The following is a 144,179-nucleotide window of genomic DNA, read 5'->3' on the forward strand; positions in this document are numbered from 1 at the left end:
AAAAATTGATTCTAATTAAAAAACAAAAAATTAATTTCATATAATGAAAATTTAAAAATTTCAAACGCGTTTTTTCGTAATAAATTAGTTTTCCACCAAACTAGACATGTCATGACGTTGGCTTTCATGAATTTCTTAGCTCAATTCTTTTCTTTTCTTTTTTGACACAAATTTCATGCTTTTGCAAGACTGAAAATCACATACCTTTAAATTTATGAAAACAGTATATTATTTTTAATTGAATGATGAAATAATATGTTTTGATTATTAATGTTTCTAGGACGAATTTATTTCATCATATCTAATGGAAAAAAGGTATGTTAAATTCAAAGGTGAATATTCATTTTTGAAAGCTCAAACAATAATCCAAAATGATCATCTTTAAGTATGAAATTAGAAATCATATTTAATTTCTAACTTCTTGAATATTGAAGTTTTCTATTTAGATTTATTATACACATTTAAATTTTTTGCAACTCAAAGTCACTAATGAGTTAACCCAACATCAAAATCAAATAATTTTTTTTAATTGGGTTCCCGATCGAGTTATTCGGATAGCATATTACTATCCAAAACCCACCCGATTAAGAATAGTCGAGTTCGGGTAAAACTAGTGTTATAAAAAATGGTAGGCATGCGGCCGCCTAAGTGATTTTTTTTACTTAAGTATCTAATTCATTTTATTAATCTCAATATTTCTCCAATAATTCCTTTATATCGGATTCAAACTCAAAAACAATGATATTTTTTTCTCTCTATCTGATACAAATTGATTAAAAATTATGGCAAACAAATTTTTTTTACAAAAATTATATATATTGAATTATGCGGGCTCTTAGACAAATTGCGATCATAGGTGGCTGATTTTTTAACAGAGTCCAGAGGCATCAGCTTTCTAAAAATTGAGACGATGGATGACCACCCAACGCCTAGACGGTCCTAGGTAGCGTCTTTTAGAACATTGGTAAAAACCGAATCCAACTAAATACCCGAACTACCAGACAATTTCCGTCCGATCGAGTTCTGGTCAAGACAAAACTACTCGATCCAATTGTCCACCCCTACTCACAAGTATAATTAGGAGGGAAATTGTGTCAAAAAATAAAATTTTGAGGGGAGGGAAATTGTGTCAAAAAATTTATTTTAATCTTTTATTACTCTTTGTTTATAATAGTTTATATAGTATATTTTTTTGGAAAAATCGAGGGGTGGTCCTCCTCAACCTCTAGCTTTGTCAACACCATTTAGACAGTGTTTGCAATCCCTAAAATTATAAGATTCTACTTATTACGAAGTCAAAAAAGGCCTTGTTTTCCTCAACCAAGAACTACTTGTGACTATTTTGTTGTTAATCCAGTCAGTCTACTAGGAAATTATATCAATTATTTTTCAAAAATGTTGCTCATAAATATTTGAGGACACCACATCGTAGTATTTGTAACTTCTAAAATTATATCGTTGGTTGATAATATCATATATTTTAATTTGGTCACTCATAAATATAAAAAATTATTATTATTTAGACAAAAACTTGTGTGAGACGGTCTCACAGGTCGTATTTTTTGAGACGGATCTGTTATTTGGGTCATCCATGAAAAAATATTACTTTTTATACTAAGAGTATTACTTTTTATCGTGAATATCGATAGGGTTGATCCATCTCACAAATAAAGATTCGTGAAACCGTTCACAGAAGACATACTCTAAAAATAATTAGTAAATTAGGATAGTTTCTTCGATTTTCAGTTATTAATTGGTCTAGAACATTTTTATATAAAAAAAATCTCTAGTGACTAAATTTATGGCAGTAGATCTGCTAAAGATTTTATGTAATCTCCTTTATAAAGCAATCAATTTCCGCCATCAAAAGGAAATCTTTTCCCCTTAAAAACACAATGAGACGATCACAATATTTCCAGGAACGTGGAAAAAATGGAAATTATAATTTGATTATAGCTTTGGCGTTTTCTCTATGGTTTGGTTTCCTTTATATGTCAATAAAAATAATAAGTGAAAGTATGAATGAAGAAAGAGAGTACTCAACAAATAAATAATGAAACAAATAACATAAAATGATGGCCTTGTAAAATTAGTAGTTTCACTGGTTATTATAATATTTTATACATAAAAAGATATGACTGGCAAAAACTTGTGTGAGACGGTCTTACGAGTCGTATTTTATGAGACAAATATCTTATTTGGGTCATCCATGAAAAAGTATTATTTTTTTATTCTAAGAGTATTATTTTTATTGTGAATATCGATAGGGTTGACCCGTCCACGTATAAAGATTCGTGAGACCGTCTCACAAGAGACTTTTTTTTTATTGTCTTTTTACTCATTATTATTAAGCTAAGTACATTCGAGAATATATATAGTTAGATGTAAATAATCATAACTAATATCATATCCAAATCCAAAAATTTAACAATTCTTTGGAATCAACCTTTCACATTCTGTTAAGGATAATATTTGACTTCCTCGACTTCATCAATTTCAAATGACATTTATTTCTCCAGATTCACCTTTACATATATCAAAATTTACATGATATATTATATATATATATATTAAAATTCAATAATCAATTAATAAAATCTAATAAAAATAATCACTAATATTTTCAATGTAATTATTTCAGTTTGATATAAAAATTAACTAGACTTTTAAAATAAATTATACTTGTACATGCACAATGAATGAGATTAGTATAAGAGGATTTGATGTAATTAAACGTCGACCCAAAATCTCTAATTCAAACTTGTGACATCGATGACAGATAAAATATGAGTCATCTGCGTATTTCTATCCATTTTGACTACATAAAACAATTTTAAAAGCAAACATTTATTTAAAAAATATTTCTTCAAATACCCATGGTAATTAGCAACAATGAGATCATTTGGCTTGGAAAATGTAACTATGAGTTATGATCAGTATAATTATGGTAAATTACAGAAGAGGACAGACGTTCTATAACTAAAAATAACACATAAAATGCATGGTTGGTTGGTTTTTTTAAAAAATAATTAATATATACAAGCAAAGATTAAAGAATTTAAAAACACAATTACAACATTATAAACCAAACATGAAGATAAACACGAAGCCAACGAGTTCAGTCGAACAAGGTAACGAGTCTAAGGGAGGCAGGAAAATTTTCAACATGTTATTCTTATACATTTCGATTTAGGTAAGAGAGATTAATGCGAACCTTGAACAGAACCGAACTTCGGTTTTTATTGATTTTAAAAACCAGTTCAGGACTAAAAACCGAATAAAAACCATGGGATTTGGTTCGGTTTAGACTTTAGAGTGCCCAAACTAAAAATTGGCACCTGGAGTGGACAACACATGTAACAGCTGAGAATTAGGTCCCTTTTGGTTTGGTGTGGACGTTTGAACAAATACAAACCAAGCCATTAATTAGTTCATAAGACTTTGGAAGTTGCATATTTTTGCAAAATCCTTTTCGATTTGGCGTTTGCGGAGGAGCTATCAATCCAGCAGATCTTGGCCGTCGGATATTGCATTAACGAGCTCTCCTCCAAGAAGAACACGTGCCGGCCCTCTTTTAATTCTAATCTATTTTTCTCACACACATTTTGCCTCCATGCATGGAATTCTCCTCCTGCTGACACCCACAAACAAGAAATAGGTGTATGGAGAGAGAGTGCGTGTATGTATATGCGGGAGAGAAAAATTGGGAAGAAAGAGTCCTTGTTTTCTGTTTTAGTTCTTTTATCTTGATAGGTTAAGGCTGGTTCCAAGGCCATCATTAGCGAGGTCATCTGTTCAAAAGTTTGATTTTTTCCACATTAAAATCTTGGAAATCTTGGAACATTAATAAGCATGACTTTCTTTCTTTTTATTTTCTTCTGTATTTTGTGGGAGATTACGTGGATGTGGTATTCAAGATTGTTTTCTTTGCGTGTTGGGTCGTGATTTTTACTTCCTTAAAAACTGTCACATCTGAAAAAGTTTGATTCTTCAGTATACTCTTTGTGATCTGTGCCCCACTTCGTAGTTCAGATTTGAGCCTTTCCGACTTCGCTTTGGTGCTTTTTGTGCTGCTTTTCGGATCCGGGGTGTGTTCTTTTCTGGTTACTCTGTTTGTTGAAGTGTTAGGGCTGTGGTAGATCAAGAAATGCAGGTTCGTTACTTGGTTTAGTATGTTGATTCAGGTATCTGTTTTCTGATTTGATTTTTGTGTTGGGTTTTTCTTGTTTTTGTGTGCGAATCAAATTATATGATGGAGGAGGATCAAGATTTGAGGTTTGTTTGTAAGTCGTGCAACAGGAGGTATCCATGTGGGAAGTCACTGGGCGGTCATATGAGGTCTCATGTAATAGCAAATTCGTCTCATTTCGATGAAAAATCTGAGGTTAACATTACGGGGATGCAGCATATCATGTCAGAATCTAAGTTTGCCTGAATTTGGAAATGGGCAGTCTAGTTACGGGTTAAGAGAAAATCCGCGGAAAACTTGGAGGGCCGTGGATTCAACTTTTCCTCTGTCACAAGAGAGAGTTTGCAAGCAATGTGGTAAAGGATTTCAATCAATGAAAGCATTGTGTGGTCACATGGCTTGCCACTCTGAGAAGGATAGAGGTTTGAAGGATGATCATTCTTGGACTAGTGAGAATCAGAAGATAGTGTTTGATAGTTACTCGGATACCGAAGAAGGCCATGATTTTAGGCTAAGAACTAGATCATCAAAGAGTAAGAAGTGCAACAAGGTTGATGTTAAGTCTCCTTCATTTTCATTAGCTAACAATGGTTCTTCATCTGTTTCTGAGATTGATGGAAAAGATCAAGAGGAAGTAGCTATGTGTTTAATGTTGTTGTCGAAGGATTCTGGGAATAAGGGTGGTGTCAATTCGGTTGTCGAATCTTCTGATAACAATTCTGTTGTTCTTGAGACAAAGTCTTCTTCAATTGACATGAGATTCGGTAAAAAGGAAAGCATAAATGGCGTTTGCATTGGTGAGGAGACTCCTCAATTGCAGAATATTGGGGATGGGAAGTTGAAGGATGCTTCTTTGAACGTTGAAATTGCTAAAATGGAGAATTCGGATTCTGGGTATTTCTTGGATGAACTTGCTAAGGCTGAGTCCGATGCATCAGTTGGAAGAGGGGTTGAGGAGTATGGTGTTGGGTTCGCGAGGAGCGTGAATAGAATCAAGAAATTCAGAACAGAACTGAGAAATGGATTCAGCAAGGAAAATGAGTATGGTACTTATGCAATAGCATCAAAATTTGCTAGGATTGAATCAAGAAAGAGAAAGTATAGTGATGAAGATCCGGAATCATGGAACGAAACCATCAGGTCGATGAAGAACAGCCATATAGAGGGTGAGGAGTGCAGTAATTCTCATAAGAGAAGTAAATATGAATGTTTCAACTGCAGAAAGACCTTCAAGTCATATCAGGCTCTTGGAGGGCACAGACCATGCCACAAGAGGAGCAACGCGTACTACGAATCAAGATACGAAAGTGGTGAAAATATTCAACATGATCTTACCGACATCCAGACAACTGGTAACAAAAAACCAAGTGCTAAGAGTTCATCTCAGCTAAAGATTAAGCCTAAAATGAACAAAGGGCATGTTTGCCCTTTCTGCGACAGAGTTTTTAAAAATGGTCAAGCTCTAGGCGGCCACAAGAGGTCACATTTTATTGTCTCCAACGATGAAACTCAGAATCAGAGTCGAAGAATGAAGACCGAGCTTCACAATTTGCTCGATCTTAATCTTCCTGCTCCCGAGGAAGATGAAGATGATGGACGAGGCCAGTTCTTTTAAGTGGTAGTTTGAAGATAAACAAGGCAACAAGTCAAAATTCAGTTGATTTTAGTGTATAAAGAAGCTTTTGCAAAGATCAAGAATGGTATTCAGAATGCACTTGACCTGTTTCACTTCATGTTTAATCATTTCATGTCATTTTTGGCATAATGCTTCAAGAGCATACACCAGCATTTTAGACTCCTTTTAAGTTCACTTTCTTTCATTTCAAGTATTGAATCGACACCTGAAAATATTATTTGCTAGTTAAGCCAGTTCACAGTTTCAGATTAGCAGCTCAGACTACCTTATATGGAAGTATTTCATGGTATTTCTTAATATATTCTCTCCTTTATTCTATTTGAAGATGCTGAACAAGTCTCAATCTTTATTATAATTTTCAAATTATCGAGCTTAACCAAACCTTCTTTGTTTCCCTCAGCCACATTTTGTTTGTTATCTTGGCTTGTTTGTATTTAGCTAAGGAACTATTATGATTGTCCTTTTATCATTTTCTTCACAGTAGAACAGTGAAACCTTAAGTAAACATTCAATTGGAGGAGACAACAAAAAGGTGAACCTCAAAGCGTTTGGTAAGGAAGTTTAGTTTTGTCTTTGATTTGCTTGCTTGCATTGGAATAGAAGTCACCAACATGGGAAAAAGTTAAATCTTTTGTACACTATACATTCGGGAATATGATGAAATTTCAAGAAAATGTATTCATTAGAAATGGTCCACTACAAGTTTGCTATTTTTACATTTGAAGTGCATATAATTTTATCTCGATATTAAAAAAACACACACTTATTTGTCACCCCCACACAACTCTTGCATCATAATCTGTCTTCTTGCTATTAAAGCCACTGGCGTCTGGTCAGCAAGCACTTCTCCATATGCGCAAGAGGACAATCTCTTGGAGGGAAAAGATAACGATGATAACCAACAATTTTGTTATTGGAAAACAATAATTTAATCCAATTTGATTTAGCTGATTGATGTCTTTCGGGTAGGAATATTTCGAACGAACAATCACTTACTCGTTGCTTCGAATTTTTTTTTATTATGTCAGAAACTTTGATGCAAGACTTTGTGTATAAAGTTGGATATTTGGGTGTTTAGTTTTAGGACGGAGATGGGACAAGGTCTCGAACTCGAGATTCGAAAGAATTCATTAGGATAGCTAGAATCGGAGAATTAGTAGTACGAATTATGGCGGAGAGTGACATGCCACTAAAGTCAAATGGCTGATGGCTTATAAACTTGGACATTTGATGGTGAGTAGAAAGGCCAAAACCTCCCACTAATTGTCGTGGTTTGGCCAATTAATTAGATGTTAAAAGATTGTCATGATCTGATTGAGTTGAAGATTCGTATCACAAAATTGACTCGTGAGACGATTTTAAATTTTAAAATATTCTAAAATAAAATCGAGATTGCAAATTATCAAAATATTAAATGAATTTGCTACAAACATCATCTTTAAACTAAGAATTATACATCGGCAACTCTAAAAATATGGGGTTAGTGAATTTGACCACAATAGGGAACCTACATGAAGACCTATTTGTGTCGTTTCATCCATATTCTCCTTCGAAATTAGTTGGGCCGTTAATGGGCCAGGTATTACTTATCTGATATGTTCGATCGGTAAGGGCCCACACCGAACGACTGGTCTGATTAGTTTGTTGTCCTAAAACGTCACACCAACGCTAAGTTTTCACAATTCGATTTTTTAGAAATCGAATTTTAAACAAAAAAAAATCCGTTTTTTTTTTAAATAAAAGAAATAAGAGTAGGTTTCTCATGAGACGGTCTCTTGAATCTTTATATGTGAGACGAGTCAACCTTATCGATATTCACAATAAAATAATAATCTCAGCATAAAAAATAATATTTTTTCATGCATGACCCAAATGAGATATATATCTTACAAAATACGATCCGTGAAACCGTCTCACATAAGTTTTTGCCAAGAAACAATTGAGTAATTCAAATCATTATAGTTTTTTTAACAAATTATCCAATTCCTTCCAATTTGTGTGCTATATCTTTCTTTTTTTAAAACACATTATTACATCTATTGCAATATCTTGATGATTGAAATTATTGTAAAATAAGTATATATTCAAATTTTATAATGTGATATTCAATTTAATGTTGCTTATATTTAATTAAAAAATCATAAAATAAATTAGTTAAAAACAATGAAATAAATTGCATTGAAACACAATAAATATAGATACTTAAAAATGTCACTAAACTTGAGCTTATGAGCCAAAGTCGGCAAGAACTGGGATAGAAGGCAGAATGCTCACGACATGACAACACGATTGTTAATCGGTCGATGCGACAACATGACATTTGGTATGATGGAGATTTATGGAATAAATTGGATTAAAAGTAATACCAGTGGATTTAAACACGCATAAAGGTGCATGCATTTAAGACAAGACAGTTCAGTCAAAAATCGACTCAAGTTTCATTTAATTGAGGTCAGTCGAGTTCGACTAGGAATAGCTTGATCATTCATTCAAGTCGACTTCGAGATTTAATTGTTTCCACTAAAGTAACTCGCGAGCTAATCGAGTGAATATATTATTATTATTATTATTATTACTTAAAAGGATATATACTTATAGGATATTTTGTTCACGTAAATATAAAATTTAAACCATAAAATATTGCTACTAGCACTTCCAATATTTTCGAGGGCAAACAACTCGATATTTTTATGAGTCGAGCTTAAGCTTTAAAATTTAATATTCGATCGAGTTCGACCCTACAAAATTAAAATTGAATCGAGCTCGGATAATGTGATATTCGAACTCGAACTCGAACTCGGACTCGGATCGTGTGCACCTTTAAGCACATGTATGCGTGTGAGATTTTTATATTGGTAAAAACATGAGGTTAATTGTTTTAATTTTAAAATGAAAATTTATCAATTTTCCAATTTTTTTATGAGATTAATTTTGAAAATTGAAATTAAAATTGTGGAAATTGTAACAAAAATTCACCAGTATACCAAAATTAATTATTTTGGGAAATGAACTTTGACTAATAGTTATATAAAACAAAGGATATGAAGCTCAACGGTCAAAAAATGACTCCGCCTCATTATCCGCCGCGCCTCTGATTTTTCTATACCTTTTCCACGAACAAATCCCAACCAATCTCACAATCTTTTATCTTTGATTTTTTGGAAACCATTTCCGTTTGGAAGAGGAATTCCTGCCTTCATTTTCTTTCTTTCCCTCTCTCCTGCATTTCTAGAAAAAATTCCATGTTAAAAAGTAAAGTTTCTTCTTCCCAGCCAAATATTATTTGAATTCATCAAGGCCCTTTTGTTGTGAATTCATCAATCAGGTAGGTTTCTCTGTTAGAGTTTACTTAATTTTTGTATTCTATTTCCATGTTTTGTCTTATCGTTTCGGGTAGCAGACACGCATTTCTTTCAATACAGTGACGATCAGATTCTGTTAAAATTTTCTTGAAATCCGATTCTTGTTCAGGGATTAATTGCTTGAGGATCTTTAGATCCTGTGCAGTTAGTAGAGGACATGATTTATGCAAAGAGGGAATTTAATGCTATCGTGCCCCCGATATTTTTTTTGTGTTTCTTCCTTTAATTTTTGTCTTAATTTGTTCATATCGTGAGTTATTAATTATTGAATCGAAAAATACCATGCGTCAAATTTGGAGGGTTGGCGTCTTTATGATCTATTGATTATGTTTGAAGGGGTCACAAATTTGTTTTCTTTCTTCGTGCAAATTGTGACCACGAACATTGGTGTAATGTGCCATTTTTCTGTGTGAATTTCAAAAAATTTCTCTGTTTTTTTTGAAGTCGTAAAGCATAGTAAATTATGTGATGAGCCTGTTGCAAGACTGTTTCTTGAAGTTCATTTACACTGTTGGCCTATGGTCCTGAAAATCTTTTGTCTGTAGGAAGCCAAGTTTTGAAGTTGTCCAAACATTTGGGGCTAATAAATAGTTCGTAAGAATGTTTGGCTTCAGAAAATCGCCGGCCAACAACAAACCCCCAACACAGACATCAGTAGATCCTACCAATCCTTTTGATTCAGATACCGAATCAGATAAAAAAAACACTATCACACCATCTAGAAGAACATCTTCCGAGCCCATACTTGCGACACTGGATGATGATGATGATTTTTTCGGGAGGCGGCCGCCTTCTGCAAGTAAGCAAAAGGACTTTGATAAAATGTCGGTTCAAGAATTGGAGGGTTACGCTGTGAACCAGGCTGAGGAGACCACAAACTCGGTGAACAATTGCTTAAAGATTGCAGAGGATATGAGACATGATGCTACTAGGACACTGGACATGCTGAACCAGCAGGGCGAGCAAATTCACAGGACACACATGATGGCTGCGGATATGGACCGAGATTTGAGCCGGGTATGGTAACTTTGATCTTATCGAATCTTTGTATTAAGGTTTTCTTAAGCATATGAAAAATGTGTTTGTCCAGGGAGAGAAATTGTTGAATAATCTTGGTGGCATGTTTTCGAAGCCATGGAAGCCAAAGAAGACAAGGGCGATCACTGGTCCTTTAACTTCAAAAGGTTTCTTCCATCTGCCTTAATTGTTATTCATAGATTCATTCATTAATCTGAACTCAAACGGTAGACTAGTTACAATCACTTCTTTAAAAAATGATGATGAGTTTGTGTTTTCGACAGATGATAATGATACAGGAAAAAGAAGTACCCCAGAGCAAAGAGAAAAGTTGGGCTTAGATCAGGCACCCAAAAAACGTGGCTCGCGTACACCTCCTCCGGAGCCAACTAATGCCCTGCAGAAAGTCGAGGTGCATTTTTGTTTCACGAATTATGCACACACATACATCATTGGCCGATGGGCAATTTCCAAGTTTCATGAATCCCGTTTTTAGCGACTTCCTTTTCGCCAAGTAAATAGTTTGTTGTATTGTCTTGTTTTCAGTTGGAGAAAGAAAAACAGGATGATGCACTTTCAGACCTTAGCAATATATTGGGTGAACTAAAAGGCATGGCCTGTCGACATGGGAACCGAACTGAACAGGCAAAACAAGGCTCTGGATCACCTTGGACAAGATGTTGATGAACTCAATTCTAGAGTGAAAGGTGCCAATCAACGCACACGACGTTTGATTGGCAAGTGTTGAAATAAACACAAACATACAACACTTGTTTTTTGGCTACCTGTTTCCTTTTTCTTATTTTTGTGTTTTTGAAGGTATAGCTGAGGTACTACTGTCTGTTTCCCTTTAGATTTCGGTACTCAGTCAATTATCTCTCGATCGATATGCTTGATTCTTTTATTAATTGTAAAAATGTTTTTCTATGAGCTATGCTATACCATCAATAAATAATAGCTTTATTGAAGACAAAGTATGTCAAAATCTTGCAAACAGGCTAGTGTCTGCCCAAGTTTGTAATCCCATGCGTATAAAGCACTAATCTTGTGAAAATCGCATCTTGCTGGAAAGACTGTGACATTGAGATTTATTTTTATTATAAAATATCTACCAAAAAGTCACTGTGATTATTTCATTTCAGTTTCTTATGTTAAAAATATTATATTTTAAGCAAAAACTAGTGTGAGACGGTCTCACGAGTCATATTTTGTGAAACGAATCTCTTATTTGAGTCATTCATGAAAAATTATTACTTTTTATTGAGAATATCAGTGGGGTTGATCCGTCTCACAAATAAAGATTCATGCTCACAAAAGATCTACTCTATATTTTATTATAAATATAAACAGAATTTTTATTTGAGTTTTTCATAATATATATATATATATATATATATGTTATTTTTTATATAAAAATATTATATTTTATTATTAATATAAACAGAATTAACTCGGTAAAAAAATAAAAATCAACTCCCTTCCTCTCGTGTATTTCTTCTGCCTTCTCCTTTGCGTATGCCACGGTTTGGTTTCAATCTCCGTCAGTGATAAGACGTTATCCAAGTTTCGGTGACCAGATAATGATCCGTTGGTCCGGTATGGAATCGCCTTCCAAGCTTGATTGGCCCGGGATCTACTCCTCTTCCAGCTCCTCCCAAGGAAACTTCATTGGTTATGTATTTTTATCCACCTCCATGGGATGGGAATCCGGGTCGGGTTTGCTTGCCTTCCCCGTTGTCAACCTCCGATATAAGTACCAGTTCCGGATCCTCCACTGGACCGAGTCGGAAGTCGACCCCGCCCGATTGGACAACGATCACAACCCATTGCCAGGGACGAAGAAGCTGCAAGCAGTGTCCGAGGAGATCCAGTTCGAGCCGGGTAAGGGCCCTGAGCAGGTGCATTTGGCCTTGACGGGTAAGGATGGGGAAATGCGGGTGATGTTCGTGAGTCCGTGACCCATGATGGGGAAGAGAGTTTTGTGAGATGTGGGTTGACCCGGAGGGGATTGGGGTGGGTACACGGGTTTCGAGATATGAGAGGGAAGATATGCGTGATTCTCCGGCAAATGAAAATGTTGAATGGAGGGATCCTGGATTTATTCATGATGGTGTCATGATCAATTTGGAGATTGGGAAAAAATACTATTATCAGGTTAATTATTTTATTATAATGTTTGCCACATTTCTATGCTACCCGAAGTAATTGCTGATTCATTTAAAAAAAGATCATGATTCGTGAATGCAATGGGCATGTTTATTGTGTTCTAAAATACAGGTTGGAAGTGATCCTGGCGGATGGGGCGACATTTTCAGCTTCATTTCGCCAAATCTTGATCCGGATGTAACAGGAGCCTTCACGTTAGGTGATATGGGAACAGCGGCACCATAAAAACCTTTGATCGAACACAAGGAGAGAGCTTGTCCACAGTCAGATGGATAAAACGCGACATTGAATCCTTTGGTAATAAACCAATGGCGATCTCACAAATTGGAGATATCAGCTATGCCAGAGGCTATTCCTGGCTATGGGACACTTTCTTCACTCAAATAGAGCCCATTGACTCTAGAGTCCCATGCCACGTTTGCATTGACAATCACAAATAGAACTGGCATTTGCAGCCGTGGAAACCAGAATGGGCTCGTTTGGTATACAAGAAAGACTGTGGAGGGGAATGTGGAGTGCCTTATAGTCTTCGGTTTAACATGCCTGGAAATGGTTATGAACTAACGGGAACAAGGGCCCCAGATACCCGAAATCTGTATTATTCATTCGACATGGGAGTGGTTCATTTCGTGTGTCTATCTACTGAGACTTCTTACCAGGGAATAAGCAATATGAGTTCTTGAAACATGATTTGGAGACGACATATAGGAGAAAGACTCTTTTTGTGGTGGTACAAGGGCATAGGCCAATGTACACAACAGCTAATAACAACAGAGAAGAGGTTTGAGGGAGAGGATGATCGAACATCTGGAGCCACTTTTGGTGAAGAATAAGGTTAGTCTTGTGCCATGGGGGTCGTGTTCTCAGATATGAAAGGTTTTGTCCACTAAAAAATTTTTTCTTGTGGGGACTTGGACAAGAATAGGGACGATGAACAGGGTGCGTTTCCGGTGCATGTTGTGATTGGGATGGCAAGGCAGGATTCACAGCCATTGTGGGAAACAAGGGTTGTTCATCCTGCTGACCCTGTTTTTCCACAACCTATACAATCTATGTATCAAAGTGGTGAGTATGGGTACACTATGCTTGTGGTGACGAGGGAGAAACTTGTACTCTACTATGTGGGGAATCAACGATGGAAAGGTGCATGACGTGGTGGAGATAGCTGCACCACCAGCTGACGTGGATAAGATTGGTGGCACTGACGGTGATGGGAGTTCATCACATTCTCATGGCTTGCGGATTTAAGTTCGAGGATTCTATTTTTGGTACTAACTGGTTCTGTGATTGGGAAAATGTCATATGGTGGAAGACAAGGTTTTGTGGACAAAAATTTGAGTCCTTTGAAGAATGAGGAAGTATGAAAGAAAAGTTTTTTGAAAAAGAAAACAATAGGGAATGGGATTGTTGATTACTTGATTTTGTTACATATGTAAACATGCATGTTTTGTCAATCAAAAATTCAAAACAAGACTCTTGGAAAGCCATTTGGTGGGATTTTATAAATTTTTATCTATAAATTTAACGTATCTTGAGTTTCCTCTGTTGATTTTACTACACTTGAAGCATAATAATTTTTTTTTTCTTTTATAAAAAACATTTATCTGCACAGAAAGCTTGAATGCTCTGCCCTAAAAAATTTCATATAAGAGAAAGGCAAGGGCCAACCAAAAATAGCTTCCAATAATTTGATTATAATTAAGTCATCTTGAAAGATAGGAAAAAAGCAAAAACTTGTGTCAGACGGTCTCACGAGTCGTATATTGTAAATATTGGTAAGGTTGATCCGTCTCACTGATAAAGATTCGTGAGACGTCGTATATTGTAAATATCGGTAAGGTTGATCCGTCTCACTGATAAAGATTCGTGAGACCGGCTAACAAGAGACCTACTCTAGAAAAAATGAAGCAAATGCTAAGATCAAGATAAAGGATTTGGACGTATTGCCTTTTTTTTGTTTTTGGATCATTGTGATCTTACTTCTTGTTCCTTTGATCGTATTCTTTAATTTTTAAATTTAGTCGTAAAAGACAATTAACTTCTCTACCATGTATATAAAAAATTTTGTTGTTGAATATTTTTTGTATAGAAAAAAACAAATCTAGAGATTCAATTATTTTTTTTCGATAATTTGATTAAAATAAGCATTTAATTATAATAATATTTTGCTATTTTTAAATTTTCTAATTTATTATATTTTTAAAATTAAAGAATGATACGAACCATTTTAACTAATTTATGAATACGGTTGAATTCAACCTAGCCAGACATTATCTAAGTCTATGTCTCGAAATATACGTTTATTTTTATACGTGTAATCAATGATTATTTTATTTGGGTATAAAAATGAATAATGACCAATATGGAGCGTAAATTTTGGAATAATACACTTAAATTAGCATCTCATTAACTCATAAACACACATATGTAGCCATCCTTATAGAACTTCTATCCCTAGACAAATGAAATAGTCTTTAGCTTAAATTATTGCCTCTCAATCTTAATTACAAGTCAATTCTAAATTTATAATCATCCCCTCCCAACCACCCCTTACCCACTATCCTAACAAACTTGAAATTTATTTTCAATTACTTTTTGATACAAGTAATAAAATAGTCGTAGATTGTCTTACCAATAGTTAACATATACAACAAATACTATATAATAAGTAACAATACTACATAATTTCTTATATTTATTAAGGCAAAAATTTGCGTGAAACGGTCTCACGGGTCGTATTTTGTGATATGAATATCTCATTTGGACATCCATGAAAAAATATTATTTTTTATGCTAAGAGTATTACTTTTATTGTGAATATCGGTAGGATCGATCCGTCTCACAAATAAAGATTTGTGAGACCGTCTCGCAAGAGATCTACTCAATTTATTACTGTTTGATTAGTAGATCTCTTGTGATACGATCGCACGGATCTTTATTTTTGAGATATACCAACACTACCAATATTTATAATAATAAGTAACATTTTTTATATAAAAAATAAAAAAAATTATAATCAATTCAAATAAGATATATATCTCATAAAATTTACTTGTAACTGTCTGACAACAATTTTTGTGATGTTTTTTCTGTATCAGTAGTGTTACAAATCTCAATCATCTGATGATCCCTCGAGTCAAACTCTTTCATGTATTGAAACAGGTATCCTAATTCAATCTTGTTACCATAAAATTTTGAATAAATCTTATTCAACAGCTCCACATATACATGTTATATATATAAATAAACACCAAACATAAAATCCTCCCTCTCCTAGAAAATTCACCACCTTCACAATGATGAAGAGCGCTCTCGGCAGAATTCATGTATCGTCCATCTTACTTTTTTCCCTCCTGATCATCACATCAGCCACTCAATCCTCAGATTCTCAAGCCAATCATCACAAAGCACAGCTGCAAGCACGGCGGCGCCACCATTCTTGCCACCCTATTACCACAGGCCAACTGATTCCTACCGTCTGTTTTCAGGTTCAGAAACTACTAATCTGTCACTGCCCACCGTTCCCGCCGCCGCCTCCGCTGCCCGGTGATGGCCATGAGATCGATCCCAGGTACGGCGTGGAGAAAAGATTAGTCCCTTCTGGACCAAACCCTCTTCATAACTGAATCACAATCCTCTGATGATCATAATTCTCTCTTTATTTTTTTCAGACTTTTCAAGAATCCCAATCGACTTTTATATTTTTGCCATTATTATTTCTCGAACTTCTTCTTCTTCTCCTTTTTAAAATGGAAAAACACAATCCACCGATTTGAAAGATGGAGTACATGCAACAGGCCTTCGTGCAACAAGGCGTATAACTAAAACAGTCCCTTTAGTTGATTTCTTTTTGTTTCTATCTTGTTTGATCCTTTATTTATAACATGTAGAAAGATGAGAAATTCTGGCTATTTCAAGCTCGTTTGAAGATTCACGTACACAAAAATGTTTGCAACTTCTAATTAAAATAAATGATTACGAGGGCTCGACAGTGTCGAATTAAGCAGCAAAATGTTGTAGTGTGAAACTTTTTTTCCCTTTTTAGTAATGTAATCAATTAATCTTTGGAGAAAATCTGCATGAGTTCTTGTGTAAGGGTTCAAGTTCAGAAACGAGAGGACACGTTCAAGAAAATCCCAGGAGTCTCGTGATTTTTGAGCTGTTGGTGGTGATGCTAAATTCCATGAGGGCACAAAGGTCTTTTCACGTGCCTTTTTGGATGTATCAATTAATATGATCACACACCCCTTGTCAATTTATTACTACTCTAATTCATTGACATTTATGTTCAACTACTTTTTTAGGGTATGATTGTTGGAAAATTAGGGGGTAGACTTTAAATTACGATAAAAATGGTGTGGGACAGTATCACGGGTCGTATTTTGTGAGACGAATCTCTTATTTGGGTCATCCATGAAAAAATATTACTCTTTATGCTAAGCGTATTAATTTTTATTATGAATATCGATAAGATTTATATACACATTGCTGTGTATGTATAAAAATTTAAGTAACGTAACGGGGAAAACTTCTCCCGACGTCATGTCAACCATTGTATTGTACCTATTTAGATGAGTTCATCCCAATCTAATGGTTTTATTCACTTGACGAAATTCTCAAATGTATTCATAAATAATAAAGTATATCCAATATCAAGTGGAGGAAAGAACACATCTAAAATAGAAAACCTCATTTATTACGGTTGATTTCATTCTACATGTAGGGGCACTACCCTATGATAGAATAAAGGGCTCAAATTTAGCCACATACATGGGATCCACTAATTTTTTTAAAATCACATATATGTGTGAATCTTGTCCATCCAAAATATGTGAGGCCAGTGCCCCACATGTAGCATCGAAGCTACCATTTATTACGTACTATCCATTTAATTATTCTCTTGGTTTATATGTGTATTGTTATATACATACAAAAGCACTCACAAAATGAACCCAATAGGAGATAAATTTTAAAAATATTACACAGTAATTAAAAATAATTTTTTTGTAGATATAGTTATTACCCATAAAATTGAAAAAATGGTCGGTTTTTTTTTTTATCGACTTAAGTTATCTTCCATGTAACACAAAAAGAATTAGATGGATAATTCAATCTGAAAATTAAGTTTTTAGTCTTGTAGCTTAACCATTTTCTATTCGTAGTCTTGTAAGTTTTCAAGTCAAAGTTTTAATTATCTAAGTTGATACTTATTATTACTTTTAGCCTTGTTTTTACCTGGCGTAACATTAGACATGTCATGATGCAATTTACGAAGACACGTCATCAATTTATGATTTTAAGATCATCAATTTTCGATATCACGTGAGCGTATTTGATGAAAGACGACTAAAAATATGACAAATACTCATTTTATCCTTATTTAATTTATTCAAAATAGTGGCATGTCTTTCAATGCTTAATTAATGTGATATATAAGTAAAAACAAGAAAAATGTTACTAATAGTAAAAGGCAAGCTATATATTTGGGAAAACTGGAAAAGAAAAAAAACATGTATAATTGGGACGGAGTTAATTATATTTAGAAAAAAGAAAATGCATGTTCTAAGTATACTTTTGAGACTTTAATATTAAATTTTTTAATTGTCATTATTATTATTTTAAATGAGATAAACTACTCTGATATAATTTTAAAAATATAAATCTTGTAATAGGTATTATGTAAAAGAATTTTATGGTAAGTGTTAGAAACAAGAAACTAATATATAATATATTTAAAATAATATTTTAATTACAAAAACTTGTGTGAGACGGTCTTACGTGTCGTATTTTGTGATACATATCTCTTATTTGGACCATCCATGAAAAAATATTACATTTTATGCTAAGAGTATTACTTTTTATTGTGAATGTCGGTAGAATTGACCTATCTCATAGATAAAAATTCGTAACACTGTCTCACAAAAAACTTAACTCTATTTTAATTGAATTAATAATATAACATATAAAACGATTGATTTTAAATGCAATTTGCCCTTAATATAACAGAATATAAATTAACTAATGAAAAAATGGAAAGAGTCTTTTCACAGCGGAATCTGGGATCTCATTCTGATCGTCTCTCACTCCCAGCTCTGTGATGTATTATTGTCGGTAACTTGGATCGTTGCAGCAAAAGCTTGCCAAAAATGGCGATTCATCTTCGTTTGATTTTTACCGCGTGGCATCTAGTTATCATTTTACTTTTGTTCCTGAACAGCGTCGCTCACTGCAAAACCCTCAAGCGAGATGGTTAGCTCCAGATCCGGTGTTTTTTAAATTATGCAATTAATGGAGCTGATCGGTGATGAAATGGATGTTGATTGTGACTGGTTCTTTAGTTATTTTTCTGGGCTTTGGTTTATTTGAAGTGATTTTTAGAGGTTTACTGTTTGTATTGATAATTCTGCTGTTAAGGATGTAATTTTGATTCAAGGAGCACCCTGGATTTGAGTTGTTGATTGAGTCGAATACGTGGAAATTCAATTCATTTGTGTTGAGAACAGTTTCAGTAGATCGAATTCTAGAAGTGTAGGTTACGAGTAAATGACTATTTTACTCTACTGTTGGTTACTTGATGGCCGTTTTTGAGTTCAAATCTTGAAGCATAGATTCCAGTATTCATTTTAGGACAATTCAATTGGATATTTTCTCTTCCCGTCTGAGGAGAACATATTTGAGGCCTCCTAGCGACTGAGTCTCAATCCTGTTGATTATTTTTCATCTTCATCATCTTCATGAAAAATGTAAATTATCTGCATGATGGAGTCTGTGTTTTTCTCAATGAAATTGAAGAAGAATGCGTGGTGCGGTGTAACAGAATGCGCGTTGTGCGGTGTAACTGAATGCGTATGCTGGTCAATGTGTGTGTTTTCTAATCTAATGTTTATGGATCGCAGTGAAGGCATTGAATGAAATAAAAGCATCACTTGGTTGGAGGGTAGTTTATGCTTGGGTTGGTGATGACCCTTGTGGAGATGGTGATTTGCCTCCATGGTCTGGTGTCACATGTTCCATTGTTAGTGGGAGTGACTACAGAGTTGTTACTGAATTGTGAGTTTATGGTCTCTATACTGTTTTCTGAAGTACATGTTATTTCACATTAGCTTTCAAATGGTAAAGTTATTTCGTTTATTGTTTAATTTTACTATCTCATGTGGCATTCTCTCAATTTCCGCTTGGCAGGGAAGTTTATGCTGTTTCCCTGGTTGGTCCATTTCCAATTGCAGTTACGAATCTCGTGGATCTTACAAGGCTGTATGATACTCCATTTTCTCCCTCTCTTTGATTGAAACTGAGATTTTGAGTTTACTTATTTTTGGCTTTGAATGGATTGTATTTGAGTAGGAAAACCATTTTCAATGATTTAATGGAAACTGATCTAACTTATCATAAACTGAACTAAATAATGGACTTCTAAAGGCATCACAATATTACAAGAAATTTAGAATTGCGTTTACTTTGGATTTTCTATTTTTCACCCCTTTGCATTCTGAATCTGCAATGCTTGTGTCAGGGATCTACATAACAACAAACTGACTGGGTCTATACCATCACAAATTGGGCGGTTGAAGCATCTCAAGATCCTGTAAATTCTTTTACTTTCTAATTCAATAAGCTCTATGTTTGTTTGGCCGGATAGCACATTTTGTCTGGTGCATAGATTTAAAATATGCAAATGTGTAGGCGTGTGAAATTTAAGATACGTGCAAGAGAATCTCTTGTTGAGATGTACATATCAAAATTATGGCAACTCTCTTTAAGTGATATAAATCATGCTTATTTTACTTGTGTACTGATATGGATTTTGGCTTTGCTCACTTGTTTTTTTACACCATTTCTTCTTTCCTTTTGTAAAGGGTTCAAAAAAATTGCCCTCTAAATTGAGTCTTCTCATCTTTTTCTTTTTTATGAGTAAAATGGTTTTGTCTCATTCCTGACTTAACTTGTTTTTCTTTTGTGGTTTATCCTATTTTCACAAGGAATTTGAGGTGGAATAAATTTCAAGATGCTATTCCTCCTGAAATTGGTGAACTAAAGCAGCTAACGCATCTGTGAGTGATATATATATTTTAGACAGTTCAAATACGTGGGAACTACTTTCGCATGAAGCTTTCTTTTGCGCGTTTAAAAGACTAATGTATGAATTGTGTGCAGCTATTTGAGTTTTAATAATTTCAAAGGTGAAATCCCTAAAGAACTTGCAAATCTTCCTGAGCTCCGTTATCTTCTTCTACATGAGAATCGTTTGATTGGAAGAATTCCACCTGAATTGGGAACTTTGCCGAAACTACGCCACCTGTAATATTACCTAATAATGACCTAGAGTGTGTTATTTGTTGTTTTCTGTTTACCTAATATCCTTTTTATTATTTCTAGGGATGTTGGCAACAACCATTTGATTGGGACCATTAGAGAACTTATTCGTATAGAAGGATGCTTCCCGGCACTTCGTAATCTGTATGCTTTGCTAATTTAACACTATTTTGTTAGACTATTTACATTGATTTTGCTAATGTCAATTATCTATGCTGTCTTTAATGATACCGATATGCTTTGATGTTATAGTTATCTTAATAACAATTACCTTACTGGGGGCATTCCATCACAGCTTGCAAATTTGACGAACTTGGAGATTCTGTAAGTTTGTTCATCTGTTGATGGAATTTTTATGGGTATTATAATTTATTTTTCATTTACCCGTCTTAATTTGCTAAGTTAACTCTCTTGTCACCACAGTTACCTATCACATAACAAAATGTCCGGTGTTATTCCATTTGGGCCAGCTCATATTCCTCGTTTGACTTACTTGTAAGTGTGCTTTGTCATAATCTTTGCATCTATTGATCTCTATTTGGTTTGAAAGGGGGATTGTCTCTTGTTTGCTTTTAAACTGACTTTTTTAAATAAAAAATTTAGCTGTTCTTCAGAAAATATTGCTCCCACTTGGATGGATGGTCTTGTTTGGTAATGTGTGTATAACAGGACAGGCGGAGACAAACTTTGTGCATTTTGTGCTTTTTATTTTGCTTGTAGTCACCTTCTCTCTCATGTATATCCGTGTTTTTCCTGCACTGTAACTAAGACTAACTTGAAATGTATCATGACTAGCTGAAAACTTTTTGAATTTTCCATATCTGAAGCTATTTCTCGGATTCAGGTACTTGGATCACAATCAATTTTCCGGGAGGATTCCTGATGCCTTCTACAAGCACCCATTTTTAAAGGAGATGTGAGTCCTGCACGTCAAAATATGCTTTATAAAGCAGCTTGTTTGCAGATTTATATCTCGATATATCGTTTGATTTATGTTGCAGGTACATTGAAGGAAATTCATTCCGACCTGGTGTGAAACCTATTGGCGACCACAAAGTCCTGGAACTTTCTGATTCGGAGTTCCTATTCTAGGCAAATGGATAAATTAATGTTTTCTTCTAGTTTTTCTCATGATTATTAATGTTTTATACAGATTACCTTTCTAATATTTGGTGACAGTAGAGTTCTGTAAAATGTAGCTTATAGTGAGAAAAAAATGAAGTTTTGGGTTCTGCTATGTTGTTTGAAGTGTACATTTAGCATTCTATTCAGTTAGTTTCAGTTTTCTGAAGTTTTCCAAGGTTTTGTTTCATACATCATCCAGACTCAATCACACACTATTTAGGTCATCTACCAAAATCTCTCCTCGTCTGTCCTCTTTGAAATTTAATCCTATCCATCCTCAAATTGTTTTATCTCGTATCGATTAAAATGAGTTGATTTGGACATCCCACTTCAATGTAAAGCTAACACATCATTACAATCAATTATATTATATATTTGCAAGAAACACCCTTCAAAAATTGGCATCCTTACAAGAATGAAACACCAAATTGTGGAAATCATGTGAAGTCATACTGTACATGTATTGTACTAGGATTCCACTGCAATAAATTAAATTCCCCTTTAATCACCTCTAGAATATTGGGTACCCCATCCATTTTGGGATGTGTCCCCTCTCCCGCAACAAATTCATGAACAATACCGTTAATCTCAACCTGAGTACGCATTGACAGTAACACATAGGCTCCACCTATGGCGTTCTAATTTCACAACTCTCTCAGCGGCAGCCTTTGCCAAATCGACATGCCTATGACTACAGCAAGCACTGAGGAATGCCCTCCAAGCTATAGCTTCTTCAGTTGCAGAACCTGAAATGGGCACCCTTTGAACCATTTTATAAGCTTTTTCCATATGCCCCGAACGACATAGAATGTCAACTATACATCCGTGGTTCTCACTCTTGGGCTCAATATTGTACACATTACACTTGATATTCAACAAATTAAGACCACCTGCATTTTGCATACATATCAATGAGTGTGGTACCTAATTTCACGATAATTAAGATTTTTTTGTCTCTTTCGACGTGTCTGTGGATCCAAAATCCAATTTCTAGACAGCCCAAATGAGCAGAAGCACAAAGCACTGCGGGTCTTAAGCATGCGTATGTTTTCTTTGTTCACAAGAGGGAAGATGGCCATGGAAACCTCTGATATCAAAGTCCTTCATCCTACCTAAGCACTGGTTTGCGCTTTGGCTCTTTGAACATGCTAAATTTCTTACTCGGGATATACTTGGATTTGTTCTGGATAATTCACGTATGCTGTGTAGTGATGCACAAGAGTCTAACGACCACATTTACTTCAGGTGCAGGTTTTCGAAGAAGATATGTGATGGTGTTCGAGATTGGTTGGGCATGAAGAAAGGTATGGGATCGACAACGGCTGTCCTCAAAGCCTTTCAAGGTCAAAGCCTTTCGAGGTGTTTACCGAGGCAACTCAACGATTAACAAGAATGTGATGTATGCCACTTGCAGCTACGATATACCATATTTGAACCACGAGGAATAGGGCAATTTTGGAAAACGAAAAGCCGGATGTTGACGCTCTTAGTTAAGAATATCAAGATTTTAATTTATCGTTGTATTCCGAGAACGATATATGTCATAGATGACGTGTAGTATGTAATACGACGTTAAGAACTATGTCCTTGTTTTAATCTAGGGATACCCAGTGTAGTTGTACTTGTACTATTCTTTTTACCTAATTTAATAAAATTAATTTCATTAAAAAAAACAAATAAACAAACAAAGAATGCTAACAAAAACTGTCTCATCTGGATCATTGCCATCAATCTGCATCAACCTAAAAAGTTTCAAACCTTCTTTAAAACAATTGTTTTGCACATACCCTGATATAATTCCAATATCCTTCACTTGGGCTTCATCAAAAATCAATCTTGCTGAATAACATCGCCTTTTTTACAAGACCCAGAAATCAACACAGTCCAAGACACGACACAATGGCAAGAAATTTCATCAAACACACATTTCGCAGCTTCCATATCATCAAAAGCAGAATACATAGCAATCAGAGTGTTGCCCAGAAATTTAATAAACGAAAGACCCAGCTTTCTTACATGTCCAATCATGAACCCTCCAAGATTCAAATTTTTCATGTTTGCACAAGTTTCCAAATTAGGGAATGCGTCATCATCAGGGCACATCCCATATCTCAAAATGACTATAAACCTCCGAAGCCTCGACGTTCTTATCTTTGAACAAAAAAAAAAAAAGCTTTAATAATTGTGTTACATATGCAAATTGTGGGGTTTTCAATTCGCTCAAAGATTTTTCGGCCATAAAATGTGCTGCCATGAAAAGGGTCCGAGCAAAATGCCAAGATTCTGCTCAGAGCAAAGGTATTGCTCCCGAGCCCACATGTGATTACAAGTGCATAAGCCTGCATTGATTGTTTTATGCTCCGACATTTTCCCAATAGATTAAGACATCTGCTTGTCATTTGCTTTCATTACAAAGTTCCCCCACGTTCATGACATCAGACGAGGAGATTCAAAAACGGCCAAACAATAAATATTGTGCTGAGGTAACGGCGTTACATCCTACAATATTTGAAAATAGCTAATATACAAAATTACTTCTTAATATTTTAAAATATTGTTCGATTAAATCTCTACCATCAAAGATATATTCAGTAGTAGCTCGGCTAGTCGGCTTTAACATTTCTTAATGATTTTTTTGGCACTTTTATTGACCCTTATTCTTGGTTTAGAAACTTCAACTATCTTGATTTTGATGATAACAAAATTTGTTATTGTGTTTTTAATATATTTACTTTTAAGTGTGAAATTGTTAACTCAAGATGGAAGCTGAAACTCGAATTTAATCAAAGTGAAAATCTGATGAGCTGCAGTGTTTCGATGATATCTCCCAACTCGATGATGCAAATGACCAACTTCCAAAATGAATGACCAAAAAAATCAATTTGAAACAATTTTTATTTCACGTTAGTTGGGCTAAATCGGATGTTATCTATGCAAACTATTGACAGTACGGCTCAGTTTGGCTGATCAGCAAGTATCAGTTGGATATGAGCAGTTGCGGTATTTTGGTAAGTCTGATCAGCTCGGTTATCCAAACGATTCAGTATGCGTTACGAAGCTAAGACAACGATCTACAAATCATCTTCATAAGTTAAAGTCTGAATCGGAGTGTAAGATCCGATAAATGACAACGAAAATACTAGTTATGCGCATGCTTAAATCAGCAGACCTCATCAGTTTGGTTCAGTCTAACAAACGAGCATAACTGAATGATCAGTCTAGCTGACGAGCCCAACTGGAAACAGACCCCAAAATCAGTTAGGCTCGGAAAAAGTGGCTAGCAAGGCGGAAATGAACGTTTCAATATCGAAAACATTATAGAAACTTTCCAAACAGTCATATTCTCGTGTCTAACGTATATATCATTTTTGAAGTATACAAATACAATATCTTGAAGATCAAATACAAGATTTGGAAGGGGATTCAAAGCATGAGTAGCTCATGAAGAAATTAGCTAGAACAAGAATAAAAAGCCCAGTATGAGAATACATTGCAAGACACATACTGCAATGGATTGAATCCTCACACACAATCATTCACACATATACTTGAAAGTTGAGCCTCAAAATTTAGTTGATTAGTCTTCACACAAAAACATTTAAAGATTGTGTGTGTGGTCTTGGCATAAGAGACTTTTAACATTTTATGGATTATGATGTTGCGGCCTATAATCGAGAGTGTATTAGAAGTTTCAATTAGACAAGAAATAAGTCCTAAGTTGAAATGAATTTGTACAAGGAGTTGCATAAATTAAAGTTTTCTAGTAAGTCCTTCTCAAGGAGAAAAAGAGGTGATGTAGGAGTTGCAAATATCTAAACATCCATAAACAAATTTGTGGCTATTTATTTATCGCATTTAATTATTGCTACCGTTTGTAAGATGCATTGTTGAAGTATTTTATCTGACTTCCAAATACAAAAATATTGCATACCAATTGTTTGATAAAATACGTCAACCAAAAACATTTTTATAAATTCAATTTGCATATATTTTAAATGATTTATCAAAAAATTTAATTCGGTTTTTACAGAAAATTATGTTGAGTGTCTTCTGCTTGGTTAAAAACCAAACTCGATTTAATTCATCAATGTTAATTCAAGAACCAAACTATTATTAGTCATTGATTATCTCTCAATCGATCTTATCACCTAGGACTACTTTTCCCATTTTTCCTATGTCATAGATGCTAATAAATGAACTATAGATGCTAATTATTGAACATGAAGAATAAACAATCAAATTTAATATGATAAAGATATGTAGGTTTAAGTCATCTTAATCTTATCTTAATTAAGTAAAAATCAGAAAATCATAAATGGCCATGAAAATTGAACATACAGATGTAACATTGGATACTATGGGTTTTTAGTAATATTCTCTAATTCATGGAAAAATTTAACACTTATATGTTTTTTAAATAAAAAATTTAATTATTTTCTTTAAATAAGATTTAAAGACATTTAACCGATAACTGATAGCATTGGGCGGATGTTTTCATAAAAAAAATATGTTATAAAATAAAATATTTATCAGTATTATTATATTCATATAACACTATAAATATTTTAAAAATAGAAAATAAATATGTAATTAAATGTAAATATTTTTTTTCATTTTTTTTTAAAAATTTTAAATTTGATGTTTTTTGAAAATATAAAATGCAAGTATCTGTATTGATTTTCATTTCGGTTGTGTTTTTCAATTTTGTGTTATTTTTATATATTTCACCAATCTTTGTCATATTAAAAAAAATATTTTTTTATATAATATTATATTTTCAATTTTTTTAAAATAATTTCGTGAATTTTTGGTATATAGATTGTTTGTAGATTATTATTATTATTATTATTATTATTAATTAGAATTTTAATATAAATATTTTTTAAGATTCCCTCAAAAATAATTAAAATTTTTAAGCAAAAAATATTATTTTAATAAATGACAAAAAATTTGATTTTTTGAAAATATTTATTTATTTATTTTTAAAAAATTTTATAAACAAAATAATATAAGATTTTTTAAAATATTTTTCTATTTTTTTATTAGTAATAGTTTTACTCAGCAAAAATAAAGAAGTCAATTTAATGACAGAAGATCGTTCTCTTTATTTTGAGTGTTATCTTAAATAACATTGATATTTTTTTTATATAATAATTTTGTATAATAATATTTAAAGTTTAAATATATTCATTATATTATAAACTTACTAATTTTAATCAGCATCACATAAAATAATTTTTTGTGCATAGTATACGTGAAATATTAGTATAGAAGTATGTTAGTTTACAGACATGTGTAAGCATATACACATACATACATGCCATTTTCTCGAAGGGGGAGGGGGACATCCAAACCGATACATGAAGAAAAAGTCTGGTGGATTTGGGACCATGGGGCATACAGTCTACAGAGTGGATACACTACTCCATTTATTTCATATCCAACCACCATCATTTTCAATTTTGATCTTTTATGCTACTCATCCAACCACCAAACAAGTGATCTTCAATTCAACCAACTGTCAAATTATATTGACTGTTGTGTTTATTTTATTCTTTGTCGAAAGGGTTCTCTGTTTTATTCTAGCTGCTTTAGTAAACAATACCAATGTCAAGTATTGAACAGTCATTCGAATATAAGAGGGATGGACTAAAAGATTTGGATCAGTGAAACAAATCAATTTTATCTCCACAGATTGGCCCAAAGATCTAAACTTTCTGAAAATGGAATTGAAGGGTGGTTTTATTTGCTGTATTTTTTTATTATTGATTTGTGTTTCGTGTGCGGAAAAAGTGGAGTTAACAGTGAAGGGAGTAAGCTCCATAGCCGAGACAGATGATAACTTCATATGTGCAACACTGGATTGGTGGCCGGAAAGTAAATGTAACTACAACCAGTGCCCATGGGGAAAAGCGGGCATTCTCAATTTGGTACTGCTTTCTTGAAATTTAGATTCCAATTTATTGTGAAATACAGAAGAAATTGTGGTCGTGATTGTGTTCTTTTCTTTTTTTTCCCCAGGATTTGAATAGCAAGATTCTGGCAAATGCCATCAAAGGTTAGTATTTGGGACGTGGCCTACTGCTAATTTGTTGTTAAAATAATTGTTGAGATACATTATGTACTTCTTGGTATCTATCATTCATATTATGAGTCTCAGTTACCCTGAAATGTGGTGTGAAATGTAAATTATGACAAAAGTAATGCATAAATTTTGAACTTGTTCGAGCCTGCTGATCCAACATGGTCTGATATCAGTAACTGGGTTTTTTTTTTTCACTTTTATGCACTGTTTTCATTTGGAGGACCAATATATTTCACGATTTTACGTTACTGAAATTCGATTTGCTGTGACTGGGGAATCAGCATTCAACCCTCTTCGGATCAGAATTGGAGGTTCGCTGCAAGATCAGGTTCTGTACAAAATCGGAACTTTCTCCGAAAAATGCCCGCATTTCAGAAGAAGCGAGAATGGATTGTTTGGATTTTCAATAGGTTGTCTTCAATTGGATAGATGGGATCTCATGAACAAATTATTCAGCGAAACCGGGTATGTAACCAGACTTCGAAATATCAAAATCTTGGTTCTATTCCTCTCATTTGTAAGAACAAACCGATGTACTTGAGAGGAAAATAATGGTATTCTTGCAGGGCTAAGATTACATTTGGCTTGAATGCCCTCATTGGAAAGAAGAAAACCAATGGCTCTCTTTACAGCGGCGGTTGGAACTGGAGAAACGCCTACGATTTCATGAAGTACACTGCCTATAAAGGATACAAGATTGATTCGTATGAACTTGGTAAAACTATGTGAAGTTCATAATTTTCTTGCAAATAGAGGTATCACCTCATAGATTTATTTTTTATTTTATTTTATAGGAAATGAGCTATGTGGAAGTGGGGTTGCTGGACGAATAGATGCAGAACAATATGGCAAAGATATGATTGCACTCAAAAAACTAATCAAGATTTTGTACCCTAATCCAACCACAGAACCTAAAGTTTTAGGCCCTGCTGGATTTTACGAGAAGCAATGGTTTGACATATTCCTGAAAGCTTCGGGACCGAATGTAGTTGATGGTTTGACACACCATATCTACAATCTCGGACCAGGTCTGTACAAAATCAAGGCTCATTACACTCATTTCTCGGTGTTTGTGCATTTGGACTTATTCGATCTTCTCCAGGTAATGATCCAAGTCTAATCAACAAGATTCAAGATCCGCATTTTCTCGATCGTATCTCTCAAACGTACAGCGATATTTCCAGCAGCATCAGTTCATTCGGACCATGGACAAGTGCATGGGTTGGAGAAGCTGGTGGGGCTTTCAACAGTGGTGGCAAGGATGTGTCGCATACATTTGTTAATGGATTTTGGTATAATACATCTCTTTCTTTCTGTATACTAGAAATTTCTACAAGCAGTTAAAAAAATAACGATGTAAGGAAATCTTAATGGCCTAGAATTCTTATTGTTTTGATGATCCTATGAACAAGATTTTATTGAAAACAGGTATTTGGATCAACTGGGAATGGCATCAAGATTCAACCACAAGGTTTTCTGCAGACAAACCTTAATTGGAGGAAACTATGGCCTATTGAACACGACTTCATTCATCCCTAATCCAGATTATTACGGGTCAGTTTCAATCCGACAATTCTCCAAATTGTTATTTTCAAGTAACTTTTGTCATCATTGCATAAGTTTATTTTCGTTTATAGCGCGCTTTTATGGAGTCGTTTGATGGGAAAGAACGTACTCGCTGCTTCTCACAATGGCTCCCCGTTCTTGCGTGTCTACTCTCATTGCTCCAAGAAAACAGTGAGTTAAATTACAAACAAGAAATGTGAAAAAAAAAAAATTCCAGATTATTCCTTTTTGTACAACTTACAAGAAGTTTTCTTAAAGACTGAAAATATGATGCCTTATTCAGACAGGAATATCTGTGCTTTTGATAAACATGTCGAATTCAACAACCTTCGATGTTTCGATAACTAATGACATGAACTCGTACGCTGGACAATACAATCAAAGGGAAGAGTACCATTTGGCTCCAAAAGATGGAAATATCCTAAGTGATGTGTTGTTGCTGAATGGAACTCCATTGAAGCTCACAGGATCATTTGATATTCCTGTGTTGAATCCAAAGATTGCCGACCCCAAATTTCCAGTTATATTGGCACCCAATTCGATAGCTGTTGTCATTGTTAAAGGATTTAGAGCACCAGCTTGTGCTTAGAGAACAATTCTCTGTTTTTTCAAAAAAGATATATGTGTGTGTGTAAGAATTTTATTTTATTTTTTAAAAAAGGAAAAAATGTAAAAATTTCAGAGGGGAAGAAAAAATGTGCTTCTCGTTCTGGACTTTTTTATTTTCTTTCAATTTTTCATGTAATAATTTTTTGGAGATGACCAAATATATATTATTTTGAAGATTTTTTGTTACAGTCTTATATAAAATAAACCTATACATTAAATAAAGTGAATCATAAAGTAATCTAAAGTATTACTATATTAATAATCAGTTACCAAATTAGCTTATTTTATATATAAGAATTATGTTTTAAATGTTATGTTCAAAAAATTATATAATTTATTTAGTGTATAATCATCAGTTACCAAATTTAAATATTGTAAGCCGACACCAACATAAAACCTCTCCCAATAAAAGGAAAGACGTGAGTTCGATTCTTTAACAGTGGCAATGCAGAAGAAATGGAAAAACCATCTGTCTCTGCTTAGAAAATTGAAGAGTGGCAAAATAGAAGAAGCAAAGTACGCCTTTGCATGGAGTGTTCTAAGATTTAAAACCATTCCTTCTTACCATAATTGCATACCATTTTTCCAGGGCAAGATTTGGTAGTACAAGGCAAGAAGATAAACAGGAGGGTAGCAGCATGGAAGAAGACAAAAGAATCCATCCCCGATCTCTTAGAGGTATATGGTTCGGGTTGCAAATGAGATTCGCTTCTAAAATTTCGAATTAAATTGTTTCGGTAATTTATTTTTACTATGTTTCGAATTAATGCAAAGAGGAGAAGAAGTCAAGGCTGGATAAGAAGACAATTGTCCAGACAGATGAGTTGGGATTATGATTTCAGTGATGCTCATTATCCCGCAGCGGCAGCAGCAGCAGCATACGCTGTCAAATCGCTCGAAGAATCGGGGGCAGAAGATTGAAAAATGGAATCTTATGCTTCTGATAAATCTTTAAACAAGATGAAAAGCAAAGTAGAAGTTCCTGGAATCCGACCCGAAAGGCCTAAACTTCAGCCAAGATTAAAGGTAAGAGCCAAGTCATGTCTAAAAATTCACAAAAAGTATTACGAATGCATCAGATGAATTTTCAAAGGCAAGTTTCAAAGATCAAGATATCAAGGTGCCAAAAAGCACTTCAACAGGCAAAACAAAGCCCGATACCGGAAGTAATGTCACTCCATCTATGAAGAAGAAAGCTAGTTATGCTGATATAGACCAGAAAGATGAAAGAACCAGTAACAAATCCAAAAATTCAGTAGCTGAAACGCCTCCAACTTTCGCGTTTAAGAGTCTGAATATCACCACTGGAAGCGTAAAGGCTGAGATTCCAGCACCAACGCCTGCAGCAAAACCTAGACCTAGAGAATCTACGGCGGATGCTTGGAGAAAGAAGAGATGACAAGCGTTAGGGAGCCGTGACTAGTGGTTTTAGAGACAGCTTTCAAAAACAAAAACATCTTTTTTAGAAACTTAATTGATTCCAAAGACCCTTCGTTTTTCGGTAATTCTTCACATAATGAAAGAAGTTTCAGGGACGAAAAGATGATGGACACGGTCGAAAAGTGGGAGACTAAGAAGATGACAAATGCGACACGCAAAGTCAAAAGAAGAGAGGTACTCATTCTCATTACCAACTCCATTCGATCAACATTAGAAGTTAAGGTTATTGAGATCTAACAATCAAGATAGAACAACTTCCAGGCTGAAATGGATAAGAAACGAATGAAAACCTTGCAGAGCTATCGAACCGACATCACAAGAATCCAAGAAGTAGCAGAAGCAGCCAGGGCAAGGCAGAGAAGAACCGCAGAAATGAGGAGATCAAATTGAGAGAAAGTGAATAAAATCAGATTAACTGGAAAAATTCCAGCAACATGTCTGTGCGTTTGAATACCATCAACGACAAAGACAGAAAATTGTAAAAACTTGTAAATGTTGTGTAGTTTTCAAGTGAAACTGTATAAAATGTCATGCTGCGAAAATACGTGAAGTTTGTATCAAAGAGAATACCTCAAACAGATCATCAGTAAATGAATACAAAAAAATCTTCAATATGCATCACAAGAAAAGTTATTGAATCCATTAGACATACTAATTATTAGAGTAAACAAGAAAAACTTAAATTTATAAACTAATTGGACGGATGGTGTTCTTTACATACATCTCATCGCAAATCATATAATCAATTATTACAACTTGAAAAGACAAAAGCAAAAAACCAGAGGGAAAGTTTTAAAAAAATAGCATTTTCACAACAAACAAACAAACAAACTAAGGTGAGTTCCACCAGTGTGTGAAAAAAACTGAAGTCCCAAAGTACAAAAGTCGCCTACTTCTTCAAGAAATCCCCGGCCATCTTCATGAAATCCCCAGCGCCGGCTCCTCCACCGCCTCCAGACGGCTTGTGCAAGAAACCTTCCGCCATTTTGACATAGTCCCCAACGCCGCCAGTGGCGGGATCTTTTTCAGGGTCGGTGGTGACGGTGGTGGAGGTGGTGGTGGTGGTGGTTTTGTTACCGTGGGAATCAACAACGGTGGTGGTGGACTGAGTCGTGTTGTACTGGCGGAGATAATCCTCCGCCTTGTCAACGTACTTTCCCATTCCTTTAGTATCATCTAGCTTTCCGTACTCTGAAGCACCGCAGAGTAGATCCGCGGCCGCATTAGCGACCATCCCTTTTTCATGCTTCTGTGGCTCATGGCGGAGATGGGATTTCGCCGCGTCAGCTACCACCTTGGCGCTGTTGAGAAGGTCGGAGTTTGATGGTCTCTTGTGGTGCCCGTGATCGGGGTTCGTGGGGTGATCAGAAGTGGGCTTCGGCTTGGAATCGTGATCATGTTTCGTTATATCGGACAAGAAATCCATTGCAAGGAAAATTGGCGAAGAGATGAGTGAAAATGGAGGGAAGATGAAAGGTAAATGGAGAGTTTGGTGGTGGAGATTGTTTCGTGGGAAGAAGTGGAAGGAAAGAAGACACGATTCTAAGTTTGACTGAGAGAATGAAAAGTTCACCTGTCATTGATAAAGGGACACGGATCCTCTGCTGTGCAGAGGAAAACATAACTTTGTGCTGTTCTCTTTTTTTTTTGGTTATATATTTTATTTTTATTAAGACACCCACAATAGTGGATATCGTGGATGTCATGTCATCCAAATATTTGACACCATCAAATATTCACAATTGTGGCCTCTTGATTTGTGTGCAAAGTGAATTTGTAACCGGTTATTCATATTTTTTTTTCATTTTTTAAATATTTTAATTAAACTTTTTAATTTTAATAATCATTTAAATATTTTTTTAATATTCAAAAATATTTTTAATATTTTTTAATATTAAAAAATATTCAGAAATATTTTTTTATAAAATTGTAAGTTATTTTATTTAAATGAAAATAAACTATTAATTAAAGTGACAGTGAGACCCATAAATATTTGATTGGTGAGATATTTGATTGTGAAATGTGAGATATTTGAGTAGTGAAATATTTGATTGATGATGTGGATTATGGGATCCACAAATATTTGGAGAAAATACATCTACTACTGTGGATGGCCTTAAGTTAAATTAATTATTTTAAAATTATTTAGAATTTATTTTGTGTGTAAAAATTTTAAGTTAACAAGTATGAAATTTTTTTTAACAAGTAAACATTTTTTAAAGTCGGAATAGAATTTTTTTCGTGATATGAAAAATTTGTTAACAAGTAAAAATATTATTACTAATACAATAATATCTAATTTTAAAATAATTAATTTAACTTAATAGAAATAAATTATATACATTATTTCCTATAGTTAAATTTTTCTAGTTTAATTTTTAAAGTAAAGTTACTCAATTTTTATCATTGAATTATTTTTTGATTTTTTTATTTTAATAGTAAAATAATTTAGGTTATGTTTTGAAAGCCCAATTGAAACCAAACTTAATTGAAACCAAATAAAATAAAACAGCACAAAGTGCTGTTCTCCTCTGCACTGCAGATGATCCGTGTCCTTGATAAAGTTGCACAAAATTTCGAAAATATTGCAAAACAATTTGGGGACATATTATTTAGTAATAGTTCTAATATTAGTTTTAATATTAAATTTATATGATATAAATTATGAGTTTTTTCATAAGTTTTAATAAATCAGTTGTGGTCGAAACTTTTTATTTTAATTGATTTTTTTATTAAACTCTGGTTGGAAGTTTAAGTTTTATTTGGTTATATTTTTTATATGTATTATCTATTATATCTATAAATATATGACTTTATATGTGAATTTTCATTTATTTCCTTATTAATTACTTGTTTTACTAATTGCTTAATTTAAATGTGTCTTTTTTTATCTTATTAATTACTTGTTTTACATTAATTTTTTAATTTAAATGTGTCTTTTTTTAATTAAATGTGTCTTTTTTTATCTCCTTATTAATTACTTGTTTTACATTAATTTTTTACTTTAAATGTGTCTTTTTTTAATAAATATGTGACTTTATATGTCTTTTTTTAATAAATATGTGACTTTATATGTGAATTTTCATTTATCTCCTTATTAATTGCTTGCTTTACATTAATTTCTTACTTTAAATGTGTCTTTTTTTCCTCTTTATTCATATTTTAAATATATGTGATTATTAGTATTTAATTTTTTATGTCTACACACATTATAATATGTTATTTTTATCCAATGATATCATTTCATTATGTAAATTAGTATTTGATTTTTTTGTGCCTACCCACATTATAATATGTTATTTTTAATCCAATTATTTAGATTTTTTATTTATCTTTTCATTATGTAAATTAAATTAATTAAAGTTTAGAAATAACCCATTATCGACTTGTGAATTTTCTTTGATGTCTTATTATTTTTTTTCATGTCCTCGTTAATTTGTATTTGTGACGTTGACTATAACTTATGCGTTTAAAAAAATATTTTTGCAAAGGTTTATATTAAAAAATTATTTTAATAAAATGTGTGACTTTATATGTGAATTTTCATTTATCTCCTTATTAACTGCTTGCTTTACATTAATTTTTTACTTTAAATGTGTCTTTTTTTTCCTCCTTATTCATATTTTAAATATGTGTGATTATTAGTATTTCATTTTTTATGTCTACACACATAATAATATGTTATGTTTTTCCAATGATATCTTTTCATTATGTAAATTAGTATTTGGTTTTTTTGTGCATACCCACATTATAATATGTTATTTTTAATTCAATGATTTAGATTTTTTATTTATCTTTTCATTATGTAAATTAAATTAATTAAAGTTTAGAAATAACTCATTATCGAATTGTGAATTTTCTTTGGTTTCTTATTAATTTTTTTTTCATGTCCTCGTTAATTTGTCTTTGTGACGTGGACTATAACTTATGCGTTTAAAAAAATATTTTTTGCAAAGGTTTATAATTAAAAATACTTTAATAAATATGGTCAAAAAATTTATTGTGATATAATTTTTTTACAAAAAAATTTTTAAATCTATTTACTTGTTACCGTTTGTTAGATTTAAGTGTTTAAATTAAAGTTTTTTGCAACCGAAATTTTTTTACGGTTTATATTTATAAATTATTTAAATAAAACACGGTAAAAGATCGTTGTGATTTGAGCCGTCGATTTGGGTTGGGTCTGTCGGTTTGGCCTGCAACGCCAAACAGTTTAAGTGAGTTGGGTTGATATTTTGTCGACTCATTTAAAGGTGAGCCTAAATGAGCTCGCACGAGTTTATATTAAATATCTATATATCTAATATTATCGATTTTCAATCATGAATTCTTGATACAAAATGAAAAATATCATTTTGATTTTAAAATTGTGATGTTACTGTGTTGTCCAAAAATCGTGGGTTGTTGAGACATTTTAGCAGTCACTCAAGATTGAGTGACAAAGTTGACATTTGAGTTGTATTTTTTGATTCCTGACAATATGTTCGTCAACATATTATTTTTAAGTTAGTTTTATCAGTATCGTGAGGGGTAAATTTGTTTATTACAATATATAAATATTATCATATCTTTAAATTAATATTCACTTTCATGTTTGACATGTTATGAGTCTTGGTAAAATGAGGAACAATAAATTCAAGCAAACGAATACACAAAAGTCTGGGGCGAAACCAGAATTATATGGTAGCAGGAATTAATATATTGTGGATTTATCGATGTTAAGATGCATAACAAATCTTATATCATAATATATAAAATTTCAACCTTATAAATGAAATAAATCAAACATATATGAAATATACAAAATTTCATTACATACACAATCAAGTAATTTATTATAATTGTATTTTATTCTACAAGAATTCTTGTCAAACTCAGTTATTGTGGATCTAACATCTATTGAATCAGCAAACTAAAGAGTGTGTCAATTAAATTAATTGAGTAACCCTATATATTCTTGAATTTCCTAAATAATTTTTTATCTTGTTAATTTGTTTCATTTAATATTTTAAATTATATGACACCGTTACTATAACTAAAGATACATTTTTTTAAATGTTCATAAGGACTCAATCACTAACTCATATGGAAAAACATTTATCATATATTGAAAATATTCTAATTAATTCAGCGCATGCGCTGAAAACTTTATAATTAATTAAGAAAAATTCATTTACGATAATCATATTTAATCTTTTTGGACTAACATAATTTATTTCATAAGATATTCCTTGCAATTATTTATTTGTATGTTAATCTTTAAATCTGATTATGATGTATATTGTTTTTCTAAAAGTTCTTAAATAATGATTTAATACATTTATTCGATACTTCAATATTAACATTTTAAAATATAATAATTTTATATTGTATGTGTGCAACACTTCTAATCATGATTATAAAAATTCAATAAAAATTCTAAAAATGAATTAGGTAGAAAATAAAAAATTACACAATTAATCAAAAGACATAAAATAAAATTAAATAATTGTCTATTACATATAAACTACTAATACCGACTTCTAAATATTGAAGTCGGTGAGAGTGGAGGCCCCTATGTACTAAAAAAATAAAAATCTAATGCTTGAATGAGTCATACTGCAAAGTTAGTGAAGTAAAAACGAATGACAAAATGGGTTAATAAAAATATTATAACGGGTTAAGTTGAATGAGGCTCATATATATAAGTATCTCACTTGGTCTCACCTTATGTTTTGTCACTGTACAAAGCGAAAGTTCATGCACTGTAGTGTTATACATTTTCTTAATTTTTCTCTTGATTTCAAATTTAATTTCATCATCTATTGATCTTTAAAGATATATTAGAATTTTTTCTAAACATCTAATCTTAAATTTGATCAATTAAACAAATAATTATTATACTTTGTATACAATAACAAATAGATTAATATATTTGAAGATAGAAAAAATAATGTATTGAGAAGAATAAAAAAAGAATGTTAGAATTAATACTATAATTATCTAATGTCAATATTAAATTTAACATACTGCATTCGAAAATGTGTTTATTAAGGTAAACACTGTGATGATAAACTAAAAATAATAATTTATTTATCATTGTAACGTAATCATAACGTGATTGTTATTCGGAATCAGAAACTGATGTACTTTGACTTTTTAATTAAATTGTATAAACATTTCTTTCATTATTTTTAGTGGACAAATATGTTAAATATTTTATTAAAATTAAATAGTAGAATTTAATGATGAATATGAATGTATTAATTCAACTTTCAATTTGGGTTTTGGAATTTTGTCAACGTGCTATATTTTTTTTTTCTAATTTTTATTTTATTTTAAAATATAAATTTTCAAATAGATGAAAAATGATTTTTTTTCTCTACTGCTTATGTAGAATATCAAGTATATATTCTACTCAAATATCTTATAAATTTATATGATTTAGTAAAAGGTTATTTGCATAAACTTATTTGTTAGGCATAATAATTGATCATGTTGGGCAGAGTAATTGAAATGTTGTGCTTGAGCTGTTGTACTATTTAAATGATTTGATTTGCACCGTTACCATAATCTATAGGTTTTGATAAAACAGTAAACGTTTGAGCCTACAATTGATATCAGAGCCAAGATCGTGACTTTGATTTTCATTGATTGCAATTGGTTCAATTATTAGGAGATAGATTTTTGGGTACAATAATTGTCCACGATGGATAGGCGCTTGAGCTGTTGTATGATTTAAAGATTTAACTTGCATCGTTAGTATCAGTTATAACATTTGGTAAAGCGACAAACGCTCGATCCTACATTATTCGATTATAAACCTAGAAAAAACATGTTGCATCAACTATTAGTTTTGAATTGGTCCCTTAAAAATTACTCTATTTTTAAATTTAAATGCATTCTACAATGCTCAAATATTATTATAGATTGAATTATAATCAATCCATTTCAAATTGGATAAATATAGAATAAAACTCAAGTAAATATTATTAACAAAAACATTTAAATAAAATATTGGATTTGTCGATAATCAAAATAAGAAATAAACAAATTTTAATCATTGAGTGAGAAATAAGATATTTAAAGAAAGTTATAATTGACACAATGAAATAGTGCACCTACATGCGTTTATCACTGTATTTTGCAACTAAAATGTCCTAAAAAGTTTCCACATATTATTTTTATATCATATTTAAAATAAATATAAATCTTAATTTTTATTATTTTGAGTTGGCCTTTGTTATGAAAAATCATTGTGAATAAATTGAATTTGAAAATTCTTATATCTATGTATATCACATATTAATATATCAACCTAAGTCCAAATAATAAAAAACTACAAAATGAATTTATTCACCTTTAATGTACACAAATTATATAGTAAATATATATGGCAATTAAGACAATGAAGTAGAATATATTTTCACATATAACAAAATATATAGACAAGAAAAACAATAAATAAAAATATTTTTCTAGATATAAAATTTTTTTTAATAACTTTTTACTGTGAGTTGGAGAAGATAAAAGAGAAAAAATATTAACTCTTTTGGGTTACACAAAAAATATAAATGAAAGAAGTGTTGTCATACAATGAATTCATTTTCCAAATTAAATGTATACTATAAAGTTATATTTACTATTCAAACTTTATAAATGCAATGAATTTTTCTCAATATAATACCAATATGACATTAGTAATTTAATTGTGTTAATTATACTTATGAGTTATTATGAAAAATTAAAATAAATATAATAAAAGTCAGTAAAAAAATGATTTATTGTCAAAAATATTATTATTATAAATTACAAATAAATGACAACATTTAATCTATATTTTTTTAAATCAGTCAATCACTACTTTTTATGTGATGATAGATTATTATAATAATGTGTAGTTTATATGTTATCAAATATAAGTATCTAATAAATTAAAGGTAACTAGGAAATTAAAAGCATCCGGTTAAAATTGTTGTCAATTTACATTAAAGAGAATAATAATCAAATAACATTGTAAATAAAAAATTGCAGATCATTGATTGTCAAAAAAGATTGTAATAATTGAATATTGTAATAAAATATATGTATTATTGAGAGAATATGACAAATAACAAAAGAAAACAATATGATAAAAAATATATGATAAAATTTTAGTAGTTCAAATCTTTTTTTAAAATTAAAAAAATATATTTTTTTCCTAATTAGTTACATATGCTAATTAACACAAATTGTCAAAATTTACAATACTATTATCATTATCTTTTGTTGAGTTAACTAATTTTATTTCAAATTCTAATAACTTCAACAAATGTTTCTCACGTGCAACGCACGTACATTATTTCTAGTATATATAAAAATGTGACTTTATATGTGAATTTCCATTTATCTCCTTATTAATTACTTGTTTTACATTAATTTCTTAATTTAAATGTGTCTTTTTTTAATTAAATATGTCTTTTTTTATCTCCTTATTAATTACTTGTTTTACATTAATTTCTTACTTTAAATGTGTCTTTTTTTAATAAATATGTGAATTTTTATTTATCTCCTTATTAATTGCTTGCTTTACATTAATTTCTTACTTTAAATGTGTCTTTTTTCCCTCTTTATTCATATGTTAAATATATGTGATTAAATTAATATTTAATTTTTTATGTCTACACATATTATAATATGTTATTTTTATCTAATGATATATTTTCATTATGTAAATTAGTATTTGGTTTTTTTGTGCCTACCCACATTATAATATGATATTTTTAATCGAATGATTTAGATTTTTTATTTATCTTTTCATTATGTAAATTAAATTAATTAAAGTTTAGAATTAACTCATTATCGAATTGTGAATTTTCTTTGGTGTCTTATTAATTTTTTTCATGTCCTCGTTAATTTGTCTTTGTGACGTGGACTATAACTTATGCGTTTAAAAAAATATTTTTTGCAAAGGTTTATATTAAAAAATACTTTAATAATTATTAATTGCTTGTTTTACATTAATTTCTTACTTTAAATGTGTCTTTTTTCCTCTTTATTCATATTTTAAATATATGTGATTATTAGTATTTTATTTTTTATGTCTACACACATTATAATATGTTATTTTTTTTCAATGATATCTTTTCACCATGTAAATTAGTATTTGGTTTTTTTTGTACCTACCCAGATTAAAATATGTTATTTTTTATCCAATGATTTAGATTTTTTATTTATCTTTTCATTATGTAAATTAAATTAATTAAAGTTTAGAAATAACTCATTATCGAATTATGAATTTTCTTTGGTGTCTTATTAATTTTTTTTTCATGTCCTCGTTAATTTGTCTTTGTGACGTGGACTATAACTTATGCGTTTAAAAAAATATTTTTTGCAAAGGTTTATAATTAAAAAATAATTTAATAAATATGGTCAAAAAATTTATTGTGATATAATTTTTTTACAAAAATATTTTTAAAATTTTAAATCTATTTACTTGTGACCGTTTGTTAGAATTTATGTGTTTAAATTAAAGTTTTTTTGCAACCGAAATTTTTTTGCGGTTTATATTTATAAATTATTTAAATAAAACACGGTAAAAGATCGTTGTGATTTGAGCCGTCGATTTGGGCTGGGTCTGTCGGTTTGGCCTGCACCGCCAAACAGTTTAAGTGAGTTGTGTTGAAATTTTGTCGACTCATTTAAAGGTGAGCCTAAATGAGCTCGCACGAGTTTATATTAAATATCTATATATCTAATATTATCGATTTTCAATCACGAATTCTTGATATAAAATGGAAAATATCATTTTGATTTTAAAATTGTGATGTTACGGTGTTGTCCAAAAATTGTGGGTTGTTGAGACATTTTAGCAGTCACTCAAAATTGAGTGACAAAGTTGACATTTGAGTTGTATTTTTGGATTCCTGACAATATGTTCGTCAACATATTATTTTTAAGTTAGTTTTATCAGTATTGTGATGGGTAAATTTGTTTATTACAATATATAAATATTATCATATCTTTAAATTAATATTCACTTTCATATTTGACATGTTATGAGTCTTGGTAAAATGAGGAACAATAAATTCAAGCAAACGAATACACAAAAGTCTGGGACGAAACCCGAATTATATGGTAGCGGGAATTAATATATTGTGGATTTATCGATGTTAAGATGCATAACAAATCTTATATCATAATATATAAAATTTCAACCTTATAAGTAAAATAAATCAAACACATATGAAATATACAAAATTTTATTACATACACAATCAAGTAATTTATTATAATTGTATTTTATTCTACAAGAATTCTTGTCAAATTTAGTTATTGTGGATCTAACATCTATTAAATCAGCAAACTAAATAGCGTGTCAATTAAACTAATTGATTAACCATATATTCTTGAATTTCCTAATTAATTTTTATCTTGATAATTTGTTTCATTTAATATTTTAAATTATAAGACACCGTTACTATAATTAAAGACACGTTTTTTTTAAATGTTCATAAGGACTCAATCACTAACTCATATGGAAAAACATTTATCATATATTGAAAATATTCTAATTAATTCTGCGCATGCGCTGAAAATTTTATAATTAATTAAGAAAAATTCATTTACGATAATCATATTTAATCTTTTTGGATTAACATCATTTATTTCATAAGATATTCCTTGCAATTATTTATTTGTATGTTAATATTTAAATCTGAATTATGATGTATATTTTTTTTCTAAATGTTCTTAATAATAATTTAATACATTTATTCGAAACTTCAATATTAACATTTTAAAATATAATAATTTTATATTGTATGTGTGCAACACTTCTAATCATGATTATAAAAATTCAATAAAAATTCTAAAAATGAATTAGGTAGAAAATAAAAATTACACAATTAATCAAAGACATAAAATAAAACTAAATAATTGTCTATTACATATAAACTACTAATACCGACTTCTAAAGATTGAAGTCGGTGAGAGTGGAGGACATTATGTACTAAAAAAATAAAAATCTAATGCTTGAATGAGTCATATTGCAAAGTTAGTGAAGTAAAAACGAATGATAAAATGAGTTAATAAAAATATTATAACAGGCTAAGTTGAATGAGACTCATATATATAAGCATCTCACTTGGTCTCACCTTATGTTTTGTCACTGTATAAAGCGAAAGTTCATGCATTGTAGTGTTCTACATTTTCTTTATTTTTCTCTTGATTTCAAATTTAATTTCATTATCTATTGATCTTTAAATATATATTAAAATTTTTTCTAAACATCTAATCTTAAATTTGATGAATTAAACAAATAATTATTATACTTTGTATACAATAACAAATAGATTAATATATTTGAAGATAGAAAAAGTAATGTATTGAGAAGAATAAAAAAAGAATGTTAGAATTAATACTATAATTATCTAATGTCAATATTAAATTTAACATCCTACATTCGAAAATGTGTTTATTGAGGTAAAGACTATGATGATAAACTAAAAATAATAATTTATTTATCATTGTAACGTAATCATAATGTGATTGTTATTCGTAATCAGAAACTGATGTACTTTGACTTTTTAATTAAATTGTATAAACATTTCTTTCATTATTTTTAGTGGACAAATATGTTAAATATTTTATTAAAATTAAATAGTAGAATTTAATGATGAATATGAATATATTAATTCAACTTTCAATTTGGGTTTCGAGATTTTGTCAACATGCTATATTTTTTTTCTAATTTTTTTTTTATTTTAAAATATAAATTTTCAAATAGATGAAAAATGATTTTTTTTCTCTACTGCTTATGTAGAATATCAAGTATATATTCTACTCAAATGTCTTATAAATTCATATGATTTAGTAAAAGGTTATTTGCATAAACTTATTTGTTGGGCACAATAATTGATCATGTTGGGTAGAGTAATTGAAATGTTGTGCTTGAGCTGTTGTACTATTTAAATGATTTGATTTGCACTGTTACCATAATCTATAGGTTTTGATAAAACAGTAAACGTTTGAGCCTACAATTGATATCAGAGCCAAGATCGCGACTTTGATTTTCATTGATTGCAATTATTAAGAGATATATTTTTAGGTACAATAATTGTCCACGATGGATAGGCGCTTGAGCTGTTGTATGATTTAAAGATTTAACTTGCATCGTTAGTATCAGTTATAATATTTGGAAAAACGACAAATGTTCGATCCTACATTATTTGATTGTAAAGCTAGAAAAAACATGTAGCATTCAATTTTTAGTTTTGAATTGGTCCCTTACATGTTACTCTATTTTTAAATTTATAAGCATTCTACAGTTCTCAAAGATTATTATAGATTGAATTATAATCGATCCCTTTCAAATTGGATAAATATAGAATAAAACTCATGTAAATATTATTAACAAAAACATTTAAATGGAATATTGGATTTGTCGATAATCAAAATAAGAAATAAACAAATTTTAATCATTGAGTGAGAAATAAGATATTTAAAGAAAGTTATAATTGACACAATGAAATAGTGCACCTACATGCGTTTATCACTGTATTTTGCAACTAAAATATCAAAAAAAGTTTCCACATATTATTTTTATATCATATTTAAAATAACTATGAATCCTAATTTTTATTATTTTGAGTTGGCCTTTGTTATGAAAAATCATTGTGAATAAATTGAATTTGAAAATTCTTATATCTATGTATATCACATATTAATATATCAACCTAAGTCCAAATAATAAAAAACTACAAAATGAACTTATTCACCTTCAATGTACACAAATTATATAGTAAATATATATGGCAATTAATACAATGAAGTAGAATATATTTTCACATATAACAAAATATATAGACAAAAAAAACAATAAATAAAAATATTTTTCTAGATATAAATATTTTTTAATAACTTTTTACAGTGAGTTGGAGAAGATAAAAGAGAAAAAATATTAACTCTTTTGGGTTACACAAAAAATAGAAATGGAAGAAGTATACAATGAATTCATTTTCCAAATTAAATGTATATTATAAAGTTATATTTACCATTCAAACTTTATAAATGCAATAAATTTTTCTCAAGATAATATCAATATGACATTAATAATTTAATTGTGCTAATTATATTTATGAGTTATTATGAAATATTAAAATAAGTATAATAAGAGTCAGTAAAAAGATGATTTATTGTCAAAAATATTATTATTATAAATTACAAATAAATGACAACATTTAATCAATATTTTTTTAAATCAGTCCATCAGTACTTTTTATGTGATGATAGATTATTATAATAATGTGTAGTTTATATGTTATCAAGTATAAATATCTAATAAGTTAAAGGTAACTATGAAAGTAAAAGTATCCGGTTAAAATTGTTGTCAATTTACGTGAAAGAGAATAATAATCAAATAACATTATAAATAAAAAATTGCAGATCATTGATTGTCAAAAAAGATTGTAATAATTGAATATTGTAATAAAATATATGTATTATTGAGAGAATATGACAAATAACAAAAGAAAACAACATGATAAAAAATATATGAGAAAATTTTAGTAGTCCAAATCTTTTTTTAAAATTAAAAAAAATATGTTTTTTTCCTAATTAGTTACATATGCTAATTAACACAAATTGTCAAAATTTACAATAATATTATCATTATCTTTTGTTGAGTTAACTAATTTTATTTCAAATTCTAATTACTTCAACAAATATTTCCCACGTCCAACGCACGTACATTATTTGTAGTTTATATAAATAAGCTTGCAATAAATATATTTATGAGATTTGAGTTTGAAAATAAAATATATGTTGAATGAAAACCTTGGTATGAATATATTTGGGTCTCGAATTTGATATTCAAATAAAATATGAAATAAGGTGGTGATGTTACAAATTTGGGTCTCTACAACATATATATTTTATATATGGGTTAAATAACATTTCAAATTCTTCAGGCATTCATTAATTTGAAGTTAGAATTGCTGAATATTTGTCATTAGATCAAACATACACTTGCATTTTAAAAAAATGCTATGTTATATATCAAGATGGAATCGGGTAACATTATTTGTAAACAGATGCAAATTGGTAAATCAAAGTCAAGAATCAAGAAAGATCGCTAAAACGACATTTACAAAGACAGTCGACTACTTCAAACCCGTAATCACTCAAACAAGCTCCCCAATCACGTCTGATGTTGCCCTCTGTAAACTCAGAATTAAAGAAAGTATTGCCTTGTTTTGATTACTCTCATCTTAATGTGATAGTAGGAGGAATACCTGCAGGGCATCGTTGTCGACGGGGGCGCCTAGTTGTCTTTCCCCACCCCGTTAGACTTCTGTCCTCCAAACCAGACTCAATGTTGTTAAGTTGCTGCAACAATGAAGTGCAGACTGTGGTTGGAATGATATTAGGGACTGTTTCAATGACTGCTCGTCTCCTACCCCTAGCGCCTCTGTTTCTACCGCCGTTTCTTCTGGTCAATCCCGAATTCCAGTGATGGCCAGTAGCTCTCATCAGCCCTCCAAATGTCTGAAGATCCTCGGCAACTTCATGCCTTGATAACGATGTTAGACCGGGTAGGATGTCCCTTTGAAAGTCCCTTCGCTGTCTTCCTCTCCTTGACTGACCCCTACGAGTTCTAGTGACTAACGTATTGGCTCCCGTGTCCTCTATCTGGGCTTCGGGAACAAATGGTATAGGCATGTAGTCATCTTCTTTAGTTTCAACAAGTTGCAATGTCATGGCCTCAAATTCATCAATCTCCTCGTACAAACCTTGCAGTGGGGAACCATCTCTGGTTCTTGATTCTTTACGGGATACACACTCAAGTTCAATAGCGCACACTGGACATGGTATTGACAAACCAGAGGAGTGAATCCGCCAAGGAAACTTCAGACATATCGATATTTGGACAAGATGATGAGATGGCAACTAGCGCATCTGCTGCATTTCGAAGAACCTCGTCCGGTGTTTGTTCCACTTTCTTTTCTAACGAGTGTAACGAACTGATATCGGGAAGATTTTTCATGGATGGTGTATCGTCATCGTCATCGTCACTCTCCAGGAAGACAGGAGCTTCCAAATCTATCTCCTTTGTTACCTTATGGCTGTTGCTCTGACTTTCATATGACCGTACTGGAGGATCTTCACAATCACTTGCACAAGAGTTTAAATCAATGTAGCAGGCGCCTTGTCTCGCCTTTACCATGTGTTGCTCTTCATTAACTTCCAGCTCCTCTGGCTCATACGCTAGATTTATGTCAATTATTCTGTTCTTCCTTTTGTTATTTTTGTCGGGAGAGGAATTAACAATCGTCGAGGAGGAAACAAGTGAGGATGGCTCGTGTTCTCGGGCAATTGTGTCAACGACTGGAAACCCAAGAATTTTCTGAACATTTCGAGTCTCAGCAACCTCCTTTTTCTCCACAATTACACAATCATTTGAAGCCAAGATAACCAATGGGGTGTACGGCTGATTAAGATCCCTAACTGGCTCTCGATTACCACACAAAGAAGCACGAGGGACACTTGAGTTCCCTTCATTGCCATTAGTTGGCTTAGGTCTAAGCCAAGGCAGTGCTGAGACATGATCTTCATGCTTACCTTTTCTATCTACTATATTGAAATCTTGCCGGGCCCAGGGCTCATTCGACGAGTTCGAAAATACCTCGTTCAAGTTAATATCCAGTACAGGCTTTGAATCCACATGACAGGATCCCTTTGCAAAAATCCCAAATCCGTGATTAATTGAGCCGTCAGATACTACTTTATCACCCTGACTGCAGTTAAGATAACCAAAGCCAGCCGATGGCAAGTGAGCCTGTAGTCCTTTGTTTCCCGAGGCAGACCCATGTGAAAACCCATTTCTCGTTGTTTGTTCGTTTCTCAAACCTGCATTAAATCTGTAACTATCATTTGCTTGCCACTTTCCTCCAAAGTGTTCCTGGATTGAAGGCGATCCAGATGTGGTTATCTGTTCAGTAAACCTACTTTTTGGCTTAGCCAATGGTGAGGTGGAGTGAGGCTGTGAGCCGGGAAAACAACGAGAGCTAAAGAATGGGTGTGAACTCTGAGAAGCAACAAGTGGTTCCAACTGGGTATTAAACTCACCACAGTGGGATCCATCTCTCCACAGATTTTCCTTGCAATAAACAGTAGGATATTCTGGAGCATATCCAGAAGCATGATGAAGCTGGTTCAGTGTAGCTTGGACCGGATTGTAAGCCATAGGCAACTTATCTTGCGGAAGACCTTGACTCTGGGTGCCAAGGTTATTACTAGACCCTGAGAGCAAAAACATAGCAAATTTAAGCTAATTACTTTAACAATTAAAAAGGAAAGATATTCAATTAAATGCTGAATTCATGCAAGTATGGCATCAAACGAAACATATACGAGAAAAGTGATTGTCACGCCCCAAGGCCTCCCCCGCAATCGCGAATGCACAATGAACTCTTACAGCAACTACTTCATATTCGTCATCGCTTTAAAAAACTCAAGTAGTTATAAGAGTACATTGTGACTATTAATTAACCAACTTAAATACTCCTCGTGATCCGACGTGGGATGGTGTATCATAGTGACGAACATAACAAAATTAAAGAAAAAGTATGAAAAATTTACCAGCTTCATGCATGTAGGAGAACCGTCCCCTCTTGTTGAATTCACTTTCAACAGATGAGTTCATCAAAAAACCATGGGTTACACCTAAAAATCTTGCATTTGACTTAGCTGGCTGATTCATCCCTTTTGTCTGCCCATTGGAGGAAGTATTGCCATGGAAATCAACCAGTAACGGAGACATTGATTCTTCAATCTGAACGGGTTTGTTTAAATCTGCCAACCCAACCGAACTTCTGAAACAAGAATCAGAAGTAAAAGCATCTATTGGACAATTAGCCTTCACACCATCATGACTTTTAAGGAAACTATTTTCAGGCTCAATTCTTGCATTTACTTCGTACTCCTCTAAGTTTTCCCCTTCTTCAGAATCAACATACTCTTCGGCAGGAAGTTGAAGATCAAACAACTTCCTCCTCACCTTCAAAGGCCTTGAATTCAATGCTTCAAAGTCCTTCGAAGTAGATCTGTTGTGGAACAGAAACTGACTCGTCTGATTTTGTTTTCCTTTGGTACAACTCATGGGAGAAGTTACAACCTCAACTCCCAAAATTGATGTTCTACCATGACCAGAATTTGATAAAGGAAATCCAGCCATATGCCATTTACGAGCATCATTGGATGGCATTTGAAATCCTTGAAGACTTGACGATGATGACGGTTCTATTGATGCTCCTTGTTTATGTAACTCTTTCCTTTTTACCTCTTCCATCATATCCGTTTGAATTCTGTAAAGACGGTGGAGTTCATATACCTAGATTCCAAAAAACATCAAGAAATTAGTTTTTCTTGTGTATTTGTCAGAAGCCACTTGTAGGAAGACCAATAATGGTATTTTTGCTTCAATATGGACACCTATATGCGGAAGACCGAAAATATTTGCCCGAACGAAATCAAGCATACACATGTATGTTCAGACTTTAGGCGATAAAGGTCATCCAAAACTGGATTAATAAAATATCAGCCTATTTATTTTATTTTTTTGCACGGCTATTATGTTAGGACATGTGAACTCTAGCTACAATGCTATATTACTCAATTTTGAATTCGATATTTTTAATGAAAAGGATATAATGAAGAAATGAATCTGGATTACCTGATTTCTGAAAACAGTCTCGTGTTCGATCATTTTTTGCTTTAATGCATCCTTGTCATTCTCAGGATAACCATTTATTGCAGTTTTTGGCATGAACCCATTGAAATACTGCCCATTTGCTACAGTCTTGTCTCCGTTAAATAGGGGCCAGCTACTACTGATTGAATCTTCGTTCAGATCTCTCATGGAATAATATCCTGGCAAGTAGCTTTTGCAATGTACTTTGGTTCCCATTCCTGTAAGCAGTATTCAATGTAAATCAGAATTCCACGAAAGCCGTGTGACATTATTTGTTCTATTTAATAACTCTTCATCAATTTCATGCTCGCAATTGTTGAACATGAAAAAGATATCCAGGTATATAAGTAGTCTATCATGTTCTTGACTCTTGAAAATAACAGAGCAATGAAATGAAACAAGTGGAGTGACAGGGAAGGGATTTTTTTAACTTAAATTCATCTTGAATAAGATCTGAAAACGTTACAGGCTCTCTCAACGCAAACAAGATAAAAAACATCCAATCAAAAAGTACAACATTTTGAAATCAGACGTTGATGTGCTCTGAACCAATATATCATTCAACATACGATAAACAGTTAAGATGATACAGATCTCATCTTTTGTTACCGAAATTAAGAAAAGGGCTTTAGCATTATTTATTAAGAAATAAATCAATGCATAGGAAACCAGTACACAGATAGAAAATAATAATTACAGAAAGACTAAGCACAGAATCACGGGGCTATACCCGACAATTCAAGTTCATCAGTAAGAATTCGAGATCTATCACACATTTGTACAGAAAAAAAGTGGAGATGAATAAAAATAAAATTCAAGTGCTCCTACAAACAATAGCAGGGAACGAAGACCAAGAACCGATTTATCCCTGAAAGAGGGTACTGTTTTTCTTTGAAAGAGGGCATTTTTTCTCTCCCAAGAAAAGTGAAAGTTATAGGAGACTTATTTCCAATCACCGCTGGCAGATTCTTGAAACAGTAAATGCGAGAGAACCTTTTTTTCCCATGAATTAATACAGTCCCAGCAAATTATAGGTAAGTAAGTGCCAAAATCAGTCAGTTGTACACCCAATGCGTCCATTATGAATATACTAACTTCTGAGTCTCTTAGGATTGGATGACAAATCGTATTCTCTGTGAAAACAACTATGGAGAAAACTATTCATGTGTAGTCAAGAAAACATTAAATAGTATCGCAAAATGCGTAGCTGGACGTTAGAATATGTACAGATTATGGTTATAAAATGTCATGGACAGTCACATTACACGTGTTAGAGGATATCAGGATATATGAGGCGAAAACATCCTTTTCCGGAGAATTTCAAAGAATCTTCTAAGTTGTTTTATCAAAAAGAGTTCATACTCACATGCTCTATGTGGCCTGAACTCAAAACTTAAGCTATGAAAATCCAACAGCCCCACAATTGCGATATTTGATTGCCACCAAAGTACATCTAAATCACATCAGAGTTTCAAAGATGTCCACAAGTATACCAGAAGAGGGATATTACATATCAGTGATTTTCCTCTAGTTTAATAACAGCTAATACCAAAAAGAGCAGCATAACGAGCCATATAAAACTATTTGGTAAAAGGTTGTTCTTTCACCAGAAAACACCCATGTGCCTCACGCATAAATTAGAGCAATAGAACGTCGAGCGGGTCACAACGTAGCATGCTTTTATAAAAGACTTTCAGAATGTACTTCAGGAAACCAGAGCAATTTAAACAAACAATCAAAATATACACCCTTCAAACCAATACAATTACACTCAGCAACATTTTATTCGGCATGCACAATAAGGAGATCAAGTGACCAACAAATATAAATAAACGAAAAGATATTTAGTAGCCAACACAAAACAAAATTGCACATATCATCCCTGCTAACATGAACATACAGAAAGAATAACCCAAATGAATTATCACAGATAAAAATCAAAAGATAAAATCAATTTAACTCCAATGAACTGCCCAAAAGGATGAGCACCTACTTCAATAAGTAATTTCAATGAAACCAATGATACATCAAACTCAAGACCTACATTTACAAAGCAATCATAACTCAATTACCGGATTATTTATCAAAATCCCGAATTAAAAGGCAAAATAAAATATTTTCTTCTTATGAACCACAGTCAAAAACTGGGTAAATCTTAAAAAAGATTAAAACATTAAACATGTTTAAAAAAGAATAATTACCTCAGACCCACATCCTGGAACCACTTCTGTTCAAGAACCCCTTATGAATTGAATCATCCAAAATATTTCCAAGTAAGCAAAACCTCAAAAATCATTAGAAATTCAGATGCTCTTTTACGCTGTAACTTTAAAGAAAGGCAACAAAAATAGTAAAAAAATTATACAGAACCAGAAGGAACCAAAAAAAAGATACTAATAATTGTCAGATGAAACAAATAAAGAACAAAGTGAGTGGTTTGGTAACTCCATTGAAGAAGTTCAGATCCTCATCAAACTCAGCTAAAGATTGAAGAGGTCGATCTGCTGGGCCACTCTCTCTCTCTCTCTCAATAAAACAAGATAGCAACTCTAGAGAGAGAGAATGACAGAAAAAAACTATACATACATATAAAGAAAGAATTCTTAGCAACTGTATATATATATTTATTAACAGTATCAATAATTATTATTTAATATAAGAAATCTTCACACAAACAAACGACCTTCCAAGAACAATGACATGAAATTTGTCAACATCCGGTCTCTTTTTATTCTCTGCTATTTTCACGCACAGGCACACACCGTGATAGTTTTAAAAAAGATTACTTTGTTCTAGTCATGGATGCACTGAAACCATTTCTGGGTTTTTGGAGTTAAAAACGAAAATCAAACAAAAAAATAAATGGAAGATTTGTATATTCTCCGATTTCTCTCCACCTTTCTAGCTTTTGGTACAGCAAATATAAATGAGAATTAATTTCACAATATAAAACTGTCCAGCTATATATGGTTAATATACACCCCCACCTATCCATGTACGTATTTTTCTGTGAACAGTACGATTTTTTGTTTTTGTTTTTGTTTTTGTTTTTGTTTGAATTAACATATGGATTTCATCTTATGAGTTTGAATACTAATTTATTTTTTTGTTCGAATTAATTATTCAATTTTTTTTAAAGTTTAGACATGGCAGAAGAAAATTTTGTATAATAGAAAATATTACACGAGGTTAGAATTCCAATTTAATACTTATTTACCTTGATCAATTTATTGTTTTCACCACTAATTGTACAATTTTAGTTGAGACTTGAGATAATTTAAAGATTTGATTTTTTCGGGTTCACGACCCCGAACCATTTTAATCCAGTAGGTACACGATGGTTGGAAAAGTTTTTTGATTCCCATTTTGGATTGTGTTATACTCCGCATCGAATAACTTATAAATCGATATGGTTTCATCGTCTCACGTACAGATACTCACTCAGATAACATCCAGAGTTAATTAAGTTTACATTAGTGACTTTGTGCTTAACATTGTTGAGCATCATAAATTATGGGAAATATATTTCCGATAAGAAAATGACATTTTTCAAAAATAATTAGAGAATCTCAAAAAGAGCAATAATTGATTCAACTAAGAAAGAAAGGGAGCATATGCATATATGGAATAGACCAATTCACACATCTAAATTTTTAGATTGTAAAAAAAAATAAAATTCAATTATTTACTTTTTATTTCCTACTTTGGATTATTGCATCTTTTGTGTTCTATAGCAAGTACTTACTTTCAAGGTGTTTGATATTTAATGATAAGTAGAGGAATCCATTGTCAATTTTGAAGTGTACAAATATATATTTATATGATTGATATGTTGCCTATCAATCATGTTTATATTTATATCTACCGTTGATAGAACATTTACCTATCGAAAGTGATACAACATATCAATTGTACATCACAGTGTGGACAAAGATAGACACGATTGATGAATATCGTCTCAAAATTATATATAAACAGATAATAATAATGTGACGCATAAGACATTTCGTGGGTCCCAACTGGTAGGTTGATGTAGTTCTGATAAGGTTTTTACTTTTGGTATTTTAGGGTTCGCTAGATTTCTTTAACTGACCACTGACTTTTAGTAAATTACAGGAAAGGGACTGCTGCCTTTGATTGGCCCCATCAGCTGATCCCCATGCCCTCTAAACCAGACAGTGGCAATTGATTATTGGCTAATCATAAAGATATATAATAATTAATTCTCTATATATTATTTATTCAATATTCAATTATTCTTCACAAAATTAAAGAGACTGTAATTTTAAAAAATAAGTAACAATATATTTTGATTTATTTAAATAATATATTATTCAAATATTTGTTGAAGTAATTTTACGATAAAATTGTATAATGGATTTTAGTACATGACTTCTTGTGCCTGTCACATGTATATTAAAAGTCATATTGACTTTAAAATAAAAATATGGAAAAAGAAAAAAAGATTTCCGGTCTTTGTTTATTCATACATACCAAATTCTTTGATAATTTCATATCCCCTTTTAACAGTTGAGTTATTTGGCTTTTCAACACATTACTTTATTAATGATCAAACTAGGAAAAATTGGGTTTAGGGATATTCTGGTCAATTAGACCCTTTTGATGCAATTGGTAAGATTTAATATCATCGCATCGTCTTATGTTTTAGTCGTGTTTTAAAGTTATTGGAGTTAAAAATTAGCTATGTTATTTTTGAGTAGGTCTTATATAAGATGGTTCTCACGAACGTAGTGAGTCGATCTATACTTAAAATGAAAAGTAAAATTTTTTCATGAGTTGAATCAGATCGAATATTTGTTTCTCAAAATTAACTCATTAGATGATCTTATAATAGTTTTTGATTTTTTTTTAGAATTCTAATTCTAAGGGATTTAGAGTAAATATTTTTGGTGTTAATGTAAATTTTAAAATACCAATTTATTACATTTTCATTAGTAAAAATATCACGGAAGCCTATTTTAGGAAAATTGTAGCTCACATATAACTAAGTCCACCCTATCAAAATTTAAACCACTAAAATACTTATTTATTTTTTCTTTATATATATGCATTAAATTTAAAATATAATTTAACTTTTAACATAAAGATTACAAAATAAAAACATCACGTAGGACACAGCACCTACTGTTTTACAAAAAAAAAAAAAAAAACTATAACTGATGTAATGGTCGTGAAACTCAAATCTTTTAAATCATACAGCAACTCAAACATCATATTCCAATTGTTCAACACAACAAAATAATTATTGCAGTAAACACATCATATTCAAATGATTACTCTTTTTCCTATTAAAAAATGTATATAAAAAAGTCATTCCTAAGTTATAAAATTTCAATATAATTTTTACATTTTTTTTACTCAAACATAACTTAGTATCAAAAAAATTTAATATGTATTTCACGGAACACCAAGGCAATGTTTTCAGATGCTTAAAAAATATGATTTATCTTTACAAATTTGCAAAACTTTGTACTGAAAAGTCCATAATTAAATTTTTTTAACAATTTGCAAAGGATGCCTAAGTATATACTGAACAGAAAACCACACCATATAAGTAAGTTCCATTAAGGAAAATCAAAAAAGAAATTAGTCCTTAAACTTTTGCTTGGAAGTCACAAACATGGCATAATACAAATTAATTATTTATGACAAAGCTTGATTCTTTGCTAAACAATGGCGTTTGCATGTCATTATCAACTAATTAACCACAAATGTTTCTGTTTTTTTTTTTTTACAATAAAGACACTTTAAAAAAAAACTGGATTTGCTCAAGTGTTTTTTAAGCTACAACTTCTGTGTCAAAACTACCATAATCGAAAAAATTGACAACCTTTTAATTCAAGAGTTTCTAGCGTATGATAAAATTCAGTTTCAGAATAATTTGATTGTTGACCCCTTATCTTTTTCCCCCTATTTCTTGTTTTTCTATTTTAATTTTTACTTTATTTTGGACTAGAGATGAGAAAACCGTATCAGAGTTGTCAAAAAGCCCGACCATTTGTAATTATAATCGAAAACAACCGCAGATAATGAATTTCTTCACTCATAACCATGTGATCATAAATTCAACACTTTGTATTAATGTATTACTATCACTCAGTCTCATCTTTATAAACGATTTTAGCATAGTTGCTCTTACTTAATCATTACAGTCATATAGAACGACAAGCGCTCGACGTTATAATTTATACAAATATATGATTGTTAGAACATTTCATGTTCACAATCTTGATTTTGATTTTAACAAAACTTGTTATTGTATTTCTAACATATTTACTCACGTGTGAAGTTGCAAACACGAGAAAGAAACTGAAACTGAAACTGAAACTGAATATAGCCGAACTGAATTTTTGACAAGTTTATGTGTTTTGATGATATCTCTCAGTTGGATGATTCAAATGATAATCCGCCAATTTGAATGATCAGAAAACTCAATTTTAAACAAGTCGAATCTCACATTAGTTGGGAAAATCGGATGTTATCTAGGTTAAACTGATCACCGAATGACCAAACTAATTACACGAAAACAGTAATAAGTTGGATATGAGCAGTTACGGTATTTTGGCTCTCAACTCGGTTATTGGAATGAAGCGATTCAGTATGCGTTGGAAATATAAGACGATGATCTACAAATCATGTTCAGAAGTCAAAGTCTGAATCGAAGTTTAAAATGCTGATAAATGATGATAAATCTATTGGTTTTGCACAAACTGAAATCAGCAAAAGCTGATTTCAGCACACCAGCTGAAACTAAACAGGTTGAGCAGCTGACCAATTGAACTGAACCAGTTGAGAAGCTGACCAGCTGAAACTGAACCGGTTGAGCAGCTGACCAGTTGACCAGTTGACCAGGTGACAAGTTTAGGCTCGGGAAAATGTTCAGCAAGGCGAATTTGACCGTTGTAATTTCAGAACAAGTACAGAAATTTTGCAAACAGTCATATTCTTGTTTCTAATGTATATAACATTGTTGTGACCTATAAATACAACAACTTGAAGATCAAACAAGAGGTTTTGAAGGGAATTCAAAGTATAGGCAGTTAGCATGAAGAAATCAGCTAGTTGAGAACACAAGTCCTTGTGTGAGAATACATTTGAGATGTATACTGTAAAAAATAAATTTCTCACACACAACCACTCACACATATATATGAGAGTTGAACTTAAAAAATTAGATGAACGAGTCTTCACACAAAAACATAAAACAATGTGTTTGTGGTCTTTGCATATGAGACATGAAACAATATGCTGATTGTAAGGTGTTTGCAATCTTGAATGCTAGGAGTTCTAGTTGGGTGCTGCCCTTCTAGATTGGGTTTGTACAAAGAGTTGTATAAATCAAAGTTTTATAGCGAATCATTCCCAATGGAAAGAAGGGGTGACATATGAGCATTTGAAGTATCCGAACATCCATAAACAAATTTATGTCTAGTTATTTATCGCATTTACTTATCATTTCTGTTGTTTTAAAAATGTATTATTGAAACATTTTATATGTTCTTCAAATACCAACATATTGCATACCGAGTGTTTGATAAAATGTTTCAACCAAAATATTTTTTATTCATTCAACTTGCAAATATTTTTAATATTTTATAAAATGTTTAATCAGTTTTTATCAAAGATTATTTTGAGTATCTTCTACTTGGTTTGAAAATCAAACTCGATTTAATTCATCGATATTCAATATTTAAAAATCGAGCTATTATAGTTTAACGATTTTCTCCCAAATTGATCCTAACAATGATCATCACATTTTTCAGTCTGGTGAATCACAAATTCGGTGCAGTTACTGAAAGAAATTGTGGGGCCCTTAACTCCTAATCGTTATTACAACACAATCTGATTAGGGTTAACTAATTACAGCGGAAAATGAGTTTAAAATTTCTTTACAATGAGCCCGAAATATTTTTCTATAATTTAAATACTAAAAATAGTATTTAATCTCACATCATAAACATGCCCACACGAAATCATAACCAATCATATACAAACAACTCATATTCTCGGGACATGCCCCGGTATATAAATACATATACATATATACTGGGAACAAGACATAAACATAAAACCTCAGCCCAAACTGTGGCTCCCTCCAGAAGTACCCTCTCCGGTCTCCTGATATCCTGGAGTACCTGCCATTGTCCACACACAAAGACAACAACAGCCCTCCTTGGGGTGAGCAAAGCTCCGTATGGAACAACCAATCATATATACCACAGATATCTAAACAATGATATATGGTATGCAATGCATGTATGTCGTGGAGGTATCAGGTCAAATGCCCATCCACTGAGCACATGTCAGAATCAAACGAATCGCTATCAAATCAATGCTCGAGCTGGCACACCGACCTCAATAAGGGATACTCGTATGATAACGTCGACAAAGTGCCATCAAATCCCAAATCTCATATCCAATCATCGGGGCCACAAATGTCTATGCTTTAAGGATCATGTAATACCAAACATAGCATTGTGTTCACAAACCCCAGAATCCAATCAAATCATATCAGGGTATACAAGGATCATAGCTCAACGTGCATGTCATGTATCGATGTATGCATCAAACGATGTGTGTTAACAAAACATTTATTTTATACATCGATATATCAATCTCAATGTCATATATGCCACATCAATCAACAAATAAGGCGTATAGACATGTATTCTCATTCCAATCAATCAAATCAATCCGACATATATCATATAATACAGATACCTGTCGTATGTTACCCGGTCGCAACATACCTCAATTCTTCGTTTCCAATTGATGTAGCTTTAGATATCAGTATAATAAGCTATCTACATCAATAACATCATTCAAATTCATCAATATAAGTTTCAAATATATTTTGAAACTTCAAAAATTCATATCAAATTCAAATCATAGCATAATTCAATTCTGACTTCAAAACTTGGTTTCTTGTCGGTTATTCTACTACATATATTTATCAGAATTAATAATAATTGACAAATAATTCTTCAATCTCAATCAAATAATTAAAATTCTCTAATTATAATAAATTGAGAATAATTCAAAATAACATCACTATAATCATATCTTCTTCGTTAAAATCATACACTATTCAACAATCTTCAATTCTAGTATGATTTAACAATTTATCGGATTTATTCCAAAAATCGACGAATTTCAAACATCACCAAAAATATAAAATTTATATCTCAAATCGAAGACCTCGTGTCAACGATCTCAGAATTGAAGTCGGTTCGTCGATTGGATAAACCGATAAGTCCCACGATCGAAAAGAAAACTCGAAACTCTATATATTTCCGATTCTTTCTCACCTTCTCTGTCGAAACTTCTTCGTGAATTTGCTGTGTGTGTTTTTGATATTTATCTTTTTTTTTTATATATTATATTATTATATTATATTAATAATAATATAATATATACTATTTAATATTTTAACACCGATATATCCCTTTGGACCAGTCAAACGATCAAATTTCTCAAAACTCAAAACATGAAACTTCTATATCTTTGAGTTTTCTATGTTATATCCAAATCTCAAATCATTTGAACTTCATATGACCAAGATATGTCATATTTTATTCTTTAAAATTAATTCATTATTTTTCAACTTATTTACGAAAATACCATCAATATTATTTTATTTTTGGGGTCTCACAAAAATCGTTGGGACTAATAATTGATCTTCTGGTAGAAAGGTCAATACTTGATATTTAGATATTTCTATCGACAATCTCAATGAAATATTTTGTATATTAAAAGCTTTTAATTTCTATTGTTTTGTTTTTTCTTCATAATATCATATGAATATTTTCTATTGGAAATTTGCAATAAGTTACTTTTTCTCTCAAAATCGTGAGGGCCACCAAATTGCATGCTCTTTATAAAACCATACACCACAATGATCTTACGAATTCGTTCAGCGCTTTTGCCAAACAAGGAGACGCATAGAAGCAATCATGATTGAGTGGCTTTAAAATTTGAATTGCTTCAATTATATACATATATATATATATATATATATATATATAATTTATTTAAAAAAGAACTTTTGGGCTCCGATAATTGCTCAGAGCGATCTAGCATTTGAGTTACTGTTTGAAATATTTGAGTTAAATCATTATCATCAAATATAATTTTTATTCTAGAAAATATCCATAAATATTCAATTTGCCTTTCTAGCATTTTAATTTGTCAAAGAGTCCTAATTTTTCAAAATTGAAACATAATTTTGTTAAATCTATTTGATGTATCTTAGTATAGGAAGCATGGGAAATAAAATGTTATTGGCGTTGTAGTTTATTTTGTGGCAAGTTGGGGGATGGGAATGTGATAAACATTCCAGGCCAAATTTTCTAATAGAATTTATGTTGCCTTTTTATGTCATATTGTCTTAATGTTCCCCACAAGCTTTAAATGATGGTATAAATGTGTGTGCCTAAAGTAGGGGTCTATATGAGTTGAGCTACTCGTGACTCGAGCTCGGTCAAATTTAGCTCGAGTAGCTCGAGCTCGTAATCGAGCCGCATACATACATATATATATATATATACACATTTAATTATATGTATAATTATATATGCTTATTTTTATATAAATTTATTTATATATTTATTAATTATATTTAAAAAAATTTCGAGTAGGGTGCTACTCAAGCTCGACTCGGATCAATTGCACCTCTAGTCTAAAGGTGTGCGTGATTCGAATAAAACGTTTTTTTATATATGTCATGAAAATATAATGGATTGGTTTTGATTATGTTTTTTTGTTGAAGTGATTAAATGTATTGATAATGAGAAAGTGAGGAAACTATATTGTTTTTGTAGGTTGTTATCTAAAGTGGCTTTAATTTAAAAAGTTTGGTTGGTTTTGCCTTCGAAGATTTGACAAATTTCTTTTGATGGCTAAAACTAAAGAATTGTTAAAGTGCAAATATTCTTTTGGAAAAGGTTGGGTGTTGCTTCTTTTTTTATGTTGATCTTTTCGGTGCCAACTTTTATGATCTTCCTTGACTTTTGTTTGGTACATTAAACAATCAATAAAAACTCAAGTTAACTCTAAAACTTGTAGTTGTCTCTTTAGTGCAATTTTAATATCTTTAGTGCACAATGTGGGAAGTTGCTTTCTTTTCTATATATATATATATATATATATAAAGGAAGGCGTACTGATTTTTGCTCTTATTAGGAGTATTTTATTGATTCAAGATGAGTTTGGTGAGTTCGGGGTTCATCCCGGCTCGTCTATGATATATTTAAGACGTGTTTCGAACAATTTCAATTTATTTTAAAGTAGTTCTTTTGAAGATTATAAAAAAATGTGTGAGAAAAGTAAAGCAAAGTAGAGAATGGTGGGTAAATAAAAGTCCAAAACTAATACAAGCTAAAATTTGATTGTTTGGAAAAAAAATGATTCTAATTTTATTTTTTTTTTGGTAAAATGATAGCAATATCTTTAAGATATATAACATTATTTATCTCTTTCAGTTATCTAAATTTAAGTGCGGACATCATCATCAATATATTTATATAAGTATTATTATATTTTAAATATTTTTTATTAAAATTAATTTATCTTGTTATACTATGAATGCTTGAAAATTTATGTAAGATTAATTAAAAAAACAAATAACAAAATTTGTACAAATACATAATATATGTAAAAAAAAATTACTGGAAATGTAAATTATAAAAAATACAATATATTTTTTAAAAATGTTTGTAATAAAATATGATGTGAATTTATGAATTCCATTCGAAACTCTTAAAAATTTATATATAAATAAAATTATACATTTTAAAAAATATATAATAATATATATATATATAAACAAATTGTACAGCTACTGCATGGCAATACAAATGATGCTTAACCATAGAAAATGTTGTCCACCGAGTTACCTCTCAGAATGACCGACTTTAAGAATTACATCAGCTAAATTTGAATTAGCCTTCCCCAGCAAGTTGGAAAAGCTTCTTCCGGTGCATTGTAAAAGTGCCGGTCTTCTTCATCCCACGATTTATTTTTGCAAACTCTTCAACCATACCGTCAACCCAAGAGAGACGTTACAAATTTCTAGTTCATCTTGTCAGAAAAATTGCAAAATGGCCAACAATTGGGCTACGAGTTACCTCTAGTCTTGTGCAAGAAGGAACTAAATATGAAGGGATCCATATTTGACTATTATTTACCTGTGATACAAAATAATCAAGAGCGATGCTTTGTCCAAGCACGCTACCAATTATGCGGATGCTATCCATGTCAAGATTTTTCAAAACAATGTAATCTGACGAACAAAGGCCTCTCTTTTATAGCATAGTCCGACGAACAAGAAAGCAGTGATGACAGCGAATAGGCCTAAAGATTCATGTGCAGTAGTTAATTATGTTCATCTAATACAAAATCTCGCAGCAGGTACAGAAAGCACAAAATGCTCAACAATTCACTCATTTAACAAAATGATCACAAAAAATACAAACATGACAACCCCAAAACGTCGAGTGAAAAAAAAAGAAGAAACTCACCATCTTTTCTCATCTCAGGAGGCAAGCCAGAAGCATGTTGCCTGACAGTTTGAAGGTAGAAATCAACCTCGTGATCCTCTACATTGAACAAGACTACCGAACCATATTGAAAGATGACCACGTAAGGATAACGACTCGCATTCTCTTCAAAAGCGCATTCCTGAAATAAAAGACCAAGTCTTTATCCAAAAAACTCAAAGTATTTCTTTCATAAAATGCTCTGGCTCAATACAAAGGCAATCACTTTGTTATTGTTGTCGAGTGACAACAGATCAATCGGAAACTTCAGTAGTATGACGTAGTTGTTGTTTCAAGGCTTCTATCAATAAGAAGAGAATTTCTTCAGGAAAGGAAAGATTTTACTTAAACGCAAGGTTCTAAAATTCGTTAGGCCCTAGGCTGATTCCACGGTATCATCATCAAAGATAAAGTTTGGTGTGTTAAGACAAGCCAACAAATAGTGTTTTTTGTTCGACTTTGATTTACATCCTATAAAAAATTTGTTTTTCATTTTTAATTGAGCTTTTAAAATAAAAAATCTCAAAAAATAATTAATTAATTAATTTTCGACCGCCTAGGTCTGCCCAGCCGCCTAGGCTAGCAGACTAGCACTTTTTTGGTGCGGTCGCCCGATGTCTAGGTCGATTTTTAGAACACTGCACAAACGACTAAGTAGTTACGTGGCATTTCATCCATGTATTCCCCTCCATGCTCCTACCACCTAGCCCATGGCAAAGCAGGAAAGAAAGCATTCATGTTTCAATACAAAATTCTTCTGCCAAACCAAATCTACTAGGTAAAAACTGTGTATGGCAATAGAACACACATTTGAACCAAAAATTGAATAAAAAAAACAGAACTATAACATTGAGAATGCCATGTGAATTGTCTAAGTAGTTTTCAAGCAAGGACGCATGGGTCCCAAAATTTCTTACTTGCTTGCAAGGGAGAGTCCCAATATCTGAGAGAAATACTGTTTGATGATCGTGAGGTTGCGGGGATGACATATCTTGAATTATCAGCTTGAAGATTCTTAAAATCAACACTGCCAAAAACATGAATCTGAGAGACCAGAAAATTGAGACAGAATAGCATTGAAAAGAAAAAGAAATGGTTAGTGAAGACAAATGAATCCTCCCACAACGTTCAGACATCATCACATACGCATTCGAACCAGTACTACCATTGTTTTATATGGAAATTCCGAAATAATATGTAGTGTGAACAACAACCAAAATATTATGCCCCGAAAAGCTTGTCCAACTTGATAATCGATATGAAAATTGAAAGAATTATTGCGCATAAAGTAACAGGAAATAAATATTAAAAACTGGTATATTAGAATTGGGTGTTGTGCTCAATGTTGTCAACACTGCACACAACACAACAGCGAAAATTTATTATTTAATCACAGATATAGTTTTACTAAATAAATACTTGGATTAAATTATGCACAAGTACAAAGACTTGTGCGACGTCTCATGGCAAAAATTTCACTAGAAAACTTATGTAAATTGTTCACACCACAAACAATACTAGTGAAAGAAACAAAGCTAAATTCATTGACACTCCAAGGAATTAAAATATGCATACAAAAACATAAATCAAATCTAGATGCATGAAACAAACACTGTATTGCTTAAAAACCAAATGAATCCACTATTCGATCAACACTCTGCATCAAGTGTTGTTCTTCGAGTGTTGGCAACACCAATTGGCAACACGGTCACTCGATAGACGGACCACCCTTGCTTTGTATGCAAATCTTCACGAACTGAATATGCTTCAGCAAAGCTCCTGTCGCCGTCAACGTATTTTTCTGCATGTCACCCTTATTGATAATTGACCCTCTTATATATATAGTCCCTTCTTTGACATAGATCTTCATAGATCATTCCCACCTATAAACAAGGAAACTAGAGTTTAATAGGAATCAAACTCTAATTTACAGTAAATACCTTATATTTTATAGATAAGTTTCCAACTTAATTAAATCATTCCCAATAAAAGGATTCAGTATATCTTGGAAAACAAATCTATCAAATTTGTCTAGAAGTGCAAAACCAAAATAATATTTTAAATGGACTCGGAATACAATATTCCTTTCAATCTCCCCCTTTTTTGCAATTCTGGACAAAAACTTCCCAAACCAAAAAATTGACAAAAATAACCCAACTCCCCCTGAGTTGTAAGTTCTTCTCCCCCTGAATTAACAAGACACTTGTTTCTCCCCCTGAATTAACAAGACACGATATCATTTACTTCAACAGCATATATGGAACAAAAATGAAAAGCAAAGTAAACATAAAGCAAGACCAACACATAAGCCTAATCAGCTTGTTCATCAGTGTCCTCTTCATTATCACTGTCTCCCTGATGAGAATTCGAGGGATCGGCCTCCGATCCAGGTGCAGCAACTCCATCTCCCCTTTTTTGGCCATAATGTACGCCTACCTCGAGAAGCAGCCGATAATCCGCAATCAGTTTTTCATAATAGGCGATTGTGGCATTGGATTGGCTGATCAGCGTGGTTGTAGAGTCAATGGTATCCCGGGTCTGTTGAATCTGTTGAAGACCGAAAGCAATTTGTTCATGGACCTTGGGGACCATCAAAACGATATAGTCATCAGAGTTGGAGATGGACGAAGTAGTGGTGTTGCCAGCACCAGGGGCAACACTGGGAGCAACACCAGCAGCAGATGGAGGACCAGATGAGAGGGCAGTGGGGATAGTACGTGGTGTAGCACCTGTCGTAGACCAAGGAAGATCAACTACCATGTTCCCTTTAAAGTAAGCTGGTGCTATTTTCAATGGTTCTCCTATGTCTATCAACTGATCCTCAGCATCAGAGATAAAACCTTGGGATTCCAGAATACCAAAAATCAAGGAAGGAAACGGGAGCTTCGTCGATTTCAATCCACCTTCTGCAAATTGAAGAACAGTGGTGAATACCAACTGTCCAAAATTGAAGTTGCATCCATGTTCCAATAGTAAAGAGAGTAACTGCTTGTGGTCTAGTGACCACGGTGGTGTTAGAAGACGGAGTCCAGTTTCAAATAGCAGTTTTGTGTAGAACAGAGTAAAATGAGGTCAGATTGGCCGCAGCAAGACGCTTGGGTAGATTAGGGAATTTAGTGATGAGGCCCCCCGTTAATTCAGCTGTAATATCGTTGATGTGCGGGAGCTCATCCTCATATTCAGGAGTGGAAGTGTTGTAGAACTCATTAATGGTGTAGGGAGAGAAATCATATATGGTGTCTCAGACAAACATCCTCCCATACTTAGCAGATCTCCGATCACCAACACTAGAGACCAAATTGCAGTAGAATTCGAGGATTGGTCTTCGTGTGTAGGGCATCACTGAGTTGACAGTGGTACTCAATCTGCGGGACTGTAAGAAGGCAGTCAGATTGTATTTCCCGTATGCTTCGAAATCAATGTTGCGTTCCTCGATAAACTCTCTATGAGCGTACAGATACCATTGAGCCACAACCGTCTCAGTGTAGAACTTCGAGGAGAAAGAGGAGGCAAGATTGTAGTCATCCAAATCAGTGTTGTCAGCACTTGGCTCAACACTGGGGCTCAACACCCTCAGTATTTTCATCGGTCTTACCTCCTTGATCAGAACTCTCCTCAGATTCTTCGGCTTCAGTCTCGAATTCTGATAGGCTCTTCTCAAGGATCTCAGGTTGAACATCGCCACCTTTATTCTCAGATTCTTGGTTCTTCTTTGATTCGCGCAAGCTGTTAAGAAAATCAGCCAGCGATTGTTCTTCATCCGACGAGAAACTGACCTCTGTAGGGTGGTCAGGCGGAGCAGTAGGAGCAGATGTCCTTTTCGAGGGAGTTGGCCGCTTTCGAGCAACCAGCTCAAAGTTTTCATCATTTGAGTCATCTCCTGATGAAAAATCTGGGTCAAGAGTAAAATAGGTGGTCATTCGTGGTTTCTTTGGTGCATCGAAGTTTGGGCTATACACTGCTTGTCGCTTTGATTGCCTTCGAAAAACTGGAGGTTGAGTGGGAAAAGCCCTTCGATAAATCTCGTTATCAATGGGGTTTTCAACATCCAATGGATTTCCAGGTTCTCCAGGGAGAATTTCTTCCAACGGAACAGCTTCTGGGTCAACAGCCACCATCTGCAATGGGTTTTCAAGAGGGCTCTCAGACGGTGGTGTTGTTGGAGGTGTTGTCGCCGGAGGAGAAACACCGTGACTTGCCGCCATTTCACTTCGTATGTCCTGTGGATCGAATTGGTGATCTGCCATTTGTTTTTGTTTTTTTAAGATGGAGAGTGTGAGACAGTAAATTAAGAAGGACAATTGTCACAGTTAAGGAAAGAAACAGAGAGCAGTAATCAAATTTGATAAGTCCGAAAGAATAGAGCAAAAACGAAATTGTTTAAAATTCAATTGATTTGGTATAAAAACCCTCGCAGCAACGGTAACAAATAATTTTTAATTTCGGAACGTTGCACAGTAACGGTAAAAATTTCAGGACTCAACGGTTACCATTTTCGAAATATATCCTACTAAATCACACTTTTACCCCTTACATCCAACGGTAAAGGACAATTCAAGTCACAACTATTTCAAAGAACAGCCTGACCAACCCCACTTCGAGTTCACCCCATATCCATAAGAAGTCACTTCTTTTCAACATGGCCAATTAAGGTTTTTATCAACCGTCATGAGTCAACACTGATATGTCACTGTATATGATGAATTTACGAAACAAAAAAAATCAATATGCATGTCCTACATATGCCCTCCAATATGATGAATTTTCAAAATGTCAGGCAGTGTATAAATTGTGTTGTGCCTGAACTTGGTGTTGGCAACACCACTGAGTGTTATTCAAACTCCCATAAAATCCTTTTGATTCAGAAATTGTAGCTCCCACACTAGAAGAACGGTTTTCAATGGACTCCTCTAGGTAGCTTTTTTCATTACTATTTTTACTTAGAAGTGGTAGCTCCCACACTAGAAGAACGGTCTTCAATGGACTCCTCTTAGGTAGCTTTTTCCATTTTCTTCTAAACAAAATTTTTCTTTATTTACCTCTTTTATGTTTTTCTCCTTATGCTCACATTTTCCAAGTCACTTTTTCATATTATACAATATCACGATTTCATGAATATCCTCAACTACTCGATGCCTTGGATTGAGCATAATCTATTCCTCAACATTTGATTGGAAGTATGAACCCTCAGATGGTACCTTTCAGAAATTTGCCTTCACTGTTCAGTTATTGCACAAATAAATAGGATGATTATGAATATGCAATATGCCTAATATCCTAGTAATAGTCATGCACAAACGGATGTGTTCTCTGGTGTTGGCAACACCACAGACAACACTGAACAAATGTTTTTAAAGTACACACATGCCGAGAGATTTCCGAAGATTGAAAAATCTCTCAAAATCCAACGGTTTCGTAAAGATATCGGCCAGCTGGTTTTCAGTCCTGACAAACTCCAGTCGTATAATACCTTTTTCAACCAAGTCTCGAATAAAATGATGTCTTATATCTATGTGTTTAGTTCGAGAATGTTGAACATGGTTCTTAGAATTGTCTATGGCACTAAAGTTGTCACAATACACAATCATTATATCACTATGAAACCCATAATCATTAATCATTTGATTCATCCACATAAGTTGAGAACAACAATTGGCAGCTGCCACATATTCAGATTCATCTGTGGACAGGGAGACAAAGTTTTGTTTCTTGCTAGCCCATGATACAAGATTATTTCCTAAATAAAAACACCCTCCCGAGGTGCTTTTTCTATCATCTAAATCACCTGTCCAGTCAGAGTCAGAGAAACCTACCAAGTTTGTGTTTGTGACATGAGTGTACCACAAACCAAATTCAAGTGTACCTGCAATGTATCTTAATATACGTTTCACAGCTTTTAGGTGTGAAATTTTCGGATCTGCTTGGTATCTAGCACATAAGCACACACTGAACATAATATCGGGTCGTAGCAGTTAAGTACAGAAGACTCCCAATGATGCTGCGATACATGGTGTTGTCAACACCTTCGGTAACACCATCCTTAGACAACTTTTCTCTCGTCCCCATAGGAGTTCTTACATGTTTTAAGCTGTCGGTAGAGAACTTTTTGATCAAATTTTTTGCATACTTGGACTGACACAAGAATATACCATCATGCAATTGCTTAACTTGTAATCCAAGAAAGAAATTTAGTTCTCCTACCATCCTCATTTCGAATTGAGACGCCATGCAGTCCACAAACTTACTCACAAGTATTTGAGATGATGCACCAAAAACAATATCATCAACATATACTTGACAGATCAAAATATCATTATTTAGTTGTTGAATGAAAAAGGTTTTGTCAACCTCACCTCGTTTGAACCCCAAGTCTATCAGATAGTCAACTAACCTGTCGTACCAAGCCTGTGGAGCCTGTTTCAGTCCATACATGGCCATTTTTAGTTTGTAGACATGGTCCACGTGGTGAGGGTCTTCAAATCCCTTCGGTTGACAGACATAGGCTTCCTCATTTAAAATGCCACTCAAGAAAGAATTTTTCACATCCATTTGATACAATTTAATACGCATATGACATGCAACAGAAAGTAACAATCGGACAGACTCCATTCGTGCCATAGGTGCGAAGGTTTCATCAAAATCCATTCCCCTCAACCTGTGTATACCCTTGAGCTATCAATCGTGCCTTATTTCAAATAATGTTACCGAATTCATCTGTTTTATTTTTAAATATCCATTTTGATCCAATAACATTGACGTTCGAATGTCTGGGGACTAAGTTCCACATATCATTGCGGACAAATTATTCTAGTTTTTCATGCATGACATTGACCCAAAATTAATCCTTTAGAGCCTCATTCACATTTTTAGGTTCAATTAAAGACACAAAGCATGAGTGGCTTACCTGGGAGAATGTGGAGTTCATACACACTAATCCGATCATTTTTCGGTAGTCAACCTTCTCTTTTTCCTTGTTTGCACATCTTCATGTATTTCACCAATAATTTGTGATGATGAATGATTCTTCTGAATCTTGCTAGGAATTTCTTTTTCACAATTGATCACCACATCATCATCATCGACGTTTTCATTCTCCATGGCTTCCGTTCTGGTTAGTGGCGGTGTTGAACATGGTGTTGTCTCACTGGTCTCAACACCAGTCTCAACACCGATACTGGTTGATGGCTCATTTGAATCCAGCAGTCCCTCAGTATCATCCTCTTTAGATTTTCCTGTTAGTCCTGCAAGATCATCAAAAACAACATTAATAGATTCAATGGTTGTTCTTGTTCTTAAGTTAAACACACGATAAGCCTGACTATTCATTGAATATCCGAGAAATAAGCACGTATCACTTTTAGAGTCGAATTTTGCAATATGTTCTCGATCATTTAGAACATGGCAAATACATCCGAAAACATGAAATTATTTGAGGTTTGGTTTCCTCCCCATGATGATTTCATAGGAGGTCATGGTGGAACAACTTCTTAGAAACACACGATTGGAAATGTGACAAGCTGTGTTCAAGGCTTCAGCCCAAAATCTTTTTGACACATTCTTTGAACTCAGCATGACTCGTGCCATTTCCTAAAGAGTTCGATTCTTCCTTTCGGCTATTCGATTTTGTTGAGGAGTTTTAGGAGCAGAAAATTCATAAGAGATTCCTTTCTTTTCGCATAGGGAAGTAAAAAGTGAATTTTCAATCTCTTTGCCATGATCAGTCCGTATTTTAACTACTCTCTCATTATGCAAATTAGTTATTCTGGCATGCAATTTCTTGAAGATATCAAATGAATCTGATTTTTCTCTTATAAAGCTTACTCAAGTGAAACGAGAAAAATCATCAACAAACAAGTGAATATTTCTTACCCCCCAAGCTTTCAACATCCATTGGACCTATTAGATCCATGTGCAGAAGTTCAAGACACCATGTTGTCCCGAAGTGTTGCAACACCGGGTGCGCAACACGGGTTTGTTTTCCTTTTTGACACGATCCACAGATATATGCATTATCTGAACACAAATTAGGCATACCTCTTACAGCTTCATACTTACAGAGATTTTTCAAGGTCTTGAAGCTCACGTGACCTAGTTTTTGATGCCATAGATCCAAATTGCTTACCTTGGCACTTCGACAATTATCACTTTCTCCCACAAGAGCAATTATCAGCAGACCCCGTTTTTGACATAACATAAACATTTGCATCATTAAAAACTTCACAATTATTTTTGTTGAACCTAACATAGTAAATCATCGTCACAAAGTTTACTTATGCTTATTAAATTCCAGTTAAGTCCTTCAACATGTAGAGCATTGTGAAGTATAGGGAAGCCCATCAACATTCAGGGTTCCTTTGCCTACAATTCTCTCTTTGGCACCACCTCCATAAGTTACACATCCACTTTTTAGTTCAGAATAATCAATGAGGTGTTCTTTAGAACCTGTCATGTGACGGGAACACCCACTGTCAAAGTGCCATACTCCTACAATGTTAGTTTTTAGCGAGGTATAAATGACATTGCATTGTATAACAGTTTTTGTCACCCAAATTTTCTTAGTGGAAGAACTTTTGACTGCGGTGTTGGACATGGTGTTGGACAACACCTTATGCAACACCCGATTTGAATGCCACCTGAGATAGTCAGTTCTGAGTTTGTAGCAGAAAGGTTTGACTGTGCCCAGACTTACGACAGTAGTGACAGATGAAATGATGCTTTCTCTGCTTGGGATTTGAGATTGATACATGCTTCTTGTCTTGAGCCATTTTTGCTGAGGAGTTGACTTTTTGACGGTGAGAAAGCTGAACAGGATGTTTTCAGCGTCTGTTCAGAGACCAGCTTTGAGCTTTGTACAGTTTTCATGGGTGGATTTTCTGTTTTAGTGACAGCGTCGTCTCCTACACCCTTTACAAATACTGTGGTCCTTGAACTGGAGTTAGACGACTCACCATGTTCATACATACTTGCAACATAACCAAGGTCAGTTCTGCTGTCCTTTCCCATAGTCAGCACTGTGTCAAGTTTTGATGAGCTTGAATTGAATTTGGCAAGAGTTTTTGATGCTTTCTCAATATCATCTTTGACTTTACATAGTTCAAGATCCTTCATACTCAGCAAAACTTCTAGACAAGACAAGTTGCTCTTCAACTCAGTGTTTTCTTTTGACAGTAATGAGTTTGCCTTATTTCTTTTGAGCCAGTCATCATAAAGTTCTTCATACATCCTTTGGACAATTTCTATAGTAAGCTCTTCTTGGTCAGATTCCTGAATTTTGTCAGCTTCTGAAATTTCCAGAGAGTTAGCATTGAGACACAGTGATTCTGACACAGTGTTGCGCCCTGGTGTTGCAGCACCAGTGGCAACACCAAAGGGATTGACCTGCAGTTTGTATGTTTGTTCATGGATGGCAGATAAAGAGGTGCAATCATCTCCTTCCTTCGTTTCAAAATCATCATCAGTGTCCTCATCACTCAGTGTAGCTGCCATATTTTTGTTTTTGTGAAGTCGATTTGCGCACTTATTTGCATAATGACCAAATCCAGAGCATTCTCTACATTGGACTGAATCAAGTTTCTTCGTTTCTGTTCGAGCTGATGAATCATTTCTCGATCTGAAATTCCCTTGAGTTGATGCAGTTATTTTATTCCTTTCAAAAGGAACAAACTGTGGTCTTGATATTGATACAATCTTCTTCTTATCTCTCATTCTTTTTAGGTAGTCGCCAAACCTTTTTGTGATTAAGGAGATTGATTCTTCGCCAAGATCAGAGTCCTTTGCCTCTTGAATTAGGCTATTCATAGAATCATCAATGGTTTGTAAAGCAACAGCCTTCCCAGTATTTCTTTTCTTTAGGTCAGATTCATTTCAAATGTTCTGAGAGAGCTAATTAGGTCTTCTAGATTAAGTGTAGAGGTGTCCTTGGATTCGTCAATAGCACAGATTTTGATATTAAAATGCTCAAGAAGGGATCTCACGACCTTGCTAACCAGTCTTTCGTTTGACATAGGATCACCGAGACTAAAGGCCTCATTTGCAATATCACGCAATCTCCGATCATATTCCACAATAGTCTCGTTTTCCTCCATCCTTAAGCTTTCAAATTTAGAGGTTAACATCCCGAGTTTGGTTCTGCGAACACTTTCAGATCCTTCTCAGTGCTTTTGAAGAATATCCCAAGCTTCTTTGGCAGAAATGCAGTTGGTGATGAGACTGAACATGTTGACATCAACAGAGGTGAATATAGCATTGAGCGCCTTTGAGTTGAAGTTCGAGGTTTGAACTTCATCATTGGACCAGGAACTCTCTGGTTTACTTCTACTATCTCCATCATCATCAACTATCCTTGATGGAGACCAACCATCTAAGACTCGTTGCCATGCCCTTTCTTCGATAGATTTGATGTACATCCTCATCTTGACTTTCCAGAGAGCATAGTTCGAACCATCTAAGACTGGTGGTCTAAAAGCAGTGTTAGACGCTAGTGGATCCATTAAGCTATCAATGTATTTCCTGTAAAGATAGCAATAAACCAGAATCAATCACTTAGTGTATCAAGTGATGGCTCTGATACCACTTGAAAGAATTATTCGGCATAAAGTAACAGGAAATAAATATTAAAAAGTAGTATATTAGAATTGGGTGTTGTGCTCGGTGTTGTCAACACTGCACACAACACAACATCATAAATTTATTATTTAATCACGGATATAATTTTACTACATAATGCACAAATACAAAGACTTGTGCGATGCCTCATGGCAAAAATTTCACTAGAAAACTTATGTAAATTGTTCACACCACAAACAGTACTAGTGAAAGAAACAAAGCTAAATTCCTTGACACTCCAAGGAATTAAAATATGCATACAAAAACACAAATCAAATCTAGATACATGAAATAAATGCGTATTGCTTAAAAACCAAATGAATCCACTATTCGATCAATACTCTGCGTCAGTGTTATTCTTCGAGTGTTGGCAACACCAATTGGCAACACGGTCACTCGATAGACGGACCACCCTTGCTTTGTATGCAAATCTTCACGAACTGAATATGCTTCAGCAAAGCTCCTTGTAGCGTCAACGTATTTTTCTGCATGTCACCCTTATTGATAATTGACCCTCTTATATATATAGTCCCTTCTTTAACCTAGATCTTCATAGATCCTTTCCACCTATAAACAAGGAAACTAGAGTTTAATAGAAATCAAACTCTAATTTAAAGTAAATACCTTATATCTTATAGATAAGTTTCCAACTTAATTAAATCATTCACAATAATAGGATTCAGTATATCTTGGAAAACAAATATATTAAATTTGTCTAGAAGTGCAAAATCAAAATAATATCTTAAATGTGTTCGGAATACAATATTCCTTTCAAAAATTAAATTATCCATACGGAGATTAGATGCAACTAATTCACATGTTCCAGATCACAGATCATGACTTTTTCCAAGATCAAACATTGAAATTTGGAATAAAACTTCAGTCATGTCAACAGAATCAGCTTATACATTAATTTTCGTTCTATCTTTGTCAACCAACCTCGAAGAGTTAAGATCACATTGGAAAATTCAACAAGAATAGTACTTGAAACAATTACAACATATAAATAAAGCAAAAACTTGTGTGATACGGATCTCTTATTTGGGTCATCCATGAAAAAATATTACTTTTTATGCTAAGAATATTACTTTTTATTGTGAATATCGGTAGGGTTGACCCGTCTCATAGATAAAGATTCGTGAGACCGTCTCACAAGATACCTACTCAATTTGATAAACTTGAATACAAATCAAATATTTTTCGAGCCGACTTGAACGAACCGACTCGATTTATTTACACCTCTACTTGGAAAATATTAAATTTTCTTTTAAGCTACGAATTTGATACTTCTCAGAAGAAATATATCTTGATTAGTCGTAATAAACAACGAAGTACTCAAATACTTTTGCATAGATATATTACATCAATTGATAATTGTTTATCAGTTGTCCGATCTTTTAAATAATCAAAAGACATTTGGTCTTTGAGTATCATATATAAAAATCAATTGAAATATAATGTGACATATCTTTTTCATAAGTGCATTATCAATATAAAATTTTGAGAAAACAACATGCAAGTTTGGGGCAAAGACTTAAAAGATTTCAAGTGATGCTTGCAACAAGGAGAGCAGTTCGTACTATATTCTTTTTAGCTTATTTATAATTTTTCTCAAGCGAGTTTGATAAAAAGGTTTTTAATGAGGCACTTAGCAAGAAACAAGATATGTCATATTCTTTTTTCCTTCACTGATTTTTTATCCAATGGATTTTTCCTAATAAGATTTTAACGAGACGCCTCCGTCATCAGGAGACATCCAATAAGAAATATCAATTGTTGTGTTCTTTTCTTCTGCTTGTGTTTTTTTCCACTGTACTTTACTGTCGAGGTTTTAACCAAACAACATTTTAGTCCATGAAGTTCCCAAACAACCGTATTGTCAAACGAAAATAATAATTTAAAAATGAATGTTATGATATAAATTTAAGTATAGATGGTTAACAAATAGATTTTTCGATTAAGGTAAATATCTCAATCTTATCTATCTACTGATTTGTATAGTGTGATTCTCACTTATAAATAGAGTTTCTCAATTATGAGTGAAATAGTTTGGAATCATTATCTAAACTCACATTTCTCTTTGCTCTCTTTTCTCATTTAGTTTATAATAGGTGGTTATCCTTTTCAGATTAGTTTATTATTAAATTTAATTGTCGGAGCAGAGTTTGCATCACTTATTTATTATTATTATTTTCTTTTTACATATTTTCTTAATCATAATGAATGGCACCAAATTAGGCGATATTAATTCAAGTAATTGATTTTGTTTAGTCATTATATTTTTGTCATTCAAATATATAAATTCTATATATCTATGATCTCTCTATCTATTTTATTAAACAAGAGGCCATAGGACCTTTTTTATATGGTCAGTTTCACATTACAGCATCCCTTTTTCGAAATAGAATGACCATCCATCATTTTTCCATTTCCAATTTTAAAAAGAAAAATCTGTTTCCTTTTTTTTAATGGGAGATTCCGCAGCCGCTATCCGTTGGTGCACACTGAATAAACTCTAAGATTGAAAGCAATATCCCGCAAACTACGTTAACAAGCTAAACTACACTAGATGAGCTTTAGTGTGCAGACTCGAACAAAAAAATATTGATATATAATAAAACATATTATCGATTAATCACAAATACACATGTTCCACTAACTTAAACATCCCATCAAAAGGTAGTTTCTTCTTTGTTCACATGCGCTGTGTTGTATGTGCCTTGCACCTCAATTTATATTATTTACATTCAACTATATTGTTTAGCAAACTGTACCATAAAATGAAGTGTAAATAGTATTATGCATTATCAAATTAGCAAAAGTGAATATTCCATAAATGAAGTGTATATAGTATTATTAATTATCAAATAGACATCAAACTAAAATAATTTTAATGGCGACGGATCATAGTTAAACTATGTATTTATATTTCGAATAATTTTAATGGCGTTGTGGTCAGACATAAAACTAAAATAATTTTTATTTTCTTTAATAATATTGGATCATTTCGAATTTATATATATATATATATATATATATATAAATATAAATGGTCGTTTGACAAACTGTAATGACAAAAACTTATGTGAGACGATCTCACGAGTCGTATTTTGTGAGACAGGACCTCTTATTTGGGTCATCTATGAAAAATTGTTACTTTTTATGCTAAGAATATTATTTTTTATTGTGAATATCGGTACGGTTGACCCGTCTCACAGATAAATATTCGTGAGACTGTCTCACAAGAGACCTAAACAATTGTAATTGTTTCGAAATAAATTTTGAAAAAGCATATATTAATGTATATCAGTACATGGATCTATTTGAAGTAATGATATTTTCTTCTTCATTCCTATTAATGTTTGCCATAGAATTATTTTTTGATATTTTTATAAATAAATAAAGATGTGCCAATTTGTGAATTACAAAATATATTTTTTATTAGAAACTTAATTTTTTATGGCATTCAATAAGGAAAACGATCGAAATGTCTGTTGGTACAATAATTGTGTCTGTTTGATAAAGCGATCGAGTGCTTGAGCTGTGTGTGGTTTAAAAGATTTGAGTTACACCATTATCACTAGCTATAGTTTTTGGTAAAGCGGTAATCACTCGATCCTACAATTGGTATCAGTGACAAGATCATGGATTCGATTCTCATTGATGGTAAGAAGTGCAATTATTGGGATGAAAATTGTTGGATGCAATAATTGCCTTTGTTTGATAGAGCGATCGAACTGTGGGGTTCAAACGTTATAGGTCCTGCAATGTGTAATTAACTACATAATTTATCTTTTGTATATAATTTATCGGTGACCGATTTCGAGCAACTTCCTTACAATGGGGAGAAATTGAAGTAAAAAATTGACTTGCCAATGGCGATTTCAGGAGATTTTAGGGTTTCCGCAGCTCTGAATCCCTACAAATTTAACCCCCTTCGAACCTCAACACAATTTCCCCCTAACAAGGTTTGTTTCATCACTTCACTATTTTTCGTGCAATTTGTGATCTTTAATCGAATAAAATTTTCGATGCTTTTTGGGTAGAGATTAGAGGGATATTTTCGCTGTAATTTTAGGGTTTATTTTGTTGCTTTATAGTACCATTTTTAAGAAACATTGTAATCAGGGGCGCATTGACAATGTAGAATGAAGCTAATTTAATATGTATTTTGGAGCAAGACTTGTAGTTTAAGAAATAATCTGCATAGAATTGGAAAATTTTTATTTGAGGGAGACCGCCCAGCTTAGTCCGCCATGAAAGTAATGTTAATTTTTAGTTTTATTTATATAAACTTATTTTAATCGACTTTACGATTGCTGTGATAAGATTGGTGATTTGACATGTGCACCCGTGGAGGATTGATAGCTTTTCTCAGCTGTAGTTGTTTGTGTTCCCTGAAATTTTATCGTATATGTTTCTCTCTCCTTTTCCCATGATTCTCATAAGTGCATGTGCTGGAATCTTACATTTTACAGCGATTTCAACTCTACTGGAATAGATTATCTGTTGATACTTGATAGTTATTGATGAGGCGTCTTTGAGATTGACCTGATGAAATCAGCTTATCTGTTGTTGATATATTGCATTTTTCTTTCGAGATTTATGTGTCCGTGCCTAGTTGGCTGTATCCTGGTTCATCTTGCTTTCGTATGTCTGCGTGAATATAATTTATTCTCTGTGGTTACTTTGTTGGTCCTGAATTCTGCTGTTTTTGAAATGTTGTGTGGGGGATAATCTACTTTAACAAGTTATGGGAGTCTTACATAATGTCAGTTCAGGCAACTAAAATAGATACAATGAATGGTTCCTGCTGAATGAAACTCCTTTCCTAAAGCCACTCCTTGGCCGACTCACCCAACTGACCTTTCCAGAAAAAAAAGGCTTTCATACTCTGTTGCATCTTCTGTTTGTGTTTTTGTGCCTGTACCCTATGTTGAATATAAATATATCTATAATCGTCAAAGATTTCTGTCCATTCATACTGGTTAAAACAGACAGTTCTAATGTTCTGAGGTCAGGACCTCATGTTTATCAGCAATGAAAGGCACGAGTTCTTAGCTAAATTAACTGGAGCCTCATGATAACTTCCTTCTGCGACTCTCTATCTTGTGAATTGTTTTCTAAACCTTGCTTCAAAGATGCATTTAGCCGTTTTGACTTGGAATTGTGCTGTTTTGACATGACATTATGAATTCAAATTAGCAAAGTGAATACACTGTACCGAATAATATTGATCCCATATTTCTTAACCATACTGCATGACAGGTGGATCTCAATGCTTTCATTAGTGGGGCACCTTTCATTAGTGGGACACCTGGCATTTCTCGTTCATCAGCACTTGATGGCCATACTACCATTTGTTGCAACTCTAAACGACGACTTGGACTTTTTGGAGATCACAAACTCTCCCAAAACCCCATCAACCCAGAGATGGAGAGCTTCCTCCTCAATGCCATTAAGATGAACTTTTTCGAGCGATTAAACTTGGCCTGGAAGATAATTTTTCCATCACCTCGATCAAGAAAGAATTCCAACGCAAGAATTGCCAAGCAACGCTTGAAGATGATTCTTTTTTCCGACAGATGCGCAGTGAGTGATGAGGCTAAACAGAAGATTGTGAGCAGCATCGTAACCGTGCTATCAGATTTTGTTGAGATTGAATCTCAGGACAGTGTTCAACTTAGCGTCTCGACAGATGCTGATGTTGGCACCATTTATTCTGTCACCGTGCCTGTTCGGAGGGTGAGATCAGAATATCAAATCGATGACGAAACAGGTTCGATAACAAACATTGAATACAGAGACACTGGTTCAAGTTCTGGTTCTGTTGATGTGACGTTCGATTTTTATGTGCCTGGTGACAAGTTCAAAGATTGAGTGGGTGAAAACATGTGATACCTTAGCCAGCCTTGGAGGTGACACTTTAATGAAGAGTAATATGAATAGTTGTCTGTTTTCTAGGGTTTTTCTTCTTGCTATTGAATCTTCTCTCTTTTGTTTGGGAAAGATGGTATATTCTGTATATGTAGTTGAAAAATACATGTTTCATGATCCAAATGAAAGTGCTACTTTTGAGAATTATTCCCCTAGTGCCTGAGTTTTAATCAACCATTTATTGTTTTAATGATTTCAACATCACTGTCAGATTAAATTTTTGGATGATCGGTTTTTCTATTATGCTTCATCACAATCTAATAGATGAGTGTCACGTTATCGGTGTTCAAATGTGCACGTTAATTGGGCAACATATCAAAATTATATATATATGTAACGAAATAACAAAATATATTATGTTAAAAATATTAAAGCTTATTATACATGCACGACTTGGTTTTATATATTTTGTGATAAAAATAAGTTAATTTCACCATTATATTTATTATACGTGTATATTGTGATGTGTAATTTTAATAATTATATAAATAATAATAATTTAAAAAACAAATAAGGCCCATGTTAAAATTGGGCCATCTGTTGGATAATTGAGAAAATCTATACAATTGGAGTTCAGATTTAGCAATGAACGATCCAGGTTTCCATTTAAGCGGGAACTTTGCTTCGCATGCAATTTTTTTGTTCTTTTTTTTTTTTGGGAATAAATTCCAGTTTAGTTCTTCACAACACTCGAAATTTCCCCCAAATTCAAGCTCAAATTTTTGATACGGTTCGTCTGTCCTGTTCAATAGCTTATCTTACATTTCCGCGGCATGAACGGGTGTTGTTTGAATCCCAAGAACCAGATCCAAGACGCCATTTCCAGGATTCGATTTTCGCCATTCTCGAACAATCTCCTTGTTTCTTCGTGGGATTCTGTTAGTAATTTTGCCAATAGTTATTTCTATGTTAATGTGGGTTCCGAAATATTCCGTATTTGTTTAAGAGTGGAATGCATCATGTATTTGAACAGAATCTTCGTCTTTACGATGTGGATAAACGTGAGCTCAGATTAGAAGCTCAGACGGATGGGGAAGCTCTTCTTGATTGTTGTTTTGAGAGTGAGGTGATGGCTGTGTCCGCTAATTCTGATGGTTCTGTTCTCAGGTTTGTGCATTTCGATAAATTATAGTTACCTTCGTGGCATTGTATTTACACCAATGCTAGTCATGCACAAAGCCGTGATTTTTGTTGTCAGAGAAAATACTAATTTTTTACTACCATTAGATAAAGTTGTTGTTTGGTTGTAGTGTTTTATTTCTTGGACCATTGTTTCACACGACATTAAACAAGACTGCATGATTGTAACACTAAAACAAGGTGGGAATTATTAGAATATTTTCTGAATACCTGCTATGTTAAATTTATTTTTTGCCTTACTGGTGGCTGCCTGCCCTTTGTCGACCTTTTTGGATTCTGTCAAATAAAGTGGTAGTTTGTCTCCTCCCTGTTCCATGCTTTTGATAAGGATTTTACATGTCAACTTTAATGCCATTTAAGGATACTACTTAAAAGATTGTAACTTGGTAAAGCAGCAGCTAGATCCTCAATCATTTCATTACATTCTGTTTCCTGCACAGCAATCTCTCGTGCTTATTTATTCAGGATAATTTTTCTGCATCTTAAGTTGAGTATCCTTTGTATCGTGAAACTTTTGATTTAAAATTTTCTTAGGTATGACATGCATTCAGGAACCAGCCGGAGATTAGGACATCATGATGATGTAGCAACTTGTGTTGAATATTCTGAGGAAATATGTAAGAGATTGTAACATGAATTTTTGTATATCTTCTGCACTTTGCAATTACTTTGTGGCAGTTCTTTGATCGATAAACTTATTTTTGAAGCGAGAAGTATGTGAAGTGTCATTTACTATGACGAGTGGTAATGAATTTTCTGTAATGGTTTATGGAAATGTTTTAATTCTCGCAAGCTAGGGGTGGCAATTGAATATAAGGAAAAGGCAAATTTATTTTTCAAATGCCTTACATTATACTTACTGTGAAGCCAACCAAAATTCCAAAGTACTTATCTTTATTCAATCCTGAAAGTATCGTCATAAACTCATTTGGATGTGTGTGTAGGTCAGATTATTACCGGTGGTTTAGATAAAAAAGTTAAGTTTTGGGATGTACGCTCTTCATGTTCTGTTGGCCTCCTGAGAAATCTATATGCGGAAGTCGAGTCTATATCACTCTGTGGCTTTCATCTTGTCGTTGCTCTCAAATCGTCAGTTCATAAGTATGACTTGCGCTGCTTTGATCGATCACTCCAAGCGAAGGAGTTATCCTGGGACATTAATGTAAAATGTGTCCGCTCAAATGCAGATCTGGAAGGTATTGAATATTAGTTGTGTTGATCCCTTGTTTGAAATGCATGCAATTACCTTTAGCTCTCCAAGAACTCAAAAGTCAACACGCTTAAGATTTTAACATTTTGCTTTCACTTTTTAGGAGGTAAACTCTTCCATATTCCTAATATTTAAATTCATTATTAAATCCATTCTCGATGTTCTTGTAACCAAGCCTCTAAATCAACCTATATTTTCATGATTATTCCTGCAGGATTTGCTGTTGGGTCAATTGATGGACGAGTTGATTTGGAATATCTGTGTAAATCCAACTCAAAGAATGAGGGGTCAGCATAAGTTTACGGTGTACTAATGATCTATTTACTGTGTTTATTGGATATCATATAGTTAAACTGGTGAAAGTCACAACCACTCCCATCAGAATTCTAGATTGCAAAAGTTTTACGTATGCTTCTTATTGCTAGATCTTTCAATGTTTGTTACATTTGTTTCTTTCTTCGTAAGTTCCAAGGATATAGTGATATACAGTGAAATTATTCTTGAGTTCTCAACTGTTTAGCCTAAGCTAGCATCATTTGGAGTCTTGGACTATAAATACAATATAGACCATTTATGGTGGTATTTCAATCTTCTCAATACGTCTTCTTGAGAAAGAGATGGAATGATAAGATTATTCTAGCGTCTCCAGCAAGTTGATGCCACCTGAGCGGCTGAGCCAATGTGCTAACTATATCCCGTTTGCCTAATATATATCTTATTTTAAAAAATTTTGAACTCACCTTCTTCTCCAAAACTAGAAAGTTTTTATCTCCTAACTACTTTTCCCGGAATCAACGAAAGTACATGTAGTTGTCGTGCCTAGCGCTTTTTGACCATTCACTGTCCTGCTTGGTGTTTTTTAATATTCATTTCAAATTTTCAATTCTATTTGAGCATCTGCAGATATACTTTCCGATGTCATCCAAAGGACAAAAAGGGATCACGTCATCATGCATCGATAAATGATATCGCATTTAATCCAGCGTATGTTTCTCTTTCATTTACAGTTTTCTGTGTCACAAACCTTCGGAATCTCGATTCTCAGAAGAACAACCTTTTCCTGTTTCAGCATATATGGTGCATTCATAACTGGTGACAGTGACGGTCATGCTATAGTATGGGATGTTTTGAGCAAGAAACTGCTAATGGAGGTAAATTTCATCCGTATCATTCATCAATTATTTTTATTTCAGCATCATAATAGTTTTTTATTGTTCTTTAATTCAGCAGATTTTAATTATGTTCTCATAATGAGTACCTGGATTTCAGTTGCCCAGATATCCCAACAGTGTTGCTTCTCTGGCATACAACCGTGATGGACAAATTTTAGCCATTGCATCAAGTTTTACTTACCATGAGGCTAATGAAAGGTTAGCAGGAGTTATTTTTGTAAATTGTTTGTATGGCTATGCTAGGTTCCTGGAACATTTAAAGAATGCTGTCATCTTTTATCAGATTACATTATTAAAACTATATTCCTTATACATTTGGATTCCTGATTATTCGCAACTTTCGTATTGTTAATCATGATTTAGCGTTACATTGGGTGACCTTTTACAAATGCACCCTTGAAATCTCATCGTCTCTATCGCATCAGTATCTAGCATACCATTGCTTAATATGGTAATATAGACGATAATGAGAATTGATTTGTGATTGACATGAATTTACTGAAAATCTCTTACTGAATTATCTTTATAATTTGAGGGGTAGTTTTGAAGTTCTTCATATGAGGATTAAAATTCTTGGTTTTCATACGTTGCCCGACAATCAAACAACATATTTTCATGAAACCTTGTTTCGTCATTACAGAGAGGAGCCACCTCAAATATTTGTACATCAAACGGATGGTACCCACTCAAAGAGATGACAGCAGACAAGACAATGTGTATTAGTAGCATCCCTTGTGTTCTCATTGATTCAAACTCTAGTTTTCGAGTCCAAGTGCATTCTCTCTTTCTCGCGACAACCTTAACCCGTTTTCTTGATCTCCCTTTTTGAAATGACATGAGAATGTTTGAGTGAAAAGTAGAATTTAGGAGTTCTCATGATCTCATCGTGTAGGAACGATGATTTAAGTCTATTTATATGTAATGATTCTCATGAATCACAAAGTGATTAAATGCTTTGTACTGATAGTATTTTGCGGAATTACATTGATTATCATGATGGCGTGCCAGTGCTACTCCTTTTTTCTTAATTTCCCAGCATAATGATTTTTCGTTGTCCAGTGAGTACTTTTGTACTGATGATTGCTTAAACTGAGATGCGTGTGCATGCATGTAATGGTGCAATCGTCCTTGATGATTAAAATGGTGGAAGTGTTTAGTGTTTGACTTGCAGAAATCTAGAATTTGTTTGAGAAAGAAAGCATGTTGCAAGGAGAAGCAGGGGAAATAATTTCAGGGAAGATGATTTGGAGGAACAATTCATTGATTCCACACACCATGTAAATGCAACAATGAGTACGAGTATAATGCAATACAATGTTAATTTATCTGAACTGCCTAATCGCTGAACTGTATGTATTTATTGGTAAGCATATGGATTATCCACTGGGCAACATCTCTGAACTGCCTAATCAGAGCACTAGGCAACATCGACAACTTTAGGAACCTTGTCATCGCCATCAAATGGCAATCGAACATCCAACCAACCAAGCTTGTACACGATCTCCGACTCCAACTCCCTGTGTAACGCCTTGCAATGTAATGCACAACACAGCATTTGCAGCAAGACTGTAAAGTATCAAGACAGTTGCAAGTCCTGTGAGAACAACAGTTTGAAGAACGAACATCCAACTAACCGATCCACTATCAATTGGACCAGGCGCTGAACTTGGAAACAAAGCGGATATATTGCCAAGCAACAATGCAGACCAAGCGATAATCGGGAAGGCAACGCATCTCATCCCCTTAACTAGATCAGAACTAACCCTAACCGCCGAGAAGAATTACATTGATTCGACTACAATGAGCACATAGGCCAAATACCACTCAAGTTGAAGGTAGATCATTTGTCCCACAAGCTCAACCATGTACAAGAAAAAAAAGACCCATAACACACACTTTGCGATAGCCGATAATAGGTTTCAACAACAAAGAAAATTAATCCCAGAATCAGCCGTGACATAATATATGTCTCAGTAAGAGGGGAAACGAAGCCATGATGGATTTAAGCGAGGAAGTAAACTTCAGGGGCCTACTGAATAATCCATTCCAGGTGCTATGGGTGATGGATGCCGTGGCGAAAAGGGAGAACAGCACTACAACAAGGGAGTGTATAACTGTGAAACTAATATTAGATTTGTCAAAACGGGGACTATCGCATTCGGGCACAAGCGTGATACGGGAGGACAAAAACCGATAGCTGAAAATAATTGACATGGGCTGTGAGGAAGGCATGTACACATGATGGAGAAGGTTAACAGGAGAACAAAGAGAAGTGAGAGGGCTAAGAAGTGGCGGCGGCAGTGCTCTAAAAAGCGGTAGGCGGTAAGCGGGCGGTTACCTACCGCCTAGCGCCTAGGCGACTAGGCGGGACCTAGGCGGTTGCCTAGGCGGTTGTCTAGGCGGTTTTTTTTAAAGCTTAACTTCATTAAGTGGTTCATGAGTATTATGTTTGTATATGAAATATATATTATTATTATAAAATTTAAAATTGTAATAATAAATATATATTAATAGATTTTTATATATGAATCATCCACATCAGTTTACTACTTTATTACAACCGTTGTACAATGAAAATTAAATTTTTTCAACATTTTTTCCAACATAATATATTGATATTAAACCTAAACATCTAAATCTTCTAGTTCATCTCCATATTTTTCCAATACTTCTTCTGTATCGGATTCAAACTCAAAATCCATGGCTTTTTCCTCCTCTTCATCCGATACAAATTCTTCTTTGTGAAGTTCCCTTACATCTTCAACATTTGTCTCAACATCTTCATCTCCACCATCAACAATCCATCCTTGTGCCATAGTTGCTTCACTAGCAAGTAGAACATCCACTCCTTTTTCTTCTTGCCTTCTCTTCTTGTTGATGATCTTGGCATTGAATTGAACATAAACTAAATTGTTCAACCTTCCGGTATCTAGTCTATTTCTTTTCTTAGTATGGATCTACATTAAAAAAATATTAATATTGAATACATATATAAAAATATATAATAATAAGTATAGAATAATCAATTAAGTACTTACTCCCTCAAAAGTACTGCAATTTCTCTCACAACCGGAAGAACTTGTAGTCAAAGAAAGAATTCTTTTTGCCATTTTTTGCAATTTAGGTACACCATTTCCATAAAGATGCCACCATCCAACTAAATAAACAAATGAAACAATAAAAATTTTCAAACAAAAAAACAATAATTTTTTTAAAAAAAATTGTTCTTACCCGGATCATATTTCTCATCATTTTTTGTGCATCCCGCCATAGCCAATGCTCTTCCAAATCCACTATCTCTGTTGATACGCATATATACTATAATTAGGAATATCATAATTTGTTTTTTTTTAAGTGTAAACCGCCTAGGCGGATTTTTAATTGTAAAATCGCCTAGGCGGCTTTCGCGCCAGGAGGCGGCCAATTAATATGGTGGCGCCTAGAAGTTTCGATTAGCCTAAAATCGGGGCAGTTTTGGACCGCCCCCCGCCTAGGCGGGGATTTTTAGAACACTGGGCGGCGGCTGGAATAGATTATGCGCTTTGTATCGGATAATACTACGCAGAGGTTACCATTGTGGGTTGACAAGATTGCAGTGTGTGAGGAGGGGCATGAAAGTGAGGATTCTTCTTCGATTTTCAGCTGATTTCTTGCACCAGAAAATATTGGTTTCGTCGTTTATGTGAACACTAGAAGATTTGCAAAAGATTTGGCGTTGACGGTTTTTTAAGATTGTGTCTGAGACTTGTGGTTCATTGGTTTTAAGTTTGTCTTCCTCAGTTTTGCCGCTAGTCTTTTTGTCTCTTTAGTCCACGCAAAATGTGATGGAATCAAAATTTAACCAATTATTTGGATGAAAGCACATTTAATTGTTGTGCCTTGCACTCCTTCTTGGTCTGTTTTGAGATACATTTCACTTGTTTCTTGAGCATCTGTACATGTACTTTTAGATGTCATTCAAATGACAAAAAAAAGATCACATCGTCCCGAAGCAATAAATGATAAAGCGTCTAATTTAGGGCTATAAACAAATCGAGCCAGCTCGATAGTTATTTGATTCATATTTGAAGTTATCGAATTCGAGTCGAACTCAAACATGTTCAACTTTTTTCAAGCCGAACTCGATAAAAAATTATTTTTTTCGATAGTTCGCGAACCACTCACACACCTTAATATTTTATTAAAATAATATTCTTAAATATAAAATATATACACATTTCGAGTCTTTCGGACGTTTCTAGCTTTCGAGCCTTCATTCACGAACCTTATTATCCTAAGTACTAGTTCAAATAGATCGCGAATAGGTTCGAACATTTCGAATTGAATATGAACTCAAACTTCATTTCAAGTCGAAATCGAGCTGAAAAATTTAAAATTTTCGAGCTTCGAATCGAGCTCGAACTCGAATATACTTAATTCGAGCCGAATTCGAACCTTAAATTTTTACTAATATTCGGCTTGATTCAGTTCGGTTACACCCCTAGTCTAATCCATCATATGTTTCTCTTGCATTTACAGTTTCTTGTCATAAAACTTCAAAATCTCACAAGCACTTTTTCCATTTCAGAATATAATCATATATGGTGCTTTCCTAATCTATAGTGTGGGATGTTTTGAGAAGAAACTGCTAATGTAGGTTAAATTTCATCTGTTTCATCCACCAATTATGTTCATTTCGCCATCATATAAGACTTGTTTTGTTCTAGTTTAGCAGATTTTTATTACGTGCTCATAGAGACTACCTGATTTTCAGTTACCCAAGTATCCCAAGTGTGTTGCTTCTCTGTCATACAACTGTGAGTCTGTGATGGCTTTTTACTTACCATAAGACAATTAAAAAGTCAGCAGATTTACCTCCCCATTCCGGTTTCATTAGGTACTTTACAATTGTTTTCTTAACTTAATGAGTAAATTGTTCGTATAGCTACATGGAGGTTTGTATAATCGGTCATGTTTTATTGCTTTCATTATTTACCATACCCTTATTTAATTTCGTAATATAGACGATGACAAGGAATTGATTTGTGATTGATAGATATTCCTAACTAGATCCCATGAATTTACTGAAATACTCTTTCAAAATTAACGAGAGATTGAATATGAGGGTTGACGTTTCCAAGTTCTTCCCATGAGAATAAACCTCAACTGTTTCAAGAACTGCTCATTTCCTTGATCTCCCTTGGTGAAATGACATGAGAAGATATGCGCGAAAAGTAGAATTTAGGTTGGTTTATATTTCACTAAAACTAGGACAAATTTTCTTTACAGCACGAGGTTTTTAGCAACAAGATGTGAAACTACCACAACCTGTATAATATTTGCCATATACTAGACTAATTCATCAGTTCACTTTTGAAATGAAAAACAATCGAAGCCAAATTACAATAAAATCATCCGTTTATTAACATGGCAAAGTTTATGCATCCATACATAAATATTCAAAAGGTTACATGGTTCAGACAACATTAGTTTAATATACAGACATGATTGACTACACCGGATGTAATATAAAAGTAACAAACAAAACAAGAAGCAAACGGTAATATCACAAGGCAGAGCTGCTAACCTCGTCAACCTCGACTCGGCTCTAGACAACATAAACAACTTTAGGAACCTTCTCATCAGCATCGAATGGCAAATGGACATACAGAGGAGCAAACTCATCCACCAGCTCTAACGCCAACTCCCCACGTAATGCTTTACAATATATAAACAACACAGCAGTTGCAGCAACACTGTAAAGCATCAAGGCGGTCGCAAATAATGTGAAAAGAACAGTTAGAAGAACGAACTGCCAACTTATCCATCCACTACTAATCAAACTAGGCACTGAACTTGAATAGAAAGCGGACAAAATGCCAATCGACAATGCAAAATACATAAGAATCGAGAATGCGATCCACTTCACCCCCTTAACCAAATAAGAACTCCTTTTAAGCGGCTCAAAGCCCCACTTTGATTCAAGAACAGCGACCACAGAAGCCAAAAACCACTCAACTTGAATGTAAATCATCACCCCCACAAGCAAAACCGTGGTCAAAACAACGAGAACCAGAAAATATACGTTGCCATAATCGGTTTGAGCTCCCAAGAACAAGATACCACCGTACGTCAACGCGGCGAGACCCCCACCAGCAAATATAATCAACCCCAGAATCAGCTGGGACATAATATACGTCGCAATAAGAGGGAAAAACGAAACCAGGATGGACTTAAGCGAGGAAGTAATCTTCAGGGGGCGACCGAAGAATCCATTCCAGGTGCTGTGAGTGATCGATGCGGTGGTGAAAAGGGAGAACATCAGTACAAAAAGGGAATAAAGAACTGTGAAAACAACATCGGATTTGTCAACAGGGGGGATTTCGTCTTCGGGTTCAGGCGTGGAGGAGGAGGACAAAAGTCGATTATAGATGGAGATAAACGAGGTGGGCTGCGAAAAAGAAGGGTACACGATGGCGGAGAAGGACAGAGGGAGGACAAAGAGAAGCCCAAGGGCAAAGAAATGGCCGCGGTTGGCCCTGATTATGCGCTTTGCATCGGATAATACGATGCAGAGGTTGAGGCTGGGAGCAGACATTATCAGATGGGAGAGAAGGGTGCAAGAGGTTCTTTCTTGCAGAGGAAGAGGAAGACGAAGAAATTATTGATGATAACTTGGAAAAGTCAATGTGAACATTTGCAAGTCTACATTCTATAATTTTTGGTTGAATTTTGGGTTTTTTAAAAACATGGGGATCTTTAAAAAATAAAATAATATTGATAAATATAATAGTAATAAACAATAAATTAATATAAATATTATATAATAATTTATTACAAAATTAATTATAATATTTTAATATAAATAGTGCTATGTTTGCTAATTATCATAATTATTTTTCATCTCCAATAATTTATTTATAACACTCTCGTTTAGATGATTATCAACTCAACAAATTATTTATAAGAGATGTGGAGCTCAAATGATGCATCGTTAAAACTTTTTCAATAAAATTCAATGGAAAAACTCGAACGAAAGAAAAAGAGTACAACAATAGATACTCTCTCTTATTTCAATCATCTAAGATCTTTCAACTGACACATCCTTATCTTGTGTACCAATTTCTTGAATGTTGAAGTTGACAATGTCTTTGTGAATAAGTCAGCTAAATTGTCACTGGAACGAATTTGATGGACATCAATATCACCATTTTCTTGAACCTGATGTATATAGAAGAACTTTGGTGAAATATGCTTTGTTCTGTCACTTTTGATATAACTTACTTTTAACTATACAATTCAAGCAGTATTATCTTCAAATATATCTGTTGGACTATATTTGGTTGTTGGCAACCTACACTATTCTTGAATATATTGTGTCATGAGTTTCAAGCACACACTCTCGACTTGCTTCATGTATTAGAATGATCTCAGAGTGATTTGAAAATGTCGCCTTTAAAGATTGATTCACCAATATCATCATATAGCAGTGTCTCCTCGTATAAACACGTAAACTCGTATAAACACACAACCTTCGTGGGCTTTAGCTATATGTGATCAAAAAAGGTCCCAATTTGATTCAACAACGGCGGTCACACCGGCCGAATACCACTCCAGATGAAAGTAAATCATCACTCCATAAGCAAAACCACGATCCCTGAAAAATGTACATTGCCGGAATTGGTTTCGGCCACTGGTAACAAGATCCCAGTACCGTATGTAAACCCTAGCGAGACCCGCAAAAGCAAAGAAGATCGATACCTGAATCAGCCTCGACACATTATACGTCCCATTAAGAGAGAGAAAAGAAACCAAGATGGACTTAAGCGAGGAAATGAACTTCAGGGGCTCGCCGAAGAATCAGTTCAAGATGCTATGGGTGATGGTCTGATGGATGCAGTGCTGAAAAAGGAGAACATAAGTTGAAAAAGGGAGCAAATAACTGTGAAGATAATATCAGATTTCCTCGGGTGCATGCGTTAAGGAGGAGGAGAAAAATCGACTGAAGCTGTTAATTGTCCTACATCGGTTGGATAAATAACATGAGAGTTGTATATATAGACTTGGACAATCCTCCCACCTTGAGCTAGCTTTTGGGTTGAGTTAGGTCCAAGTTCCAATCTTAACATGGTATCAGAGCCTGAGCTCCACCGTTATGTGTTGGACTACCTATAATTAGGTAACTCGTTCTGCCCATAATTGGGTCATTTGTAAACTCCACGCTCCAGATGTTCATTCCTGGGCGTGAGAGGGGTGTGTTAATTGTCTTACACCGGTTGGATAAATAACCTGGGAGTTATATATATGACCTTGGACAATCATCCCCCTTGAGCTAGCTTTTGAGGTTGAGTTAGGTTCAAGTTCTAATCTTAACAGAAGCTAGAAATAAAAGACTTGGGCATCGAGAAAGAAGGATACACTATGGCGGAGAAGGGCAGAGGGAGGAGAAAGAGAAGTGAGCTTGGTGGTACTGTTACAAGTACTCTTAGTTTAAAAATTTTAGAAATTATATTTCATTAGATAAATATTCAACTCAATCCATAAAAAAATATTACTGATATTCTCATATATAGATCCATAAGACTAGCTCACAGGTGACCTACTCATGTCTTTTTATTGGTATTTGTAAGATTTGTTTAGTTTCAAATGAACCTCTATACTAATTATTGAATAATATATTAATAAATAACCAAAATCAAATTTATAAATCTCTAACATCAATATCAGCGAGTTTGCAACACAAGAACATCAATAAACATTTGAATCATTGTATAAATTTGCTAGAGAACGGCCGATTCTTATCAAACTCTACTGGAAAAAGCCATGACATCCTTATAAAAAAACTCAACTGGAAAAGCCATGACATCCTTAAAATGCATATCAAAGTATTGCAAGGCTACAAATTTTTATTGCCCGCCAACAATCGCCTTAAATAAACAACAAAAGACATAAAAATATCAAACAAGAACTATAACATCTGTAAGTATTAAGGAGTTACGAAATCTTCCCAAGAACAATGTACTCATGCATTATCCAATCTTTTAACTCTCGATTTTTTATTCTTCAGTTGCCATGACATGAATAAATAGTTAACTTTTCATACCATAATGAAAATTGAAAATGACTTCATTGAGTATCTGTTGATCCTGAATGAAGAGTCAGGGCTTCCAAAACCGGCTCAGTCTCTTCATTTACGGATTCCATGCGATAAGATTTACAACTGAAGTAGAAAACGGTACTATTCATCGAGTCTATTAGCACCACGAAAGAATACATTATGACAAGAAGAGGTCCTTCCCATATCCTGGAAGAGCCATCTCCATAGCTCAAAGTCTTCACTCTGTGCTCGAATAGACCCTCCACAAATGCCATTCCAATTGTTGATCCAAGAAATATCAAAAGACCGACTTGAGTTTGCCCCTTAATTAATGAACTGGACCTTAACAAGGCCTGTGGCCCCAAAACATCCTCCAAAACAGAGATCACAACTGCAATGTTGCAGATAATGATAGCATTCGCCAACGTGACTGAGAATATCAATCCTATTATCATAGCAGGATACAGAATCAAGTCTGGTGGGAATCCCATTACAGAAAACACGCTGCTCACTACGATTAACAGAACGAGGAATAATGTGACGCAGCCGGAGATTACACCACATACCCACAGATATGTGATCAAAATACGCTTCCAAATCTTGGAAATTATCACATAAAACTTCGAGGAATCAAACTTCTTCCTCGAATACGTACAATCAACTGAGTAAACTACAGCTGCTTTAGACAAAAGTGACAATGTGGCGAATAATGGGAAGCACATTGTCGCAGAGACGACCGATTCCGACAACTTTTGGCACGACTGTTTGATAAAAGGCTTGATAGGGAGTCCACTGGAATTTGCAACAAGCAATAGTCTTAAAGTCAGTCTCTTCACAAGGGATTGATCTATAAACACGTTCGACAAAAGCACAGCTGAAACTGGACAAATTAACACTGCCGCAATGGCCATGAAACCGGACAAATTATACCGCAGAATCCTCACTGTTTCCCTTAAAATCTCCAGTGCACTCGTGGAGTGAAAATGGTGATCCGATCGAATATTAGTTTCAGTCTCCAAATCCAAAATTTGAAGATCCGGCCCTCCATTACCTTCATTTTTCTCTCTGTTTATCGAATTTATGCCGTGTCTGGGACTTAGCCCATTCGACATCTCCATTTTTCAGAATTCTCGCTTTCTCTACAACCCCAACGAAATTAATTAAACCTATCACCCTCCAAACGAGCCTCACTTCAAAGTCACACTAACATTAAATGCATGAAGAAAAACATACAATTCAGATCTGACCTACAAGCACCTAAATCATACCTCCGAAAGCATACGGCGCATGCCATTGAATCCAAAAATTTCAGACAAAACTACACATTTCAGCAACAACCCACAAAACCAGTATGATTTAATAGATCATTGACATCATGAAACACGAGGAAGAGGGGACCTTGACGTGAAAAATGAGGAGAACACAAGAGAAAAGCTGGGTGCAGGTGAGAGTGCGAGATAAAGCAATTACAAGAGGATGTGTCGATTAATAATGTGAAGAATTAAAGATTTCTGTGAAGAGGGCGAAGTGCGGGACTTTTTCTTGATTTTGAGGCGTGAAAAGTGAGTGAAATTCTCGAAGTTTGGGATTTTTGGCATCTTTACGTAAGGGGGATGAGACCGGAAGGTTAGACTCGCGTGGCGCTGTATTTTTTGTACAGTTGCTGTTATTTTATAGGTTCATGAGCTGTGCGGGCACTAAAAAGTCACTTTTTTAATATACTCACTTTTTTTAATATACAAGCTTCCTTTAAAAAAAAATAATATACAAGTTAGTGAAAGGGTAAATTGTAGATAAATTTCTATACTTAAACTCAAATTTATTCTAATTTTCTACATCTGAAAATTTTTGCCTAAACTCTATAAAAAGTTAAAAATGACAAAAATATCCCTTACAAGTGTAATTTGATTTTCCTGGGTAAAATAGTATTAGAGCCGATGTAAAATTATTTCAAACGTACAAAATTATTATTATCAAGTAATTAAATGTTTGAGGATGAGAATTTTCTCAATTAACATGAATCCGAACCCAGGTTCGAGATCAACTATTTACATGATTTATTTCAGAACTCTGGAATATTTGAAACATGAATATCTGACCAAGGTTAGATATCAAGAAGAAACATATCAGAATCTTAAAGTAAAATTATTATGATTCAAAATAACAGGTTCTTAGAAATAGTATCGGATTCCTCTAAACTCTCGAGAGATCTTAGAGAAATTCAAAAAAACGATACAAAATTATGGCAATATGCTGTATTATATACCACAAAATATGGAAAAAAATCCTTGAAAACCAGGAAGAAATTCTTGGAATATTAAATGATATTCGAACAAAAATTCAAATCCTAGAACAATAACCAAGTTCTAGTAAAAGAATTTCAGAAGGAATGTTACCACCATCCTTTTGTACTGAACCCTTGTTACATCAACAAGGGAAGACCAAAGTAGTGTTAAAACATTTGACTGAAGAAGAAAAAATGATTAATCTAATTAAATCTGTCTCAGAAAAGAAATTAATCTGATGACAACTTTAAAAAGGATTGGTCTCAAGGATCTACAAGAACTTGCAGAATCTTTTGCACATCTCAAAGTTGTAGTTCTAAAGATGAATACAACGAGAGGTGAACCACCTTCTATAACCTGGTCATCTTCTCAGGAACCACCAAGGGAAAGTGTGGGATCTCAGAATATAAATATGAGATAATCTCAACCCGATTTCCATACTGGTGGAGAATCACACCCAGCGGAACAAGGACAAGGAGAAATCAAATACCCATGCACCAAACACCCTATGGAAAAACTGTTTTAGAACCTATACATCTTTATGGGGTTATGTTTAATCTTGATGTACTAGATTTCAAAAACAGAGAAGATCTCATAGATGACTGGACATATGCTATGAGAATCGCTGCAGGAACACTTGATCTCAACCGAGAAGGATTCATTAAACTTTTAGAAATGAGTCTTATGTGATTAGTTAAAATTGCTCGGGACATGACTTCATTGGAAACCAAAGAGTCAGTCTTAGCGGGAGAATCTCTGAGTGAGATAGCTGAAAAAATGGTTACCCTATTTAAAACACAATTTATAGGGGTAGATTATTTTAACAGTCAAGATACAGAGAAGAGGAAGAAATATACTCAAGCTCTGTATAGCCTCGAATTACATAACATATGTTTAGTTGATGAATATATTATGTTATTCACTAAATATAGATGGAATTCAGGGGTAGAATAAAATATAGATATACAACTTTTCTAAAATATAGATATACAACTTTTCTTCGCCAAAATACCAAGTCCCTGGAGAGAAATGCTTATAAGAAAATATGTCCCTGGCAATCCAGATACGTTGGTACGAAGAGCCTCTTTTCTCAAAGAAAAATTGACAGAATGGTGTCATATGACAGCATTACAAAAGAATTACAAACGCCTAAAGGGTATTAATAAAAGAACTCCTTTGTGTTGTAAAGAAAATGATCTTCCAACAATTATTGGATGTAAACCACTGAAGTATAAGAGGAAAAGTTTTAGGACTCATCCTTATGCTCAAAGTGGAATAAGTTCTTGAAAACCAAGAACAGTTTGGTCTAAACAAAAAGCCCGATCTTATAAATCTGGACAAAGAAGTGGACCATCAAGAAGTAAGATATCATCCCAAGCATTGAGTACCTCTCGAAGCACAGGAAAAACACATACAAAAAACTTTTAGAAGAGCTCATACTCGAGCCAATGAAAGTTTTAAAGATTGTAATTGCTGGACATGTGGAGCAAGAGGTCATATCTCAACCAATTGTCCAGAAAATGAAAAAAGAGGTATTAAACGCTTCGACCCAACCCCGGATATTGAAGAAGCATTTTATTACCAAGATCTTATCCAAGTATACCGATTTGAGGATATTGCCTCAGATGAATGTATATATGAAGAAGAAGAAGTCTTGAGTCAAGGAGAATCTGATGAAACTGAATCGAAATTTGACTGAAGACGATGTGTTTCGACAAAAAACACATCAAGATTTGTCTGGTTTCTTCAGTCAGATAACAATATCTCATAACATGGTTCAAAGAATAATGAGAGAAAATCCTAGTCTACAGAGATATCAAGGATTCTCTGCAGGACAGGTATAAAAGTTCTTAGGAAGTCTTGGCCTAAGAAACAGAAAGAATCATCTAATCTATAAAGTTTCTAGAAGGGAAATGACAATCCCGATGAAACTTACATGAAATGAAATGGAGATGCAGTTAATTCTTTCTGAATAAATTAAGGAGGAATTACAAAAACTCAAGATAGAAGTAGCAAGGACTATTTCCTGGATTGATATCGAAATAATCCATATTATGATAAAAGCTACTTTCAAAGAAGAAATATTAAACACAAAATTCTCATTGAAGATTCTAGAAGAGTTTATAATATATTAATTAATTAATTGAGTAATTAAATATAAATTGTTTAATTTAAGGCATGAAATATATATATATATATATGTATATATATACATATATATATGTACTAAATTATCAAAAGTTGATAAAAATATAATTATGTATGATATTTTCAGAGTAGAAAATGGTATTTTTAAAAATGAAAAATGCATACATGAGAGTTTTTGATTAATGAAAAACAATATCTTGATAAAATGAGATTTTTGATTAGATCATGAAGAGACTTTTAATAAATGTATAATTAATAGTTGAATTACACACAAGTTTTTGTCTACCAAATTTTTTTCTCTATCTCATACAAGAAAATGGCAACCTCTCTCTTGGAAGCACAAGGCTGCTCCTCCACAGCCCCTTGGATTTTTGAAATTTCGGTGATCAACTATCGACGCAAATTTCATTTAGATCCACAGCTCCGGTGTTACTCATTGAGGGCGAAAAAACTATACACCAACAAAATTTCCTCCATTTACATCTTCATACATGATTAATATATTTTAATTTTAATTTAACCCAATGTCAACACTCAGCCCTTAAATTATTATAATTCTATTGTATTCTAATTTAATCAACTACATTTTGCATTTTTTTAAAAAAATTTACACATTATTAATGATACGCATTTATTTGACATGGATTTAATAGATCTCACGATATGTTAGCTAACTTAGCTCAACGGGGAATGAGGTGCTGGGGATACAAATCGCTAAACTGAGCAGCGAACCAATTGAATTAACATAATAAGAAAATATTAAATCAGTACTCAAAATTAACGAATTCGATCAAAAAACGTAATAACATTGTTGAGTCTAAAAACGATAAACCAGACTCCAGTAGCTCAAGATTTTGTATGTGAGATCAAGAGCACTCTTAGAGTTTCAGTATGCGATTAGACTTCTATGAAATAACCCTTTTACACGATATAGACTCAAGAAGTATAAAGAACGAAAGAAACAACACCGAATTTACGTGGTTCGATCAAAAGTGATCTACGTCCACGGGAGTAATCTCATTAGAAGCTCATCCAGTCAGAGTATAAAGAACATTGAAACGAAAATAATCATTCACCGCTACAACTCACACACACCCTTGTTCTTCTCTATGTGAATTTCTGCTGATAGATCGAGGTCAATTCTTCTGTCAAGACATGCCCTTTTATTTAATCCAGCTTCACCTTTGACATAGTTCTCTTGATACCAAGGGAGTCCCCTGTAACTGCTCTAACTATTCGTGAGCATTGGTTAAATAATTCCTTCCTTTTTGACAACCACCAACTGTCGATATCTTTTTTTTTTTTCTCATGATGCTTCCAGATTCATATGAGCACAATTTCTTATTTTAGTTTGAAAACTCATCACAAATTTTAATGTTTATATAATATAATATATATTGGTACCCATGTAAGAGCCCAGGTCATCATTAATCCGAGATGACAGCTGGAAAGCCCTGATCAGAAGCTAGTTACCCGGGCGAATCTTCTCTTCCCAGGAAATCATCATAAGCCCGGGCTCTCTACTAACTACCCGGGCCACCTCGAGAGCTGCACCACACTCGAGTATGATTAATACAGGCAGTCTAATCTGTCAGAACAATTTGGGTTTGGAGTGTCTTAGAAGTCATCAGAAGCTAGAGTATGGGCAACCGACTTGCCATACTTAGTAGGTGACACTGAAATCGAGGTATCTACCTCATTTTCTACTATAAATAGCAGGTATACTTCTCATTTAAGGGGTCTTAAATCTTTGAACCCTAGGCATTATACACATTTTATCTCAAATATTGCTTATGTTCATCTTCAACCTGCTAACTTTAGCATTGGAGTGGCTACGCCGGACACCCCTCCGGCGCCCATTCACGAGTTTTTTTCATTGTTTGCAGGTGGTATCACAGCCATTATCCTCACTCAAAATTTCCAAAACACTATAAATTGTTGATTCGATCCGGTGGAGCCCCGACCCTGCTCATCCATTTCATTAGGATCGCATCATATATATATATATATATTACAAATTTTTATTTGTGATCACAAAAATGTTTGAATTTTCTTAGATCAACTCAACTCGAACAAAAAATTTGAATAATTTTGACTCGAGCACAGACTAATTAGATTTTAATTGTTTTTTGATATTAGTGAAAGTCCCCAAATAAATTCAGTATTCATGGTTATGGGGTCGAATCGTGATTTAACCAAATTGTGAATGGAAACTTGGAAGTTTTGAAAACATTGTATTTGTACCCACCAATTCTTCAACTTATCCTGAAACCGCTATTTCGCTGCGCTTGTTGGGAAAGATTTTGGCGGGATATTGCCGCGAACGGGGAAGGAAAATTTTCTGAAGGTTAGGGTTTACTATCCGTTTGATCTCAATTTTTTTAATATTGATTTTTTGTTTCCATTCATTTCCTGATTTTGCTACTTTGACTTCACTCGCATTCTTTCATCACTGCCATTGATAATGCGTGCTGGACCTTGCTAGTTTTTACGAGTAAACTGGACTGTACCGTTAACTTCAGTTTCAGTAGTTTATTTATGGCGATATTCAAGGAGAAAGTTTACTTTTTTTCTTCAAATAATTATCTTTGATCTGAGAATGTTTCTTTTCTAATTTCGGTGTGTTTTGTAGGCTTTAGATGGCTTGGTGGGAAGGCCTAAACGAAACTCGTGTGCTAATAGCACCAGGTATTCCAGTACATACAGCTGCATATTTGATCTTTAATTCTCTCCGATATTTTTCCCTAGTTCTTCAAACAGTTGTGAACTGATTTCCCATTCTGCCGGTTTATGGCTTTGAACAGTCCGCTGTATATTTTACCCTTTGGTTAGATTGTTTGATTTTTTCATTTTAGCTTATGATTGCACTTTGCAGATATTTTTACCAAAGAGAATCACATGAATGATTTATTGTCACTCCGGCATCCAAAAACTGGTAACTTTCAGACTGTTATCTCTCTCTTTTTTGGTCATTCGTGTGAATCACTAAGACTCGAGCAAGAAAATTTTGACAACTCTGCTATGTTAAATTTGTTGATAGACCAGTCATAAATAATTTTTTAAAAAATTGTCGACAGGCCAGAATTCTGTTTTTGGTTCAGTTGACATCCCATGATATTTTTTCTGCTTTGTTTCCTTGTTTTTGGTTTACTTTCCTCTGCATCATCCTTTAAGCAAATTTTTTCTGATGGTCTTTACAATTGTGAGGCTTAGTTTCTCCACTTCCATTGCTTTGGATTTTGTTTCCTCATGATCTTGGCATAAGACATATGTTCTGCGAAGTTGTATGATCAGAACTTTGATACAATTCATTTATGTGGCAGGGGATGTGACATGCTACCTCTATAGCGATGGAGTTCTTCAAGAACTTCACCGGTTTAAACAATCTTATGGGTCCTGGTTCCTTGGTGATTATGTTTGCGAAGGTAAATACTTGAATCCACTTACATAGATGGGCATTGTACCTGGTAATTAGAAACCTGCCTACTATATGCCACAAATTCTTATTACTTCCTGGCTTGTTTCTGGCAGATGGCCAGTTGTATATTGCCACTCCAGTCGATCCAGTGTTCATTTTTTTGCCAATTTTCCAGGAAGCACGAATGAAGGTTTTCAATCATTATTTTTGGTGGTTTTTTTGAATTCTGAATTTTCGAAAGTATCTTTTTTTTGGTTGCTCTATCCTTTCTGTAAAATGCTTCTAGTTAGCTTAATTGCTTGCAGCAGTAAAATTTTCAATTTCAAGCTGAACAAGATTTAATGCATAAAAGTAAAATGTATTCTGCAATTCAAATTGAAGTCGACGTTTTTGATGCCCTCTAATGAGGTCAATTTTTTTAAGTAATCATTTTTTAATTCTTTTTAGATTCGGTGACCACCCTCCATTATGATGTATGCAGAAAGGGAATGATCCTGGAAAATTTAGGCAACTAGACGAGATTATCTATGTTCCTGGCTACCCAGGATATCAGTCTTTGTCATCGATGGCCGATATGACCATGCAAGTAGTTTGCGATGTCAAAGGTATTTATTTATTTTTGCATCGCTGTCTATTGAAATGATTTATAGACAACACAGAGGTATATGCATCAAATTTTGATGATCAGTTTTTGTTTTTCAACTCAGGTAGACCCTTGGATTTTTTTGGAAGTGTGTTTTTGCCTATTTTTTCACAATCTATCTTCCTTGACTGACTCACATGAATACTATTTTAAGATAGAACTAAGATGGCGTTTTAAGCTCTAAAAAACATCTTATAGATAAAGTTGGGATACCAACATTTTTTTTTGAATTTAAAATAAGATTTTGTTATATCTTTTTATAAGATATAAAAATCAAAAGTTTTTAAGATTTTATTGAGGAATTGTTAACTACCATTTTTTTAATCAACATTTTATTTACATACATTAAAAATAATTTTAATTTTTTTTCAAAGAACATCGATTTTTCTAAATATTTTTAATATTAAAATTATAAAACTATTATATATATAAGTTTGATAATAAAAAGGTCTTATAATACCAAATACATTCATGTTGTTTAAAATAAGCTTATTAAAATATTTTAACAACTCATTTTTAAAATAAGACCTCACAACTTATAAGCTCCTAAAACAACTTATAAGATATAAGAAATTATAAATTGTTTTAAATAAGTATAGCCAAACACCCTCTAACTCTAGCCTCGAAGATGCATTAAAACATCACTGGAATATTCATTATATATGCCATGCTTAAGTTTTTTGAGTTCAAATGGACTTTTTGAAGTTGCATATATCAGCCTTTGACTTCAAACTTTCATGTCAAATGTATTGTCTTTTCCCTTGTCTAATTGTCTGTTGTACAGTTGTGACAAAACAACGCTGAATCTGGAGACTAACCTTTTTTGAAGTATGCAGTGTGTCTCACTTCTGATGTATTACCGCCAACAATAATAATTATATGGCACCTAGGTGCATCTTTCCTTGACTTTCTCAGTTGCCTATGCTCATGCCTTGCACTTGTTAAGACCGCTACTTGACATTATTTGCTCCTCGTAGATTTGGCTAGTTATGTTACATTTTAAGTCTTCTATCTTCTCACAGGGTTTCAGACCTCGGTATTTTATTCATATCTTATAGTGTAAAGTAGTTTGTTGAATATTAGAAGCTCGCAACTTGAGTTGAAGGATATGAGTTGCCTAAGATTCATCTCACATGTCATATAATCCTTACAATGTGGGGGAGGGGAGTTGGACTGGGAGGGAAGTACAAATGGTGGGATGGCATTTTCAACCCTTTAAGAAAACAGTGGATGACAATTTGACGCTATCCTTCCAGTATGACCAATTTGTAGTTGAAATTTGATCAATCAGAGTGATGATCTGTGGATACCTCATTTATAAATCTCTGACACCTGAATTCAATTTTACCCTCTTAAAAGTATTCTTGAATAAGGCTTGGAGGATTCTTTCATGTTTTTTCTTTCTTTGGACAGAAGTTGGGTCTACCAAGTTTTTTAGGCTTAATGATTCAAAGGTACAAATTTGGTTGTGCTGTAAGGTTAGTCTCGATATCCTTTGAAATAATTTGTCGCTACTCGTTATTTGACATCAATTTGAATTTATTCTGAAGACTGATAATATCACCGTGGATTGATTTATAAGAGACCAAAAAGGCAAAAATTTCCTGACATTGGCATAATAAAAAAGGAATTAGAGGTTTTCGCCTAAAAGTGCCATCCTGAGAGTTAGCCGATCTGGAAAAAATGCCCTTTTTCCCCAGTCTTCCTGGTACTTTTTTTTACGTGGATTTTGCACCTTCGTAAATTGTAGGTACGCAAATTGAAGCGGACACTACCCACACTGGATAAGAATTTTGCTGCCCAAAATGAGAAAGATACGTGTATGTTTCTATTGAATAAAATTTGAGACTCTTTTGCTTTCAGCTGAAGGAATTGACCAAGTTTTAGTCGCTCTGAAATAAGAAAGAACGACCGTAAGCCTGGTGGTTGGCTATGATGATGTTAGAGCATTTACAGCACGGTTTGTCAAGTACACCTTGCATGTTTGCAATTACAGGGAGGAGAAATATGAAACAATATAGGAAGAATTTAAAGGTAGCAGGATTAAGGAAAATATGAAAATTCACTTTTAATGCGTGCACAAAGTGGTTCTATTAAATTGATTGGGCTCAAGGATTCATATTGATTGATTCAAACACGAGGATTCTTGTGACCTAGTTCAACTTTTGGATTTGGTCTAATTACTTCATTATGGGAGGCAATGGGGTTAAAATAGAAGAAACAATACAAGGTTGTCGGGCCATGTGAAGAAACTAAATGGTCCAAATATAAGGATCAGTGGGTTTGGATGACTGGATTTTATATCCAATGGTGTGGGAATATAACTTGCTATTCGATCCAAAACATCACGGGAGTGAGCTAACTGTTGATTAGTTAAACTTTTTCTTGTGATAATTCATTTGCCAACTGTGTTTCATGTTGAAGTATAGGCTTCTTATGCAATATCATCTATGGTTGAAACACGTAGTTCGTTCACCACCTAATAAACCTGCTATGCATATATTTGCAGTCATTTCATTTATGTAAGAATATGAGCATGGCATTTGTCTATCTAGATATCATGCACTTTCAGATGCTACAATGTTGAAAGAAGGCCAGCAATAATTGTAGTTCTGATTAACATCTGTTTATGCCAACAGTATTTGATGCAGTGTCAATATTGGGAGAATACCTGGTGGAAGAGCCTTGGCTGAAACTCCTCTGTGACAAATTACAGTATTTTTTCAAGCATCTAATATTTCTTCCAAAGTTGTATATGTATCATGTAAAGACAAACAATAGCAGACCACTCTATATTTCTGCATAAAAACTAAATTGTCCAACATTGGAAAAGGTAGAGTTCTGAAGTATTGTCTCAAGCTCTTAAAAGTACTTTTAGAATATTTATGGTAGATTAAACTTTGTTTTACTTTTTAAAAGGGCTGTACCATGTCTCTGTTGATATTCCACCGAAGCTAGAGATTTAAAATATTGTGAAATAACAACTATTTTGAGTAATCGATGATTTAACATGTCTCTATTATTATTATTATTCTCAAGTATGGCAAAAGTCTGTGTGCCTTTTATCCTTGGTTGCGTAACTCTTCATTGTCAAGAAGAAGGAGAACTGGGGCCATACCATCCTTACTCAATTTGAATTTAAGAACTTGACTGGATCATGTATAGACTTATAATTCCAGTTTAAAATATGCTTTACTCAACTGCTCGCTTTCCTTGAGTGACAGTTAAGTCTCTCCTTATCTGTATATTCCTTCAATACTTTCTTGTTTGCACTCGCAGATTAAACTTAAACGACAGAAGAAATGCACCAGCAATTGAAATATTTCCGACTTCATCAGAAAGTGATCTTGCCTCATTTAATCCGATACAGGTATATCCACCGACACACTCTGCTTCACGTATGTGAGTGGAATGTGTGTTGTATAATAAGAGCAGGCGATGACCTTGTTTCCTTGCTGGTAGTTTAAGAGTTGTTTTATAGTGCCATATTTTCTTAAACTATAGCCATATGATACATAAAGCAAGCAGCTGAACTGTTGCGATCACTGGAAGAACTAAGCCTAGGTCTTGTGTGTTGACAGTCGTCAAGACAAGGAACTACAAGTGTCATTTCCTATCGCAGGTGAACAATGGCGTCGACAAGAAATCTACCCGAACCACACGTCAGACCAAGAAGACTAAAGTGGAGAAAGATTCACATAATATCAAGGACATGTTTGGTCGAGCTACAAGAAAAGGAAGGTGAAATCTTCAAAACAAATGCAATGCGCCGTCAAAAGTAGACAACTGAAAGGCCGGATTCGATGAACATTATCTCAATATCCCATTTGATTTCTTCGCAAAAAGGGTTTTAATGTATGGTTGTATCTTTATTTACTAAGATCATATAATGTTCATTCATAATTTGAAGAACAATTTTTCTCTCTTTTTTAACTCATTTTTATGAAGCTTCTGACAGGTGGTAGTCAGTGTAATTTTATGTACTCCTCACATTTTAAAAATTCGTTGAGTGCGTTTGGACAAGTGGATTTGGATTTGAGGAATATTTGAAATGACTTCATATCATGTTGAATTTAAAATCCACCACGGCTTAAAAATAACTAGTTAAAATTTGAAATCTAACCAACTGACAATGAATTGAATTTTATGTATTGGAATTCTTAATTTGAAATATATTCATTCAAATGCTAACAAGTTTTACTAAAAAATTCGTCAGTTTGAAAACAATTGTCCTTTCATTAACATAATTCTCGTTTTTCCCCCAAAGGATGAGAATTAAGATACATAATTACAGACATGATTTCTCGATAAATGTATATATTATTTACGTTCTCTTGATTAATTCTTTTTTATACTTATATTTTTAGATATTTATTATTATTATTTTTTAAATGAATCTATCAGATAATTTAATATGTAGCACATCAACAAAAAGAGAATCGAATTATTTTGGTTCAACTCAAAATCGTAGTTTCAAACATAGCTTTATCTATTAAACATTTTACAATAGTCTTGTAAAATAATAATAATAAAAATCCTAAAATACCCTTTTTAAAATCTTTTTTCTCCATCTCATTTTTTTTAAAAGATTAATTAATTTTCATTATTACAATTGACTGAAATAAGAAGTTTTTTTTTTTTTTTTTTCAAAATAAGTGAAATAAACTTATTCAATTATGCACTTTTCAGCTTGATAAGATTCCAATTCCACTCTACTAACTCTGGTAAATTTTCTATATTTCTCTTGGTATGTTTGCTGATTTTTTTTTGAAATTACTTGATTTTCATTGTTCATCTGAATCTGTGATGAGCGCTAATTTCATGGAGAGAGGAGGGAATTTTAATTGTTGACTGCATAAATGTGAGCAAAGGGTGTGTTTGACTGCTCAATATAACGTGGAATGGGAAGAGAGCTCGGGTCTGGATGAACTCAAGGCGGAACTCAGCCGTGGGTTTGGGATGATGAAAAGACATGTAATTGAAAATATTGATAATTTGTTTCGTCATCGAGGAATTATGAATTCTCTTCTTACTTGTTTGAAAGTGAATATCTTATATCAAAGAACTGTACCCAACTTTTTATAACCTCTTGTGGTATATGGATTTATGTGGATTTGTTGATTATTTGCTTGACCTGTTTTTTAAACTTTATATGCATTCTCTTTGAGAAACGCATAATACCAAGACTTTCCACATTAGTTTTGTTGATTCATTAGTGATTTGTTGATGAAGTCTTCACATGATTAAGTTTTTGGTTTGACATTGTGGTGTATTGATTTTGTCCGTGAGTTCAAGCCATTTTCTTATGCTCTCTCGAGAAAGTGAAAGATGTTGTTGGCGGATATAGAATGATGGGCGGAGTTGTTGATAGTTTGCAGTCGAAAAGGATAGTCTTTGTGACTGTTGGGACTACTTCTTTTGACTCCTTGGTTAGAGCCGTAGAGACTCGGGAAGTTAGGGAAGCATTGTTCGAAAAGGGATACACCCATCTCCTCATTCAAATGGGGCGTGGTTCCTACATTCCCATGAAGGTAATGTGATTTTTGTTTTCTTTAATTAAACATGGTGATCTTAGTGAATACATTTTATGTTGTCTCTGCCATCTAGCTCTAATTGTCCTTTAAACATTGATCTCGTAGCTACCAGGTTTAAATATGAAATGTAAATATCAGAAAATCATCTATGGCCTATAGGAGACACTTTAAGCACTGTTTATTTTATGAAATTGATGACTTTTCTGGGTATTTCATCATTTTTTCAGTTTTCTATTCTTTCAATCTTATGCCCACAACAAGTGATCTTGAGTCATTTTTAATGTTTGTGTTTGAGCATGGTCTATTCTGCATCCCTCTTTTATTTTGGTTTTCACTTCAATGGGATAAGAAGAGCCCTTTGTCATCTCATCTCATCTCATCTCCTTTTAAGTTTAGCCCCACATCAAATGACTTGAGAGTCCTTCTCGTCTTGAATTTGACATCACGATTATGAAATGAACAATATTTTGATTTATGTGACTAATCTGCTGGAGATAGCCATCTGACTCCTAAAGGTGTACTTTCCATAATATTAGTTGTGTTCAATTTTCCAGAGTGGAATCTAAAAATCTAGAAAAGTAGAATTTGGACATGCCAAAGTGAGTCTAGTGCAACATAGTTTCTTGGCCTGCTATTATTTACTATTTTGGCTTAACGGTACTCATTTCCAGTCTGCTGGAGAAGATGGGTTTATCTCTGTAGATTATTTTACATTTTCACCAAGCATTGCTGACCATTTGAGATCAGCCTGTCTTGTAATCAGTCATGCAGGTCAATCATTCGTCGCGTTTGCTTTACAAATTGAAGAATTGCTTTTGATCATAGAACGATCTTTCAGAAACCGAATCTTCCTTTGTTTGGACAGGCTCAGGGAGCATATTCGAGACCCTGCGAGTGAGAAAACCTCTGATCATGGCGGTTTAATGGACAACCGTCAAAGTGAGCTAGCAGAAGAACTTGCAGAAAGGAAACATTTGTTCTGTGCTCGTCCCCAGACACTTTTTAGTACCATTTCGGAAATGGATACCGAAAACCTTGTAGCATATGAGCCAGGTGACGCCTCGCCCGTTGCTAGATTTATCAACAAGTGTCTGGGTTTCTCTAATTAATGATTCAATGAAACTAAGAAGGATATTTCAGAATGTTTGAGGTTTTGCATAAAGATCAGTAGGTCGTCTCCATCGCCACAGTAACTTCGGTTTAGTGCACATCTGGGGCTTTATTTGCTTATAATTTAAGGAATTATTTTCATAAGCTAATCAGTTTCAAATTCTTGAATCGTAAAAAAAATTATTTATTTTCTTCAACTTTCACACTTCCACCATTTTCGTTTTCCCATCCAACTATTTCTTTTTACCTAGGGATGTAATCGAGTCGAACCGAGCCGAACTCTTGAATGTTTAAGCTTGGTTCGTTTATAATCGAGCCGAGCTCGAGCTTTATTTAACGAATATATGCATGACTCACGAGCTTATTCAAGCCTTTATCGAGCCTAAACAAGATTAATAAATATGAATTATATATTTAAATTTTCGTTAAATTAATTAAAAAGTAAATTATATATTTAAAGAAAAATATATTATTCTTAGTCAAAATTTGTAAATTTGTTATAATAAATAAATTTAATAGATTTTTCTATATATTTCATAAATAATATGCAAAATCAATAAATCAAATATCAAAAATATTATTTTTTCATCTAAAAGATTACTCATGAACTTACCAACGAACATGTTCACGAGCTAACGAGCCGAATAGTGTAAAGCTTGAGTTTGGATTTGTTTATCTTAACGAGCCTCATTAAACGAGCTCAAACGAGCTTTCATCGAATCGAGCTTCGAATAGCTTACAAACGATTTGGTTCGTTTAAATCCTATTTTTACCACTTTGAAGACCGTAAATTATCCATTTTTAAAAAAATAAAAATAAAGTAGAAGTTATTGAAAGCACTGTTTTCATAATCTAACCGGACCAGCCGGTTCAATACGGTCACGGATTTGGTTTGAACATGTCCAAAAATTGTTTTATAGGTCAAACCGGTCAAAACCGAAAAAAATCGTGTTCAATTTTTGTAATTTAATATTTTGTTTTTAATTATTTGTTATATTTATGATTATTTAGATTTTGAACTTTGTTAAAAATATTATATTATTTTAGTAATATTATATCTTATATGATTTTTTTTGTTGAAGCTAGCTTAAATGATTTTTAAACATTGAAAAATGTATATATTTTATTATTTATATATATCGTTGAGATGTTTAAAATTTAAAATATATTATTTATTATATTATATTATTATTTTATATGATATAACATTATATCGATCTTATTTTTCTATTGAAGCGGTCTGATTAATTGAAGGTAAAAACTTATGTGAGACGGTTTTACGGGTCGTATTTTATGAGACAAATATCTTATTTGGGTCATCAATGAAAAAATATTATTTTTTATGCTAATAGTATTATTTTTTTATTGTGAATATCGATAGGATTGACACGTCTCACACATAAAGTTTCGTAAGACCGTCTCTTAAAAAATTTAATCTTAATTGAATCGTTATTTTAAAATGAACCGATTCGATCATGACCCGATTATGGACCCTTCAAACTGAGTGTAGAAACGTGTTTCGCTGTTTTTCACTAAAAAATTAGGTTTGGTTTCGATTTTGTTGTGTAGCATCCGAACGTAGCCGTAGTTATCAAGTTGGACCCGATGTGTCGTGTCCAATTTTAACTCCTCCACATCAGATCCATTTTCCAGACCCGACCCGCCCACATCAGGGAGAATCAAAATATCTGAAGATTCTCGCAGACGGATGTTTCATTTCCAGCACCTTCCCTCCCAACTATCAACCCACTGCAATTTCCTTTTGCTGAAAACTGCGAATTGAGAGAGAAACGTCTCCGATCAATGGATTCTCTGCCTTCAGTCTCGCCTTCTATTGTGCTTCCTCTCCGCCGCCACCAGTACCACCACAGGCGGCGACAATCGGGGCTTCCTTGGACGAGGAGTATATTTCTTCCTCAATTCCGTGTTTCAAGTGAATTTTGTAGAAGACGGATGCATTTGGAAGTTTACTGTAAGTCAGGGGGTGGCGGAGAAGATGGAAAGGATGCGGAAAATGATCGGAGAGATGACGAGTTGGAGAGAGCGACGAGGATGGATGGCACGATCCCCGGGACTCCCGACGCGTTTGTGAGGCAGGTGTCTTCACGCGCCTATGACATGCGGAGACATCTCCAGCAGAGTTTTGATAGCAGTAGCTACGATGGTATGCTCTACCAGGAACAAGCGTTTTTTCATTTTCGCTTTTATTTTGTTGAAAATCATTAAATTTGATTTGATATTTGCATCTTATGCAATTGTTTTCTGTTTGTTATTTTTCCTTTTTTTTTGTTTAATTTCAAGTAACTGCTCTGATTAGCTATGGTTTGATCCGATTGATGGTTTGTGAACTGCGTTATGATACTCCAAATCTTGTTTCAAATTTGTGATTCGCGTCCTTTCTATTTTATGATACATGTATTTTTAAACATAAACATATGGAAGAGAGATTGAAATTTGAAATGCAATGCCAACTTGTTGAGAAGTTGAAATAAAGACCACCAGGCTTTGTACTGTCTGAGCCAAAAAATTTTATGATGAGAAGGCTCTACTTTCTTTTGCATAATTACAAACAATATAAAATTCATCAGCACTTGATCAAGTCTTTGAGTAATTGAATATCGTCTTTTGCGTATTCTACATGCAGTCTTGGAAGCAAATCCTTGGAGAGAGACTTCAAAATCTGTTTATGTGTTGACTCACCAAGAAAACCAAGTGTGTACTATGAAAACTCGGAGAAATCGCAGGTGATTTACATTTGCTTTCCACTTGACTCATTTGTGCATGCATGTGTTTGGCATTGGTCATGGGGTTTCTTCATTCAGGGAAGTTGAAAGAGAGCTTGGACTTCTGTTTTCCAAAAGAGCAAAGTGGAGAAGCCAGTCAAAGCAGTCAGAAACCAGTACTAAATTTCCTATGCTTGTGGAGGACGTCCAAGAGGGTGTGCTCGTAAGTTCTTGCTTACCTGCTTATTTTATTGAGTTATGTTTTTCTATTTTCATTTGATAGCACATAATTATTAGTAACAGTATCTGTTCTTAGAGTTATCATCAATTTCTACCCCTTTGGTTTTGTTGGTGCAAGTCTTGAGATGTAATTATTTTGGGATTTGAATCTATGCTAAATTAGTAGTTCATTCAGGCTCCAACGTTGTATCGTATGCTTCATGTTTCTTTCTGGCCAGAACACCTACTTATTCCTAGTGGGAAGTCTCCTGATGTTTGATGTGGTGTTGCGGATTTACGCACCACATACTCTATCATCACGGCCCCAACCCATACTGGGTCTCCCCAATACCTAAAAGTACACTGGTGAAGGGCCCAATAAACTCTTGAATAGTCAACCTTTAACTAGGGGTAACAGCAGAGAGTATCATCTTCCTTATCAAGTGTTTTTCACTTTGATTATCTTAGTATGGATTGTATGACGTCGAGACTTTCTTTCATCATCAAAATACAGACATTAGTTCCTGGCATTTTAATTGTGGAGTAAGATTTGCTGATTTTTGCCTTCTGCAAATGTTTATGCCTACGTTTAATCATGATAAAATGTTGTTATTTTCTTATCAATAGCTTTTATACATATTATAAAGCTCGACAAACAGTAGAAGAATCGATTTTCACACTTCAAAAAAGAATGTATGATGGCCACTTTGTTATTATTTAGTAAAATATTTTTGCAAGACTTCGTTTTACCCAAAAATTGTTATTTTGAAGGAAACATAGATATATTTTATTTGCACATTCTCTATGTGAAGGGGAGATGTATCATGTCATATTTCCTCACTTTCAGCGTCTCGTACTTTACCATGAGTTTGCTTGTTATTTTGGGCTGATCATTTCTTGAGTTCTGAAAAATGTGCAAGCTTATTATTACCCACTGTCATTAGTATATAAAAGATACAAAATGTTTTCAAGTATTCATTCAATATCTGACTCAGGTGTTCGAAGATGAAAATGAAGCTGCAAAGTATTGTGATTTACTCAAGGGAGGAGGTCAGAATTGTGAAGGTGTTGCAGAGATAGAAGCCTCATCAGTAAGCTAAACGGTATCATATAAATCACTCAACTCTCTATTGATTGCTATATTCACTACAATCTCCATGCAGGTCTTTGATCTTTGCCAGAAGAACAAGGCACTCGCAGTTCTATTCCGTAGGGGTAGGACGCCTCCTGTACCCGAAAACCTTAAGCTTAACTTGCGTGCACGAAAGAGATCCCTTGAGGACCAAGAGGATTTGGCGTGACAACCGGGCACATTGGAGGATAAATAAGTAACAAATACTGTCTCTAAGATGGTAAATGATATGAATTTATAACATTGGAATACCATTGATTTGTATAGTTCAGTTTACCGTTTATAGTGGAAATATTACGTGTGAAGGGATGTGCAATTTGTTCCTTATATATTTGTTTGGATAAGGCCAACTTACCAAATCTTCTGTTTCACTAATGTCTCGTCCCATATTTCTTATATGTAATAACAAGATTTGTACATGAGAAATTAAGGTCATTAAAGACGTATAACATGCTATATTCGTAGGTAGAATATGAGATCGAGTGTATTTTTAGAACAGAGGATCCAACCTTCCGTGTTCTTTTAACAACTGGAAAACGAGAAGTCGAAAAAAAAATCCCAACTTGGATTTATTACACTTTACTTCAGGGTAAAATCTAATATAGCAAATTCAATGGTTATGAAGAGGTCTCGTGTTTTTTCACAGTGACAAAAACTTATGTGAGACAGTCTCACGAGTCGTATTTTATAAGACAGATCTCTTATTTGGGTCATCTATGAAAAATTATTACTTTTTAAACAAAAAGTATTAAAAAGTAATAATTTTTTATTGTGAGCATCAGTAATGTTGATCAGTATCACATATAATGATTCGTGAGATCGTCTCACAATAGACCTATTTTTTTCACATTAATGACGTGGCTTTTCTTGTAATGGTTGGATAAGTGTTAAGAGCACATGGACTTGGCTTGGCTGGAGATGTCGAAGGCATAACGTGTAGAAGTCATGATGTTGAAAAAAGACTGTGACAATGCTCTCGTGATAGATATTAATTTCATTTATTATAATTGAGTTTCGAAGTCGAACTCAAATTATGATCAGAAGTCATCCGGGTTACGATTATCACTTTGAAGCACATTTGTGGTGTTTCTTGTAATCTACTCTACATACATATACATACATATATATAATAATAATAACAATAATAATAATAATAATAATAATTTGGTCATATTAAAATTAAATAATAAATTCATCACGACTACTCATCCAAGGAAATGTCCAACTCATTGCGTGTGTCAAAGACAATCCAACTGGATAAAAATAGTAAATCTAATAAGCTATGGCCCATATTTCTTTTGTCGGCTAATCACTTATAAATTATAACTCCAATATTTTCGAATGAAGGAAACTCTAGGTAACTGTTGTTAAACTTTTAATTTTTCTACGAAAAATTATGATTTTGAATTTTTGAAAAAGTAAACGGTTATGGAAATTCAGTGGAGGATCTTTATTAATTGAGTAGGTCTCAGACGATATCACGGATCTTTATCTGTGAGACGGATCAACCCAATTGATATTCACACTAAAAAGTAATACACTTGGCATAAAAAATAATACTTTTCCATGGATGACCCAAATAAGAGATCCGTCTCACAAATACGACCCGTGAGATCGTCTCATACAAGTTTTTGCCTTATTAATTTCAACACTTTGACAGAAGATTTCCATAAATATTTTTGTTGTTTGAATAAGTAACCTCATTTAATTCAAATTCATTGTTTATATTATATAATATTTTATATTAATTATGAAATATTTAAAGTTCACTCGTTATTTGAAATTTATTATAGTTAATCTAAATTGGAAGAGTTAATTGTTTAAAAATGGTTGAAATACTATTATGTTATTAAATTAATTTATAGTATATTATATATAAACATAGCATGAAAAAAAGTAAACTACGTATATACAGAAAAAGGTCTGAGAAAAGGAAACATTGATCTAATCATCTAAATACCCATGAGTGGAAGCGAAGGTAGCTCGGGCCATTCTGATGCGCAGCCGCCGCTGTCATCCAGGGCGGGGGAGAGGGAGAAGAAGAAAGAGAAGGCACGGGTGAGCCGGACGTCTCTAATTCTATGGCACGCTCACCAGAATGAGGCCGCCGCGGTCAGAAAGTTGCTGGAGGAGGATCGATCTCTGGTGCACGCTAGAGACTATGATAATCGAACTCCGCTCCATGTGGCTGCAATTCACGGATGGATCGACGTCGGCAAGTGTCTTCTGGAACATGAAGCTGACGTCAACGCTCAAGATCGATGGAAGAATACCGTGAGTTTTTAATGACTAGGTTCACGTTCCTGTACAGTTAATGCGTACGTGATAATTTTTGACTTCTGGCTCGAGTATTTTGGTGATCATTTTGTCTATGACCTTATCTTTAATTCTATTGGCTGATGAAGACCGTCGAGCTTTAGCACTAATTTATTCGATCGGTAATTTTGTGCTGTTTTTAATAAATGTTAGCTCTCCGCTCTTTGTATTTGTGAAACAGCCTTTAGCTGATGCCGAAGGAGCAAAAAGATTTGCCATGATTGAATTGTTGAAGTCTTATGGTGGCCTATCTTATGTAAGTTCAAGGCTTGATGATTTTATTTCATTCCTGCTGTGAACAAAAGACTTACAATTACTGGAATGCTATCATATTAACTTCTTTATTTGTTCATTATTTCTCTTAAGTATTTCTTTAGTAGTTTCCGAAAATGTTATCTTTTTCAAGTCCATTGTTTGAGGCATAGGGGTTTTACCTTCTTATGTATGTGTCAATCCTCGTTATTGAGTTTATCTTTGTATTTGTGAATTTTTTTGAGACTGAAACACTGAAATCATCGCGAGGCAATCTCGGCTCCTGCTTGTAAGTGGAGAGATGCAGGATTTTTCACTAGGTTTACATATATGCCCCTAGAATTTTTTATTTTTCTGTGGAAATGACATTTTGTAACCCTTCAAGGTGGCTACGAGATTTGTGAAACATGCTCAAATTAGTTGAATTTCAAATTATGTTCCTTTTTTAAGAGTAAAATTAGTTTTTGTACTTTCTTGGCTTCCTCTCCATATGGATAAATCCTTCGGGCATGTTACAGGGACAGAATGGAAGTCATTTTGAACCAAGGCCTGTGCCGCCTCCTCTTCCGAAGAATTGTGACTGGGAGATTGACCCAACTGAGCTGGACTTCTCAGGCGCAGTTCTCATCGGGAAGGTCTGTATTTATTTACACAACAAGCTATCGACCAATCATCACTCGCTTTCTGTAACAAGCTTATAGAATAACTCGATTTTCTTTGCTGGACGGAACTCAATAAATTTTGATATTTACAATGTGTTCAATCATAAAATCTGCATTTTTTTTCTCTTCACAATATTTAAGTTTGAATATAGTTTTTAATTTTTACCAAGTGGAACATTTCTAATGAAGCATGATATTTACTGTTGAAATCCACGCCATACCTAATTGAATACGAGGATTTCTTTATTGGTTTATATTTCTAAAGGAGTTTGCGTCAAGGTTTATCTTCGTAGGATTCAAATATTTCTGATCCTACAGTGTTTATTGTGTATTCTCATAACATGATATCATATTAACCATGTTATGTTGACCTTAATGAGCTTGTTATGTTTTCTCTGTTGAACAATTTCCTTTATTTCTGCAACGTGCCATTTCCTTTTTTCTCATAGATATGGATTTTAGGGGCAGCAGGTGGTGGGTCAAAAAAAATCAAGGCTATAGTGTGGTTCTATGGTAGTGTTTGCAAATGTTTTAAAAAATGATCATAAACTTTTCCGTTATAAAGTTTTGCAACTTTGTAAAGGAAAAATCCATAATCACATTTTTTAAACATTTACAAACACTACCTAAGTACCTTAAACTTTTATTTCTAGTAGCTGCTTGATTTTTATAATTTTGTGTACACTTTTTTGGTGATCCATCAGTTGTAGTTGTTGATCACCACTTCAAATGCATATAATATTTGATTTCTGTCTATAAAGCTCATTGTTGCTGATGACAGCTGATATTGGTAGGGGTCTTTTGGTGAGATACTAAAAGTATCTTGGCGTGGAACACCAATAGCTGTCAAACGCATTCTCCCAAGCCTTTCAGATGACAAATTAGTGATGTATGTGTCTTGACTTCATCTCACAATATCTAACTTCCCATTCTCTCCCCTTTTTAATGGATATTAGATGCTTTAATTTGAATATTAGCCCCTTTTTCATACCTGTTTGATGTTTGTGGAACTTCGTGATAGTATCTAGCGATCTTATTCACATGCTAAATCTCTTGGATTGATCTTTTTTTTATGGAGTTCTAATAATTGAAAGCTTTCTTAGTCACCACAGTAGTACATGTTATAGCTCTGTACTTTCACCTTTTCTTCCTGGCTTATGGTGAATTACTGTGTCTCTTGCCCTAAATTCAGTCAGGACTTCAGACACGAGGTCAATTTGCTAGTGAAGCTTCGTCATCCAAATATTGTCCAATTTCTAGGAGCTGTTACCGAGAAGAAGCCCCTAATGTTAATTACAGAGTACTTGAGAGGGGTGAATGAATGATTTTTTTACCCCTTTAGAGGTATCATTTCACTTTCAAATATTCTTACTGTGGGTTCTCTTATGACATTCTTTTATAGGGTGATCTTCATCAGCATCTGAAGGAAAAAGGGGCGCTGAATCCGTCAACAGCAATAAACTTTGCTCTAGATATTGCCAGGTACAATTGGAATTATTCTATACATTTTATTTCTGTTTAGTGAAATCATGGTCTTTAAAGAAAACCTCATATCTCAATCCTTTATGTCAATGAAAGTCTTTTGCCTGATACTCATTTTTAAATGCAAAGGGAACTCATAGGGGACCGGGACCACATAAAGTGAGATTGAAGTTGATTTTTCTTCTCTAGTTATTTATGTCTTTATTTGCGGTTTATGGCGTACTATGCGCATTGGAGCTGAATGTTGTCCATGAAAAGTCCAAATGTGTGTGATTATATTGAAAACATTAGATATGTGTGCTTACAGAAGTATGAAACATTCTTATTTACTTTCTTCATTCAACATCATCAAAATGTGCATTAAGGTGTCTGATCACTACCATCTTGTTTGGACAGAGGCATGGCATATCTCCACAGTGAACCAAATGTTGTAATACACAGAGATCTAAAACCAAGGTTGGTCTTTCGCTACGTAAAATGACTTTATCAACAAAGACAGCATTCACAGCGCATGCAATTAGAGTCTCTCTAAATATGGTAACTTTCCAGGAATGTTCTACTTGTCAACACGAATGCTGACCATTTAAAAGTAGGAGATTTTGGGTTGAGCAAGCTCATTAGAGTACAACATGCTCATGATGTGTACAAAATGACTGGCGAGACTGGGAGCTGTAAGCAACTTTTATAAGAACAATTTTATACACAGCTGGGGGTTTTAGATGATCGTTGATAACTAGTAATGTGTAATCTTTTTACTTCAATAGACCGTTACATGGCACCTGAGGTCTTCAAGCACCGAAAATATGATAAGAAGGTCGATGTTTTCTCTTTCGCAATGATACTATACGAGGTAAATTTGATTTCTGCCGTGGTGTATGATTGAGTAAACTTCATTAAATCATAAGTGATATTGATTGTATCTTGTTGCAGATGCTTGAAGGAGAGCCTCCATTGTCGAACTATGAACCATATGAAGCAGCTCGATATGTGGCAGAAGGACACAGGCCACTTTTTAGGGCTAAAAGTTTTATTCCCGACTTGAGAGAGTAAGTAGCTATAGAATCCAATACCTTGGGATCCAGTAATAGACAATGTAGCGATATTTATGGTGAAAAAAAAGAGCATTATAGCATCGAAATTCACCGATAAAAATGATCCAAAATTGGTTATTTTTAGCAATCACCATTCAAGCCTTAGTCCAACATAGTTAGGTTGTCTACATGGATTTAGTTGTCTCCATTGCGCTGTCTTTGATATTCAAGATTTAGAGATAACCAAATCCTAAAACTTTCATAACAGTTCATCAATCTTCTTGGAAGGTACTAATGGTCCACTACCCAGTTCATCTTACGCATTTAGTTACGATGTTATTATCTTCACCATCTGCCATCTCTACTATTTTCTAGTGTGTTTTCTTTACCCCTATCGTTGCACTGAAAGTAACTAGAATTTTTCTATCCTGATCCCCGAGTCTGCAAATTGTTCAGGTTAACAGAACAGTGCTGGGCACCAGACATGAACAAGAGACCTTCCTTCTTGGAGATTCTGAAGAGACTCGAAAAAATTAAGGAAATACTACCGTCTGATCATCACTGGAACATATTTGCATCCTGATGTGAAATACAAGAAGAACAAGGTATCAAAGACATCATGATTGCATATCGATCAACGTTTCATTTCGACCATAAACCGGGGAGAAGGATTGTGGATTCACTCTTATACTTGCCTAGGTCATTTTGCTCTGTGATTTGTGATTTTAAAAATGTCTAAATCTTGGCCTTAGATTTCTCAGTTTCTGGTCTCCATGTTCATTTTTACAGAAAGTCTCATTTTTCCGTTGGTTCTAGATCAAGTAATTTTAAACAGGTGTTTCTATATGTTGGGCTAAAATGTGAATTATGTTGATAAAATATGTTCATGTTATCAGATTTGAACAAGATTATTGCGCAATTCCAATTTTTTTTGTTGATTTGCATCCTAAATTTAGATATTTCTCAAACACTAATAGTATTAGCTCTTATCGATTCTTCACTTTTCTTGTGCCATCAGTGCTATGCGTTGGAGATCAGAAGGGACCTATTGTTGGGCCCCATACTAATCCAATGGTTAAAAGCTCCACCTGGTGGAGCATAGTCTCTGCCGATTGTGTTGAGCGAGGATGGTCGGTTGGGCTTAGAAGTCAAATTAAAACACTGAGTTGCAACCACATCATGCCATATGCTCGTCTTAGTATATTTCCTTTTATATCCCAAAAATGAGTAGGTTTTTTGTGAGACGGTCTCACGAATCTTTATCTGTGCGACGGGTCAATCCTACCGATATTCATAATAAAAAGTAATACTCTTAGTATAACAAGTAATATTTTTTCATGGATGATTTAAATAAGAGATCCGTCTCACAAAATATGACCATGTGCGATCGTCTCACATAAATTTTTGTCTTAAAAAATACGTATGCACGTCTCACACACACATCTATCTGTAATATATACTAGCGATGGGGCACACAGTTTGTGTATGTGTTTTATAACTGACCTATTTTTTTTTTTTTTTTTAATTTTATCTTTGTCCAGTTGCCAGATTCGTACTTGAAACCTACTTCTAGGTATAGGTTCTCAACGATTTGGCTTAAAAAAAATTTTTCGGCTGAATGATTTTGCAAAGGACCTCGTAGTTATTGGAGACAGGGATGGATCCAGAAATATGATATAAGGGAGGCTTGAACTCAATATGATAAGTTATATATTATTAAAAAAAATTACATTATATTGTTCAACAAAATTGTGTCATACGAGATTTTAAAAATAAAATTCAACAATAATAAAATTTACATCTATAAGTTTAGCTAAATCTCATTCAATATAGAGTGTCAAACACTCGGCAAGAAATTCATCCTCCATTTTATTGCGAAGTGCCGTTTTCACATACTTCATTGCTGAAAAAGCTCGCTCAGTAGTGATGGTAGACACATGTAATGTCAAAACAAGATGAATCAATCTAGTCAACATAATGTAAACATTTGACCGTCCACTCTCAGTCAATTGTTGAAATCTCCAGGATAAAACTTCGTTCCAAGCTTGCAAATATTATCATTAAACAAATAGTTCAAGTTGATGTTTCATCATTAAAATCATTATTAAACTCCTTTCTTTGCAGTAGATTGATGTTCCATTTTGAAATAGTTCAAGTTATAATACTTTATAAATAATAAAATAATTATCAAACAAATAAACAAGTAATAGTCAATCAACGACTCAACAACAAACAATCAAGACTCAAGAATCAATTGCTCATAAACAAATATTCAAGCAATAACCAATTAATGACTCATCAAATTGATATGTAAGCCATTCTCACATAAGATTTCGTATTTGTAAAAATGGTTCCTACTTCTTTATTTACCTCAAAAAATTTATTCCACAAAACAAAATTTAGATGCAAGCTATTTACCTCAAAAAATTTATTCCATAAAACAAATTTATTCAGTCCATCAGGGTCCATGGGAACAATTATTTGATAAGAAATTAAGAATGGAACTAACGCTTGATCTTTCAATATCAAACCAAAAAAAAAGGTAAATAAATATTTTTAGGATATGATTTGATCTTTACAGGCATTTGCAGGACCCAATTGAGAAGTTATTATGGCTAAATTTGGTCTCATCCATGTAAATGTACTGGGCTAAACTAGGAGAAGACTAGGAGATTGGTGGGTGGATTGAAATTATAACATAAGTAAAAAAAAAAAAAGTGGGCTGGGCTACAGCCTAGTATAGCCTTCAAATGAATCCGTCTCTGATTGGAGGATATTTTGAAAATAATTCAAATTTTTTATAATATCTTCTTTTCTTTATAATTTTTCCATCTTTTCCCTATTTTTCTCGCCTAGTTATCTCTCTCTCGTTTTCCTCCTCAGGTTTACGTATTTCGTACCTGAATAAGATACAATTGGATCTAAAGTCGTTTATTTATAGAGGAAAAAAATACGTGCCTTGACTATTTAAATTTTATAAATTGGATATGATCTAAGCTATAATAAGCATGTAATAATATCTTCACAGAGAATTTTCAATTATGATATGAAATTAGTGAGATAAAATGTTGTTAATTGCATCTCATTTTTTTTAAATGATGAGATGATGTTGAAATATTAATTTTTTTTATTATATTCAATAACTTTGTATAAAAAAACAAAATAAAATTGCTCACACAATTAAAACAAAATAAAATTACACATAATTAAAATTTGCGAGGCATTTCATTTTTAGTCTTCGTTCAATGTTTATTTGTGATGCCTTCATCCCGTCGTCAACAACAAACTTCTTCTATTTCCTTCTTGGTTTTGAAGAGGCGGTTTCAAATGCAGGAGGAGAGACTTTAATGATATTTTGGGAGAATTTGGTTTGGTCGAACATAAAATTCAACATTTGCTCATCGGTTTGAGATTAAGAAAGACCAATCGAGGATTGAATTGGTCGAACATAAAATTCTATTTAAATTTACCGATTCTTGATTTAAGAGTAGATAGGCTTCATGTGGGGACCCGGACGCTAATCATGTTCTTAATCATCATTGAGACTAATTAATCAATTATAAAACAGGGTCTAAATTTTTTTTTAAATGCGGAACGTAATGAAATAAAACATATATATATCTCAGTATAAAAGTACAAGTCTTGTACTACATACATTTATTCAACTAAGGTTTAACAGCTAATATCAAGTGTCCAACCCTATCTCTAATCCAAGTCCGGAGCCTCCACTCTAATCACGATCTCTCTTCATCTTCTCAACCCCGAACCTGTCCCACCTGTTGTCATGCACACATACAAAACAAGACTACAGCCGGATAACTCCGGTGAGAATAAATCCCAGTATAAACAATGTAAACATGCAATCATATAAAAACATATACAAAAGCATATAACAAATATCCTTCACATGCAGCCAATCAACAAATATGTATGATATCCAAACTGTAAATCAACTAGTCGTATCAGACTTGACTCAAACAACGCGTCGTCTCAGACTCGACTCATTCCTAATCTAGGGATCCCGGTTTTGAATATTGAGAATTATATCGAATCTCAGTCGATAGGAATGACTCAACCCTAAACGACATCGATATAATTCCTATATCCAGTGTCTGGGCGAAACAGCCACAGAATTGACGAATCAGTCAAGGATTAAGCAAATCACCCAATAATTAGACGAATCAGTCAGGGACTAGGCGAATCAGCCGATAGCAAGACGAATCAGCCGGTAACTTGGCGAATCAGCCAATGACTAGCGAATCAGCAGTCAATACATGCATACAATAACTAGGAGAATCAGCCGATGACTAGCGAATCAGTAGTCAATACATGCAGTGGCTATAAATCAATAGACTACAAACATCAATCTCATCAATTACAAATATCAGTGCAATAAACTAAGTATGTGATTTAGGGAAACTCGAGTCAAACCTCACTCGAGTTGTGCAATCCCAACTCAACATTAATTTATACCTTTCTTTCTGATACTCTGACTCTGTCGAAGTCTCAAACTCAAAGCCTGTCAATACTCAATCTGACAATAACAATATCGAGGGTACGGTATCAGTACACCACTCAAACAATACTGGATATAATCAGAATTCAATCAAATTCTGTTTCAACAGCACAACGTCATAGTCTCAATATACCCAGCAATATCATCTCAGTCAGATATCAATTCTAACATCTCATAATCGGTAATAATTCAATTCTGATATCAAATCTCAATCAACTTAACTCTGAAAATCATAACAATTCCATATGGTATCTATTCTTCAGTCCGGTTTCGATTATACGATGTCTAACATGACAAGAACATCATATATGAATCATATTAGATTTTGACAACACCATAATTTCAAAACATATTAAAACGTAGCAAAACTTACGTCCAGTCGTAGTCTACGTCGATAGGAACACAGTACCGAAGTCGGATTCAAAATCTGACGGACGGATTGAAATATAAAGGCGTATATATATATACATCCACGCACATGCAATAAGCCAAGTGGCTCGATGTGCCTACTGCACGTCTCGCGCATATGCGCGACTAATATCGGCGCATATGCGCGAGACCTACGGGTCTCGTGGATAAGCTTCTCGGCAGCTCGCGCATATGCGCGACTCATCTCCGCGCATATGCGCGAGGTCCTCTGGACTTCGCTTTTACAGGTCGCGCACTCACTTCGCGCATATGCGCGAGGTCCTTTGCCCATGTCGCGCATATGCGCGCATATGCACGAGGGCTACTGTTCCTCGCACATTTTCATGCATTATCTCGTCTTTCCCGGTCCGATCCTTTCCGTCTATAATCATATCAATTATCCCCAAATCATTTCAGATTAATAGGATAAAATTCTCGGGCCTTACACTTCACATAAACATCCCGACACTCTCTTACAACGTGTTTAATTCATGTCCTCGAGTCATTTTGCTGGACATCTATACATAATCTCATTCGATAGTACCACGTGGAACTCATCTTACACAGAAAGAGAAAATTCTTCTCAAATTGATTTTCAGTGTTCCATACGTACGATGTTACAATTGTCAAATAAATTACAGTTGAAATATCACAGTCCTGAAGAACAAATTAAGTATGAAAGGAAAACATATCTTGGCGAAATAATTTATTCTTAAATTATTTTTCTTTTTTTTTACATGAATTTTGATTTTCTAGAATAAAGTTAGTTACGATAAGATTTACATTAATTCTAGATATGATTTTTTTATGTTAAAGAATTTATTTTTTAATAAAACCCTAGTTTCCATGTTTTGTAAGTATCTATTCAAAAAATCATCTATAGATTAAAGAGACTATATATATATTGAAGGATAGATACTACAAAGTAGAGAGACGAAGAGAGAGAGCAAGGAAGAACAGAGAACCCATGTGTTGCTTCTGAAAAATCGAGTCATTAATTTTTTTCGTGTTTTTACTGTGTTGCCGTTGAGTATTGAAGACATTCGAGGACAACACTTAATTAAAGTGTTGTTAGAGAATTGTTTGCTCATCTGAATTTTGGTTTCATAGAATTTGCATCCATTGTGTTTGGTTATTTCCGATGATAGAAATTAAGGCTGCAATTTGCTTTCTTGATGTGTGAATTATTATTTTTTTGTTATTCACTAATATTCTTTTGGTATGTAAATTTACTATTTTCTAGTGAATATTTTTCTCCGAGGCACACTTTTGCATAATTATTTGTGTCTCGATTTATTTACGTAAAGATTTATATGTTAAATTATTTTGTTTTATGTTTGTTATCTTAAGTATTAAGACATAACATTCAACACTTAAATCTGAAACACACAATTCCTCAATTATACGGTACTTTTATGATAAACAATTTTTTTTCGAAGTATATAGCCAGATTAATCTAACTTTTAGGACAATATAGCTAGTAAATTAAAGCAAGCTTACATCAAATCCCATAATTGAGCACCTTGATTCTAAGACCTGATATTATAAACGTTTTTATTGGCAAATCTTGATACAAAAACGTAGAAATAAAACCACGCCATCTAATAGAAGTCATATCCTTTTTCGCAAACGAATCAGCCTTAAAATACCGGTGATTCCACCGGCGAGCTCACCAGATTCAACAAGTCGTTCCAATAACTCTTGTAATCCTCAAGTTCTCCTAAAATTGTAGTGACCATGTTGTCTTCGTAGCATACGGGGTTAAAATTAACAGACACGAGATCGGTTAATGAACCTGTGTTGTAATTGTGATCCACGGAGTACGTTATATTGTTGTCATGAAGGTGAACTGAATTCCCCGTTTTGCCATTGATTTTTCCAAGCCCACATGCACCAGAGTTGCTCATCGAAACAACGTCGTTCACCATCAGTATGTCGCCGTTGGGACCAGCTGTTGGGACCGTAGTCAGGTTACCGGAGAAGTTTAGCGTGGATGTTGGAGACTCGAGAATCTTGACGGCTGATTTGAAAAAGTTGTTGGATGCGGCGTTGGCTTGCCAGACTTTCAGCACGTCTAAACATTGCGGCGGCGGCGGCAGCTGGGGTAGCTGAGCGGTGGCTCTGTGGAGGTGGAGGTTGGCCAGAAGTTTAGACTCGCGAACGAGCCTGGCTTCGGCCTCTAGCCGAGCTGTTTCCCATTGAGCCGTGTGGTTGAGGTTGGCGGACTGAACCGAGCCATCTGGATTGTTCTTAGGCTTGTGGGTTACCGGGTCGATTCCCATTCGAGATAACCTTTTCTTGAGGCGGGTGTTCCAGTAGTTCTTGATCTCATTATTTGTTCTTTTTGGTAAATGAGTTGCTATTGCCGACCACCTATAATTAATAATTTACATATATATGCAATAAGATTTGGTTATTTCACAAAAAATAAATATTCTGATAATGATTTAAATTTAGTACCTGTTGCCTAAAAGAGCATGAAGTCGAATGATTGCCTTCTCTTCTTGAGTGCTGAACTTTCCTCTCTTGATATCAGGTCTTAGATAGTTCGTCCACCTCAATCTGCAACTTTTTCCACACCTTTGAAGCCCTAGATTCACACACACATAAATTTTCTTGATAATACTCTAATTATATATAGCATTTATGCATTACAGAAACTAATTCCAATTTCTTTTTTAAAGTGAGAAAGCAGAAGGGTATCCTCGAAACTGCAAGATTCTACAAATAACATGTTCTATTCGCACCCCTCGACGATGCAAATAAAGTAGTTGCATGCATGTAGAAATACCATACCGGCTTTTGCAGGCAACGCGCGCCAGCTCCCATGTCCATGCTTCTCAATGTGAGAAACCAACATTTGGTCTTCTTCTCGTGTCCATGGCCCTTTCTTCACCTCCACATTCTCGTCGCAGTTCGACAATTCCATGGTAGGGTTAAAAGCAGACTGGTTAACAAAATTCCTATCACAAGATGTACAGTAAAACAAGTAATTCAATGTTAGAATATTAATTTGTGGGATTTTAAGTTTGGTGTGAAAGATATGCAATGGATGTGTTGTATATATATACAAGTGTGAAGAAATTAATATGTACTTTACTACAACTAGTAAGTCCGATAATTTTTGACCTAATATTTTTATGACACAGCCCACAGAGAGTCATTGAATGATTGCTCAATCTCAGAGTTAATTGCTTGCATGCGCTGTGTACGTGAAAGAAGGAAACATTTATGTGACTTTGAACTTCCTAACATAATACTGTCGGCTCATAAATACATACATGTACGCTTATGATGTCAAAAAAATTAATTTTGGCAAATAATTAGAAATAGTCGAATTACTGATCAAAAAATCACCCCAAGGGCGACGGCTGCAGTGCAAGATGACTATTTCTAGAAAATTTAGTTTTTGATGCGCTGAAACTATCATCTAAACATACATGTTCCCGATTCCTGGATCTCGACTTTGTCATCAGGTGTTCGCTCTTTAGATTGTGGATTCAAGTTAGGCTTGATGTATCAGGGTGATTCCCCTCGGTATATTTTAAGAAAAATATTTTTTTTGGTCTGCTCACTTATGCCATTTTTGGTTTGATTGTCATATTTTGTCCGAAATTTGACGTGACACCAGCAAATGATGACACACGTGACACCAAAAATCGATTATTTCAATTACACAAGTTAAGAGACTACAAATTATTTTTCCTATATTTTATTCCCCCTTCTTATTCTTCTACATAATGATTGATCATAGTTCCCTGCCTGACTCAAAATATACCACAGTCCACGCCCTATGTACATTTACTAAAATGGCAATCATATTAAACCTTCTGTCGGAGGGATGTCTAACCACATTTCGAACCATATATGTCATAAATAAATGTATCAATTTTCAAGTAAATTTGAGTATGTAAATTTTGTTTTAATAGTATATGGTTCTATTACTTCTACTACCTCTCATTTGTAATAATTTTTTATTTAAATTTAAATTTTCTTTAAAATAAATTAGGAATCTGTAATCTATACATCAATTTTTTTAAAAAAAATTAGCCTCAATTTCTCCTAATTTAATTCGCATGATCATGAGTTGCGTGGCTCATTTAATATGTGTGGGTTCGAGAAGTCCTTTGGGTATTAAAGACTTGGACCACCTTTGATTTTGTAGAGGGATTAGGGTGATGTCGAGTAGATATTGTTTCGATTTAATTCGGAGAAAAAGTCTCGTGGAAAGAAACAAGAATTAGATAAACAAATAAATAAGACATATAAATGTTATTTTTGCATGCAACAAATATAGTATAAATTTAAGTTTAAAATTTGAACATATTTTGGTGAATTGGACTCCTCATATTGAGTGGTGTATTTATTAGGCGAATAGAAAATCATTGCACGTTGGGCAATAAGATAACTCTATTATTTTGAATCATTTATAACTTTAATTTAATTAAAATTAGATTGTATAATGTAGTCATTTGAATAATTGAGGTAACTTATAATTTGAAAATAATGAAGAAAGAAATAAATGTGGATAAATATCTAGTTTCATAATTCTTATAATTGGTACTTAGTTGACTCGGGGAATGAACTATTTTTTAATCTTTCTAGAATTTTTTTTTTTAATGATTGAATGAATTATGGTGGATTAAAACGAATGATAACTTCGTTCTTAGTTCATGTTAACGATTTCAATGTAATCTTTACAAGGTCGTGAGATTTTTGAGATTGTAAAGGGAAAACGGTTTTTGATTTTGTAACTTGTATGTTTTTCATTTTAGTTCAGTCATATTATCGGCCAATTTTCGGTTTTTACTTTAATAATTTGCACTTTTATTTTTAATTTTATTCATTTTAATCAGAGTGCTGAGGTAGCTCTGGAAAATAATAACGTGTGTTTCCAAAAAATTCTGATATGGCAATAGAAATGACTAACATTTCTAATGTCTCAACAACATTCTGGTGCAAAAAACTAAAATCGAAAAAAAGAAAAAGAAATTTAGCATATTAACATTGTGAATTGACCGACAACATGATAAAAAATTAGGCCAAAAATGTAATTTCATCGACTATTAACAAATTCTAATAATTTGCTGATATAGATTTTTATCATTAATTTGTAAAAATATTGAAAGAATATTTTTTTTCCAGGCACATAAAAATACTAAAATAATTAGTTTGAGTGGCTTCCCTTTAACGACTATAATATATGTATATCAGAGGATGAGTAATATAATTAAAACAATAAAATCACATCATATACAAGTAAAATTTTATAACAACCCAACTCAAATTTAAATTACATATGCTCACCAAAATTTCCAAATTATCATTTCTTTCTTTTACTTTTTTTTTAAAAAAAGGAATTCTAAATCAAATATAATCAAATCAAATTTCTTATTTAAGTTTCGTTCTTTCATAATTAAATCAAATATGATCCGCATTTGAAATATAAACCTGCTAATTACATAACAGCTTAAGCTTGCTTGAGCCTGATTGTTTTGTCCATATGAAATAATTTAGGGTGCATTTGAACCAAGAAATTTAATTTCAAAAGTGGATATGAAATTACTTTATTATTCCAAGGATCTGAACCCATTGTTGTCAAAAAAAATTAAATAATAAAAATGATTATTTTTTAAAAATAAACCACATTTCTATTATTCATTTGCATTTTATGCTCTTTAAAATTTTTTTAAAAAATGCAAATATTTGACGTCAGTCATAAATATATTTATATATTATTTCTATTTTGGGAGATAGAAGGGACCGGAGTTGCATTAAAATTTTAAGGGTCCTTTTCTATTATATCCATTAATATTTCATTTTGTTAGTCAGATTTTACCCCAAGCATTAACTCTATGCGTATCCAATTTTTCATACTATTTACTCTACATATTATCTATCAAAAGTTGTTGTCTCATTCAATTTTGAGTGGATTGTGTTGAAGTGATGCCAAATTTCATCAACATCATTCAATGATCATTGTTTTTATATAAAAATTTGTTTATTAATAATTTATATGTGAGACATATTATATATTCAATTATAGATATTGAGTTAAAACCTAATTTTTGGTATTCAATTGAGACTAAAAGTTCATTACTGATAAATTTCTAGTGTTACATATATTTTTAACCATAAAAAATTTGTCAAAGTGGGCAATAAAAATTTTGAGTATAGTAAAAAAAATTTGGGTGGTGGTCATATACTTTTTTGTTTGGTCTTTTAGTTATATTTCGTCGAAAAATAATAATATACACAAAAATTGACATGATACTAGATAATACTGATATGTTCAATGCTACATCAATATACTCATGCAAAATAGAACCAAAAAATGAAAAGAACTAACTTATACATTCAAACCCAAATTTGATTATTTAGATGATTAGAATCTAAAATAGATTAACTTAGATGACTATTTTGTCAAATTTTCCTTTAAATACAGTTTATTAATTTTTACTTGGGTATTTAGAACTTAAAATAACATAGTGGCTTTTTTTGTAATTTTTCCTGTATAAGATGCATGTTAGTTCGGTTTGAAGCAACAATTACTCGAGTTATATATATATTTTTTTCAAAATACTAATTTGGAGTCGGAAAATGTTAATGTGGCACGTAGAAATGTTGATGTTTCCAGAACCATTGGCAGAGCATTCATTTTTATCTGCTATATTTTTTGATGAAAATGAGATTGCTACTACTCCGTTTTTGGATATTTGGTTTGTTTACTCTTTCCGTTTATATTTGATGTCTCGTGAGATTGTCCTGAATTGTGTGATTAGATTTGATGATAACATTATGATAATTAATCTAATCAAATTGGTTATGTCTGACTTAGATTGTAATCTGAGTATGGATATATTGACGAATTATCGAGCTATTGTTGATTGTTTTCATGGAGTTATAAGATTTAGACCATATTAAGACAGAAAATTGAACTTATACAGTCATGACTCATATTCTTTCATTCTGTTAGCGTCAAAAATGAAAATGTTTGAATTAAATAACATAATTCTATTTTTTTCTTCATTTATACTTTTTCATTTACTAAATAAAAATTAGAGATATTAAAAAATTTTGATAGGTTCTGACCCTACCAAATGCAAGGCGAATCCCATTAATATAAAGCTTTACAATTATCACACTCTCCTGATTTATGGGGATAAGCTTCGTATGGTAAATCACGATAAGTAATTAATTGGGATAAATCCTGGGAAATATGGTTATTTTTACCGGACAAGGAAAAACCAAGTCATCCAAACATTAATATTACATTTACAATCAAATTTATAAAATAATTGTTATAACACAAAAATTTCATTTATCAAAATTTTATGATAAATTCAACACAAAATCTCAGGAAACAATAGAAAAATCTCACAATATAATTATTATAAATATTGTTGTGCGATATATTAGTTATACATTTAACATTACTCTCGTCGAAATCATCTCACCATTTTAAGCTATAACTAATGATTTTTCCCAACTATGAAAAGTCAGGTATGATTAAAGTAAATCAAGTCATTCTTAGTTCTTTTATATATTTGTTCATGTATCCTTCCTTCTTTTTAATTTTTTTTTTGTTTTTTTTTTGATAGACTCTGATATGAGCGTTGGAAATTATATTTATGCAGTCGAAAACCATTAAATTTCCTCAACTCCATACAAAATTCCTTTTAGTTTCTTGTGTGTAACAGACAGACGCACATGTGTGTGTGTGAAAAAAAATACCCTTAAATCAAATTACAATTTTTTATTATTATCTGTTACTCTTAAAAAAGAAAAAATATCATACTTTAAATATAAATATAGCATGACTCGTGATTATGTACTTCTTTCCAAAATGTCATTCATTCAGTCTCCTAACGGTTCGTTAAAATCATGAATTGGGAACTTTATATATATATATATATATATATGTGTGTGTGCGCGTGAGAAATCGGTCATTCAGAAAACAATCGATTTTTATCGGTAATAAATATGGTTGTGTCATAAATCGAAGGCACAAAACGTTGGAGATTTAATAAAATAAATCTATAAATCATGTGATTAAATACATATATCATAACGCGCTAGGAATTCATGTCGAATTATCAGAAAATATGAATAACAGTAAACACGTACCAGAATCCATTGATTGATCTAGCGTCAGAGTTATGGATCTTCCAAGACAACAGAGAATCGACCACCTTATTCTTGCCTTTGATGGGAGAAGGAGAGAGATCTAGAATACGTGTGCCGTATGTATTCTATGTTATATTCTCTGTGCCTTGGGGACCATAACCTTATATAACCTTAGCAGTCTTCAACCCATCATAGAAGACCTAATTGGGCTGTGATTCTACACATAAGGTGTATCATACCAATTTATTTAATACTTCGGAAACCCATAATTAATTAGATCACTTTATTGGGTCCTTTATTAGATAGCTTGTCCATGTACAATTAATTAAATTATGTGAGCCCACAAAATAATTCCAACAATCTCCCACTTGGGCCACATAAGTTTTCCGCATATTGTATATGTAAAAACTGGATTGAGCTCTTGCTATCTAAACCAAAATATTCCTTAACAATCCGGTCTATCAATTACACCAATATTGAACCAAAGCAGTCATCGCTACATTTAAAATCACTAGACCCATCAATGATCACAATATTAGCATAATCAATAACATAGATCAAGTATGGATGTGTAGCATGGAAATGCATAAATGTGATATCAGAATAATACCTGCATTTCCAACTGGTCCTCCTAATGACTCAAAGAGTCCAATAACAGACTTTCAACCAAATGCTAAATCGCAATGAAAGTCATCACTTTATTTCAGAGTAATTCAAATAAACCTTAGTCTGTACAGAAACTCAAATAATGGCAAATGAGTCAATGCTCAAACCGAATACAAACTCCCACTGTACAGGCATATCAACTATATGGACAACACCAATGTGTGTCACATGCTCAAAAAATCTTGGGTGGCCAACCCATGACAACCGCATCCGCAATTATAGAGTTTGCAAAAACATGCTCAATTGACACATAACCACTCAGAATTATTTCCTTCCAACTGGAAACTTCATGTCAATATATTTTGATTTTGACAAGTTTCAGTTGTTCTTTAAGTATAATATAGCGGCTTTATTATCACAATTGATCCTCAATGGTTTCTTAGACCAATGATCATTACCGTGATAAAATTCCGCAACTTTATTCGGATTCCAAATATCCAACTATTTCCAAATGTCAGATTTTCGATGTGTGAGCATAAAATCATTAGTTCACTTTATGATGTGTCCCACATCGGTTAGTAAGAGTTGTCTTGGGCAAAATATATATGAATTCACAATCCTCCTCTCATGAGCTAGCTTTTAAGGTGGAGTTAGGTGGATTCATATCATATGATATCAGAGCCATACTCTTGACTGGTCGTGTTGGTGCATGTTCCTGGAAGTGCCCTGGAGTGCGGGTTAACGAAGGCGTTGGCACGAGGACGTACAGTTTAAAGGGGTCGGGAATGCCTGGAAGTGCCCTGGAGTGCGGGTTAACGAAGGAGTTGGCACGAGGACGTGCAGTCTAAAGGGGTCGGGAATGATGTGTCCCACATCGGTTAGCAAGAATTGTCTTGGGCAAAATATATATGAATTCACAATCCTCCTCTCATGAGCTAGCTTTTAAGGTGGAGTTAGGTGGATTCATATCATACCTGATGCGATCCCGCCCACGAGATCTTTGATTTTTCCCGATCTTTGAAACAAGTAATCGATAGATGTGACAATCGCCTCTAGATCACGCGGTCTAGCAACAATTAATCAACGATAGAAACAATCTCGTTCAAGAGAACCTCCAAAGAACCCGTCCTTGGCAACCCTCGTTATATTCGATTGACAAACGCCACAAAAGATAAATCTTTTGATAAGTTTGATTTGATACGACGCAAAAGTTATAACGAAACTTAAGCTTGTTTTGAGAGAATTCTCAAAGAAAGTTCTATATAAAACTCAATTAATGACTCAAAAGTTTTTTCTACAATGATAAAATTCGTCTATATATGATACCAAATCCAAAGATAACAAAAATACAACTAGGTAACAAAATCTGCACCAAATCTTCGCAAATATTCGCAGCTAATCATAGGACACGGACCCCGTGTAGGCCTCCGGGTACGGGTCTGTGTACACTCGGGCAAAACATTTCTCCAGCAAACAAAGGACACGGACCCCGTGTACAGGTCCGTGCTCGGGTCCGTGTAGACTCTGGAATTCTTCATCCTCGGCTGTAAAGGACACGGACCCCGTGTGCAGGTCCGTGTACACGTCCGTGTAGTCTCGGCCGTCTCTAACAATGCTTGAATGATAATCCTTTGGCTTCCTAACTCACTCCCATGCATCACGAACCTTTCGGCACTTTGCTCCTTGCCCGTGAGCCCTCCTTGATTGATAATAAGTCCCTGCAACGCTACCATGATCGCATCACTTTATGTACCGCATAACCCGATTAATAATCCAATGTCGGGTTTCTTAAATATCTGCCCAACATTCTAATGATGTTCACAATACCTAAACAATGTTCTCTATAAATCCGAATGAGATTACAATCTGATAAAATTTATACCACCACATATGTGGACATAAACATCAATATATTATTCTCATTGTTGATTTTTCAATTTACTCACTCCCACTAAAGTCAACATACAAAATTAATTTGCATTTAATTTCAAAATTTCATGAATGCACAATGTCAATGTCATTTAAAATATTGATGTTCAATTTATCAAGCTTATCAATCAAAGAACTCATACCAAACATATTTTAATTTTGAAAAATTGAAAATACAACATGGATAAAGCAAAAACTTGATTTGTTCAAACATGAAACTAAAATCAAATTTCTTCTTTAAAAAAATGTGCAAAAAGTAATTTCCAAATTCAAATACCAGAAAATGAAAAAAAATTCTCAGTTCCTAAATAAAGTTTTTTTTTTTAAAAAAATCACCATCAATCTTATTGTCTTTTTTCCATAAGATATATCTTTCACCATCAGTTGGAAACCGGCTCCTTAGGCAACCCTTTCTTTGCACGCCAATTGGCGTATTTGGGAAAATCCTTCTTCACATGCCCATCAGTCCTTTTGCAAAAGAAACAAGTGATCACTTTATCTTGTTTCTGTTGCTCCATATGCCGTGAAGTCCCAGAGTTTCCTTCCTTATTGCTCCTTTTCCTTTTCTTATTGATGCAATTACCTTGATAGTTAGATTCCAAGTGAGCACTTTCAATCACATCTTGTTTAAATCTCTCCTCCTCCTGAACGCACTGCGCAATAAGCTCATTCAAAGTCCACTTTTCCTTCTGGGTATTATAACTTATTTTGAATTGATTAAATTGTGCAGGCCTCAAGACTAAATACACGACTATGTCTTCCGACAATTCCAACTTGAATGCTTTTAGTCGAGTTACAAGATTTGACATTTCCATCATGTACTCCCTTATGTTCCCTTTCTCTTTGTACCGCATTGAGACAAGTTTATTCAGAATAGTACTTGTCTCGACCTTTTCGTTTGCAGTGAAACGATCTGCTATTTGAGTAAGGAACTTTTTGGCATCATTTTCTTCAGGAATTGCACCCCTTATAGTATCTGGAATGGAATGTTTCATAATCATCGGACTCATGCGATTTGATCGCTCCCACTTTTCCAAAGAACCCTTTTGATTAGCAGTTCCTGAACTGGTCAAAAGTGCGGGGCGATCTTCCCTTATCGTATAGTCCAAATCCATGCAGTCAAGCACTATCATAACATGCTCTTTCTATTTCTTGGAGTTTGAGCCATTAAGTACTGGAATGTTATTCAGATTGGTAGATATAGAAGATGCTATAACAAAATAGAACAAAAAACTCACAGTAAAATATAGTCCATGCATATATTAAATTAAATAAATCACAAAATATAAGCATGCTGGTGGTGGGCCCATAAAAAAAATAGATACCTAGCACAACATTGATATTTAATCTTTGAAGAAAAATAACAATTTATAAATAGTACACTCGACCATCATGGTTATTAAATATTGATAATAAATCCGGCCAACAATATGCCTTTTTTTGGACCGACAATTGCATGCATGGATAAATCCAAAATTATCACATATTTAGTACCACATATTGTTCTAAAATTTGGCCAGAAAATGATCTTCCTTTGGGCCGATCATTTTCCGCATAAATTTAACACAATTTAATATCATATAATGTGACAGGGTTTAAGATCACGTAATTATGAGCTTATAATCTGGCCAAAAAATAACCTTTCTTTGGGCCGATTATTTTCTGCATAGATATAAACACATTTTTTTAGGTCACTTATTATGTCTGCAATCTAGCCAAAAAATAGTCTTTCTTTGGGCCGACTATTTTTCGCATAGATATAAATGCACTTGAAGAAGATATATTGAATCTAAAATCTGGCCAGAAAATAATCTTCCTTTAGCCCGATTATTTTCCGCATAGATCTAGATGCACTTTAAAATCATCTATTGTGTTTGGAATTTGGCCAAAAAATAGTCTTCCTTTAGGCCGACTATTTTTCGCATAAATTGAAACACAATTTATTTTGAACTTGAACAATATCTACATATATCAAAAAATCACTTTATTAACATGTAATTTAAATTTAACCAAATTTGAGATACAAGATATCAACTTAACTAAAATTTTCACAAGAAAATTTAATTTACTTTAATTGGGCCAAATAAAGCATGGAGACCAAATTTGCAAGAAATAAAATATTTGCACTTCATAATTATTCATCCACCAATATTTTATCGAAATAAACAGAGGCGATAAAATAATGAACAATTCCATATTAATTTTATTTCATGCAATTAAATTTTGAAATAGTCGAATTTAATTTTCACAAATCAGAATTGTGGAAGTCAAAAATTAATAAAAGGTCAAAATTCTGGATTTCAAAATTTGGATAACCAAACAAGGCCTTAAATTCAACCAAAAAATGCCCAAATTCGAAACCCTAACCCTAACCTTCAAAACGGCGCCGCCACCTATTCCGGCCAAACCAGTTGACGACGACAATCACCCAGGGTCGCTTTACCATCGCTGACCACTGCCATACAATCTCAGACCACAAAGCTGTCAGAATTCGATCGAAATTCTTCAAAAATTGACGGAATTCGCGCGGCCAGAGTTTACAGGATTCAGTCGAGAAATTCGATCACGTCGCGGCGGTTTTTGACCGATAAACGATACTAATATAGGCGCCATGAGATGGGCAAGAAAACGCCCAAATAATCGCCGCCGGAAAGTAGCCGGAAAACGTTCGATTGGCCCAAAATCCGCCGGCTCTATTCCAGAATTCGAAAAATCGAATTTTAGATTTTTTTTCTTTTTTCGAAAATTAATCTAAATTTTGGATGTAAAATTCGAAAAATACTAGATCTAAAGAATATGAATTTATTCAGATCCAAATTCAAAAATTTTAAGAAAAATCAGATCTAAATCCAAAAATTTATAGACAATAAATTCGTATCAGATATGATAATAAACCATACTTTTCTGTTTCGATTCATCAATAAACAAAATTATCATAATTCAACACGAACGTGGCTCTAATACCACTTGTTAGACATTTAATAAAATAAATTTATAAATCATGTGATTAAATACATATATCACAACACGTCAGGAATTCATGTCGAATTATCAGAAAATATGAATAACAGTAAACACGTACCAGAATCCATTGATTGATCTAGCGTCAGAGTTATGGATCTTCCAAGACAACAGAGAATCGACCACCTTATTCTTGTCTTTGATGGGAGAAGGAGAGAGATCTAGAATACGTGTGCCGTATGTACTCTGTGTTATATTTTATGTGCCTTGGGGACCATAACCTTATATAACCTTAGCAGTCTTCAACCCATCATAGAAGACCTAATTGGGCTGGGTTTCTACACATAAGGTGGGACATACCAATTTATTTAATACTTCGAAAATCCATAATTAATTAGATTACTTTATTGGGTCCTTTATTAGATAACTTGTCCATGTACAATCAATTAAATTATGTGAGCCCACAAAATAATTCCAACACATAAATGATACCCTCAGTTTCTTTTTGTGTACTTACAATGTAGTGGTTGAGATATAAATATATACACTTAATAGGGGTATTCGTCGATTTGTTTGCTTAAACTTAATTGACATTTAACCACATTAATTTGCCGGAAATATGATTATTCATTATGTAATGGACTCTTGGTTAATGTTCCGAAGCCAACGTAGCCGGAGCGGATCAGGCGATGGGTTGGTGTATGTGAAAGAAAAATAATTATTGGTTTACAAGATATAATTTATTTCTTAAAATTATTTTTTCCTTATTAATAAGATTTTGTAAAATAATTAATTAAGAATTTTGCCTTTCTAGATCTTCGATAATTATGATAAGAGTTTCATGATATGATATTATTGTTTAAAAAATTTTAATTCTAACAAAACTATTGTTTACATATTTTGTATGATTCTTTCTTTGTGACAAACTCTGGGGGAAAAAGAGTCTCTTTAAAATTCGTTGTTGAAAAACACTTTTGCACCACGAGAGATCGAGAGAGAAAATTCAATATAATTCACAAGCGTGTCATCGTTTGAAGAGTGTTGCTATAACGTGTTGCCGTGATTGTTTGAGACATATGAAGACAACACTTGTGAAAATGTTGATTGAAGATCATGTTTTTGTTGCTCTAGTTTTCGATACACTGTTTGCGTTCTTTGAATATGTTTTTTGTCTAATAAATTATTTTACGAAGCAATTTGTTTTCTCAACTTGTTGGGAAATTTATTTTTTCATAGGATCACTAGCATTGGTTTTGTAAACTCAAATTTGTGTTTCTAGTGATTAATTTGCTCCGAGACACTGTGCAAGTATTTATGGTTGTACATAATCTAGTCTGTCGTAATCTATCTATTAAATTTGAATTGTGTGCTTAATTAATATATTCCGCTGTATGTTGTGAATATGTATTGTCAATACCTCAAGAAACACTTACATCTGATACACAAGTTCAATATTTTCTTTACTTTTATATTAAACAAAAATCTCACCCCCTACCGTATGAATTAGAGTTTGTTGAAAATAGATAGAAAGATATTATCTAGCAAATTGCGTTAACCATTTAAGTAGATGTTAAATAGTTTCCAATGAAGCTCATTACCTAGCAGCGTGCGGTCTGAATCTTGACGGCAGCAGATGAAAGTTTCACTCATCGAGATTCATTAATTAGCTCCCTTCTGCATCACTTAATGTACTTTTTCCGAGTTGCATGTACAAACCTAGCTACAGTGTTTGATCGATTTTGGACTACTTATTGCACAATGAATTTACGTTCTATTTTTATGATATGACTTAAGAAAAATTTTAATTTATTACACAGATGCATAAAAATAATGAGTAGATCTCTTGTGAGACGTGAATCTTTATCTGTGAGACGGGTCAACCGTACCGATATTCACAATATAAATTAATACTCTTAGCATAAAAAGTAATATTTTCTCATGAATAACCCAAATAAGATAACCGTCTCACAAAATATGACCCGTGAAACCGTCTCACACGAGTTTTTGCCAAAAATAATAACAATATAAAAAGAAGAGACTCGGGTTATTATTTTCATTCAGATGCAGCTGGCTGTAGGGCAGGGACGAGATATTATACTCCACGAGTTCTCCACAAAGACTAACACTGTTTTTTTCCTGGAACAGTGTTAATGATAGTACTGAACCGTCTTATTATAAATCTCAACTCACACACACACACACATATATATATATATTTGATATATTGATCTTATATTGTTGGCACCATATGAGGTCGCGAGATGTTCAATATAGCATGTTTCTCGAGACATGCAAACATTTTGCGTTGCTTAAAGTTGTCACATATATAGATTTGATATGTTGTACACTCATTGTGCTCATCTATATGAGCATCGTTCAGATATCACTAACTTATTTGATGTACAATTTGGATATAATTCATCACATCATATATATATATATATATATATATATATATATATATATATATATATGATGCATCACATCATATATATGATGCATGCACATGCACTTACAACTAACGGTCGGCCAAGTTCGATCGATTATAAACTATTGAAATACGTAAAATAATATAATCAATATGTTCCATTTTCCATGCAGCTGCAATGCTTTTAAATTCACCTGCTCTGATGTTTGTTGATTTCCATCATTTTTAGTGAGACAGTTTTCTTCCAGATTGGAACGCCAAAACAAAGAACGCGTCTATAGATAGATAGATAGATAAAAAGTATGATCATAATTAGTTATGCTAAATTAAGTGAAATAAATGTGGTCTACTATATTTATGCATGTACAGTTTGATTATACGCCTGGTATGAGAAGTTGGACCATAAATTTTTGGTGACAAGCATCATGGTTTTGGATTCTATTTTCAATGCAGAATAAAGATGATAAAAAAAAATCATTTATTACTGTTTTCAGATTACTTTATATTTAATTTTCCTGTCCACTGATTGGCAAAGACTAGGGGTGGGAAAAAATACCGAAATACCGAAAAATCGTACCGAAAAAAATACCAAACTTACCGAAAAATCAGTATACCGAACATTTGATACCGTACCGAAATTTTCGGTATCGGTATGAAATATTTTTTTTTGGTATTTCGGTATATACCGAAAATAATTTTTTATTATTATTTTTTTTAAATTTAAGTTCGGTATACCGAAAAAATATAGATATACCGAAAATATTTTCGGTATACCGACAATTTTTCGGTATACCGACAAAATTTTCGGTGTCGGTACGGTACCGGTATGAAATTTTTCCATACCGAAAATTCGGTATATCGAATGTGCGGTATACCGAATTTTCGGTATCGGTATGGAAAAATTTCATACCTATATTTTCGGTACGGTATACGGTACCGTAGTTCGGTACGGTATACCGTACCGTACCCACCCCTAGCAAAGACTTATCCTATTTTGTGGATTTTAATTAGATACTTTTGAAATTTAACCCTGATTTGTGTTAGTTAAGAATTTAATGGGGTGAGACCCACATTAAATTAAATAATAAAAAAAACGTATCCCACGTGGAAAGAATTTAAAAAACTGAACGAGGGAATTAGTTATAAATAGAGCTCAATTCCTTCATTTATTGTATCCCAAAATCAAAAGCTTTTCAGCTTTGATAAAAAGAGAGTGCATAGAAAAAAAGAGTGTATTTTTTTCTTGAGTGCGGGAATTCTCTTGTGTGAGTTAGAGAAATTATTTTCTTGGTATACTCGGGTTTGGGAGTGTGAGAAATATTGAGTGTATTGGTGTATACACTTGTTGCAATATTTCTTCCAGTTATAAAAGTTGCAGTGCTCCGTGGACGTAGCCTATTTTGGGTGAACCACGTAAATCTATGTGTTCTTGTTGATTATTTTATTCCGCAAGTTTGGGTACTATTATCATCGTGATCGGCATCGCTTCGGGGTAATTTCCCCAACTGGTATCAGAGCCTTGTTGTGAAAATTCTTAAGAATTCTAAGTATGCTCTGTGATTGCAGCTCTGTCTGATCTTCCACATCAGAAAAGATTTTTTAGATTTTTTTGCTAAGGCTAGAGAAGTGATGGCCGGAGATGATGGATCGGGACCGGAGAATCAGCAAGTTCGATGGAATAGATTTTTCGTTCTGGCGGTTAGAGATTAAAGATTATCTGTATAGCAAGAAGTTGCATCAACCTCTATCAGGAAAGAAGCCGGAAAAGATGGAGGATGATGACTGGAAGCTTCTTGACCGACAAGTGTTAGGTGTAATACGATTAACCCTAACGAAGAACGTGGCACATAACGTGGCGGAGGCAAAAACAACGGAGAAAATGATGTCCATTTTGTCGGACATGTATGAAAAGCCATCGGCAAATAATAAAGTACATCTCATGAAGAAGTTATTTAACTTGAAGATAAGAGAAGATGCATCGGTTGCTAAACACATCAATGAATTCAACACGATTGTTTCACAGCTAACATCTGTTGAAATTAAATTTGATGATGAGATTCGGGTACTTATTCTTTTGGCGTCTTTACCAGACAATTGGGAACCAATGCGGGCAGCGGTTAGCAACTCTGTTAGAAAAAGAAAGCTACAATTCAATGATGTCAGAGATCAAATTCTTGCCGAGGAAGTACGCAAGATGGATTCTGGTGAAGGAACATCATCACGTTCTGCTCTAAATCTCGAGAATAGAGGAAGGGACAGGAGTGGCTAAAAGAGTTTTAACCAATGGCATGGTAGATCCAAATCAAGAAATGAAAAGACAATAACACATTTGAAAAGAATATGAAGTGCTGGAGCTGTGGTGAGACTGGTCACTTGAAAAAAAATTGCAAATCAACAAAGAACGACGCTAATGTTGTTACTGAGGAGGTATATGATGCTCTATTACTATCCATGGAAAGCCCAGTTGATTCTTGGGTTATGGAATCGGGAGCATCGTTTCATACCACTGGTAATCGTGATGTATTCGATAATTACATTGCGGGAGATTACGGAAAAGTTTTCCTGGCTGATGGAAAACCTTTGGAAATAATTGGTATGAGTGATATCCAGATGAAGATGACAAATGGATCTGTCTGGAAAATCAACAAAGTAAGGCATGTACCAAAGTTGACACACAATCTGATTTCAGTGGGACAGCTTGACGACGAAGGCCATAAGGTGACCTTTGGTGATGGTTCTAGGAAAGTGAAAAAGGGAGCCATGATTGTTGCTCGGGGAAACAAAACTGGAACACTTTATATTACTTCCAGTTTGAGAAATAAATTAGCGGCTGTGGATGTTGGAGCTAATTCAAGTCTATGGAATAGTAGGCTTGGGGATACGAGTGAGAAGGGAATGAAAATGCTTGTTTCAAACGGAAAGCTACCGGAATTAAAGATCGTTGAACACAAGCTGTGTGAAGCTGTATTTTTTGGAAAGCAGAAAAAGGTGAGCCTTTCAAAAGAGGTTAGAGAACCGAAAACGGCGGATTTGGAGCTGGTACTGATGTATGTGGACCATCTCCTGTGACATCCCTTGGAGATCACTCAAGATATTATGGCACTACTGTTGACGATTCGAGCAGAAAATTTTGGGTTTATTTTGTGAAAAATAAATCGGATGTTTATGAGACCTTTAAACAGTGGGAGTTAGCCATGGAAGATGTGATGGATTCACTGTCATCCAATCACATGTGGGAGTTGTCAGAACTTCCTGAAGGTAAAAAGATTTTACATAGCAAGTGGGAGTACCGGTTAGAACATGACGGTAGCAAGCGGTACAAGAAATACTTGTTGTAAAAGGTGAAAAGAAAGTCATTGGTTACACTGATATTTTCTCTCTGATGGTAAAGTTAACTACTATCAGGACTGTACTTGGATTGATGGTAAAAGAAGATTTACATCTGGAACAGTTAGATGTAAAGATGATGTTTCTTCATGGTGAGCTAGATGAAGAAATAAATCAATCACAGGGATTTGAAGTACGAGAGAACGAGAAAATGGTGTGCAAACTTCTGAAGAGCTTGTATGGTCTCAAACAAGCTCCAAGATAGTGATACAAGAAGTTTGATTGTGTAATGAATAATGATGGTTTTCGGAGGTATCAGGTTGATCACTATTGTTATGTGAAGCTTGATGGTTATTATATCATACTACTGATATATGTAGATGATATGTTGATAGCAGGAGCTTGTCTGGAGGAGATTGATAAACTTGAGAAAGAGTTATCAAAGGAATTTGCTTTGAAGGATTTGGGTGCTACAAAACAAATCCTTGGAATGAGGATCCTTAGAGATCGGATGAATGGAGTCTTGAAGCTTGAGAAGATTCCTGGAAGCAAGAATCCAGATGGTATGCTCACGAAGGCTATTATCATTGAAAAACTGAAGTTGTGTTTGACTTCAGTTGGTCTCCTTGACTAACAAAGGAGGTATGAGCTGTTGCACTGATGGTGTGAAGACATGATTGGAATCAAGTCTTCAAGTGGGAGAATTGTTAGGTAAGAATTTAATGGGGTGGAACCAATATTAAATTAAATAATAAAAAAAACGTATCCCACATCGAAAGAATTTAAAAAACTGAATGAGGAAATTATTTATAAATAGAGCTCAATTCCTTCAGTTATTGTATCCCAAAATCAAAAGCTTTTCAGCTTTGATAAAAAGAGAGTGCATAGAAAAAAAGAGTGTATTTTTTTTTGAGTGCGGGAATTCTCTTGTGTGAGTTAGAGAAATTATTTTCTCGGTATACTCGGGTTTGGGAGTGTGAGAAATATTGAGTGTATTGGTGTATACACTTGTTGTAATATTTCTTCCAGTTATAAAAGTTGCAGTGCTCCGTGGACGTAGCCTATTTTGGGTGAACCACGTAAATCTTTGTGTTCTTGTTGATTATTTTATTCCGCAAGTTTGGGTACTATTATCATCGTGATCGGCATCGCTTCGGGATAATTTCCCAACAATTTGATCATGATTTTGATATATAGTTTCCCAAATATATATTTTAAATACGAGTCAAATCTATTTATAGATTGATATACATGGTGACATTTTTTATTTTTAAAGGATAATAGAGAATAAAAAAAGATTTAGTTGAAAGCCTTCATGACTGGTTCGTTCATACATATTTGATTGAATGCTAACTTGACGCCACACATCGGCATTTTATATTGTCACGTCATTATTTTTCGACACCACATCAACGGTCCAAGGAAAAAAAATCATAAACCAAAACATAACTTACAAGACCAAAATCCAATCTAAATATGTATAAAAGCGAAACACAAAATAGACAAACTGCGAGAATCATTTTGGTTGTATATAAGTGTCACTCGTAAGAATAATAAATATGTCGATAGTATAAAAGCTTTTGTGACTGAGTCATAAGATTCTCATAATAATAAACTTAAATTATATCCCCAAGTAATTATAAACTGGTGCATTGTTTCATTTTAAAATGACGATTTGGCGAGGTTTTTCTCCTTTTGTTTTCCTTTTTTTGGAGGTTAAGTTGGCGATTTTTTTTTATTTATAACACACGTGGGGAGAGGAGATCGAACTTGAAGAACCGACTAATCCGATAGGGGGTGAGACCATTGGGCTGCAAACCCGATCTCAAGTTGGCGAAATTTCGACGATGTATAAATTTGAGATGCACAAGTCATGTCAAGTTTTAAAGCTACAGTGATTTACGTAACTTCCCTCTACCATGCAATAAGTAATAGCCATAAATTCACTCATCGACATATAGGCAGATTTCTTTGAGGCGATGAATTTATTCTAGATTTTTATAGAATATTATGAAGTTTAAAACTTGAAAACTACTAAATATTTATAATCATAAGTTAAATAATTATCTAACGCTTGTATAATGGGTATATTTGATATATTTATAGTAATGTGTAAATAATAGTGTTCAATTTTTGTACTAGATCTAAATTTAATTCTTTGTTATCTTTGTAATTTAGCATTTTTTTCCCGACGTGACGTTGATGTGGAATTTATGCGATGATTACATGGCTCCGACATAGCGATGATGTTTAAGTGTCTGATGAAAAAAAAAACTGTCCACTGGACCACTACAACGATTTTAGCTAACTGTTGTGAATTAGCGTGTTTTTTTGGACAGACGACAACAGTTTTAGCTAACCGTTGTGGATTAACGTGTTTTTTTGGAGAAACGACAATGATTTTATCCAACCGTTGTTAATTAGCGACGAATTTAGAGAATATTTAGCGACAGTTTTATTAAAATTATTAAAACAGTTTTATTAAAACTGTCGCCATTTTTAAAATAGCGACTGTTTTTTCTTAATCGTCACTAAATCGTCACTAATATGCCAAATTGTTTATAAATACTCGCGTTTTCGGTCCATTTTCCTCCACACCTTCCACATTTACGATAAATTTTTCTCTCTTAGACGACTTTAGTTTCAATTTAAGATAAGCTTTTTCGTTTCAATTCTTGGTAAATTTCTAAATGATAGTTAAGATCATGAATATTATTATTTTAGTCAGATTGTAAGTTTTTTTTGGTAGATTTTTTAAATTATAAAAGTAATTTTTTTTACTTAAAAAATTAGCTATGAATTATGTCTAAACCGTCGCTCATTGGCGACGGTTTTAGAGAAAAGTTGTCGCTAATTAGCGACGGTTTAGTCAAAAGCTGTCGCTAAATTTAGCAACGATATATCTTAAACCGTCGCTAATGAGCGACGGTTTAGACATAATTCGTCGCTAATTTTAGCAACGGTATGTCATAAACTGTCGCTTTTACCGTCGTTAATTTCAAAAACTGTCGCAATATGATAGCTACGACAATGATTGCTCAACAACAACATCAGTTACAACAGTTTTAAATGATCTACGCCAACGGATATTATTAAATTTTTCGTTGTCATTTAGCGTTTTTATTGTATTGGTCAAAAATTGAAAGATACAAGACTGAAACTAAAATTGGACATCATATAGGACCAAAATCACAAAACAACGAACATAAAATTGTAATTTTCCTGGAACAATTCATACTTATAATATCAATAAATACTCCGCGTATAGTATAGGTAAGTTAATTTAATATTTCTACATCCTTTACTGGATCTTTTAGCTTTTTCCACTAACATTTTCGGTCCTTAACCTGTCCAATTTGATAACACCGATGATCAAGACTGATTTATTTTGGTCCCTCTTATGTTGGTCCCACGTGCAGAATTTGAGATAATAAACCCGAAAATAAAGAATAAACTGGACACCGAGATTTACGTGGAAAACCCCTAAAAATTATTAGGGTAAAAACCACGGGCAAGATGAAAAGAATTCCACGATAATATTTTGTGGTGTACAACCCACTCACTGTGTTTCCAAAGAGAACACACACTCTCTTAATACAGGAGAACAAAAAAACTCACAAATATTATAGAACTAAGCACTCAAATGCTTATAAGATGAGAGAAAACTCGAAGAAGGGATGATTTCAGAATGAAGGGGGAGCTTTATTTATAGAGCCTCTGTCAGTGTGAATACGCGTTAAAACGCGTATGAACATTCCTCGGCAAATTTGATTGGAGATTTGATTGAGAATCAAACACATCTCCACACATCCTTTCAATCTTGCCATTCCCTGCTGCTTACGTTTCCGCTAGGCCACTTGAGAATCTACACCACTCAAACTTATCAGTGTTCACTGGTTTGGTCAGAAAATCAGCTATGTTGTCCTTCGTATGGATCTTCTGCATATCCACGCTTCATTCTTCTACTACTTCCCGCACAAAGTGAAATTGTACTCCGATGTGTTTAG

The 144,179-nt window shown here is 33.5% G+C and overlaps 15 protein-coding genes and 3 pseudogenes across 18 annotated transcripts; 11 read left to right on the top strand and 7 right to left on the bottom strand.

The window, feature by feature from the left end:
• Window positions 1-3,391: 3,391 nt before the first annotated feature.
• Window positions 3,392-6,303, top strand: LOC142533940 (uncharacterized). The gene has a single exon (XM_075640872.1). It carries the CDS (start codon window positions 4,371-4,373, stop codon window positions 5,802-5,804), a length of 1,434 nt encoding a protein of 477 aa, XP_075496987.1. The 5' UTR covers window positions 3,392-4,370; the 3' UTR covers window positions 5,805-6,303.
• Window positions 6,304-8,890: 2,587 nt separating this feature from the next.
• LOC142533960 (putative SNAP25 homologous protein SNAP30) lies at window positions 8,891-11,183 on the top strand. The gene is given in 6 exon segments (XM_075640892.1): window positions 8,891-9,150; window positions 9,733-10,204; window positions 10,278-10,371; window positions 10,489-10,616; window positions 10,751-10,822; window positions 10,824-11,183. Coding segments are annotated over 5 exon segments (840 nt in total). The 5' UTR covers window positions 8,891-9,150; window positions 9,733-9,787; the 3' UTR covers window positions 10,953-11,183.
• A 555-nt stretch (window positions 11,184-11,738) lies between these two features.
• LOC142533930 (putative inactive purple acid phosphatase 2) lies at window positions 11,739-13,861 on the top strand (annotated as a pseudogene).
• A 4,514-nt stretch (window positions 13,862-18,375) lies between these two features.
• LOC142533629 (uncharacterized) lies at window positions 18,376-21,995 on the top strand. The gene is made up of 11 exons (XM_075640456.1): window positions 18,376-18,619; window positions 19,267-19,420; window positions 19,553-19,624; window positions 19,884-19,955; window positions 20,350-20,421; window positions 20,525-20,668; window positions 20,747-20,827; window positions 20,936-21,007; window positions 21,107-21,178; window positions 21,528-21,599; window positions 21,685-21,995. The coding sequence occupies exons 1-11, from the start codon at window positions 18,517-18,519 to the stop codon at window positions 21,773-21,775; spliced, it is 1,005 nt and encodes a 334-aa protein (XP_075496571.1). The 5' UTR covers window positions 18,376-18,516; the 3' UTR covers window positions 21,776-21,995.
• A 318-nt stretch (window positions 21,996-22,313) lies between these two features.
• LOC142533852 (pentatricopeptide repeat-containing protein At5g08305-like) lies at window positions 22,314-24,207 on the bottom strand (annotated as a pseudogene).
• Window positions 24,208-27,215: 3,008 nt separating this feature from the next.
• On the top strand, window positions 27,216-30,244 carry LOC142532786 (heparanase-like protein 2). Its single transcript, XM_075639244.1, has 9 exons — window positions 27,216-27,738; window positions 27,830-27,866; window positions 28,175-28,358; window positions 28,460-28,608; window positions 28,688-28,921; window positions 28,996-29,185; window positions 29,322-29,447; window positions 29,531-29,630; window positions 29,743-30,244. The coding sequence occupies exons 1-9, from the start codon at window positions 27,532-27,534 to the stop codon at window positions 30,046-30,048; spliced, it is 1,533 nt and encodes a 510-aa protein (XP_075495359.1). The 5' UTR covers window positions 27,216-27,531; the 3' UTR covers window positions 30,049-30,244.
• Window positions 30,245-32,172: 1,928 nt separating this feature from the next.
• LOC142532787 (nodulin-related protein 2-like) lies at window positions 32,173-33,059 on the bottom strand. The gene has a single exon (XM_075639245.1). It carries the CDS (start codon window positions 32,932-32,934, stop codon window positions 32,398-32,400), a length of 537 nt encoding a protein of 178 aa, XP_075495360.1. The 5' UTR covers window positions 32,935-33,059; the 3' UTR covers window positions 32,173-32,397.
• Window positions 33,060-45,675: 12,616 nt separating this feature from the next.
• LOC142532566 (uncharacterized) lies at window positions 45,676-52,122 on the bottom strand. The gene is given in 5 exon segments (XM_075638861.1): window positions 45,676-46,340; window positions 46,342-47,768; window positions 48,108-48,858; window positions 49,201-49,436; window positions 51,420-52,122. Coding segments are annotated over 4 exon segments (3,021 nt in total). The 5' UTR covers window positions 49,435-49,436; window positions 51,420-52,122; the 3' UTR covers window positions 45,676-45,731.
• A 24,055-nt stretch (window positions 52,123-76,177) lies between these two features.
• On the top strand, window positions 76,178-78,472 carry LOC142533684 (cell division topological specificity factor homolog, chloroplastic-like). Its single transcript, XM_075640532.1, has 2 exons — window positions 76,178-76,348; window positions 77,649-78,472. Exons 1-2 carry the CDS (start codon window positions 76,256-76,258, stop codon window positions 78,258-78,260), a joined length of 705 nt encoding a protein of 234 aa, XP_075496647.1. The 5' UTR covers window positions 76,178-76,255; the 3' UTR covers window positions 78,261-78,472.
• A 521-nt stretch (window positions 78,473-78,993) lies between these two features.
• LOC142533945 (mitotic checkpoint protein BUB3.3) lies at window positions 78,994-82,833 on the top strand. Its single transcript, XM_075640879.1, has 9 exons — window positions 78,994-79,195; window positions 79,291-79,424; window positions 79,992-80,074; window positions 80,402-80,653; window positions 80,882-80,954; window positions 81,571-81,651; window positions 81,737-81,818; window positions 81,937-82,037; window positions 82,480-82,833. Exons 1-9 carry the CDS (start codon window positions 79,091-79,093, stop codon window positions 82,535-82,537), a joined length of 969 nt encoding a protein of 322 aa, XP_075496994.1. The 5' UTR covers window positions 78,994-79,090; the 3' UTR covers window positions 82,538-82,833.
• Window positions 82,834-84,463: 1,630 nt separating this feature from the next.
• Window positions 84,464-85,830, bottom strand: LOC142533373 (uncharacterized). Its single transcript, XM_075640116.1, has 3 exons — window positions 85,071-85,830; window positions 84,878-84,996; window positions 84,464-84,796 (listed from the first exon to the last, which is right to left on the bottom strand). The coding sequence occupies exons 1-3, from the start codon at window positions 85,174-85,176 to the stop codon at window positions 84,464-84,466; spliced, it is 558 nt and encodes a 185-aa protein (XP_075496231.1). The 5' UTR covers window positions 85,177-85,830.
• Window positions 85,831-87,426: 1,596 nt separating this feature from the next.
• Window positions 87,427-88,416, bottom strand: LOC142532418 (uncharacterized). The gene has a single exon (XM_075638724.1). It carries the CDS (start codon window positions 88,414-88,416, stop codon window positions 87,427-87,429), a length of 990 nt encoding a protein of 329 aa, XP_075494839.1.
• A 2,141-nt stretch (window positions 88,417-90,557) lies between these two features.
• LOC142532235 (uncharacterized) lies at window positions 90,558-92,556 on the bottom strand. Its single transcript, XM_075638546.1, has one exon. It carries the CDS (start codon window positions 92,031-92,033, stop codon window positions 90,945-90,947), a length of 1,089 nt encoding a protein of 362 aa, XP_075494661.1. The 5' UTR covers window positions 92,034-92,556; the 3' UTR covers window positions 90,558-90,944.
• Window positions 92,557-97,495: 4,939 nt separating this feature from the next.
• On the top strand, window positions 97,496-103,346 carry LOC142533187 (uncharacterized). Of its 4 annotated transcripts, XM_075639861.1 has the most exons (12): window positions 97,496-97,695; window positions 97,834-97,854; window positions 97,981-98,036; window positions 98,224-98,283; window positions 98,672-98,773; window positions 98,880-98,956; window positions 99,248-99,371; window positions 100,823-100,887; window positions 101,160-101,229; window positions 102,049-102,124; window positions 102,689-102,779; window positions 103,032-103,346. In XM_075639861.1, exons 3-12 carry the CDS (start codon window positions 97,988-97,990, stop codon window positions 103,152-103,154), a joined length of 837 nt encoding a protein of 278 aa, XP_075495976.1. In that variant the 5' UTR covers window positions 97,496-97,695; window positions 97,834-97,854; window positions 97,981-97,987; the 3' UTR covers window positions 103,155-103,346. The 4 variants fall into 4 exon arrangements, with proteins under 4 accessions (XP_075495976.1, XP_075495975.1, XP_075495974.1 ...); XM_075639860.1 differs by lacking the exon at window positions 97,834-97,854 and having other exon boundaries at window positions 97,496-97,701; window positions 97,988-98,036; XM_075639859.1 differs by lacking the exon at window positions 97,834-97,854.
• Window positions 103,347-104,062: 716 nt separating this feature from the next.
• Window positions 104,063-106,197, top strand: LOC142533910 (uncharacterized; annotated as a pseudogene).
• Window positions 106,198-107,720: 1,523 nt separating this feature from the next.
• On the top strand, window positions 107,721-110,498 carry LOC142533410 (uncharacterized). Its single transcript, XM_075640163.1, has 5 exons — window positions 107,721-108,217; window positions 108,698-108,797; window positions 108,876-108,999; window positions 109,991-110,086; window positions 110,159-110,498. The coding sequence occupies exons 1-5, from the start codon at window positions 107,857-107,859 to the stop codon at window positions 110,294-110,296; spliced, it is 819 nt and encodes a 272-aa protein (XP_075496278.1). The 5' UTR covers window positions 107,721-107,856; the 3' UTR covers window positions 110,297-110,498.
• A 1,545-nt stretch (window positions 110,499-112,043) lies between these two features.
• LOC142533070 (serine/threonine-protein kinase VIK-like) lies at window positions 112,044-116,795 on the top strand. The gene is made up of 11 exons (XM_075639684.1): window positions 112,044-112,401; window positions 112,625-112,699; window positions 113,214-113,330; window positions 114,152-114,246; window positions 114,550-114,670; window positions 114,760-114,839; window positions 115,236-115,295; window positions 115,389-115,510; window positions 115,604-115,689; window positions 115,770-115,885; window positions 116,327-116,795. Exons 1-11 carry the CDS (start codon window positions 112,090-112,092, stop codon window positions 116,451-116,453), a joined length of 1,311 nt encoding a protein of 436 aa, XP_075495799.1. The 5' UTR covers window positions 112,044-112,089; the 3' UTR covers window positions 116,454-116,795.
• Window positions 116,796-122,262: 5,467 nt separating this feature from the next.
• LOC142533262 (transcription factor MYB16-like) lies at window positions 122,263-123,811 on the bottom strand. Its single transcript, XM_075639965.1, has 3 exons — window positions 123,591-123,811; window positions 123,255-123,384; window positions 122,263-123,167 (listed from the first exon to the last, which is right to left on the bottom strand). Exons 1-3 carry the CDS (start codon window positions 123,721-123,723, stop codon window positions 122,435-122,437), a joined length of 996 nt encoding a protein of 331 aa, XP_075496080.1. The 5' UTR covers window positions 123,724-123,811; the 3' UTR covers window positions 122,263-122,434.
• Between the last annotated feature and the right edge of the window lie 20,368 nt (window positions 123,812-144,179).

Source organism: Primulina tabacum, chromosome 18 (genome assembly GCF_025594145.1).
Source record: "Primulina tabacum isolate GXHZ01 chromosome 18, ASM2559414v2, whole genome shotgun sequence".
NCBI lineage: Eukaryota > Viridiplantae > Streptophyta > Magnoliopsida > Lamiales > Gesneriaceae > Primulina > Primulina tabacum.

Bases quoted from the DNA above. Each gene is read 5' to 3' on its own strand.
- LOC142533187 (XM_075639860.1), top strand. From the start codon at position 97,988: ATGGCTTGGTGGGAAGGCCTAAACGAAACTCGTGTGCTAATAGCACCA. The intron at 98,957-99,247 runs GTTTTCAATCAT...TGATGTATGCAG, and splicing joins TCCAGGAAGCACGAATGAAG to AAAGGGAATGATCCTGGAAA. The intron at 101,230-102,048 runs GTATGTTTCTAT...TTATGCCAACAG, and splicing joins CCAAAATGAGAAAGATACGT to TATTTGATGCAGTGTCAATA.
- LOC142532787 (XM_075639245.1), bottom strand. From the start codon at position 32,934: ATGGATTTCTTGTCCGATATAACGAAACATGATCACGATTCCAAGCCG.
- LOC142532786 (XM_075639244.1), top strand. From the start codon at position 27,532: ATGGAATTGAAGGGTGGTTTTATTTGCTGTATTTTTTTATTATTGATT. The intron at 28,609-28,687 runs GTAAAACTATGT...TTTATTTTATAG, and splicing joins GATTGATTCGTATGAACTTG to GAAATGAGCTATGTGGAAGT. The intron at 29,631-29,742 runs GTGAGTTAAATT...TGCCTTATTCAG, and splicing joins CTCATTGCTCCAAGAAAACA to ACAGGAATATCTGTGCTTTT.
- LOC142533945 (XM_075640879.1), top strand. From the start codon at position 79,091: ATGAACGGGTGTTGTTTGAATCCCAAGAACCAGATCCAAGACGCCATT. The intron at 79,196-79,290 runs GTTAGTAATTTT...GTATTTGAACAG, and splicing joins TTGTTTCTTCGTGGGATTCT to AATCTTCGTCTTTACGATGT. The intron at 81,652-81,736 runs GTATGTTTCTCT...TTCCTGTTTCAG, and splicing joins GATATCGCATTTAATCCAGC to CATATATGGTGCATTCATAA.
- LOC142533629 (XM_075640456.1), top strand. From the start codon at position 18,517: ATGGCGATTCATCTTCGTTTGATTTTTACCGCGTGGCATCTAGTTATC. The intron at 18,620-19,266 runs GTTAGCTCCAGA...TATGGATCGCAG, and splicing joins CAAAACCCTCAAGCGAGATG to TGAAGGCATTGAATGAAATA. The intron at 20,828-20,935 runs GTATGCTTTGCT...TTGATGTTATAG, and splicing joins TTCCCGGCACTTCGTAATCT to TTATCTTAATAACAATTACC.
- LOC142533940 (XM_075640872.1), top strand. From the start codon at position 4,371: ATGAAAAATCTGAGGTTAACATTACGGGGATGCAGCATATCATGTCAG.
- LOC142532418 (XM_075638724.1), bottom strand. From the start codon at position 88,416: ATGTCTGCTCCCAGCCTCAACCTCTGCATCGTATTATCCGATGCAAAG.
- LOC142533410 (XM_075640163.1), top strand. From the start codon at position 107,857: ATGGATTCTCTGCCTTCAGTCTCGCCTTCTATTGTGCTTCCTCTCCGC. The intron at 108,218-108,697 runs GTATGCTCTACC...TTCTACATGCAG, and splicing joins TGATAGCAGTAGCTACGATG to TCTTGGAAGCAAATCCTTGG. The intron at 110,087-110,158 runs GTAAGCTAAACG...ATCTCCATGCAG, and splicing joins CAGAGATAGAAGCCTCATCA to GTCTTTGATCTTTGCCAGAA.
- LOC142533262 (XM_075639965.1), bottom strand. From the start codon at position 123,723: ATGGAATTGTCGAACTGCGACGAGAATGTGGAGGTGAAGAAAGGGCCA. The intron at 123,385-123,590 runs GTATGGTATTTC...GTGTGAATCTAG, and splicing joins CGCGTTGCCTGCAAAAGCCG to GGCTTCAAAGGTGTGGAAAA. The intron at 123,168-123,254 runs GTACTAAATTTA...TATTAATTATAG, and splicing joins CATGCTCTTTTAGGCAACAG to GTGGTCGGCAATAGCAACTC.
- LOC142533070 (XM_075639684.1), top strand. From the start codon at position 112,090: ATGAGTGGAAGCGAAGGTAGCTCGGGCCATTCTGATGCGCAGCCGCCG. The intron at 112,402-112,624 runs GTGAGTTTTTAA...TTTGTGAAACAG, and splicing joins AAGATCGATGGAAGAATACC to CCTTTAGCTGATGCCGAAGG. The intron at 113,331-114,151 runs GTCTGTATTTAT...TGATATTGGTAG, and splicing joins GCGCAGTTCTCATCGGGAAG to GGGTCTTTTGGTGAGATACT.
- LOC142532235 (XM_075638546.1), bottom strand. From the start codon at position 92,033: ATGGAGATGTCGAATGGGCTAAGTCCCAGACACGGCATAAATTCGATA.
- LOC142533684 (XM_075640532.1), top strand. From the start codon at position 76,256: ATGGCGATTTCAGGAGATTTTAGGGTTTCCGCAGCTCTGAATCCCTAC. The intron at 76,349-77,648 runs GTTTGTTTCATC...ACTGCATGACAG, and splicing joins CACAATTTCCCCCTAACAAG to GTGGATCTCAATGCTTTCAT.
- LOC142533373 (XM_075640116.1), bottom strand. From the start codon at position 85,176: ATGATATTCCTAATTATAGTATATATGCGTATCAACAGAGATAGTGGA. The intron at 84,997-85,070 runs GTAAGAACAATT...TTGTTTATTTAG, and splicing joins TGATGAGAAATATGATCCGG to TTGGATGGTGGCATCTTTAT. The intron at 84,797-84,877 runs GTAAGTACTTAA...TTTTTAATGTAG, and splicing joins ATTGCAGTACTTTTGAGGGA to ATCCATACTAAGAAAAGAAA.